Source organism: Ambystoma mexicanum, chromosome 8 (genome assembly GCF_040938575.1).
Source record: "Ambystoma mexicanum isolate Mex_15411 chromosome 8, UKY_AmexF1_1, whole genome shotgun sequence".
Taxonomy (NCBI): Eukaryota; Metazoa; Chordata; class Amphibia; order Caudata; family Ambystomatidae; genus Ambystoma; species Ambystoma mexicanum.
The window spans coordinates 1,461,615,587-1,461,759,765 of NC_090929.1; positions in this window are offsets into that span (position 1 = coordinate 1,461,615,587).

Genomic DNA, 144,179 nt, shown 5'->3' on the forward strand with positions numbered 1-144,179 from the left:
TCGTCAGTTTGCAACCTGTGAACTGCTCCCTGTTCTACTACAAGAAACTACTCTGATCCCTGCATCTAACTGTTTGTTCGTCAAGGTAAGGCCATGTACCATAATCATTTTGCGTCCAATTTCTTTTCATTCAAGACAGTACATGCAAGTAACTAGTCACATGTTCTGAGTTTAGTCAAATTATTTTTCTATTTTTTTAAAGTTATTCAAATACTTACCCGCATGTGAATAAAGTGTATAGTTCCAAGAACCAAAACGAACCTTGCATTGAACCTTTTATGTGTCATTTAATTTTTTAACACATTGGTATTCATAGAGAATTGTTGATCTTTACTTTTCAGAACTTTCCACAATGCCTGCCTGTTCCATTGGCGGTTGCCCTTCGAAGACCCATAATAAATCTGAAGGTACTATAATGCATGTTTTCCCTAAGACAATAGATCAGATAAGAGAATGGGTCCGATATTGCGGATATCCACCGTCTGAGCTTGAAAGTAGAGTCCTAGAAGTCTTTGCGGACAAGAGGGGTGATCGATACCGCATCTGCAGCAGGCACTTTAGCTCAGACATGTACTCCACATCATTGCTAATAAAGAAGAACACACCGCGAGCGAGGCGAAAATTGCTCTCAACCGCTATTCCCACTCTATTCGTCCACATCCCTCCACTGGTGAGTCAAGTTTACGTATTTATCTCTCGGCCTTGCGGTAGTGTGTAGCATTAGCTAACAATAATTTCCCCATTTATGTATCCACTCAATATGAAGGCGGAAGATTCTCCATCCGTGTCGTTATTGCAGTCATCAGCCACTTCAAGCGCCTATCGGGTAATCTTACTTGGCTATTCTGCCACTGACTTGTTTTAGGCAGGTAAATCAATAGTTTTAATTTATCGTGTAATTATTTTACCTAATGGTACACCCTTGTACTCGTCCTCTAGTCTTTGTTTTCAGTTATAATTATTGTTATCCAAAATAATGCAAGTACTGTCTTTCAGGGAGATGCTGAGGAGTCCAACGTATTGACGACAACCGTTGATGTCACTCAGATGCTCGAGGTACGTTTCCGGACAGTTCCATCGATGGAGATCATCAGATCTTGCATTCTTGTAGCGTGATTGTTACACACAATGTTTCTTTCGTTTTTAGCCATTGATATGTCCTTCTGTCGTCGCCCTCCTATGTGTCTTCTTTTTTCAATATTGTGTTCATTACTAATGAAAGTCCTATGTTTCAGGGAGTCGATGGAGCATTAGTCCAAGAAGAAGGGGGAGCATGCAGTTACGGGTCGGCGCAACAGCTTGCAGAAGTGTGCACCGCAGTTACATCGTCCCTTGATGTTCTTATTCATTTCGAGGTATGGATACTGACAGTTCGATCAAGCGAAATCATATGACGTGATTACATCCGCTATACTTCCTTCTTTATTAACGCAAGTACTATGTTTCAGGGAGATGACGGAGCTTCTTCTACAAGAACATCACCCCTAGTAGTTGATGCAGATCTCTGGGTGGTGACACTTCCAACGATCGAGCAAATCGAATCATGTTTACATATCCATTATTTATTTTAGACAACTGATCATTTGTGCAGGTCTATTTAGATGAGCCGTTGACGCCTGCACAAAGTTTATGTTCTTTTTAACAAAATAGAAAACCATACTAATGCAATTACTGTGTTTCAGGGAGTTACTGAAGCATCATCTTCAATAATATCATCAATGGAAGTCTATGAGGAGCCCGAGGTATGGATCTTGACAGTTCCATCTAACTAGATCAACAATGCGTGAATAATTGTCGTTTGAATGTTCTACACAAAGCGTTCATTCGTGTTTTGCTATTGAGATGTACGTGGGTATTGGTCCCCAAGTACATTTTGTGTTTTCGATATTATTATACATACTAATGAAAGTTCTATGTTTCAGGGAGTCGATGGAGCGTCAGTGCATGATGGATGTGCTTATCATGAAAATATAGTCGTTGCAGCGCAAGAGGAAGTGGAGACATGCACACACAAGTCGGAGCAACAGCGTCCTGATGTTGAAGTTCGAGGCAAGAAAGTTTCAAAGAAAAGAAAGCAAAAGAAGGTTAGTGTCCTGGTCACTATATTATGTTGTTTTTCACTGTTAATAGTTCAATACTGTAAGTTGTGTTTAAACTGAACATCCCTTTTCCAATCTGTCCTCTAGTTGCGAGTGGGTGTACAAACTAGATCTACACAGACAGTGAAGCGAACGAGAGATGTTGCTTGTCAAACCTTTTGGCAGGGACTTGAGACTGGAGATGCATCGTGCCAATGGGAAGAATATGAAGTGATTGACAACGGAGCTATACCACATCCAGCCATTGATAGTGAATGTCCTCCTGGTAGTTCGGATGCAGTCGGAGATCAATTCACAGAATCCACACCCGCAAAAACTAAGACCGCGAGAAAGTTGAAGAAATTGTTTTATTCACCCATCGCCGGAGAAGGAACAGATGTTGCAATGGAAGAGAATGAAGTGGACGACAATGAAACACCATCAATATCACTGAACATAGCGGAAGACGATATCAGAGATTCTACCTTTCATGTGAGTGACATGTCCTCAACGTTACAGGCCGAACCAGCTGGGATGCAGAGTGACAGTATAAGGAAAGAGGCCAAATTCATTCTATTCGATAGTTGTTTGATTGATATTATTATTCGGATGAAATGTGGGCATTCGGTTGGTGGGGAAGTATGTGGGGAGCCATTGATTAATGTGACTCGTGCAATTCGAGGCACTAACCTTAAAATACATGCCACCTGTACAAAATATCATCCTTTCTCATGGTCTGCACAACCCATGCTGGGGCAACTGCCAGCAGGCAATCTACTTTGTGCAGCGGCTGCACTTTTTAGTGGATCAAGTTTTAAAAAGTTAGAGTCTTTCTTTCAGTTTGTGGGAATCCATTTCATTGCGAAAACTCAGTTCTACAAATACCAAACCGATTATCTATTTCCAGCCATTAGCGAAGCTTGGAGAATGGAAAAAATGTCTATTGATAGTACATTCGCGGGCAAACGGTTCAGGCTAGCCGGTGATGGACAGTGCGACAGCCCAGGATTTTCAGCCAAGTACTGCACCTACCACTTTCAGGACATGGAAAGTAAGAAAATTGTGAGTTCGGTGGTCGTGCAGGTGTCACAAAGTACATCCTCAGTGGCCATGGAGAAAGTTGGCTTTGTAGCATCATTGCAAGAACTACAATCGCGGGGAATGGTGATCGACCTGATAGCCACGGACAGACACGTTTCAATTGCCAAGACAATGAGAGAAGAGTACAAAAATATAAATCACCAATTTGACGTTTGGCATCTTGCAAAAACAATCAATAAAAAAATGTCGGCTGCAGGTAACAAAAAAGATATGCAAGGTATTTCACAGTGGTCCAAGTCAATCAGCAACCATCTTTGGTGGAGCTCAAAAACATGTGGAGGGTCGTTGGAAATTCTACTGGAAAAATGGCGGTCAGTAATGCTACACTGTAGCAACGTTCACCGCTGGACCACAAACCAACATTTCCACAATTGTGAACATGGCCATTTGTCCACAGAGGAGGCACGGAAGAAGAAGTGGTTGATTCCTTCATCACCCACTCACAAAGCCATTGAAAAGATTGTATTTGATAAAACTATAACAAGAGATTTGAGGGGACTCACGGAATTCTGCCACACAGGAGGTTTGGAGGTGTTCCACAATATGTGCCTAAAGTACAGGCCAAAACGATTGCATTTTGGCATGGAGGGCATGATAAATCGGACTCTTCTAGCGGTCCTGGCACATAACCATAATGTTGGCCGTCAACAAAGTAGGACGACCGGAACTTCAGGGACGCTTCGCTACAATAAGGCCTTCACTAAAAGAAGTAAACAATGGGTTATCAAACCAGTGTTTGAGGATATGCAATATGACTTTATTGAGAGACTTATTGTTGATGTCCTAGATAGGCACATACATGGAGTTGTGAACAAACCTGTGCAGGGGACAACTGCATTACCACCCAACATTGCCTCTGTTCCATGTCCACCTAAAGAAGAGCTCATTGAGAAATACACATCACGGTTTAAATGATTGTAATTTGATTGTCTGTTCTCTCGAGTCTCCTCATGTCGCAGGCCCATTGAATATGTGTAGCTATGTATTGTGTAAATAAAAGTGATTGCTCTGTGAGTCCTGCGAGATGGCCTTACACTGAATGTAGCCAACTAGGAATGTGTGCTCGTTCAAAGTGAAGGTCAGCTGCTTTGATTTTTTCTCGGGTGCCGGAATGGCCCACGACTCAGTACAAGGTTCTATTGTTATTTGACCTTGACAGGCCGGGACCATCCCGAAAGACTTCTTTTTGGGGGTGTGGGGCAATAACGTAAGAAATGATAATGAATATAATTTCAGAAACGAAAGCCATTTAATGTTCGTTCATTAGAAGAAATAACGTCGGCATAGAAGGAGTGGTATTTCGGGGCTGCCCTACGCACAGACACAATGGAAAATGCAAATATAATGTAAGTAACTCTTTAGATGAGTTTATATCGCAATTTAATTACTATACAGTAGCTTTAAAGACGGGTTAAGTTGTACTTGTTCGTTCTATGTGGCATATTGTTTTGTACCGCGCACTATCTTGAGGAGAACCATCTCCTTTTACGGAAGCACCTCAAAACCTTCCTCTTTGCTTCTGCTTTCTCTCTCCCTCTCCCCTGCTACAACTAGTCCACTGTCTGCGACCTCGGTCCTGGGCCCTTCCACTCTCCACCTGCACTGCCTCCCTGTCAACCCCTGCACTGGGGGACTGTCTCAGTATCCTACAGCCCCCCCTTGACGTATAATACCCAGTTGCACTGTCCTAGCTATGAAATAATTTCCCGACCTAATATATAAAATGAATAATTTTAATAAAGATCTGATGGTGAGACTTATTTCATTTTTTATGTTTTTAAAACAGGTACATCCTTCATTATTGTATGTGTCACGAGTACCAGACACCGGCGGATGGCTTTTTCAACCGCCAGTTGCTTCTCCGCGTGAACAACGTTACCACCCTGACCATTTTATGGGACGATCGCCAAGTACAAGTATGCCCTTACGCGGTACTAACGGCTAGATGCAACATACAGACCGTTGTGGTGGCCTAGTGCCTCGTTGTTGGAACAGCCATGCGATTATCAGTGCGACCGAAGAGCTTATTTTATCGTAAACCAACACCCTGTGTACTGCACACGAACATCGCTTGCCTCAAGACGAACTATTTTGGATCGAGAGCAAAGAAAAATGCAAATCGCTGAATATTCTCTAAACATTTGATGTCCAATAAATGTACTTTTCCAAATGTACAATCTTGCCGTTTGCTTTTAAACCACAGTTTCATATTCCAAATTGTGGCGCTGTATTGTGAGATGATCTAAGACCCTGTGTACAGCAAAGGAACATCGCGTGCCTCAAAACGAACTTTTTGGAATGTGAGCAAATAAAAATGAAAATCGCTGAATATTCTCAAAACATTTGATGTCAAATAAATGTACTTTACCAAATTTACAATCTTGCGGTTTGATTTAAAAGTACAGTTTCATATTCCCAATTGTGGCGCGCTGTGTTGTGTGAGCTCATCTGTGTTGATTTCCGGGTTCTGTGTGCAGTCGCGTAGAAGACGCCTGGGCGCGTTTGCCTACGCAGCTCAGTCACGTCACGGATAGAGGCGGGGAATATGAATGTTTTGATAAAGTCTGTTTCAGGGACTGGGGATTCGATTTAGTGCCGCAAAAGCAGGTGAGCCAGGTCGATGGGGGGAAATGATAGGATTATCAGAAAATGGCAGCTGATTTCGAGTGCGTTAATGGACGAAAAGTCGGGTAAGGTCCATAGGAAAGTTTTCTACGATCTACCGAGTTATGCTTAAAAACACATGGCCGAACCGTAGGGACAATAAAAAAAAAGTCCCGGAACTATCCTTTAATTAAAAACTGACATTTTTCACTGGTCGGAATGCACGTCATGAGTCTGTGTCTGTATCGGGAAAAATAGAGGAGCTTAAGTAACCTCCACTGTATAAACAACAGGACGCCGCAAGAAATTTGGCATCAGTGGTTCACTAGGGCCGAGATAGCTTACCTAGGATCAGTCCATCGGGTGTTTGGAGAAGACGCTAACTGCTGAGTCAAGGTGGGCGGGCCGGTCCTACGTGTCTTACTGGCGAGCGCACGTCTTGTCAGCTTGTGTATACGTGTTGCCATGGTCACCCAACACGCATGCCCATGCAGGATCAGGAACACTGACTGTGCCTCAATTGCACGTGTCCGCCATCTTGGAATGGACTACTGCTCCATGGCCATCAATAGCCAAAAGCACACCTTTGCTCGGTACTCCGCTGAACTGTCCGAAAAATCTGATCAAACCAATAAATAAAGCATAACTGTTCTGAAAACGTTGGGCACGTGTAAATGTAAACACATAACCTCATGATGAATGTGTCGTCGTGAGACACCCGAAGAGCATTAGTGTTTGGAACCCCACAAATGGAACCTACAATACAGTCTAGTGGAACAGAACCCACAAAAGGGCTGCTACAAATGGGTTACTCTTAATATGTGACATGGAGCGCAGCCATATCTTACACCTCTGGGGGCGGTCAGTGATACTCCTATCAAGATAATTGGGCATGGATACATAATCACAGGAGGTCAAAACTCATCAATTGCATATAGAGTACATGTATATTAGGGCCGATCATTACTTTGTAATTAACAACCACAAATTCAGATATTCTAGTATATGTCAATTAGTGTTCATCAGAAAACAGTCCTTAGTTTTCTTTAGCAGTTGTTATATATTACAATATATTACAACTCTGGCCCTGTTCTTAACATGGAATGTATATAATTTGGAACATAGGCCCTGTTAAGCTGCGCGTCCCTGGAGCGCTGCGTACCTGAGATTTCAGTTGCTGGTCTCGCCGGTGACGCCAGACTGGAAGACCTTCAAAAGGAGTGCAGAGATTGTGACGCTAGGAAGCGACCCCGACCCAACCCTAATGGGACAGGGATGGATAGGAATCACCTCCCGACGCCACTGGCTCACCTCCCTGCGGATTAAAGTGACGTCGGGACAGTGCAAGCACTGACAGGGAGGTGATGAAGTGTAGGCTGGTATGGTCCGGTAGAGTGGTTCACGAGGTGGAGGGTGGAGAAGATCTTCAGAGAAGTCTGGGCACAATCCACCAAGGTAGTCGATAATCAGGAGGGCTGGTACCCAGAGCCAGGCAGGCACGGAAGATCCAGAAAAGCAAGAAGATCTGGGAGAGGGTAGAACCCAGAGAAACTGGAAGGCCCAAGGGAAGGGGAGAATGCCAAGAGGGGGGACCCACAACCTCCCAGGGGCCACAGGCCTAGGAAAGGCTGTTCCCTACAGGAATGAATCCAGGGGGAAGAAAGAAAAGCTGGAAGGCAGGAACCACAAGGAAGGGAACCAAGAGGAGCTGAGCAGCCCAGGAGGCCAGGGAACCTGACAAGGCAAGCGGGAACCAAGGAGGAGGGAAACAAGTACAAGGCACCAAGCAACGGTAAGTGGGAACAAACCGCGTTAAGACGCGATCTGTTAGAGGGCCGGGCGCTATTTACAGCGTCCGGCATGAAAACAAGGCTCGGAACGCTAGCGGGGCTGCGTATGCGTAGCGGCCGAGCGGGCACCAGGACGAGGCTTGGAACACAAGCTTGTCTTCCCGTTCCTGGTTACCCGCGAGGTCCGCGCATGCAAGCGAAGGTGGCGAGTGCCGGCCCGCTGCAGAGAGCCACGCTTCCCAAGCCGGTAACATGGGTATAACTGCCACGTCCGGGGACGGAAGCGACGGGGAGGCCAGGTAAGTGTCCTAACAGGCCCTAGTACATGCACGCTCTATAGGTGACAAGCATTGTTGGCATAGCATCATCACATAGATGGTAGTTGTGGGAGAAGAGGGGAAAAAAGGAACACCTCATACTCATGTTTTAATCGAACTGTATACCCTTCCCTTTAGTTTTAGTAGGTCCTGATTAATGTCGGATTTTGTGCCATTCGACAGAATAATTAAGGCCTCTTGTGTCACTATGTAGTCTATATATCATTTCTTGTTCTCTCCTAAGTAATCTGTTTTCTAGTATTTGCGAGTTCCCTCCTTTAAGTGTCAAGAGTATGCTCCATGTGAAGTCTTTGTATCCGTGGTTGGCCTGAGCGAAGTGTTTTACCATCAGAGCATTTCTTTGTGCCCATGGTTTAACAAGTCCTACATTGACCTCTTTGCTTTTACAAGTTAATTTGCATAACCCGTATGCACCGCAAGGGTAGGGGCCGCTAGCTGGAGGTAGGCCCCATAACGTGGTCAGATTAGTCATCCCGATGGCTATAGGTTTTAGTTTGCTACTGTTTATTCTGTTGCCTATTGTGGTGCTTCTTTTATAGGCAAACATAGGCATGGGTAAGGGAGTTTTGGAAGTAGCGAAGATCTTCCAATATTTCATAATAACATACTTGATTTTCAAGCTTTGGTCCGTGAAAGTATTCACACACACAATTCTCTCATCCTTAGGTTTCTTGGGCTTCTCTTCCAGCAGTGCCTCTTTGTTATTATTAAATGCACGCTTGGCAGCTCGTTTGACCAGTTTCTTGGGATAGCCTCTCTGTCTTAACTTCTTGCTCAGCAATGTTGCCTTTGTTTCATAAGTGGTGTTGTTATAACTGTTCTTTTTTAGTTGCAGGAATTGGCCAAAAGTTAAATTATCCCGTAGGGGTTTTATATAATGAATGGTGTATTCAAGCAAATAATTCTTATCAGTTGGTTTATGATAAGGTTTCAATTTCAGGATCCCATTCGTATGGAAAATGGTAAGGTCGAGAAAATTGGTGGTTTCTCTACTAGTAGTCATTGTAAATTGTAGGTGAGGGTTCAAGTTGTTAAACCAGTTAAAAAAGTAATTAGCACTTTTGCTCGAACCTTCCCATATCACCAGAATGTCATCGATATAGCGATTCCATTTTTTGATATTCTGTAGAAAGGGATTGTTAATGCTATATATATATATATATATATATATATATGAGTCTTCTCAAAAGTCTCAACATATAGATTGGCTACGCTGGGGGCCATTGTTGCACCCATTGCAGTGCCCTCGACTTGTTGGTAGTAGATACCATTAAACTCAAAGAAGTTACGTTTGAGGGCAAGGTCCACACACCACACTATAAAAGAGGTGGGGACGGGATCATGCCAATCTATTCAAACTTATGCATGAATGTGTTGGTATAAGCATCCATTACCGTATAACAACACATTCATGCATAAGTTTGAATCAGATTATGTACTAGTTCACCCAGTATGGAAACAATATCTGGGCATCTGGATACGATATATCGATGACATTTTTGGTATATGGACAGGTATTGAAGACAAATTGAAAGATTTCTTCAAATATATAAATACAATTGATCAGAGAATCCAATTTACTCGTGAGTACTCTAAGAAAAACATACATTTACATTTACATCCCTCAACTGTGACTTGAAAGCAGGAATCAATGGTTCTTAAGGTAAAATACCTTCATTATTTTCTTCATGTTAAGTTTCCACGGCACACAGTGAAGGAGTTTGGGGACCATGCACTAACAATAAATATGCATTTTTCTCTTTATTGTGAATATAAAGTGAAAAGGCTCAAACAACAAGGTACAAACCATTCCAATTTCGTTTGAGTAAAGCATACGCATGCATAATTATATATTCATGAGGTTCATGATTACATTTCTTTTTGTTTTTTTATGTTGGAACTGATAATGGCTGATCATGGTATGTACTTCTGACTTTATGCTTATTGCTTATTGGAATTTCGCTTATTGGAATGTTGTGTATGTCATTATAATATATGGCTTGATTGAAGCCCTGAGGATGGAGAGATTCTCCGAAATGCATCGGCTTTTGAGCCATATTCAGACCTAGGAACTGTTTTCCCATTCAACTCAGACCAATCTGAATACACATCTATGCTGAATTAAATTGTTTTTTTAACTAGAATTAAAGTAACTTGTTCCTTCTCCAGCATGGGGTCTGGCATGGATTCACATGCTCATGAATATAAGAATACATAGCAGTACACACATGCACAACCACGGGAGGTGGCAAGGCTCAACAATAAGCATTACATAAAACTCAACATCAAGCATCTCTTACCTCCTCACCAGGCTCAACTTAAGCAAATAGGTTGCGCAGCACTACCTGGCCGACTCTGGACTCCTCCCTGTAATCCCGGTTGACGCAGTAGAATCTCGTGAAGGTGTGCGTCGACCTCCACGTAGCAGCCCTGCAGATGTCCAGCAGGGGCACACCAGACAAGAATGTCGTGGTAGCAGCGATCGCTCCGGTCGAATGGGCTCTCGGACGGCCGTGCAACGGTCGGTTTGCCAACCGATGACAGTGCATGATGCCATGAGAGCCATCTGGAAATGGAAGCCTTCGAGAGAGCCTTCCCTTGGTTCACAGGTCCAAAGTTCACAAACAGCTGTGATGTCTTCCGAAAACTCTTTGTTCGGTCCACGTACAACTTCAGCGCTCTAGCTACATCCAGCAAGTGCAAAGTCCTCTCGGCCGGCGACGAAGGCGACGGGAAGAAAAATGGCAACACCAATGGCTCGTTGAGATGGAAGTTCGACGGCACCTTGGGCATGAAAGAGGGGTGCGCCCTCAGCACCACCCTCGTCTCGCAAAAAGTCAAGTATGGTGGCTTGCAGGATAGGGCCTGAATCTCTCCCACGTGTCGTGCGGAGGTGATGGCCACAAGGAACGCTGTCTTCCACAACAGGAACTTCAATGGAGCCGAATGCAAAGGCTCGAATGACGGGCCCATGAGCCTGGTCAGCACCACGTTGAGCTGCCACACCGGGGCTGGAGCCTTCACCGGTGGGAACGATCGGAACAGTCCTTTCATAAACTCCTTTAGCAGGTGATGAGACCACAGGGATGACCGTCCTGCAGTTCTGGTGTATCGGGAAATCGCTGCCAGATGTATCTTAATGGAAGCATGAGCTAGTTCAGCTTTGGCCAGCGACAGTAAGTACGGTAGCACTTGAGGGGCAGTAATCCGTAGAGGGTTAATCTTCTGTGCACAGCACCAGACAGAGAACCTCTTCCACTTGTGTCCATAGCACTTGAGAGTTGAGGACGCCCTGGCCTTTGCAAGAACCTCTCTGCATTCGGCCAGGATCTCGCATCCTCCAAACTGTAGTGCTGCAGGAGCCAGGCCTGCAAGTTCAGCAACACCGGGTCGTGATGAAGAATGGCGCCTCCTTCTCTGGAGAGAAGATCTGCGTCCGTCAACAGTTTGACTGGTGGGGACGCTGACAAGTCCAGAAGGTCCAGGAACCAGATCTGTCTCGGCCACCTCGGTGTGACGAGGATCATCCTGCACCAGGACCTCTTGAGTTGGTTGATGAGCCTGAGCAGCAACGGCAAAGGCGGGAACGCATACAGGAACAGGTCGTCCCAGGCTGGGGGAACCTGCTAGCGAACCTCTGGCACTTGTAGTTCGTTGCCGTCGCGTACAGGTCGATTTGGGGTTTGCCCCATCGCCAGAAGAGTTGATCCACTTGATCCTGGCATACTTCCCACTCGTGGCACGAGTGCAGCTCCCTGCTGAGTGAGTTGGCGATGGTGTTTTTTATCCCTGGTAGATGAAAAGGCACCAGAAACATCCCCTGGGCAATGGCCCAGTGCCACAGATATTGGGCTTCCGTAGACAGGGCTGGGGATCTGGTTCCTCCGTTTCCGGATGTAGAACATCATGGTGGTGTTGACGGTGAAGATCCTCACCACCTTGCCCTTGAGGGACGGGATGAATGACTTGAGGGCCCAGAACACTGCTCGGAGCCCCAGTATGTTGATGTGGAGCTGCCTCTCCTCTGGGAGCCACAGGCCTCTCACGTGAAGATCTCCGGTGTGCGCTCCCCACCCCTCCAGGGAAGCATCCGTCATCACCGTCACCTGGTATTCTGGGGTCTGAAAGTCTGTGCCCGCCGTGAGATGCACGCGAGTGCCCCACCATCGGATTTCCTGGCGGAATGCCTCACTGAGCGAGATCTTGTCCTCGAAGCTGCCCGCTTCTTGCATCCAATGGGCGTCGAGGAACTTCTGCAGAGGTCGCATCCGAAGCCTGCACAGGCGCACCAGATAGATGCAAGAGGACATCATCCGGAGCAGGGACTTGATGGACCTCACTCTGGCCACGTCCGTGGCCAGCTGACGCTGTACCTTGCCAGGATGGCCTGCGTTCTTTCCTCCGATGGCGAGGCCAATCGCGCCGCTGTATCGAATTTGGCTCCCAGAAACAGCGCGACCTGTGACAGAACCAGGTGGGATTTGGGGAAGTTGATGGAGAATCCCAGGTCCGTGAGCAGCCGGACGGTCTTTGCTGTGTGTTCTACGGCGATTTCCCTTGTCCCTGCTCGGATGAGCCAGTCGTCCAGGTAGGGGTAGACGTGGATCCCCTGCAGGCGCAGCCATGCCGCCACTGGTGCTAGGCACTTGGTGAACACCCTGGGCGCCGACTTCAATCCAAATGGGAGGGCTTTGAACTAGTAGTGCCGCCCTTGGACTACGAACCTGAGAAACCTTTGGTATCCTTTTATGATGGGGATGTGGAAGTACGCATCCTCCAAATCCAACGACTATAGGAAGTCGCCTTCCTCCAGCTGGCCCAGCACGTGCTGGAGGGTGACCATCCGGAACTTCTGTGCCTTGATATATTTGTTTAGCCGACGCAAGTCCAGGATGGGACGCCAACCTCCTGTCTTCTTTCTGACGAGGAATTACCTTGAGTATACTCCAGAGCCCCGGAGCCTCTTTGGGACGAGCTTGATGGCTACTTTCTTGAGCATCGCCCTTACCTCTAACAGTAGTTGAGGGATGTGGTTTTCCTTCCTAGCCACAGGAGGAATTCGGGGGCACTTCTTTAGAAATTCCAGAGTGTGCCCGTGGGCCAGGGCATCCAGCACCCAACGGTCGGTGGAGATGGACTTCCACACGCTGACGAACCTTGTCAGCCAGCCTCCCACCCGGGTGCTTCAGTCTTGCTTGGAAGCGGCCTTGCCGCCCTGGCCTTCTTGGAGATGATGGCGAGATCCACCAGACTTGCCTCGTCCCATGTAGGCTTCTTGCGATGAGGAGAGGGCCGCTTGATGGTAGGTCGAGGAGCTACCGCCGAATCCTTTGGAGGCACCTTGCTTGCCTCCGGAGTTCCGAAAGGGCGGCCGCCTTTGCTGCAGAACTCCCAAGGCCCGAGCCGTCTCCGTGTCGGTCTTGATGGACTCAGCGACTCATCCACAGTCTTTCCAAACAGATTGTTCCCGTCGAAGGGCATGTCCAAAACCTTGGCATGCACGTCCTGGTGGAAATCCGTTGCCTTGAGCCACCCCATCGTCGAAGGCAAACACTGTTGCCCAACTGGCAGAAGCCGGTGTCGGCAATGTCCGTGGCCACAGTTATGGCATGGTCCGGTAGCCACCTCACCCTCCTGTAGGATCGGCAGGGCCTCTGCCCTCTTGCCGTCCGGGAGGAAGTCCAACAGGGGGGCGATCTTGTACCACAATTCCCTGTCGTAGCGTGCCACGATCGCTAGGACGTTGGCTGCCTTAATCGTCGTCGCCGCTGACAAGATGACTCGTTGTCCCACGGCATCCAGCTTCTTTCCCTCGCTGTCCGGTGGGGAAGTCGAGGATGAAGCCGATGCCCCCCCCAGCTTTCTTCTTGGCCGCCGCTGAGACGACCGAATCCGGGGTCGGCTGCGCCTTAAGGCACAACGGGGTGGCGTCGGGGACCCGGTACTTATTCTCGTACCGGTCCCTCTTGGCAGGTGTCGTGGATGGGTTCTTGAGGAGGGCAAGTCCCTTGTTCCAGATGTCATCCAGCAACTGCACCACGAGGACCGTCTTCCTTTTGGCCTCGCACCGTTGGTAGAGGAAGCCTTCCTTCTTCTTCTCCTCAGGGCAGAGTTGAAAAAGCTTGGATGCCCTGGCAATCATGGCGTGGAAGGAGCCAATCTCGTCGGGCGGGGAAACCCGAGGAATCAGAGACGGGAGGCCAGTCCACCACCACCGTCGTCATCCGTCCCCGTCATGGCCGTGTCCGTTCCTGTGTCGTCCCTCGGGATCGGAGAAGGCGACAAAGGCTGAGAAGGCCGTGAGGGGTGAAGGGGCACTGGATGAATTCTCCTCCTCTTGTTTGGAGGACTTCCCGACGGACCTGGTACAGCTGGGTCGTCTGTCGGGGTAGGGGCAGTCTCGTCCTTATCTCCGTGCATAAGGCTTGGATTGCCGTCAAAATGGCCGCCGAGTTGTTCTGAGGCTCGGGTTGCGACGGGCCTGCCGGGAGCGATGGTTGTTCCTCCACGGGAACCTCGTCATCGTTGCCACCCTCGCTCTCGTCGTCCCCCTCCTCGGGATCCCTCCTGTGGGGCTGAGACTTTTCCAAAATCTCAGTCAGTTCCTCCTCGGAGGTTGTGTCCGTGTCCGTAACGGCCACCGGCCCCCCCGCTTTTTCTACTGGGGTCTTCACGGGGGTCTTCTCGATGGGCTTAAAAGAGGATTCCCTCCACGGAGGCAGGGAAACTCTGGGCCCAGAGGTCGCCTCCACTGGGATAGCCTCCACAGGCTTTGCCATGGCCGCAGCGACTCCCTCGATAGAGGCCTTAGCCGGGTGAATCAAGGCCTTCACCACCTTGGGCGCGCTTGAGGCCTTCACCTTGGGGGGAGGGTCACCGCCTCGCTCGCCTTCGGCCGGTTCCTCTGAGATCGACCGGGGCCTCTCCAGAAGCTTAGCCGGGTTCTCGGATTTCCTCTTCCCCGAGCCAGAGCGTTGGCTCACGGTTGATGGCGTCGGTGAAGGTGCGCCCTGCCTGGCAGGCGAGGAGCCTGAACGTTCGGCGCTCCCGGTGCCCATGGACTCACAGTGCTTTGCCTTCTGTTGGGCACCCGTCACCGGGGCGCCCTCACAGGATTTAGAAGACCGCTCGGACTTCTTCTTCTTCTTCTCACCTGCTGGGCTCTTGCCTTCCAGCCAGTTGGAGAGACGGGTCCGGCGATCCCTCATCGTCCGATCCGACATGTTAAAGCAAAACGCACAGTCCTTCTCCACGTGCGTTTTGTCCTCGTGGAGGCAGTAAAGGCATTTCGAATGCTCGTCCTCCTTGAACACATTTTTTAGGTTGCATCCAGGGCAGATCTTGAACAGTTTGCCGGGAGTCGAGCTTCCCTTCTCCTGGGCCATGTTCTTCTCGTCTACGAGGTAGGCCTCAGAAACTTCTGGAATCCTCCAAGAAGCGTAGCTCGACGAAAACTTCACCCTTGAGGGGCGTAGATAAATCTGAAACGGGTTGCCGTTTATCGGAAGTAGAAACGGTGGAGCTTGAGGCTCGATTAAACCGAAAAATGAGATAAATCTCTTTGGAAAAGCGCAAAACGCAGTAAAAGCTTGAGAGCTATAGCATGAGGACTCCCAACACTTGAGCGTGCAGTAAAAATCTGAGGATGGCTGCCAGGGGCGGAGCTTAGGGAGAGGGTAGTCATTGGCTGGGGGCAGTATGACCCAGAGACCAGTGATTGGTTACTACTAAGAAAGACAGATCAGAAACGAAACTGATACTGATTTTTTCTTTACCGAGGATTCCCAGCCTGACGGCGGGGAATATTCATGAGCATGTGAATCCATGCCAGACCCCATGCTGGAGAATAAATAGCTTGTTTTGAGAGCATTTTGGAGAGCATCAGACATAGCTGGTTGGGGACACATACATTTTTGTCCTTCTGGTGTGGGGAGAAACCCTTGGCTACTACCACCATGAAACTTGTGGCAGGAATGGTGCTATCATGTAGTGCCATTAAGTGCTACTGTCCCTTTACAGAAACAGGACTTGTTCTATGAACTTCCCGGAAGTGCCTGGGAAGTGCTGTGGCTGTTTGGCTGTGGAACGCTGCCTCTCTACCTGCATCGTTATTGTTGCACTCTTCTCTGCCTTAGGCCGTGCAACGAAGCCGTCGGCAAGAAGAAGCATGAGGAGTGTGGAAACATCCAAGTAAATATAGACTTCTCGTACTTAGTACGACTTGTTGGACTTGTGCTCGCTACTGCTCTGAACGTATTCTTTATTTGAATTAGGCGCCAAAATCTGTTTTTTCTTTTTTTTCTCCAGCTCCACCCTCTGATCCGCCCACTGCATCCCGGCCTTTCCCACATATACTCCGGTGCCCGCGCATCTCGCGCGCGCATCCGGAAGTGCCTGGGAAGTGCTGTGGCTGTTTGGCTGTTCGGCAGTGCGGGGGGCGCCCATATAGTGATTCTTATCTTTCACAGAGGTATTGGTGTTGTCCGTTTAGAACTGTTAACTGACTGTGATAGATGGGAATCGTGCTATTGTAGGATACATCATCAAAGGTCCCCATGTTAGCTTGACCATTTGTTGTAGGGAAGGTGTGTGCTTATTGCGAATTGGAACTGATAAAGTCACTACCTATATATACTCCCTAAATTAGTGATAACAACCAGCAGACTCCAAATTTTCTTTCACTATGGCTACTGGTCTGAGGAGTTTGAAGAAACTACAGGACCCACACTGCCCCACGGGGTCATTCCATACCAATGGGGCATGCATGTCCTCTACTATGATGATGATATGCTGCCACTATATTTACACAGTGAGATGGCGGACGAGGCTGATAAAAAAGACTTAGGCATACCAGTAGATCACAAAGATAGGATTCTAAATGAAATGGGAATAATCCCAAAAAATCTGATAGCTGCACAGGTACATACCTCCCCTATTAGCCTTGTGAAATACGACTCAATACCCAAATATGCCGTAAAGGACCTTAATGATATCCTGCACTCGGATGAGTCGTATGATGACCTTGTTGTGGAACTTAGGAGACAGACGAATAATGACATATCTGTTGTATCAATTAAAGGGTCGAAAGATGATGTAATGGATTGTTCTATGATGGGTCCCACCATCGAAGCCGAACTCGGGAAAAGGGTGTGGCTTTCGCTAGGCCCCTCGACCCCAGTGAATTCCAGAACCATGGGTCGTGAAGATGTATTCATGTTTAGCAATCCGTTAATATAAAAATCTAAGGCAATACTCCCCTATCTGAAATCAGAGGATGGCGTAAATACAATGGCACAATGGGAACCAAATGTGGCATCAGATTACCATATAGAAAAACCTAAAATGAGCTCCTTAAAAAAGAGCAGTCCCCAATCGGTCACTGATGCTCGAATGAAACTCGATATACAGGAGTTCTAGTCAACCTCAAATGATAAAGACAAGGAGTTTCCGTCCCCTGTGGTTCAATCAGATTTACTAGAAGGGCAATCACTAAACACTGATTTCTCTGTAATAGCGAGAATCCTAGACCTACTCGATAAAGGACATGAACGGTCTCACTGTGAGATTGGTCTTATGAGAAGATCAATTGAAGAACTTGTGAACAAAACAAATCGAATTGAGGGACTATTATTCACGTGTGAAGCAGTTGCCACCCTAACAGGGAAGTCTTGCACAGAGAAAACCTGGGCGGATAAAACAACTCAATCCCACAGTGAGCCTGACTTATCGGGTAGGGAGAAGAAAACCTTTGCGGAGGTTACCACCGTGAAAGTGATGCAAACTATACATTGTCAGACGGATCCTTTTCCCCAGATTGAGGCGGGGTCCATAAACATGGCTACTTCAATACAAAAACTTGAACATGATTTGAACGACCTAAAGGATCTTTTTGGGTCCTTGAAACATATGGGGTCTGAAGTTCCTCCAAGTCAGGTTTCATCTAATAATAAGAGTCCCGATAGCCCCTCTCCCTTGACGGACTTAATTGACCTTACTGACGATTGTGTTGTGAGAGAGGGCTCACAAGTGCAGGCTGTAAGAGAGGCCGATGATCAAGAGAAATCTATAGTTGTACTGACAAGAAGATAAAAAAGATTAGCCAGGAGAGCTCAGAAAATAAGGGCCAAAGCCAATGCCACAACAAAAAAAAAGAAAATGGTGAATGAGACTATAAAATCCAATCAGGACCGCCCCTCGCAGGAATTTCCTGGTACTCATAGCGAAGAGGGGGTCATTGATTTATCCCAATTAAATAAGGAATCGAGAGTTCATCTAGATCATAAACGTGATGGTACGGCTGTTGCAGTAAAGGGCCATAACAACTCCAGTTTAATTTCCAAAAAAGCGATGGTCCCTGATCTAAGTATGCCCAATAAAAATTCTAAAAAAAATTACTGCAGGCATCGGATGTGGTGATTGCTACCTCTCAATCTTCACTCTCACAATTCTATCCTATGGTCCACAAAACAACTTCTGTGAATAAAAATATAAAGCTCCCTAATGAGCATTTGCCAGTCAAGCAGAGCTTAAATTCACAGAATGAGTTGGGTGAACCCTGGATGATGGGGTTTCTGGGCAAAGATGAACAATGTGTTGTACCTAGTACACATATAACTCTGCCCAGTCTCAATAACAAAGTGGCCTCAAATATTGCAGATTCTAAAAATAATGTAACCCCGCCTATAGCGGCAGGGGAAGTGTTGCCTAAATCATCTCCCGATCTTGCGGCTAGTGAGGGGGCAGTACTTGAGACCCAAAATGTTGATGTGAACCAAATGGAAATCAGGGAAATCCTAATCACACCTGAGATGCCACTCATCCTGGGATGGGAAAACGACCCGAATATCAATGGTAAAATCAATCTAAACCGCTCCTCCTTATTAAAAGCATTCCATTCTATACCACCATTGAGAACGCTGTGTTCGGATGATATTGATTGGGTGAGACTAACCCCATGTCACAACAATAGAATTATTTGCGGATTTCACTCATTGCTGATTATGAAACTGGTATGGGAGCAAAGGGCAAACTTTAGGTATTTTGGCTTGTTACCCAGCCTGTTTCAAACCGATTTGGAAGCTAGAACATTTCTTGAAATGCCAATCAGGAAGGTTGTTGACGATCGAGGAAATGGAGCAATGGGTGTATCAATGCTCTCTAATGACAATATGATCAAACAATTAATGGCATTGACTGCAGCTTTGAATGGCTTGAATGGTTTGAATAGCACTCTCTCTAATGCTGTCTTGAAAATAACTATGCTACCCCCCTAACCAAATCTGTAATGAGTTTAATATCCTGTATCGCTCGTGGAACAGATGTGGCCTGGCTAATTTCTTCAGATGGTGGGACACAGCGAAAGATACATGTCATTTGGATGTCATTTTATTACAGGAGACAATGCATATGTCGCATTTTAATGTTGAAGGTTTTGTATGCCACTCTCAATCTGCTAAAAGGGGGAATTTGGGGAGGCCCTCAGGAGGTTTGGCCATTCTTATCAATAACTCCTGTAAGCTTAGTTCAAAAATGGTATTCAATGATGATGCTGTGATTGCTGTTGAGCTATCATCCGTCTCAGATCACTCGAGACCAATTCTTATGCTATGTATTTATTGGAATAGGGTTACTACTACTTACAATGAGTTGGAAGGTTTGATTGATTCTATTTTAGAGGAAGCGCTTGGCCGACATGCAAATAATGGTGTCTTAGCTGGAGGAGACTTTAACTCATCCTGTTTATATAAAGGTCAAAAAGCTGGACAAAAATTGTCACCATCGGCTCTAACGGTCAGGAATGGTAAAAAATGGGTAACATTTTTTCTAAACTGGGATATGCAGGTGATCGAAGTCGGTGATCAAACATCCCCGTATACATGGTCTCGAGGAGGGTTATTCTCCCACATTGATCATTTTTTTTTTGTCAACTTTATTGTATCACCTCTGCGATCCGATACCAATTGAAGATTTGGGTTTTGGAGATAATTGTGCTATTTCAATTAAACTTGAATTTGGTGAATGGGATTATACTACCTGTCCCGTTCTTACTCTTGTGGATGTCATGAGCTTATCTGGCGGATGAAAAATGATCCTATAATCAAGGATAATCTGTCCCGTGAAAACATGGACGCACCCTATATGGATGCACTTATAACCAAGCGAACTAACTTTCATGTATTGGCCTTGGTTAAGAAGACGGCTCCTGTCAGCACTGATAAAATACATAAGCATAAATTTAACATTGAGATATCTAATCTAAAGAAAGTAAAAAATGCTAATCTTAGAAATCTTGCAAAAAATGTTACTGATAGGGACTCTTATGAGGTCTCAAAATCCAGAATTTTACAGACATACAAAAATTCACTGAAGAGTCTTAAAGTTACTCAATACATGATAGACAACCAAAATATGATGTATCATCTGCTGAAATGTGATACACATAACATTTGGGCGATATTAAGATCTATAAATCATGAAAAGACTGGCCTAAAGGAAAATGCAATTGCGGGTTCTGTATGGGAGGATCACTTCAAGTCAAAATTCACATTGCTTACTGATATTGTGGAAAACAAATACTTCCTCCATCAATTGTGTGGTTAGCCAGCAATCCATGGTCCCTTAATGGTGTTGAAAGGGCAACCATGAAATTAAATGCATCTAGAGCGGTTGGCCCTGATGGAATTCCAGCATGCCTTTTAAAATCAGACATAAAGTTCTGGGCTAGTATTATAAAATATAAAATTGATATGGTATTTGTTATTCAATCCTTACCTCAGTCATGGTGTGCCGCTACGATCATTCCAATCTATAAAAAGGGCCCTATTAATGATCCAAATAACTTTAGGCCGATTGCCTCCTCAAAAGTATTTTGTCATCTTATCTTAGAGGAGCTCCTGGAGTACATGTATGTTAATGCTACCCTATCAAAATACCAAACTGGTTTTCGTCGCTCAATGGGGTGCTCCCTAAATGCTACAATTTTATCTCACATTCAATGGAACACCAAACATAATCACACGGGTGAGGTTTACATGGCTTCTCTCGACCTGAGTGCAGCTTTTGACTCAGTGGTGAGGGAATTATTGTGGAGAAAAATGCTACACATGGGATTCCCCTCGTACCTGGTGTCGCTAATTGCCCTTCTGCATACCTCGACTTATTATAAGGTCAGATTAAATCGAGCAGGCGCTACCACTGATGTTATACCAACTAACATTGGACTTAAACAAGGCTGCACTCTTGCAGCTGTATTATTTAATCTATACATCTGTGATATTGAGGATTGTTGGACAGAGGTTATCAATTTCCCTGTGAATCTGGGGGTGCTGAAACTCAATTACATGGGCTTTGCCGATGATTTATTATTATTTGATAAAACACCCTTTGGTCTTCAAAACAAGCTGAATTCCTTTTCCTTATATGCATCAGAGAATAATCTGAAAGTGAATCAATCTAAATCTAACATACTGGTTTTCACAGACGGGAAAAAAAAGGCATATCGGTTTAACTGGTCTATGGATGGTATTCCTATTGAGGTAGTAAAATCTACTAAATATCTTGGTTATACATTGTCCGATATGTACTCATCGCAATGGTGGAAAAACAAACTGTATGAAAAAGCTAGGCCTCTAATCTCTCAGATGAAAATATTGCGGCTATTCCATATTACCTGTTTTACAATTTTATCTACTCAAAGTGGAACCATGCATCCTATATTTTCTTGATATATGTCTTTATGAAATTGAAGATGTTCTTGATTCATTACAAGGTGGCATATGGAAGCAAGTATTGGGTTTGGCCGCCTCAATTCCAAATGATATCATAAGACATGAAATAGGACTCCTTCCTCTATCTGTAAAATGGCATTGGTGGATGCTTAATAATTATGTTAAGTACCTAAATCCACCAGCCAATAGTCTTTATGAAGATCTAAGCAATCAGGTGATGCTTAACCATCCTCCGTCCATATCAGCGTTTGTGGAAAAAATGAAGGATATTATGTCCGCTACACTCATCCCAGAGGAACATCTGATTTTGGGTTTACCTAGCTGCAAAAGGAAAATGCAGCTGTATTACTGGTGTTGTCAATCGGACAGAATAAGTAGGTATCTCACGTATCAGGATTATGCTCAGACTAGAAGGAAATGGGGTACTTGTCCGAGATATCTTATACAATTTCCATCAGCTACTGGTAGAAATCTATACCTCTGCTTCAGACTGAACCAATTCCCTACAAATGAAATATTAGCCCAATGGGGAAGATGTAAGGATTCAATAAATTCTGGTGGTTGTAGATTCTGTCAGAAGGTTACTGTGGTTGAATCTTTACAACATCTGATTGTTTTCTGTGACTATTTCGAGATAAAGAGACTTAGTATTCTTGGATCTTACTTTGATCCCTCTTCTTTGCTGGCGAGAATGACCCTCTGGTCCAGGTGTATGATAGGCAATAGTACCAAAATGACTATGAACTTGATTATGTTACTGTGTGAAATTGACAAGAAATTAAAGGATATGAATCTTTTATGTACATAGTATGAAATTACTAAACTACTAAGGTTAATAAGGATTTTATGATCTGAATAAGTTCACCTTTAGTTTTGTCATATCAATGATTAATTTTTTAAAATAAGGAAATGTGACCTGTCACATATGAAATATAGCAAAAATAATTGTGTTTATTTGCTAGGAATTAGAAACATGTTTTTTATATTGTTGTAAATATATGTTCAAAATCTTGTGTAAATTGTAAAGATTTGTAATCTTACCAAATACAATAAAAATAAATTAAAAAAAGGCTTGATACAGCCTTTGTTGCAGCACAAAATATCCCTAAATCCCAGCAAAACTAGTGAAACTACTATACCAACAATTAGTACCCGGCGAGGGGGAATCAGAATGAAAGAACCATTCTGATTGGCCCTCGTCGGGGCATTATCCGGCAGGGAATCCCTAGGATTCCACGCCTTTGTCCCCAGCGGGGGCGTGGCAGGCCCTCAGCCAATGAGGAGGCTCGAAGTGGGGCCATCTCCGCTCTGAGCGTCCACACGGCTGGAGGCCGCCTTCATCCCCCGCCCAGGATTCAGGTATGTTTTCTTTTTGTCCTCCCCCCTTCCCCACCCTCCCAACCCCACTTACCTTCAGCCTGCTTTGTCCCCAGTGGGGGACGATGGCAGCCTCCCGCCGTGTGGAGACGCAGAGCAGGTCCATCCCCGCTCTGAGCCTCCACACGGCTGGAGGCTTCCATCATCTCCCACCGGCAACCCAGTTATATTTTTATTTCTTCTTTTCTTTTTTTTCCCCTCCCTCCCAAGCCCACTTACCTTCTTCTCTTTATTTTTTCGGGAGTGGACGCGCTGGGAACAGAAGTGTTTCCAGCGTGTCCGCTCCCGATGGCTGCCATGGAAAGGGAAAACGGACTCCGTTTTCCCTTCCCCGGTGGCCATTTTCAAAGTCATTATTTTCTGTCCCGAAACGCTGCAGCGTTTCGGGACAGAAAAAAATGCTTTTAGTACCCCGGTCTCGCAGATCTTGCGGGTCAGGGTACTAATAGCAACATGCCCCTCACGGCAGGGGCATTACCGAGTCGCTCAGGCCTTAAATAGCTCACAGACACACAGGAAGAAACAAGAGCCACTCGCAGATGAAGGGGGAGAACCACAGGAACGTTTTGCGGTTTCAGCAGGACTCTGCATGAGCAGTCTGCTCAGTGCACATGAGTTAGTAATGTGGAAAACCAAGATCGTGGCCTGAGATTTTAATACCACATTTGTGGGTCAGTTTAAGGAAGTCCTGTCCCGCCATCCTCAGGTGGGAAACCTGTGATCTTAAACACAGTAAAACAATCAAGAACACTCCCTGTAAAACACAACGGGGGAAACCCATTCAGAGATCAGAGCCCTAATTACCATCCCATCCCATGAATAAAAGGGGTTGCTTCAGAGCTGTTAGTGGGGGTGTTTGGAGAAGGAGCCAGAATGGGTGGAATTTCAGCAACAGTTGGGGAGTGGTGTGTGAGCTTGAGAGTGAAAAGGGTAGTAGACGGAGGCATAGATGTCAATTCACCAAATGGCCTGGGGTAGCGGAAGTGACATCACCCATCCAATCACATCACAGGAAGTGTTGTCACATGACCTTAGACCTGGTGAAATCACAGGAAGTAATCTCACCTGACCTTTGATGTTACACTTGGAAGTGTTGTTGTAATGTAATACACTTACAGGCCGATTCACGGAATTAATGTGCGCGGAAAATGGCAGCGCAAGCATGAAAATCGCAGCGCAAGTGTGCCAAAGCCACGCACATCGATTCATGGAAGTCAGTGCGCGTGTTAATCCTGGGATGTGCGCTAAAATCGTGGGTGGCGCACGCGGACGCACACGTCATCAAACGGCGTGTGCTATGCGCACAGCAAAACAAAAGCGCACATAGCACAGCGCACACAACAAAAGTGGGCGGAACATGGGGCGTAACACGTGGAATGGGGAACGTGTGAAAATGTGGGTGTTACGGGGGAAGTACAGGAGGTAAATGCTCGCAACGCCCACACGCGTGCCTACAACACGTATTCATGGAATCGAACAGGGGAAACGCGTGTGCCAAAAAAGACGCGCTAATCCAGAAACACGTACGCCAGCAGGAAGCAGGCATATGCGCCCCCTCGCAGCATAAAAGTGTGCGCAAACAACAAACAAGCTCAGACGCTATGATGAATATACCGTTCCCATGCACCCCCGAAATACACGCACCCCGCTCGCACAGGGCCAATCGCATGTGAAAGTTCCCACGCACCCCCGAAATACACGTACCCCGCTCGCACAGGGCCAATCATGTGTGAAAGTTTCCACGCACCCCTGAAATACATGTACCCCGCTCGCACAGGCCCAATCGCGTGTGAAAGTTCCTGCGCACCCCCGAAATACATGTACCCCGCTTGCACTGGGCCAATTGTGTGTGAAAGTTCCCGTGCACCCCCGAAATACACGTACCCCGCTCGCACAAGGCCAATCGCGTGTGAAAGTTCCCGTGCTCCCCCGAAATACACGTACCCCGCTCGCACAAGGCCAATCGCGTTTGAAAGTTCCCTTGCAGTGGGGTATGTGCATTCAGAGGGGTGCGCAGGGATTTTTACAGACATTTTCTTGGTTGGGGGGGCTGAATGCTGGTCCACTGGCCTGTGCGCCATGTACGGGATTTGTGCGCTGTTCATGGCGCACGGGGAGGGGATGGGGGCATAAATGGCGCTGCTGCAGGGTCGCTGCGCTACTCTGTGCCACGGCTGGTTATGGATGTTGAAATCCATGAATATGCTGTGCGCGGAAATGGATTTTGGCGCACGTGGTTGTCGCAGACTGCCACACGCGCACACTGTGCACCAGCCACATGCGCCACTTGTGCGCTGATGAATTACCCCTGTAAGATTAAGATTAATAAAATTGTAATTATTAAAGTAGAAAAAACGATTTAAGTTGCCAGATACGTTTGAACTGGGGCGCTGCCTTCATATGCCATTCGTGAGTTATTGATATGACAGGAGTAGGCCTAGGCCAGGGGCGATGCCTTCCTATGACAATAGAGCCACACCTGGCCAGCAATTGCTTTCTTAGAGTATGTACAACCTCACATAGTCCAACGAAGCCTACCCTAAACATACCCTACCGTTTTATGCCAGTCAGAGCCACGCAAGCCAGGTACACCCTAGCAGGATAGACCGGATCCTGCCATCATATGCCAAATGCAGTCTCCAGTTTCTCGGAAATGCCATCTAATACCACTTAATGTCTCATATTCCTGGTATAGTTACCATACATAAAGTCCAGCCTCACATGAGCAGGTGCTGCCATTGCATGCCAAGTGCATCCTCAACAGCTTCACAAATGGTGTCTAATGCCAATTAATGCCTCCAATCCTTTTTTTAGTTTTCATATGCAAGGTACATTCTCATAAGCTTAGGTGCTGCAATTGTAAGCCAAGTGCAGCCTGAAATGTCTCAGCAATGCCATCTAGTGCAAGTAAATAATGAATATGCTTGCTAAACATACCATATGTACATCCTTATAGGAAAGACAAGTCCAAGTCCTGCCATCATATGCCAAGTTCCTCGGAAATGCCATCTAATACCCCTTAATGTCTCATATTCCTGGTATAGTCAAGATACATAAAGTACAAACTCAGATATGCAGGTGCTGTCATAATATGTCAGGCACAGTCTGAAATGCCAGAGACGATTTTGAATTCCGATGGAAGTCCTCCGGCGTCAAGTACCTGGCAGTAATGCTATCTAGAGATCGTGAAGAACTTTTTCGAGATAATTATGGGGTGACTATAGAAACATCACGTGATAAAATAACAAGATGGTGACACCTCCCATTCACGCTGTTGGGTCGAGTATCCATAGTGAAAATGGTTATATTGCCCAAACTTTTATACCTGTTCATTAACATCCCACTACTGTTATCGGGAGGTTTCTTCCGACGCCTATGCAACCTGATCCTAGACTAATATGGGCAGGCAAACCAGCTAGAGTGGCCCACATGACTCTCACTCAACCAACAGCGAAAGGTGGACTGGCGCTGCCAGACCTGGAACGTCATTACTGGGCCACACAGGCACAATTCCTAGGGCACTGGTACGCCACCCACTTTATCCGCCCGCATGTCCAAATTGAACAAGCCCCTGACGGCACCCAACCTCTTACGGGCAGTGATCATCGGTGAACTCCAGGTGCCGCCATCTACAGTAAACGTAGTCCTGATCACGTATGAGATATGGTGGAAGATAGCAAGGAAAAGTAATGTCGCCAGCCGATTCTCACCCCTCCTCCCAGCCAGATTTATTCCAGGGATACCAATAACGGCTCAGAGGGTATACCTGCAGTGGAAAGACAAACTAAAGATAACAACTGTAGGCGATTTGTTCATAGACAGAGTGTTTCTCACGACCCAACAGGCACTAGAAAGGGGATTGGACACAGCCCTCAACGTGTTCATATATTTCTGACTTTGACATACACTTAAATCCCTTTTTCCATCATTTCCAACACAACCACCAACATGGCAACTCCTACACAGGGTGATCCAGACACAAGGCGAGGGCAGGCTGATATCTAGAATCTACAAAGACCTGATAACGACCACGGCGGGTGGCTGGCACGCCCGAAGGAGAGGTGGGAGACATCACTCGGAAACCCTATTGCAGAAGAAGACTGGGCATATATTCTATGGCCAACTCAGAGGGTTTCCCTAAACTTCAGGTACAAATTGATTCATTTTAACTTTGTCCATCAAGTGTATCATACCCCAGCCAGGCCCCACAGACAACGCCCGTCCATATCAGAGGCATGTGAGAGGTGGGGCGGAGCACCAAGGGGCTTAATCCACTGCACCTGGGAGTGCTCGACAGTGAGCTGGTTCTGGACAGAAGTACTGGACACAGTTTCACTAATTGTTGGGGAACAACTGGAGCTGAGTCTGGCTGTGGCACTGTTGGGGTGCACTAACGACCTACAACCTGCTGTTAAGAGACTGGCTGGGCTACTGCTGGTGCTAGCACGTAGGAGAGTGGCTATAACTTGAGGGAAATGTCGCCCACCCACAGAACGGCTGTGGCTCCAAGATGTTGCGTAGTGCCATGACATGGAGACTGCTTTCATCAGAACTCTACCAATCCATGCGCGTCCTCCAGGCGTCTGGGGGCCCTACATTCACTATCTACTAACAATAACCACTACCCAGGATTGGCAGACACCATGTTGCACATTTTTGTAATGTTCCACTGTTGTTGAAATCCCAAAAATAAAGTTTGGACATTTTTTTTTATAGGGATATTGGAAGTCACCCAAGAGTTCCGTCAGCAAAAAGTAGAAACGAGGCTGAATCTTTTTTATGTACACCAGGGGATATTCTGTTCTTTATTATTCATGGCCATTTACTATCATCCCCTCTAATACCTGGCCTCTTGCTTATTGTAATGTAAGAGATCATCCAGTTGCCGATACATTTAATCAATTTAGAACCTGTTTGGAATAAAAAGAAAAGCCAAAACCCCACCCCCCAAAAAATGCCACCTGATGGGCTTAATGTCTGCTGTGGTCATAATAAGAAAGGCGCAGTGTCACATGCTGTTGTGATCATATGCCGCCTCAATTTCCCCCGTAATGCTAGTTGCCTCATAATGCGGGTTACTGCGTCGAAGCACTGTAATAATATGTCTTATTATGGCCCCATTTATTTGTACTGACTTTATCATCCTCCAAGGATGAAGGGCTCAGTCAGCCAAAAAGGGCAGACTGGACCCATCTAGCTCGTATTTAGGGTTTAAAATGTGCTAGCTTAGCTAGGAAGCAGCGTAGCACTGCACATGTAATTGAGGTTAACATACGAGGTAAGGGGGGTTGAGTACTTACCTTGATGATCTATCCGCCATTACAATGTGCATTGTACAGTTCACAGAAGTTGCAGCTTCACATATCCAGTTGCTTCCATCATAGGCGCAACACCTAATGCCCCATAATAATCTAGTAACAAAATAGCACATAAGAATATGCACAGATCCTCAGAGAATGCTTACTCCTGTTTACAGTGCATCCATATGTTTGCTACAACCTGTTGGTAACTGCTTTTATTGCAAAAAATGGAGTCTCAACAGTGCTATTTTGCTGACCTTTCAAAATAAAAACAAGAAAAAGGATCAACTTACAAATGCTCCTCTCGTATATAAAAGCAGCAGCAGTGAGACAGAAATAGGAATGTCTAGTCAGGGTCTGATGTGTGGGATGCCTGGTGCCTTGAACAGACATGAAGAGTGAAATGTATTACTTGCATTTTGAGACCGAGATGAAAGCTAGGCCAAAAGGCTCTCTCCTTACACAACCTCGTGCTTCATTGGTGATCACTCAATATACGAGCAGCCTGTGTGCTCGTATATTGAGTCCCTGGACACTAAGGTTTGAAGGGCAATGCCAGAGGTACCAAAGGGGAAATCAAGGGTAGCTGGTAGTACCCCTGGCTACTCCCTAGATGGAGGTGGAAGGAAGATGTTGGGAGGAAGGAGTTGAAGGAACACATTGGGGGAGGTTGCAGGAAGGAGTCATGAGGAAGAAGGAGCAGAATGAGAACATCAGGTGGAGGTGGGAGGCAGGTGTCAGGGAAAAGGAGAAGGGGAACATCAGGTGGAAATTGACAGAAGGTGTCAGGAGGAGAGGGGAGAATAATGTGTACATCACATCGGTGGGGGGCTGTGTGGGTTGAATGAGATAGTGAGCATCATAAAACAGTTGGAGAAAAACCTGGAGGTGGTAGAAGGTGGCACTTAGGAGGAAACTGGAGGAGAGAAGAAGAGAATGGTGTGAGGCGAGGAGTAGAAAGGAGAGGAGTGGAAAGGCGAGAAGAGGAAAGGAGGCGTACCTGCCATTGGAGGAGAGAGAGACTGTGGAATAAGTAGAGGCAGAAAGTAGAAACCACCAGAAGAAAGTTAGAGGGGAGAGAGGCAAAGCAAGGGAGGTGAAGGGGGGTCGGGAGGGACAGTGCAGTACATGGGATCGATAATAAAAAATACATAGAATAAATAACAGCAACAAATAAAAGTGCGACCAGCTGGTGGCAAGTGCAAGGGTAAGTGTAGACATTAGGTGTCAAGTGCTGGCAGAGGACTGCAGAGATACAGAAAACAGTCCCCAAGTCCGGGGGTTGCCAGGATGGCAGTGCAGGTGTGCAACTGGTGGGGGAGGGGATTTGGGCCCAAGATCAGAGGGTGGCCAAGAACCAGTGCAGTTTCAGTGTCAGCCAGGAGGTCAGCCGGGGAGAAGAGGAGAGAAGACAGAAGCAAAGAGGAACGTTTGAGGTGCTGCCGGAACCGGAGGTGGTTCTCCTCAAGGTCAGGGAGGCAGGGAGGCTATTCCAGAGGGAGGCCCCAGCCGGAGAAAGACATCTACCACCAACTTGTTGCTTGGAGAAGCGACTGACCCTGAGGGAGTTGGAGGTGGATAAGCGAAGAGCTCGAGAATGAAGATATTTAGGAAGAGACAGTTGAAGGTATTGAGGCCCCAGGGCCGAGAAGGCCTTGTGGACAAAGCAGAGGGTTTTGAACTTAATCCTTGCAGCCACTGGGAGCCAGTGCAGACATTTCAGTCCTGGAGAGATACGATCCCTGGGCTTGAGGCCAAGGACAAGTCTTGCAGTCCTGTTCTGGATGAGTTGCAGAGAGCGGGGAATAGAAGCAGGCAGATTTAGAAAGAGGCTGTTGCAGTAGTCCAGCCTAGTGAGAATAAGAGCTCTGGAGACAGTAAGCTTCTGGGGAAGGAGAGGAAAGTAAGAATACCTCTGAGGAGGTGCAGCTGGTAGTGTGACTTCTTAGAGACGTCAGAGATGTGAGGAGAGAAGGAGAGTGTGGAGTCGAAGATGACCCCGAGGTATTTTAGCCTCACAGGTGGGAGCAGGAAGAGGGCCCAGAGAGGCTGGCAAGAGAGTGACAGAAAAGCAGGGAGCGGGTGTGCCAATGAGGAGAATCACAGTTTTACTGGCATTAAGGCAGAGATCATTGGCGGCACACCACTCCTGGATAGCAGACAGTCAGAGATGAGTGAAGGAGGTGGCTGAAGGTAGCCTGCAAACGAGCTGCGTGTCATCCGCATAGCACTGAAAGTTGGGGCAGAGAGCGGCAATGTTGTGGGCAAGAAGTGCCAGGTATTGGTTGGACAGCCAGGGAGAGATGTTAGACCCCTGCGTAAACACCACAGGTAAAGATAGAGATAGAGGACAGGAAGGACCCAAGTTGGACCTGGGAGGGTCGATCGGAGAGGAAAGAAGTCAGCCAAGCTAGGGCCTGACCAGTCATACCCAGGTTATCACAGAGACGGTTGAGCAGGAAGGCATGGTTGACCTTATCAAAGGCAGAAGAGAGATCAAGTAAGATGAGGACACAGGGGGTGTTGGAATCAAGGTTGGAGAGCAGGTCTTCACGGATGTTAAGGAGAGCAGTTTCCAAGCTTCTGGCAGCTCTGAAGTCAGACTGATGTTCATTAAGCCAACTAACAGATTCAGTGTGAAGATTAAGCTGGGAGATGGGCAGCTTTTCTAGGAGTTTGCCCAGGAAAGGAGTGATGGAGATTGGGCGATAGTTAGCCGGACAGGACAGGTCGGCAGAAGGTTTCTTAAGAAGAGGGTGCACAAGGGAGTGCTTCAGGGGGGAAGGGAAGACTCCAGTGGCAAAGGAGTGCTTGCAGAAGTCGGCCAGAGCAGGAGCCAGGGAGTCAATGTGGTCCTTGATGGTTTTGGAGGAACAAGGATGAACCTGTTTTGACAAGACCTTCATAGATCGGACTTGTCTAGAAACACCGTCTGGGGAGAACAGGGGAAAGGCAGAGAAGGGGGAGGAGAGGTGGCCGAAGAAGGGCCAGAGGAAGAGCAGGGAGTACAGGGAGGGGGGAGAGGGAGAGGGCCCTCTGCTACTAACCCATCATCCCCACTGTGATATGGGGTGGGAAGTGGTACCCCTGGGTGAACTCTCTATCAGACAGTTGAAAAAGTGATCCTCCTCTTACACATCATTTCCCTCCTTAATAGTCAGTGCAGCAGCATGATGCCTATTGCATTCACAATTTTGGGAATGTGTACCTGTTTCTCCATGCTGGGCTTTTGTACTGTGTTGCAGGATGTGATTAGGGGACACTGCGTGCTTCTTTGATTAAACAATCTTTTCTGGCCACTTGCTCCACTCGTTAAAGGAGCAAATGTTGAAGGGAATTTTTGGAGCAAATCCAGTAGTCAGGTTTTGTGAATCACGATTAAGGTGCAGCTTTGCTCACTTTCTGTGGTCACTCCCCCTTTGCATGCTCAATTAGAACTGGCCCCCAAATCTGGTTTAGCTTGGAAATTCAGACTAGATGTACTCTCAGGAGTTATTGATCCGGATTTAAGGGGAGATGTGAAAGTACTTTTACACAATCATGGGGAAACACCATTTGATATTCATCATTGGGATATAATAGTACAAGGGTTTCTCGAAAGGGACTTACTTCCCCAGTTAAAAGAAGAGACAGAACAGGAGGTGACAGAGAGAGGACATTTAAGTTTTGGAGAGGCTGATGAAAGATCTAACATTAATACTAGCCATGATGATGAACCAACAGTGCTTCTAGATTTGGCTTTTGCTCAGAGAAATGATCCATTCTTAGCAGAGGCTTTCTTACAAATAATCTGAAGGCAATGATAAAGGAAGTCCCTTCTTCCTTTTAAAACACAGACTGTTATATTGAAGGGAAACCTCAGGGGAAGGAATATGTAAAAACCAGTTGGTAATACCCAAAATCCATTGAAAAATAGTTCTGAAAACTGCCCACTCACATTAAACAGGGGGACATTTAGGACAAGTTAAAACCCAAGCCCATATCAGTGGAAAGTTTTATTGGCCAGGAATATATGCTGACATAAAAAAAAACTTTGTGCAGATATGCAAGATATGTCAAAAGACCAGCACAAATATTACTCCACCTGCCCTTTGAATCCACTACATATAATAGAGGTTGCATTCTCCTGAATCGGTATGGGTATATTGGACCCCTCAAAACCTCTAGATTAGGCAATACATTTGTCTTAGTGATTGTTGACTATGCTACCAGGTATCCTGAGGCCTTCCCTATGAGAAATAGTAAGACCTAGCACATATTAAAACATCTGCGGCAGTATTTTCCTCATGTCGAATTCTCAAAAGAAATTCTAACAGATCAAGGAACACATTTTATGAGTAAACACATGGGAGAAGTTAAAGAATTACTTCATATCACTACATTAAGAACCTCAGTTTATCATCTTCAAACAGATCGATTGGTAGAACGATGTATAGCTCTGAAAATTATTCTAAGACAACTAATTGATGAAGGCAGGCAGGAAAGATTGGGATCGCATGATTCCATGAGCCTTATTTGCTTTGAGAAAAACCTGTCAAACATCGACCAGATTTTCACCCTTTCAGCTATTGTATGGCAGAGAGCCAAGGGATGTCTTGGGCATGCTCACGGAAACCTGGTAAGAGAGGGAGGAGGCCCCAATACCACTGTCTCTAACCGCAAGTTGGTTACGAGAACACATGAAGCTAGTCAGATCTTTAGTCCATACCCACATAAAGAAAGCTCAATACCAACAGAAACTTTCATATGATAAAAAGTAGACTTAAGAATATTTTCAGTGGGTCAAAAAGTTCTGGTTCGCTTATCAACTTCAGAGAATAAGTTAATCTTGAAGTGGCACGGGCCGTATGAGGTGTTGGCACAGATGGAAACATGCAACTACAAAGTAGCCAATCCAGACAGATGCCAAAAGACTCATATCTACCACATCAACCTTTTAAAGGAGTGGAAGGAAAATCCAGCGCCCTCCCACACTCTTATATTTTCTTGTTTGGCACCTCAAGAAATTGATAACATAGAACCTATAACGCAAGAACTTCCCAATGATAAGAAAGAAAGTTTGAACAAACTTGTTTCTACATTTCCTGATGTATTTTGTGAGACACCACAGAGGGTACACAGAACTTACCACTATATACGAACACCACCGGGGATAGTAGTTCACTTAAAACACTATAAACTCCCAGAGGTGAGGGAAAAGATCATCATTGATGAAGTAGAACGTATGCTCAGGCCTAACGTTATCGAGCCTTCTTCAAGTCCTTGGTCATCTTCTCTTGTATTGGTGAACAAACCAGACCAAACTTGGCGATTTTGCATAGATTTTAGGCAATTTAACGCCATTTGTGAAAGAACAGATGGTGTTTCACAACCTAGTCCTCAGGGATCCTGCACTCAGGTGGCCAGGGAAAGGCCATCGCTTTTGGATCTTGACCCTGGGGGTGGACAAGCTAGGGAGGATCACCTGGATAGGGGGTTCTCGAGGAGGGGGGAGCAGTACCTGATAGTGAGACATGGTATCCCTTTTTTTCTACAACCCATCTAACCCCTATCCTTGCCTATTTTATGGGAAATTACGGCTCCCATAATTCCTCCCCACTTCACATTGACAACACTACTGAGCTGAGGAAGATGAGTAATGAGGCCAGGAAGATTATCACTACAGACTTGCAATGCCTATGTCATTCTTACGCAGGCCTACTCCTCTTTTTTTTTAATGCCTCATCTGTAGGCTCTCTCTCTCCCCTAGACACTCCCTTACTGTGGATACTATCTATTGGCCACCTGTCCAGCTCTCCTCCTTCCTCTCTGAGTGGGTGGACCTCTACTCTTCCCTCCTGGTCCTGACCACTCAACACCTCCTTCTTGGAGACTTCAACATCCACCTTGATGCTTCCTGTCCTTCCTCTGGACTCTTTTGTGACCTTTGCGATTCTCTCTCACTCTCTATTCTCCCCTCCGGCCCGACTCACTCTGCAGGGAACACTCTGGATGTTCTGATCTCCTCAGCCTTCCCCTTTTAACCCCACTCACCACTCCTCTCTCCTGGAGTGATCACTTTCTCCTTTCCTCCCAGCTTCCCCTCTCCTCCCACAAGACTAAGTCAACTCCAGCATTGCCACCCACCTTCTCGGTTATCTGAACCATGAAGGCTGTGTCAGCTGAGGCTTTCGCTGCCACTTTCTCACCCCCCCCCTCCTACCCCTGTGGCTGATTCACACCCTGACACAGCCCTTTCCATGCTCCACTCTGCTATTTCTGATACTCTCGATGTTCTTGCCCCTGTCATGAGGATCCGCTTAAAGCCGAAAACAAGTGCAACTCTTGGTACGACTCAGACCTCGTCACCCTCAAATGCAAGTGCAGGGTGGCTGAGAGGAAATGACGGGCTTCTGGTACATCCTCCGACAAACTGGCCTGCCGCCTGCTCCAAAGGCAATATCGGCTCTCTGTCCGCACCAAGATGAGAGCTCAAATCCAAGCCCACATCTCTGCGGCATCTAACAATTCGGCCAAACTCTTTAAAATCTGCAAGGAACTGGCAAATCCTGCTGCAGTCCCTACCTCTCCTGTCCCCTCTCAGGCCCTCTGCACAGCTCTGGCTTCTCATTTCATCTCTAAAACTCAGGACATCCTGTCCTCTCTCTCTTCCTCTTCCCCTGCCCCCTTTACTCCCTGCTCATCCTCTGGCCCTTCTTCGGCCACCTCTCCTCCCTCCTTCTCTGCCTTTTCCCTGTTCTCCCCTGACGAGTTTTCTAGACAAGTCCATTGGCTGACTTCTGCAATCATTCCTTCGCCACCGGAGTTTTCCCATCCCCCCATAAGCACTCCCTTGTGCACCCTCTTTTTTAAGAAAGCCTTTGCCGTCCCGTCCTGCCCCGCTAACTATCGCCCAATCTCCATCACTCCCTTGCTGGGCAAACTCCTGGAAAAACTGGCCATCTCCCAGTTTAACCTCCACACTGAATCTGTTGGTTGTCTTCATGACCATCGGTCTGACTTCAGAGCTGCCAGAAGCATGGAAACTGCTCTCCTGAACATCCGTGAAGACCTGCTCTCCAACATTGATACCAACACCCCCTGTGTCCTCCTCCTACTTGATCTATCTTCTGCCTTTGACACAGTCAACCACACCATCCTGCTCATCCGTCTCTGTGATAACCTCGGTATCACCGTTCAGGCCTTGGCATGGTTGACTTCTTTCCTTTCTGACCGACCCTCCCAGGTCCAACTTGGGTACTTCCTTTTCTCTATCTCTATCTTTACCTGTGGTGTCCCCAAGGGGTCTAACATCTCTCCATGGCTGTTCAACCAATACCTGGCACTTTTTGCCCACTGCATTGCCGCTCTCTGCCCCAACTTTCAGTGCTATGTGGATGACACTCAGCTCATTTTTAGGCTACCTTCGGCCACCCCTTTTCTGTCTCTCCTCTCTGACTGTCTGTCTGATATCCAGGAGTGGTGTACCGCCAATGATCTCTGCCTTAATGCCAGTAAGACTGTTTTATCCTAATCGACACACCTGCTCCCTCCTTTCCTGTCACTCTCTGGCCGGCCTCTCTTGGCCCTCTTCCTGCTCCCACTTGCGAGGCTAAAAACCTTGGGGTCATCTTCAACTCCACACTCTCCTGCTCTCCTCACATCTTGGACATCTCTAAGAAGTCACACTACCAGCAGCACCTCCTCAGAGGTATTCTTCCCTTCCTCTCCTTCCCCCAGAAACTCACTGTCTCCAAAGCTCTGGTTCTCTCTAGGCTGGACTATTGCAACAGCCTCTTTCTATATCTGCCTGCCTCTACGCTCCACCCTCTGCAACTCATCCAGAACAGGACTGCGAGACTTGTCCTTGGCCTCAAGCCTAGGGATCGTATCTCTCCAGGACTGAAATCTCTGCACTTGCTCCCAGTGGTTGCGACAATTAAGGTCAAAACCCTCTGCATTGTCCACAAGGCCTTCTGGGGCCTGGGACCGCAATACCTTCAACTGTCTCTTCCTAAGTATCTTCCTTCTCAAGCTCTTGGCTCACCCGCCTCCAACTCCCTCAGGGTCAGTCGCTTCTCCAAGCAACAAGTTGGTGGTAGATCTCTTTCTTCGGCTATGGCCTCCCTCTGGCAAAGCCTCCCTGCCTCCCTGAAACCTGAGGAGAACCATCTCCAGTTCGGGAAGCACCCAAAAACCTTCCTCTTTGCCTCTGTTTAATCTCGTCCTCTCTCCTGTTGAATTCGTGGCTGAAACTGCACTGGCTACCAGGCCACCCTCTGGTCTCAGGCACAGGTCCCCTCTCCCACCAGTTACACACCTGCACTGCCTCCCTGGCAACCCCCGCACTTGGGGACTGTTTCTGTACCACTACAGTCCCCAACCAGCACTTGACACCTGATGTCTGCACTTACCCATGCACTTGCCACAAGGCGGCCCTAAGTCTCTTATTTTTTATTTATCCACTGTACTGCACTGTCCCCACCCCCCTGCCACTCTGCAAGTTTCCCCTTCGCCTGCACTTGCATGATCTGAATGACACTTGGATCTCTGTTCTTCCCTTTTCTCCACCTCCCTTTGCCGCGTCGCGCCTTGAAACACTTGTGTATAGGCGCGTTATAAATGCCATATCATATCATACCAATGGCTCTGTCCCTTTAATGAGACCAGGCAGAGTCAGGCACATAATCTTAACTATACACACCTGCCACTTGTTAACACTCCCTGTAAGGATAAAAGGTGGCACGCACACTCAGAGAGGCAGGGAAGGAGAAGGAACAGCTCTTTCGGGCTGATGTGAACCAGGCTATGGAAGTTGGAAGCCCAAGTGGCTGATCGTCAGTCGCGAAGAAAGAGAGAGAGCCAGGCGAGAATTCTGCACTTTTGGGAAGCTGTTAGCCTTCCAAGACTGAAACCGAGTGAGCAGAAAGGAGAAACCTTTAAGGTGCTTCACGCTACCATCCCGGGTGAACAAGAGAGTTGGGGAGGAGCAGAGGTGGCGTTGGTAATAGCCTTGACTGCTAAATGAAAGGCGTTGAAGAAAGAAGCCCAATTAACACGGCCAGTGAGTTATCGAAGGCAACAAAAGCGCAGTTTTTCAATATATGTGAACATATATTCAGTTTAGTGGCCTATAAGGTATGCATATAGTCCTAAGCACATTCGCATCACACTGCAATTCTATTGCTGCGATAATGATGGCCACGTTGCCATTTTGTTTTATCCTCCATCTTGGCTGCATTGTTCGGTTCCCTGCTCATTCTGTGTTTGTAGCTCCGAACGCGGTAGAAGACAGCGGCATGAACTTACGAGACAGGAATGCACATTCTACTGAGCATGTTGTTTGTCTTCCACTGTAGAACCTTGAAGTCCTTGCAAAAGCATAGCTAATCTACACGTTAGATTCCCTCCTGTCTCAAACATGTTTTCTCCACTGAACCATTAATTGTAATAATGTGCATCTGAAAAGTGCTCCTTGAGAGAAACCCTATTCCCAAGCTTAGGAGCAGACTGACCTTATGCTCTAGGAGCAACATAGATAAGCTGCACAGAGAATGTTAACTTGTACTGGAGAACAGGATACTCCCCCATGCACTGCTTTGCCCTGCTCCCAGACAGTAAATTGTCTGTAGAAAGACGGGGGAAAATGCAAGTATGTTGTCATGGTAATGCCATCTACGTGGAAAGGTCATGAACCCTGTTGTCCCTATCAGAAGTGGGGGCTGGACAAGTGTATCGTATGTTATTCCGAATTGTATATATGCAGCTACTTCTGGTGTTTCAGGGCTCTCTCCCGCCACAGTGTTTCTACTCATACATCGTGGGGTGCTGAAACCCACCCATATGACTGTAATAAATGTTGTTCTTTGGCCTTGTGACTGACTATTTCCATTTCTTTGTAGTAAGCCTAATTTTTTGGTCTTTCAGATGGTGCCCGAATAAGAACCCTCCCATTGATGTCCATTTGTTGTTGGGTGAAGACGAGGCTGTCGGATCGAGATCAGTGAGTACAGGGGGCCCCTGCACAAGAGATGTTTCCTAGCAGTTTGCTACGCCTGATCTCCAGCCGATTGCAGCACCTAGAGGCCATTGCAGCAAGGGTTCCGGAATCGAGGTTTGTTTTGTTTGAGGGATGCATCAGCCACAACAATGGTCCTGTGGACTTCATTGGAAATCAAGTGAGTCTGTTTCACACAGGAAATGTCCTGATGATTTGATTGGTACTAGTATTTATGCGTAAATATTTTGGGCAGGTAAGACTGTTATTTTAGTATGCCTGGTAAGTTGTCATCCTGTTTAGCAATGTTTTGTTGCCGAGGAAGACACTCTAGTAACTTGGAACAGAGTTAACCTGCACCACCCAAAGGGTCGGCGGCGTATGACATGTACGTGGGCTACAGCCTAGGCGCTATTGTATTCAATGATATTTAGCATCGACAAACCAGACATGCTCCAGACCTTCAGTGGCCAGTGTTGGATAGTTTTGAGGTAGCCAGAATAGAATATTTGAATCTGTATTATTGCGTAAGAAAGCTAGACCAGGTGCAGTTGACGCTATTAGAGATTGGAAGAAGGAAGCAAATAAGTGACTCAAAAGTAGAGAGAAGCTTGCATGAAGACATATGACAAATGCTGAGAAGGCCTTAGTACATGATCAGCAGAAACAAGTAGAGGCCATTAGAAGCATGGATAGGGCCTTTCAATTAGATGTACAGAAAATATACCCATCACAAGATTTGCAATATCGGATGAATTGTTGAATAAGTTACTAAATGAGCAGAGGTCTGATTCAGAAACCGATTCAACTGCACCACCTCCTTATGCATCTCCTCCTGCATCTGCACCCATTCCGGCTGTGGCGGCTGCTGCTATACCAGTCGTACCAACTGCACGGATATCGGTATTTCCTCCACCACCTAGTGCGCATGATCTGTTTTTGCTTTCATTGCCGGCTACTACCACTCGACTTCCAGTGCATGTTGTGATTGATACTGACTCGAGAATAGTGACACGTAGTATAATAACTGCAGAGAAGAAGAGGGAATGTCGTGAACAGGCTGAGACATATATGGAGTGGGGTGATGAGACAGCTGCTGTAAGTGCAATGTTAGACCATGGGGGCATTCCAGAGCAAAAGATATTGATAGAGCAAATGGGGGTATATCTTACTGAAATATGGAGTGATCTGACGGGTACAGCCATTCTGCAAGAAAAGCAAGGTTTGAATTTCTTGTCTCGTTTGACAGATACTACGACAAAAGTATGCAAGCATGTCGCAAAATTGTTTCTATATAAGTGGGAACTTGATCGTTTACATAAAATTGAATTGGATAGGAATAAACAACAAACATCATACGTGCAAAACAATTTTTGCCTCTGTTGAAACCCATTAGTGAGGAAATGCGTATTTGCACGGGGGCACGCTGAGATGGATTTCAGATGTTTTGATTTCTCCTATTGAAGTGCATGAAACATTTAGTCAGTATACACCGACTATGCAGCGGAAGGTGCTACAAGTGATGGTTGAATATTTACAAGATGAATGCATGAAGAGGAACTTGTGTTGTCCTGTGGATATGATGGTGATCTATAAAAGGGCATTTTCACCCGACACTGTGTTAACTTCTTTGTCACTCGATCTGGCTCTATTGCTTAATAAATATTCAGAACTCCCTACTGTACGATTGCCTATGAGAGAGGTACCTCCGACATTGGTCCCGAAAGTAGAGATTCCAGCTGTGGGGCAGACACCTGCCTCCACTATTCCAGCGCATTATATTTCACAATCTGTTCACGTTCCATTTTTGAGACAGGAAGTGAATACTATTAAACAGTCTATTCCAGACATTAGGAAGAATCCTACAGGGTTAAACAAGAAGATAGAATCAGTTTTAAATTTGTCAGTTTTTACCTTAGGGGATATCGACCTATTGTTCCCCATGATCCTACCTGCAGACTTATGGAAGGAGATTAGGACCATGGACGATCCAGCAGGGATGAACGATACCTGGGATGCCTTAGCACAAGCTGATGGGGCTAGGAAAGCAGGCGAGAAACCGCCTCAGGTATATTGATGTTGCCAAATCATATAGTAACCAAACAAAAATTCTGGTGCCCGAGAAAAGGATTATATGGGACAAACTGACAGCATGCATGCAAGGAAAGACTGAGGGTGCAATAGAGTTTTTCAACTGGTTTGAACAAGTGTTTTCAGATTTTAGTGGACAAGATATGAGCACAGAGCCAGGGAAAAGATTATTTGTTGATAAATTCGTACGAGGATTGTTGCCTGACATTCAGACTCAGATCATGACATCTGAAAGTGCATGGCAAGCAAAATTGCAATCCGAAGTACTACATATGGCCCAGTAGTATGAGAATAGGATAAATACTGAGAAAGAGAAGGTGGAGAAGAAGAAGGGCAATCTAAAGAGTAGAGCCCTTTTGCAGCAGATAGCGAGAGGATCGAGGGGTGGGAATACACAACTGAGAGGTAAGTTTGCGCCACAAATGGTTGCACAAATGGGTTCTGTGCACATGAACCAGTGTGTGTATTGTAGACAAGAGGGTCATTGGAGGGCACAGTGTTCATCTCTGTAACAGCGAGCGAATGGCACATATGGTACTATGGGGAGGTGATTGAGGGGTCGCCCAGGTATTGCAAGTCCTGGTAGATACAAATTTGTGCAGAATCAGCAGATTCAACCGCAAGATACAAATGTGAGTAGCCAGGGAGGACAGCAACAGAATGCAAGTAATGGGAATGTTTTTGATAATCCTACTCACACCTACTTCTCTGAAGATTTTACATCTGATGATGCTCTATTTCGCTAGGTCAGCCTGAAGCAGGTTCTGGAATTGATACTTATTCCCGTTGATCAAAAGGGGCCCTACATTGAAATGAAGGTGGGGAATAGGGAGCATATCTTTTTAGTAGATACTGGAGCACAAAAGTGTTCCATTGACCATTTGAAGGTTCCAGATATTCCACTGTCAGGGCAGAGTAACGTTTCTGTAGGGTTTTCCGGTACGCACATGGCTAGTCCAGTCTCTCGGCCGGTACCGATTGCATTAGGGCCATTCACTGATTCATGGCCATTTTTGTTGATGACAAATTGCAGCGAAAATTTGTTCGGATTAAATTTGTTGAAGAAACTGAATGCTGTGATTTATTGCTCTCCAGATGGGGTGTATTTAACGATCTCTCCCCAACAAAATTCTGCTGTGTAATTCTTGTCTATGCCATTGACGAGTGAGTTGAGAAGGGTACCTGCACACCTGTGGGTGGTGAATGATAATGATGTTGGGATTCTTAATGTTGAACTGGTTCAGATAACTTTAAAGTCAGGTATTCCACAGTACAAAATATCAGTAGAGGCAGAACATGCTTTGAAGAGTATTGTTTTGGGCCTTTATACACAGAGGTGTGATTGAAGCGATCTCAGGGAGTGTGTATAACAGCCTGATTTTACCAGTATATAAGAAAGGAGAAAATACTTTACTGTACCGTTTTGTGATCGATTTGTGTGCGATTAACAAGATTGTTGCACCACAGTTCCCAATTTTTCTTGAGGTTACAACTATTTTGACTATGATCCCAGCTACAGCCATATATTTTAGTGTTATTGATTTAAAGAATGCTTTCTTTAGCCTTCCTGTACACCCTGATAATAGATACATGTTCGCGTTTTCTTTGGGGGGACGCTCTTTCACATTAACACGTGTTCTACAGGGTTATACCGAGAGTCCAAGCATATACAGTAGAGCATTGAAAGAACAGCTTGATATGCTCGAGTTGCCATCCACTTGCACGTTGCTGCAGTACATTGATGATCTGCTTATTGCCGCAGAATCTGAGGACGCTTGCAAGGAGGGTACTGTGTTGCTGCTTATTCATTTGGCTACACACGGACACAAGGCTTTGCTGAAGAAGGTTCAGTAATGTCGACAAGAGGTTGTCATGATCTCTGCTTCCAAAAGGTCAGGGTTTTCCCAACTCCCTTGGAAGCAGATCCATAACCCAGGTTCCGAGTGCCAACCAGTCCCAATTGGGACCTTTTGGACCCAGTCCTGGCGCCAGTGGCACCAGGCTCATAAATATGCCCAGTCCCAGCGCTGGAAGCGCGGGGCTCATAATGCTTGGGTGGACTTACCTGCAGCAGACCATGCTGCTTACTTGCCTGCCAGTTGAGCCTCTGATCCTCTTCTGTTTTGAACTACTTTTCCTGTTGGGTGGGGCAGGAGCCACTCCCTAGATTCAGAACACTGGAACTCTTCTGGAAAGCAGGAACTCTTTTCTTACCTAGGCGTGGCTGTGGAAGGAGACACCTAAGCACTACAGGAGGCTATTTAAACCACACCCGATGGATGAATCTTGCTTTGCGTTATTCTGCATCCTCTGCAGCAGAACGCTCATCGTGTCTTCTGCATCTGATCCTGGGCCTAAGGAAAAAGGCTTACCATCCTGAATCCAGTCTTCAGCAACACCTATAAAGACAAGAAAGAACAGGTTAGCATTACGGTCTTCAGTGACAGCTCTTCACTTACCTGGTCCATCGGCTGTCACCAACGTCTCGCGCTGCATTCCGGCATCTGAAAGATAAAGGCTTACCTACTCTTCGTGCGCTCCGGAGGTCTTCACACTGCATTCCGGCATCTGAAAGACAAAAGCTTACCAACTCTTCGCACGCTCCGGAGGCCTTCGGCGCTGCATCCCGCATCTGAAAGACAAAACAAGGTGCGTTTAAAGACATTGGGGAACTTTAATACTCACGTGCCATTACTCCTTTCCACATCTAACCCAGTGGGTATTTCGGCACCCTGCAGCCACTCCGAACTTGTACCTGCAAAATAAAAAGACAGTTAGAGCGCATCGTGAAGCAGGCAACAAGCGCTTACTTACGTGCTTCCAGGCGCTTCTATTCATCACACGGGCTCCATCTTCAACTCACTTCAGCCCGCCATCCGCCATCGCCGGAACCCTGCAAAACAAGAAACATCATTACTAAAGACTTTAAAGACATTAGAATTACTCGAAACTTACTGTTCGTGCAGTAAACGACGGACAGCAGTCCGCTGAAGTCAAGAGGCCTGCTCCCCTTATCCAGTGAAGAAACTGGTTACAGCACCCTTCCCCGAGGCAGATGGAGAGCACGGCGTTCACTTACCTAAGGTGAGAGCGTTAACCTTTGGGGTTCTACAGGAGAAGAGAAAGGGAAGAAGAGAGAGACATTCAATAACCCAGTTCCTTAATCCCATATTTTCTATCTGCAGACATCTTACCCTTCGAGTCAGCCATACAGTGCACAGAGGTCCAGCCCAAAGAGCCAGCCGTGTGTTACACATCACCTTTGAAGATACGGTATACGCTCAGTCAAGACCGGCGCCTCTACGGGAATCAGGTGAGCGTTACAGAGGTTGCCTATTTAGGCTATTTCCTGTAAAAGGAGGGTAGGCGTCTGACACCTGAACATATACGAAGCATCTCTGACATGTCTGTTCCAAATACTCGGAAGGAAGTCAGAGCTTTAATTGGCATGGCTTCTTATTATAGACAGTGGATCTCACATTTTTCGCTTCTCATTAAACCTATGCTGGCACTGACAAAGAAGGATATTCCTTTGCCTTTGACACGGGACATAGATTGCCAGAACGCTTTTGATCTGCTCAAAGTTGCTTTATGCTCGGCGCCAGTATTGGGCACACCAAATTATGAAAATAATTTTGTTTTGTATGTGCATGAGAGAGAAGGTTGCTATTGATACAGGAACATGGGGGAAAGAGCAAACCATGCGGCTACTTTTCCTCCACGTTAGACCCTGTTGCATGCGCTTTGCCGAAATGTTTGAGAGCTGCGGCTGCTGCTGCTGCTGCATCGGTAAAACAAAGTGAGGGCATTGTTTTAGGTCACTCTTTAAGCGTGATTTTCTACTAAACAGAACACAGACTCAGCATCTCACATCTGCTCGACTAACGAGATATGAGTTGATTCTATTTGCACCATACATCCAAATGAAGAGATGCTGTACTTTGAATCCGGCTGGACATTTTTTCATCTCCACAGGAGGTAGACTGCACTAATACCATGTCCCATAATTGCCTAAATGTTACAGAACAAGAGGCAAAAGGCAGAATTGATTTGAATGATTTACCTTTGCAGTCTCCAGATGGGGAACTATTTTGTGATGGTTCCTGTTTTAAGCTGCCTGATGGTAGTTCCCCTGCCGCCTATGCAATTACGACATTAAACACTATTGTTGAGAGCAGAAAGATACCGCATAATTGCGCTCAGGCTGCGGAAATTGTTGCATTGACTAGAGCCTGCAAATTTTCTGAAGGGCTTTGCGTAAACATTTATACTGACAGCCAGTACCCGTTTGGTATGGTTCACAATTTTGATTATGGGGTGAGAGGGGATTCTTAACATCAAACGGCACTAAAATTCAACATGGTACTCTGATAGTACAATTGTTGTCAGCACTAGCGCTTCCTACGCAGTTAGCGATAATGTAATGCGCCGCGCAGCAGAAAGTGATGGATGACATAGCAAAAGGAAACGCTTTTGCCGATGGAATTGCCAAACAGACTGCTACCGATCCACACTCAAGAATGTATGTTTTAGATTTGGCTAGATGGGTTACTGAAACCAGTACGATGGAGGAAGGGGTCAATAGTGTGTAAGAAATTCAGGCTGAAGCAACAGCAGAGGAGATTAGAAAATAGAGTGAGGGTCCAGCTGTATTAGATGTTGGGTGGACAATGAGAAACAAAGATGGAAGCTGCCCAATGCTTATGTGACTGCTGTAGTTACTATTGCTCATGGTCCAGAACACATATGTGCAAAGAAAATATGCATAACATTGGGAAGGGAATGCCAACACCAAACAGTAGTTTTGAACCTCCCTCCATGCCATTTGAAGTAATTCATTTTGACTTTATCGAGATGGAACGCTGCCAAAATTACAAGTAGGTGTTAGTTGTGGTTTGTGCCTTTCGCAAATGGGTTGAGGCTTTCCCACTAAAAGATAACACTGCTATGTCGATGGCCAAAGCCATGTTAAAGGAATATTTTCCTAGGTTTGGCCTGCCAATCATTTGGTCTGACAACGTATCACACTTTATCGCTGATTTAATTCTGCAAATATGTGCGGGATTACAGATCGATAAATGTTTTCACTCAGCAAGATATCCTCAGAGTGCCGGTTTGGTGGAAGGCCACAACGGTATTTTGAAGAATAAATTAGCCAAGGTGTGTGCACACAGTAATTTGAAATGGCCTGACGCATTACCTATAGTCTTACTTTCAATGCGGACATCCGCACATTCAAAAACAGGACTTTCCCCATACAAAATTGTCATGGGAAGGCCTGCAAATGTATGGAATGCACCAAGACCTAAAAAGTTGGCCGAAATTGAGTATCCATTATTGTCAGACTATTGTGACCAGTTGACTAAAAACTTGCGTTTGATCCACCAACAGGTTCGAGCAGCCCTGCCAGAAAAATACGAGGGTCAAGGCCATCGAATTCGGCCTGGAGACTTTGTGTTATTGAAGAACTTTGAAAGGAAGACGTGCCTTGCACCGCGCTTGAAGGGGCCTTATCAAGTGTTATTGGCCACGCAGACTGCGGTACGTGTGACTGGAAAGTGACATTGGATCCACGCAACACACGTGAAATGAGTGCCACTGCCTTAGCCTCTCGACAAATGTGAAAATAAGGAAATTGATCATCATGTGCCTGTCTTGATCGACACCAAAGTGATACAAAACCACTTTCTGAGCCCGTGGGGTTTGGGGAAACAGTTATTTCTACTTCCTCTCCATCGACTGACATTGTTTCTGCGGGGATCATCGACAATCCTTCGTTCATTGATCATTCTGTACTTGGAACTTTGAGGTACAATCTTCATCCACGAACTAGGATTTAGTTCAGGGATTGACATTACATTTTGTAATAGAATAGGAAAGTGTGGTAGGAATACTGCACCCACGAGAAACAAACGCTGTGCCATTCCCTCGTCATTCCCTTTCGGACAAGATAAGGGGCAGGAAGTGGCAAAGAAAACTTCAAGTAATATTGGCCAAGTGGTCAGGTGCCACCAACGGATGAATTTATAGAGCCTATCATTGAGGCTTCTTAACGGATGCTGAAGGACTATGCCCGCGTTTGGGGCTGCTCGTATAAATGAGGACATGGTACATTTCCAGACTGATGGGCCTGTATACCAAGAGCCATGGTCCCCGAAGACACAATGGATAATAGCTCTGGTGACAACCTGTATTATGGTCACATTGATCCCTGTACTATGGCATTTGGAGAATGCACATCCACTCGATATTCTATTGCCATCTAGTAGTGTATCCACTATGTCTCCTCTACACATTTACGCACACACTCTTCGTCCACGTGACCTCAGTCATAGAGGGGGTTATCATAACAACACCCTCATAATGATCATGAATGCCACACATGTTATACTGAATTAAACTAATTGTTGGGTTTGTTCACATCTGCCACAGTACGGCGAGCAAGGGATAGGTTGGTATATTCATCCTCTCCCTCTGACCACTGCATGTTACACTTCATTTAGGCACTGTTCTTTGGAAGATGGAATGACAGTGCCACTGGTAACTTCAATGGTACAAACGTTAATGAATTCAATCAATTATTCTTTTGTTGACTCTAGGATGTTCGGTGTTTGCAAACAAAAGCGCACTCAATACTGCATCTGCTAAGCATTCTGACAAATATTCCAGACCGTATCAGTCAATGATCTCTTTCAAGATGACTTCAGTAGGGAATAAAGAGGTTGATCCTCCATCATACACCATTAATCAAGACCCTGATTCTGTCCCATTTTGCTTATGAAAGGAAGATTCCCGACCTATGGGCTCGTTGTCACGCTCACCTGGTCTCCACTGGGACATAGCTCATAGCCGTACGAACGATGTCTGCACTGGCGTAGCTCTGGTGGTATGATGATGTCCTCTCCCCTGCTTTCACCCCAGGAGGCGTTTGTCTTTGAGTTTTGTGAGGTTGGCTCTCCGTCCTGCTTGACTTTCAGGAGGGGCGCAGTAAGTTCAGTCTTTCCCCGGACACAGTTACTTCACTGGTCCAGAGTGGCTGTTGCTGTGTCTGGAATATCTGGATTAAGCAGGTAAGTCTCTATGCCAATGGATGCTTTCCCAAGGTTTAAACATGTTTTGTCTTTCTTGCAGGCACGGATTCGTACGGAGGTTTGGATGAAGATTTGACTCTCCTAGGATGCTGGGCAGGTTACCTCCATGTGAGTAGTCTTTCTGGCAGGCGCGGATTCGTACAGAGGTTTGGATGAAGATTTGACTGTCCTAGGAGGCTGGGCAGGTTACCTCCAGGTGAGTATTAGCGCGGGTGAGTGGCGCTGGATGGCTGAATAATTGCTCCTTTTTGTTGTGTGCGCGACTATCCTGCTGTTTTCTGTTCTTTCTATGCAGGCGAGGCCCCAGGATGATGGATGGAAGAACCGCTCCGACGTATTCTGGAGGAATGCAGATGCGCGGGTGAGTATTGGAGGCCTGTGCGGATGCCCTCTTCCCAACAAGAGCGGTGATCCGAAGATCAGCTGAAGGCGAGACCGATGGATGAGAATTGCAGGCTAGGCCTTTGTCGCTTTAATAACACCTGTTTCTCTCTCTTTCTTATTTCAGGCACCGATGGATGGAAATCTCAGAACGGGCGTAGCTGTAGAAACTCAAGGACAGAGCAGACGCTGTGAGCGTTACGCTGCAGGAGTGCAGAATAACGCAAAGTGTGTTCTGCCTGCAGGGTGTGGCTTAAATAGCCTTGCAAGTAGTTCCAGGCAAGTAGTCCCTTTACCACACCCTGCCTTTCAGGTAAAGTAGTCCCTCGGTCACGCCCTGGATATGCAGAAATGCTCAGCCTTACTAGGCTGAGTAAGTAGTCCATATGGTTCAAACCATCTTATGAGCCTGGTGCCGACGGCACTAGGACTGAGTCCAGGAGGTTCTGGGACGCTCCTTTGGGGCTTGATAAGCCATATTGGGTGTCAATGAATGGGGTGGACACATCAGTTCCAGGGGTTTTGGAGCACGCACCATGACACTCGTATGATAAATGCATGAACACAGCTGTCCTGGTAAAAGAGGATAGGCCCGTGTATATTGGGGGTTCAACCTATTTCATTTCTGGGAGTCAAGCCTATCCTTGGTAACCTAAAGACTGACAGGGTACATGTTATTTGGGAATACTTTTACCTGGGGTGTATATCACTTCTACCGCCGATATATTAAAAACTCGTCCTAGGAGGGAAACAGAAGGTGACACTCCCCTGCAGGTATTAGGGGATATTGCTAAATCCATGGTTCCGTTCTGGGGACAGGTAATCAACTCTCAAGACATTAGGAAATTGGCTAGGATTCTGGAGAAAACTATCAATGAGACTACTGATATTATGTTCAATATGACATTGGAACAAAAGGCTATTAGATTAGTGGCCCTTCAGAATAGGATGGTTTTAGACGTCATCCTGGCTGAACGTGGTGGTGTATGAAAAATGGTCGGGTCTGCGTGTTGCGTTTACATACCTGACTCTGCCCCCACCATTTTCCAAGCAATCAAGTGACTACACATTCTGGGTTCAGAAATATATATTGCTAAAGGGAACTCGGATCTCAGCACATGGTTCAGAAGTTTACTACGAACTTGGGGTTGGAAGATATTTTCTGTTGTGGCTATTGTTCTTAGTATAGTACTAATTTGCTGCTGCTGCATACAATGCTTACCTGACCTGGGTTTTATGTTAGGGGATTGTTGTGCACATACAATGGTCAGATTGAAACCTGGCCCACACTTGCCTGTACACTAATGCACTAATCATGCAGGACGTTGCTATAAGTTTATGGCCATCAGTGTCTGTGATAGTGATGATTCGGGGTGTTCTGATGACAACACTGCATAGAGGCCGTCTGAGGATGCCATGGTTGGATGATGCTTTTGGCTTAGGCCAAAAGGAGGGTTTGTGAAAATATATTCAGTTTAGTGGCCTATAAGGTATGCATAGTGGCCTAAGCACATTCGCATCACACTACAATTCTATTGCTGCAATAATGATGGCCACGTTGCCATTTTGTTTTATCCGCCATCTTGGTTGCATTGTTCGGTTCCCTGCTAATTCTGTGTTTTTCGCTTTGAACATGGTAGAAGACCATTTTGAACATGAACTTTGACACTTACGAGACAGGAATGCACATTCTGCTTAGCGTGCAGTTTGTTTTACACTGTAGAACCTTGAAGTCCTTGCAGAAGCATAGCTAATCTTCAAGTTAGGTGTCCTCCTTTCTCATTAATTGTAATAATGTGCATCTGAAACATGCTCCTTGAGAGAAACCCTATTCCCAAGCTTTGGAGCAGACTGACCTTAGGCTCTTGGAGCAACATAGATAAACTGCACAGAGAATGTTACCTTTTACTGGAGAACATGATACGCCCCCACACACCGTTTTGCCCTGCTCCCAGACAGTAAATTGTCTGTAGGAAGACAGGGAAAAATGCAAGCATGCTATCATGGTAATACCATCTACGTGAAAAGGTCATGAACCCTGTGGTCCCTAACACATGTGGGGGCTGGACAAGTATATCGTATGTTATTCCAAATTGTATATATGCAGCTACTTCTGGTGTCTCAGGGCTCTCTCCCACCACAGTGTTTGTACGCATGCATCGTGGGGTGCTGAGACTCAGCCATATGACTGTAATAAACTTTGTTTTTTGACCTCTTGACTGGCTATTTCCATTTCTTTGTAGTACGCCTTATTTAATGGTCTTTCATGTGTTAAAAGCAAAAGTAACTGTCACCAAATGTTGAAGGTTGTGCGTGTTCTGATAAAAATCGTAATGGAAAGGACAATTGTTGAATTGTGAAGAAAGTATACAAAGTAACAGAGTGGTCCTATGAGGCAACATCGCACATTCGAAAGTCTCTGTGAAATGTTCTGAGTTGAAGTGTATCGAAACAGGAATTGAAGGCAAGAAAGTAACCGTGATCCCGAACGCAAGATGAATAAGTGAAAAACAAAGTATATGAACTCTGAACATGCCAAGAGGACAAAGTATTTGAAGTTTGAAAGAGGCCAAGAAGGCAAAGTAAAGAGACTAAAAAACTACAAGTACCAAGAGGCACTGGTGTTACGACATGAGGGCGATTGTTGAATTGTTTAAAGGGAGGTCAAAGTGGACATGCAGAGGTCTCCATAAAATTCCTGCAGTTTCAAAAGACTTTGACAGTAAAAAGATATAAAGGCAAAACCTAGGGAAGGGAACTCTCACAAAGAGAAACAGAGGCTCAAGCCCAGGAGAGGGAAGCCTGTGTTGAATTGAGACAAAGTAAAAGTCAAGAACAGACCTGTGTATTTATGACAAGGCATACGAAGCCTAAGGAAGCGATTGAACTACTAGAAGCTGGAAGACCAAGAATGAACTGTTGAATTGTACCAGTAAGCCAAAGTGTTCAAGACTGATAGAACTGTGCCATACACCTATCCTTTTTAAGAAACTCTCAAGACCACATGCTGCTGAACGTGGGGAAGGGACTTGTTACGTAAGCCATTTTGACATTTCTTTTAAGACACTATTTTTCTTTTTATATTCCCCTAACACATTTGACATTTGAGAAGGAGAGCAAGGTTCGTTTTTTTTAGCATAGGCCATTTTATTTTGACTCGACTGACTTGGACTTGTTTGTTATTTATTTAATGGTCAAGACTACTCCCATTCTAGAGTTAGGGCCAGTTAAGAATTGGAACAACCCATCCAAAATACCAAAATAAAGGTTTTTGAAACTTGCATCTATTTTGCCTGTGTCTACTACTGATATCATGCCTGTACGTACTTCTGCAGTGGAAGTAAGGAACATGCAAAAAATAAAACCTGTCCCAGAAGGGAACTCGAAAGGCTCATTGCGACTGCCAAACTAGAAGGAAGGCAGACTTATATTTTCATCTACCACATAAAAATGCTGTGTGAATGACAAAGAACTAGAAACCAAAGGCCTACCCATCCTTACCTTATGAAGAGAAATGAAAAGCGGTATTTCATTCACATCTGCCACATAACAGACTGCTGTTTTCAAATAAAGAGAAATTCATGTACTGATTGGGCCTTGCATGTGACTGATGAAGCCAAGAATAATTAAAGGCATATTCTACATGGAAAGCATGGCATTTGCAAACACAGAATCACCTTCACAAATATAAGTGTCTGTTTCTAAAGGCATGACTGTAAGTTTCTATTTCCTGAGAAGGGCCTAGCTTATATTCACAATGCTCAAGCAATCAGGAAGAATTTTATTGGGGCCGGTTCTCTGAGATAAGCAACAGATAAGATCATTTCCTTTGGAAGAAGAAAGGCTGATGACTGTACACCAGGCTAAAATCAACAACCGATCAGCAGAAACTGGAGCAGATGTCCAAGGGGAAGTGAAACCTCAGAAAAGAAATGAAACCTAGTATGCTGTGTGATGAGCAGAATTAAACATATGCAATTATGTTCCCATAGGTTTATATTGGGAAGAATGTTTTACCATTAACCTTGGAACCTTGATACTTACAGAAATGGGACATAGGCATTTTAAAGCGTATCCCAATGTCGTTTTGTTGCCACAACTTGCATCATAGTCTGACTTTGGGAACAACAGTTACACCGTAAAATATGTTTTTAATGCTCCAGAAAATGTCACGAAGAAGAGATTCAGGGATGTGATAACTCAATAAAGCAGATATATGGGTAGAAAATGTACAAAATGTAATGTTCATAACTTTTATAAACTGCAGAAAAATTGCTTTTTGCACCTGCAATCTCCGGCCGAGATGGGAGTTAGTTCATTTCGAGCGGCATGATTAGAGGAACACAGCAATATAGATGTTGTTAGGTTTATGTGAAACTGAAGAAAGTTGTGACTTTTTAGATAAACATTTTTAAAGTGTCAAATGTAAATGCTGATGGGTGGATTGATCCCTATCATCATTTCAACTATATAACCGCGATGGCCAATCCATAGATAGGGTCTGGGCATTGGGGCTGGAGTGGACCGTAGTGGTCCAATGAAATCTGAGGGATAAAAGTTAACACCTCCTGATTTAAATTTTTCAGAGGTATGGCTTTGAGGTCAAAAAGTGTCTGCAAAAGCCAGAGAGGACAGCAGTATAAAAATCATCTATGTGATGCGAGGGGTCAGAAATGTGAGGTGGACAGCTCTGTGTAGATTTTTTAAAAGATGCCATTTTATTACTATCCCTACCCTAAAGAGGATTTCCCTGCCTTAAATAAACTAAAGGAAATACTCTAACAAAAGGTTTCTGTCCCTCACACTAGTACATACAACAACTCAATAAGGTACTATATGGCAGATCAAATATAACAGTTAGATTCACAATCTGATAACTGTCTCTCCTTTTAATCTGGATGAATTCCCCTTCCCCTGATTTAAGCCGGATTCTATTCAACAGTTCCAAAAGGATAAGGAAATCCTGTCTTGCAATAATGTTCCAGCTTGACAACAAAAGTTCCAGTACAGTTCTGTTTGTTTCCACTTGAATTCAAACAACAGTTCAAAAGTGTACAACAAGGTTTTCCTCTTTTCACTTGTGACAAAGCGCTCAAAGCAACTTCTGCTCCTAAATCAAGAATACTTCCATAGTACATTAGGATCAACAAAAAATTTGTCAGGATAATTCTGCAACAGTTCACCAAACACTTGTTTTGACAATTGTAGATAATTCTGCAGCAGTTCACACAACATTTGCTTCAGGGAAGATCTACGTTTGATTTAAAACTGTTTGTAATTTTTGATATATCAGGGGTAACGTTGCTTTAACCTACGTGCCTCCTGTAACATCTTTGCCACAATTGTTGCTCCCTTAGGCGGAGTGCCAAGCATTATTGTGAGTTTAAAAAGGTTTCTTTGTCTTCTGCAACGAGCAAGCACTTGTTTTGGGTCTGCCTGTCCACTCTTTGTCATCAGGAACTACAGTTCCCAAGAGCACTTGGGGCCTTTATCCAGATACGTCAGGTGCTTTGAGCGCCCGCGCTTTCAGAGGCAAGGCGGTCTGCACCGGTCCTCGCCGGCCACGGTGCATGGGGCAGGAAACGCTGCCGGAAACCCTTCAGCTCACTCACAACTTCCCCATAAGGTTCAATGGGGCTACTTCCTTTAGAAAGGTTAGTGTCCGACCTTCACAACATCCAATGTCTGTATAAGGTCAAACAAGCAGTTGCTACCGCACTGGCCCGATCCAATCAGGACATTAGTCAACCTAGAGAAAAGCTGGCAATCAAAAGGTTTCCTAAGAAAGAAAACCAAAGCATTCCATCACGGAATGGCACAGCGCGCCAACCCACTTCCAGGCAAGATCTTAAACTATGTCTACTGAATACCCGATCCCTCAACAGACACGCCCAATGCGTACATGACAGGATCATAGAGGAAGAAATAGATTTGTTTTGCATCATTGAAACCTGGCTCAAGGACCCGATAGGTCCTACCTGCGATATCGCGGTCCTCGACGGCTATTCCATCTTCTACTCCAATAGACAAGAAGGTCAAGGGAGTGGTGTTGCAGTTATCGCAAGGGACTCCATTCACTTGTTCCCCAGTGATATTGCATGTTCAGGTAGTGAAATCTTACATCTTAAACATCTTCCCACAGCCAATAGTAGCCTTAATTTGATTGTTCTTTACAGGCCCCCTTCCTCTACCCCAGAGTTTAATGAGCAGATAGCACACCAGCTCAACATGCTTAAAGGGAGAAATACAGCCACCTTAATCTTAGGAGACTTCAATCGTTGGTACGGTGACCTCAATGACAAAGAAGCTAGCAACTTACAAAGTTTGCTTAACAATATTGATTTCAAGATCAATAACCAAGAACCCACGATGGAAAATGGTCACATGTTGGACTAGGTTATCACAAACAATCTGGAAACTCGAGACTTTGTCACAGAACCGTGCATATGGTCAGATCACCACAGCATAACTTTTCACATCTCCTTGTCTTATCCCAAGTCCAAAAGTCCCAACCACCCCATTCCAGAGACATACCGAAACTATAAAAACATTGACAGGAATATACTTGCTCAATGCCTTACCAACGCGGAAAACAGCCAAGGTGAGAGGGACTCATGTTAATCTCTATTGTCTAATTTATTAGGCCACCTTCACAAATTAATAAATCATGCAGCACCTCTTCAAACAAAACCTTCTAGACCAGTAAAAAAACAAAAACTTTGGTTCACTAGAGAACTCACAGACCAAAAAAAGGTTAAGAGAAATAGAGAAAACAGTTGGCGAAAAAAACCCTCGCCTGCCAACAAAGCCTCCTGGATAGAAAGTGAAACCAAATACAAACTTATGATACTAGAAGCTTAGAAAAACTATTATAACGATCAAATTACAGCGGCTGCTAATTCCACTAGTAAACTTTTTAACATCTTAAAATCAGTGGAAAAACCCATTGCCATCACTCCCCCGCTCTCACCCACACAAGAAGAATGTGATGCTACCAAGACCGCCTTCTTCAATAAAATGTCCAAAGCCAGGGATACTATTCTAAATTCACTAACGATCAAAACAACATCAATGACCATGCCCGGAGATTCCTCCTCCTCTCTCAGAAACCTTCAAGTTTCTAGAAATCACGGTGGAAGACACAACTAAAACTCTTACCTCCATGAAACCCACCACCTGTGCAGAGAACATTCTCCCTCCTAAAATAATATTGGACAATGTGGACATCTTTGCACCGATGCTAACTAAAATCAACAATCCTTCCTTTAGAGATCAGGAAGTACCTAAGGCCATCAACAAAATTACAGTTACACCCTTGTTCAAAAAACCTAACCTCGACCAAAGAGACCCCAATAACCTGAGACCCATTACGAACTGCAACTTTATATTGAAAATCAGCAATAAGATCGCCAATAGTCAGCTGCAGGCACATGTTGAATCTACTAATTCTCTGCATCCTCAACAATCAGGTTTTCGCCCAATGGAGTTGGCCATGCTTGATTTACAGTCCAAGATGCTTGGCATCATTGACAAAGGAAAGGCAGGCCTCCTCATTCTTCTCGACCTAAGTGCTGCGTTCGACCTATTGGACCATAAGTTACTCCAGTCCACTCTGAAGAAAACAGCAAAATGTTCAGAGGAAGCCATCGGCTGGATCATGTTGTTCCTAAAAAATAGGATATCTAAGGTCCACTGGGGCGATAAGTTCTCCATGGAAAAGTAAATTCTATGCAGAGTTCCCCAAGGCGCTAGCATGTCACCGCTACTATTTAACATCTATCTGTGACACCTATGCCATGTCCTCGATCACATCAATGCATTCTTTACCAACTACGCCGATGACACGCAGCTGGTGTTCGAGCTAAGTGGAGACTACCAGAAAGATAGTGACCAGCTCACCTTGATTTACAACAATGTGGAACAGTGGATGGACTCTAATTGGATGTGCCTTAATGGTAAAAAAACAGAGCTTATGATCTTCGGCTCTTCATCAGTCAGAGCTAAACTATCTATTTCGTATAAATAATTCAAAATAAATGACATGCAGATTCAGGTCCTAAGTAATGTCAAAACCCTGGGTATGATGATTGAAGCATCCTTGGGGACCAACGCGCAGGCACAATATATTAAAATAAACTGTGCTTACCACCTCAGATTACTAAAATCCATTAGGTGTTTCCAAAAAATGTTTACACAGCTACCAAGTTGTCCAGAATAACGTGGTAAGGATTGTGAAGCACAAAACCAGATCACAACACATCAGTGACTCCAGAAGGGAGCTACACTGGCTGGAAATTGAGGATAGGGTACATTTCAAGGCCTTAACAATCATGCACAGATGTATCTATGGAAAAGCCCCGGCTTACTTGAAATCCAGGATTCAATCCTATGCTCCAGGCAGAACACTAAGATCAACTCATCTTGGCAAAATTACAGTTGCTCCGCATAAACTCAAATGCGGTCTTGGCAGATCCTTCCCAATACTGGCAGCTGGCTGGTGGAATAATCTTCCCACCCACACTAGTCTGGAAACCAACTACATGAGTTTCCGCAAGCAGGTGAAAACTCTTATCTTTAAATAATCTTTTGTGGAAACCCACAACTAGGCCCTCCGCTCATCTGTTTGTCAGTCCCGTTTTTGCAAAGCACCCGTCCATTTGCAATTGTGTCCTTGATTCTGCGCCCCGAGGTTTGCGGGTTACCAGCGCATCATAAATATAAAATTTAAAAAAAAGTAATATTAATTTGTCAGGATGATTCTGTAACAGTTAAAAAACATCTTATTGATTCTGTCACTTATTCTTCAAGACTTTTAACCACACCACAGTACTTCAATGACTTCACCTGGTTCACTCACCTGCCAAGCCTACTACTACAAAGTTCTCTGCCCTGGTGTACTCTCCTGCCAGGACAGAATAAAACCAGCTACAACTACTTCTGTGGTAAAGGTTAGCTTCCAACAAGTTAGCAATTCTCGTGCTTCACAACATCACGTTTAAGTTTTTCTTCTGGGAAAACAAGAAACACACTTGTTTATTATGCGCTGGCAATTGCCACATGCAATGAAGGTCATGTTCCACTTCTCCTGATTGCCTCATGCCACAAAGGCAGCCCTCCCGCCACTCTTGTTTTCCCACTTCTGCATTAATCAACTGCTGACAATGGGCCTCATTACGAATTAGGTGGAAAGGCAACAACGGCGCCGGTAGTACTACCAGTGCTGTTGTTACCTCTCCGCTACATTACGAGTTCTGCTTGCCGTTGCCGGACTACACGTGTGGTCTGACCAGGTGTGCAGACCGGCACCCGCAAGCAGAACTCATGATTGCACCGGCACCGTTATTAATGGTTCCGGTGCAACCATGCGCCCAACCCCCATTCTGCCCTATGCAGGCCGGCCATGCCGGCACCCGCAAATGGGCAATTACCAGCCCATTCATCTCGTAATGGGCAGGTAATGGCCCATTCACGGGTGCCGGGCCGGCAGCGAGTTTGGTGATAGCCGTGCCCTTAATAAGGGCACGGCTACCACCAAACCTATAATGAGGCCCAATGGTTCCCTTCCACTCTTACACTTCTTTGGCGTTGGCAATGTGGGTTTAAGTCAGTTCCTCTTATGATCTTTTTTTGTATCTGGGCAATATGTTTTACAAACACTGGGATTCTTAATGGCCCACTCTTGGCTTTGGCAATGTTTGTTCTTTTCAAGTTGTTTAGTACAATTCTCTTTTGGCTTTGGTAATAATTGTTTATGCAAAGTATTGCCCTCTTTTCTTGCAGGCCTTTAATATGACCCACATACATACAATCACACCCTTGTGGTCTGATGGTGAAGTTCTTATTCTGCCACTTGAACCGTTTTGAGTCAGCTTGGTTTACTAAAGAATGTTTAGTCTGCTTTATATCAGTGCAGTCTTCAAAAACACATTTTCTTTTACATTTCAGACTCCTTTAAGTATTGCTGTGCTTAAGGCACCCAGAACTGGCCAGCGGGCGGTTATGGAGTGCTCCGGTGTCACAATCTCTTAGTGAACTAACTGGGTCCGGCATGCGTGTCCGTTCACCTCACTGCCTCCAGGTCCTCTGCTTCTGCTTTCCTTCATGGCCCAGCAACCTCTGCTTCTTGGCTTTCCACTGCACGTGCCAGTTGAAAAAGGAGCACTCATTGCTCCTATGGCTCTTGGTGCTCGCCTACCACCGGAGCCCAGCTCACAATGGGGAAAGCTGAAAAAGGGCTGCAGAATGTAACCTTGCCAGACAGCTGCCTGCGGTCATCTGTGTGCAACTCTTGAAAACTTGAAAAATTGCCTGGGAGACCCCAATTGGGAAAGACTAAAGAGGCTGGGATTTTGGCAAGGAGAGCAGAATATAGGGATGAAAACTGGTGGCTATCTCCGACTAACGTGCCTGATCAGATCCCTGTGCTTCCCTCAAAAGAGGGTTGTGAAACGCTGATGTCTTTTATGGCCACCAAACACAGAAATCCAATGCAAGTAGCTTGTCCAACCAAACAAAACCAAATGTGGGGGTTCGTTTGATTATATACCTTCCCCTTAGTTAATGGGTGGGGTAGGGAAGTAGACCCTTAGCATATTTTGATAAAGAATCATTCAATTAATTCCCCTATAGCCAAATAACAGGGGGTGATTTTGTTAACATTCAAAATTAACACAATTAATTCCCAATGTGGATAAAAACTATAGTCTGTTAATGTAATTGGGTACACCTATTTTCCTTGTCAACCCCAGAATTCCCTAAAGGGAAGGTGTGTCCTTGTCTAAAAACGAAATTTGTAACTGTCACCATTCCCCAGACCTGGCCTTTAGGTAGAGGGGTGCTGAATGTAACTGAATGTGTGTGTTTCTGGTGCTGGGTAGAAAAGTGCTTTGCTAAATGAAACAAAGTGCATCCCTATGTGATAAAGGGACCTTGATAGAAGATAGATTTTGTAGTGCTTCAGGGTGAAGAAGGATGAAGGGTTCCATCAATCCAAAATATTATCAAAAGTCTGTTGGGATTTCAAAACTGCTAGTATTTTCAAGTGTGCAGGGAAATTAAAAATACAAAGCACTGCATGTGTGAAATTGCTGTTGAAAATTGAAAAAGGTTGCAGTTAGTTTAAATCAAAACCTTATAAAGGAATGCTAATGCTCATGATTTTGCTTATGTTCCAAAGGTGTGGTTTAATTTTGACATCCAGGGGTTTTTGTGGGATGCAAGGATTTAACTGTTTAATTGGCCTGTGTTCCATGTAAACGAGACCCAAAAGTGAAATCCCCAAGTGAGTTTTTAAACTGAAGCTTTATTTTGAGCCACAGAGAAGGTGGCATGTGCAATCATTCGGTGCAAATATTAATTGAACTTATATTTTAATAAATATACATTCTTTCTGTACCCTGGCCGGTTATTGGCTTATTGGTGGCACGGGGGGAGGGATCTCAGTGGCTCTATATGAGTTGGATATGAGTCGTAGACAGGGCTAGAACAGAATCAAACAAATGATATACTGAGTTTCACTTTAATCAGGGGAGGACGAACTCCACATGTTAGGGGTCGTCTCTAAATATATTGTTACATTGCCTAATGAACACCCCTCTGAGCAGCACCCAAGTAGTTGGAGGTCTTCGGGGGTTGGGGATATTGTCCACAAGACATGTGAAATCACATACAAATCATTACACGCTGTCACAATCCTCCAGATGGTGTCACTTCTCCCAGAGGGGATCCCCTTTCCATAAGGCTAGGGAGGTGCGGCCGCTAACCAATAATCCCCCTAGGGCTGTGTGTGACAGGCATGGTATCAAGAGATGACACAGACAACAGATTTGAGATTTAAACTAAAATACTTTATTAAATCAAATGTCAGGATGGTGTAAGGCCTAACTTGTTCTATAATTAAGGAAGGGATTTATCCTGCCAAAATAAAACTAAGGGAAGTCTGTGTCTGTAAATCCAAATAAAAAAGTCTGTGGGCCTCATTACGAGGTTCGTGGAACGGGTTAACGGGCTCCGCTAATGGAGGCGGACCCGTTAAACCCGTCCCGTGAAATTACGAGGTCCTCTTGCAGGACCCGGTAAGGACGCCTGGCAAAACCAGGAGTCGTTACCGGGTCCCGTGAGGGGAAGAGGGAGCAAACAACGGGCCTCTCGTAATCGGCCCGTTGTTAGCTCCCTCTCCCATTCCCATTCAGCCCTATGGGGGCTCAGATGGGAATGGGGAAGGCCCAGGCCCGGGTTCTCAGAGGGAGGAATTACCGGGCCCTCCGTACTTGGAATGGCCCGGTAAACCCCATTCTGGAGACCCGGTAAAGGAGCCCGGTTTGGCGGCAGCCCTGGAGCTAATAGCTCCTGGGCTGCCGCCAAACTCGTAATGAGGCCCTGTCTGTGTCAAAAACCTATGCTTATCCTCACATCTAGAGAAAACGTGGGGGTTTTAGCCAACAGAATAGTGTTCAAAATGAAAGTCTCAGCTGTTCGTGGATCTTTCTTGGGTTCCATATCCCAAGTTCAACATAGCTCTGATGAATGTTTGTCTCCACAATGTTCTATCATATCCCGAAGGTCCCTTCCCCATGTTCAATACAGTATAGTTCACACAAAAATTAGGTCTTGAGGTTCCCTTCCCCAAGACAGAGTTTCTCAGTTCTTTCAACTCTCAGGATTCCATTCCCCAAGATTCCAGTGCAGCACTTATACTGCCTCCATCCGCTCAATGTTCAAAACAACAGGTCTACCTGACCCACCATCTGACTTGCTTTACCAATTGTTTCACAGTTCTTCAGGAATCATTTCCAATGTTCTTTGATTGTCATCATTGAGAGCTCTCTGGTCGAGGTGCAGTTTTCAGACCATACCGTCCACCCACTACAGGTCACGCAACCAGAAACTCTAAGCTTCTCCTTTGTTTAATTCGTAATGTCTGTGATCTTCACAGTGGGGAACTCCCTTGTCTAGGATCAGTTGTTAGACCACACGGTCCACCCATCATAGGTCGCGCAACCATTAGTTCCCTTAACCTTGCTTGATCCCTTCTCAGGCTCTTCTGCCTCAGGATTCCGACTTCTCACACTTGTATGCACTTTGCTTATTGGAGCACTCTTCTGTTAATGTAACACTCTTCTGAATCAGTCTTTTGTTTTACCATAGACTTATGGGCCTTTCTCTCACTGTTCGTTAGAATACTTAAATGATTGTTCAATATTCCATATGCTTTTCGTTTTGCCCACTGTGCTGCTTCCATATAATCTGGCATTCAATAATTCTGTTTGACTTCAAATGTTTGGACTGTGTTTAATAAGCTGTGATCTTATTCAAATAGCACTTGTTATCAATTCGGTGTTTCATACACTCAATCAGTAGTTTCAACTCAGTTCGGTATTCAATATGGTCACATTCACTTGGACCATCACTTGCCTGCCAAACCCGGGAGCACTTCGATCTCTCTGTGTCCCCTGGCACTCACCTGCGCTTCACATTTCCCCAGTGGCTGCTCCTGTTGCTCTCGATCACCTTCTCCGTAGCGGGGAAGCAGACCGCCACGTTTGTCAGGCACGTCTCAACTCCATTTCTCAACCTCCGACTTCACAATAGTCACAGACCGCATCTCCCCTGCTCCTGGGTGGTTTTGCCGTTACAGCTACCTCCGTGTCTCAGTACGGGCAGTGTCTCTTTCTCTATCTGTTCAGTTTGGCAGCCCCAGCTGCCCGCCTTCCAATTTGAGGACTCCCAGCCCTGCACACACCAGCTGAAGGTCTTCCGGGATAGATGCCGGCGTCCAGACTTCTGAGTCTCTTCCTAACACAGCGTCTCAGCTCATCGTTCTCCTTGTTTGGGCCTTCCCCTTTTATACACCTGAGCCCTATTAAGGGGTCTCAGGTGTACGTTTTTGGCTTGTCTAACCTGACCATACTTAATCCAATCAATGGGACATGCCTGACCTTTAGTATTGGATGTCTTCATGCCTCTCTTCTTTGTCTCAGTACTAGAGTAGTGTTTGTAATAGGAAGTGTTTATTACTCCTGGTTGCTTCTACCTCTTCTCAGTATTTGGTTGGTATTTATAGGGTAATACAGGGCCTGAATCAAAATAGCCCATGAAGGTTGAGGGAAGGGAGGGTAAGTCAGTATTAGAAAAGGGGGATACCATGTCTCTCCCAAGGGCATCCCACTCCCAGTCCCCACAGACCCTCTACCCAGGTGATCCTCCATCGCTTGTCCACCCCCAGGTTCGGGATCCAAAAGAGATGGCCTTTCCCTGGCCACCTGCACAGAGGATCCATGAGGAGTATGAGGGAGAATACCCTCATATTTCTTACCAGTGGTAAAATACAGGACCACCTCATGGAAAGGAACTCCCCTCCTGGGGATAAGGACGTATGTCAAGGACACAGCCTCTTTAACTCCCGACCCTACAGGGTAATAACAACACCCAAGCCTTCTCTACCTATGATCCAGTCTGAAACCATCTATTATTGTAAATTGTCAGACACTCTCCATGCAATGAGTACATGAAGAAGATCCTGACTATGTTACAATCAAATAGGAAGAGTGCTTGACCAGCTGTTGTCAATTGAACTGACGTTATGCTGGGGCAGTCCCCACTATTTAAGCCAAACAGCAAAGAAGGACTTGGGTCTGTTCAGAATCGAATGAGAGGGTCCAGAGAAGAAGACCGACGTGAAGGGTGTTCTTGGGTAGAACACAGGAGCATGTTGGGGAGGTCGACAGAATGTTGGCAGTAGCAGTAGTAAGTGAAGAGAGCATCTTGCAAGTTGGCAGGACGTCTACTATCGTGGTAGTAGCAAAAGAAGAAGGTGGAAACCGGAGGGCAAGCGAGAGACCGAGGAAAGCCAAAACCGGTTCAGCAGCCTACCAGCCCGGGAGAGAGAGACCGGGCAATACAAAGGTGAATCAATTGAGAAAAGGTTGAGTGAAGTGGAAAAGACTGAGGACCTCATCACGAGTTGGGCCAAATCGTGGTGGTAATACCGCTGGGATACTGCCCAATGCTAATAGTGCTACCGCAACTCGGTCCATCGTAATTTCTGCCGGATCGCGAGTTTTGGAGGGGCAGTAAATCCCCACTCCCCTACCACCAGCAGTAATTGTCAGCGGCAATAGCACCAATAATGGACAGCCCGAAAATGGTAATTTTTACCTCCAGCAGAAAGCTTGAGGTAGAAATGCATTTTTCACCCAACTCCTGATTTGGCCAGCACTTAGCGGTTATACCGTTACTGCCGCATTTAAAGGCTCAGGCCAAACTCGTGATGAGGCCCTGAGCGTGGGACGCCCAGAGAATATCTTAATGCCGGCCGAGTGCCAGCATAATTGAAACCAAGAGAAAGTGTGGTGGTGGCGTGACCTGTGATGGGTGGACCGTGTGGTCCAGGAAAGATGCCGAAACCTCCAGCACTGGACTACCACAGAGCCACATAGGCGATTACAAGAGAAACAGCCAGAAGTGCGAGCAATACGCTACCTGAAAGGGCTGATCCGGGTCTGCACCAAACGCCGAAACTGCCTATAGCCGAGGGCTGCAAAGTCAAGCGTACCTCAACGAAAGAAGAAGGAAGAAACAAAACATCACAAAACCGTCCAGAGCAGGTAAAGGCAACGGGAGGGAGCAGCATGATATGTAAGTGAAAGTTTAAGCATGAATCTGATGATCTCCTCACTCCTTTTCTGGAGGTAGCCTATCGTCATGTGGCCAGGGGACTGCAGCCGCTAACTGATTCTAACCCTGGGGGTGGCTATGCAAGGGAGGATCGCATGGGGGGAGGTGACACTCAGAGGGGGAGTGAGACATTGTTACATGACACATGGTACCCCCTTTCCCTTTAAGGGATATCCCCTCCATTCCTTATGCTATTATGACATATTGTTATACAGAAAAGTAGACAGCAAACATGAATGACTATTCCTTGCATATTCACGACTTAAGCCACACTACTCGGATGAGGAAGAGGGATAGAGGGATGAGGATCTGCAAAGCTCGAAAACCAACAACACACTCTAGTTGTTGGAAGGAGTCGAAGAGAGAGAGAGTAGCTGACAGGAGCAGGCGTCTCCCGTTCGAAGAAGGAACGGCTCAGCTAGATCCCAGCTGCATGCAAGGTCTGTGGAAGAAGGAGGAGCAGACTGAGCACTGTCCGATGCTGAAGGATTGCCGACACCGCCGAGAAGGAGAAGCGGGAGTCAGAGCTCTCCCATTGCACTCCAGACCGCTGAAGCCAGGAGAAGAGCAGAAAAAGGATGGGACACTTTCCCGACCTACCGGCAAGTTGCAGCAACTACAGAAAATCGTGAGGGAACCTGAAGCAGCCGCACATCACCGCTGAGCCAACCTGGGGAAGGTGGGATGCCGGGGCGCTTCACAGCAAGTTTTGCGCACCGTGGGAGAGGGCAGAAAGCCCTGTATAGGTGACAAAAAATAATAAGCTGTTAATAGAAAGATCACTGACCTATTGTATGCATGAAAAAGGCTGAGGCCTAAGAAATTGTGCGAGTCTGGAACCCACACCCAAGCAGAGACCCTGTAAGAAGTCCTGACAGGATGGTGAACCCAGCACAAGTGGAACTTGTAACATAAAGTCCTAGGAGCAGACTATACCAGGTGAAGAGCAGATCTGGGATTGGCACCCATACAGAGTTGTGTTGTGCAAAAGAACTTGGCAGGGGAGTATACCAGGTGTTGTGTGAGTCTGGGACCTGCACCAAAGTAGTGGAACTTTGAAAAGAGAATCTAAATGAAGATTCATGCCCTTAAGATTTTGAATTGCATCTGTGACATTTTTGAAGAGAGAATCCAAAGGAAAGGTCATGCCCTTAGGATCTTGAATAACATTTGTGACACTTTGATGAGAGAATCCCAAGGAAGATTCATGCCCTTAGATTTTGAACGGCATTGCATGTGGAAAGGACCTGGGGAAGGGAGTCATTTCCATGGGGGTGAATTGCAATACCAAGAAGAGAGAGTTATAATTTTGGGCTACAAAGAACTTGATTATACTTTTGAAACTTTTGTTTTTGTGGAGAGAAACCTGGGGAAGGAGGCCCTTCCCTATAAAATGTGAACACCACCATTTGAAACCTCTTTTGGATTTATATATTTCTGTTCAACTTGAACATTTGTGCACTTTTCAAGCCGAAGACATTACCCTTACCACCTTATAGTTACTTTTAGAATGAGAGGGCTAGGATAGGATTTTGGACACACAACATTTTTGCTTTGGACATCTTGACACAGGACAGGTCCTTAGTTTTTAGTTAAGATAGGGAAATTCCCCCTAGAATATGGACGGTAAGGCATTTCCCAACCACTTTTATTATTTGAATAAATGTTTGTAACCACAAGCATGAGTCCTTGTCCCATTCCTAGTTCCTCACAATATACTGAGACTTAATTTGAACCCTGGGCTGATGCTAAAACATTTGCCTCCAAACACCAAAGATGCAGAAGTCATCCTCAAGAAGATTAACTCCCAGACCCACGGGTCTTCAAAAGCTTAATTGGTGAGAACAGTATTCTCCTGGTGTACAGCCCAAGAAACTGCTAGCATTCAGGGCACGTGCCTGTGAGCCAGAGGATACCTTTTGTGACACACAGCAGTGCACAAGAGGGTGTCTTCCTTTCATTTTCATTAACACCGGATCCTGCCAAGAGTCGTTTCCCCTTTGAAAGCCAAAGGGACACGGAGAAGGAAGAGAAGACTGAAAGTGAAAAAAGAGAAGTCTTTGTTCCAACTCGGTAAGGGAAATACTGGCCTCAAGAGACCAAAGAGCTATCGACAAGCCTCTTCTTCTCTTCTTCTTCCCAGTTGGGCAAGGAAGAGAAAGTAGAGAGGCGAGGAAACCCTTGGAGGGAATTACAAGGTTTGTAAAAGATAAGATAGCCTGGAAGAGGTTTACAAAGAACTGGGGAGCACGCAAGGAGAAGAGAGTCATTCTCTTAGCCCCACCTGGAAATAAAGGAACTTTGTTTCTTTTCGTTTTGAACTTGGGAACCTCTCCTTTGTTTGTGAACCTTGGACCATTTCCTGAGCTTGAGAATGCTGCCCCTTAAGAGACTCATGCCCATGAGAAGGGAGTGATTCTCTTGGGTTTTAAAAATAACTAATTTTCTGAGATTAGGATTTGTGTTTAAGTGGTAGGGATGTAATAGGAGTTTGGACTAGGACGCTGAATTTTTGATTTGGTCTACACAGACTTCCGGACTGCCCGAGTTTTGGCTTGTTTGAGGTAGGGAAACCACCTTTAGTTAGGGATAGGTAAGTTTGATTATCCTATAAATAAAAGTCTTTAACAATCACTTTACCACCGTTTGGTCAGACTCCTCATTCCCTGCCGCCACAGCGCACTGTGAGGAACCTGGAATGAGATACAGACAGAGAGGACTCATACTGGTTGCTATTACTTTTTTATTTAAATAATAAAAGGGTTGGAAAAAGCCTCACTGCCCCTACTCTAGAAGGTATTTCCCTACCTCAGCTAAAACTAAGGGTCTGTCTTGTGTCAAGATGTTCAAAGCAAAAAGATCCTGTGTCCAAAATCCTATCCTAGCCCTCACATTCTAGAAACAAACTCTAACGGGTGAAATATGTTTCTTTGACCTGGAAGGTGCACAAAATCCTCAAGTTCAACAAAATGGTATAACTCCAACCAGAGTAGACAATGGTCACAGTTCCAGGGAATTAATCCCTTCCCCAGGTTTCATCACTGCAAAACAAAAGTTCAAAGAAACAACTTCTTGTAGCCCAAAAGGATACCTTCCTCCTGTTGGCGTCACAATTCACTCCAGGAGAAATGACTCCCTTCCCCAGGCTTCTTTTGTCATTCAGTATTACTTAAATCCTAAAGGCATGGATCTTCCTTGGGATTCTCCTTTCAAAAACAACCCAACTTGAGTGCGGGTCCAAGACTCACAAGACACCTGGTATACTCTCCTACCATGTTCTTTTCCACATTCAATGCAGTTCAAAAATCCTAAGGGCATCGGTCTTCCTTGGGATTTTTCCTTCAAAACAATACAACTTGAGTGCAGGGCCGAGACTCATAAACACACCTGGTATAGGGCCTCATCACGAGCTAGGCGGTATCCCGGTTGGGATCCACCCAATGTTATTTGCATTAGCACCCACCCGTCCGGCGGTATTACAGCTGGATCATGGGTTGGGCGCTAACTGTTACTCCCCATTCCCCACTGGGTCCATTGGACCCAATGGGTAATTTTCAGCGCAATTACCACATGGTAATATTGCGGGCTGTAATTGCGCCAAAAATGGGAATTTTTCTGGCGTGGGGGTAAACATGGCAGACTTGAGATTGGGCTGTCACTTAAAAGCGGCGGTTACACAATGACTGCCGCATTTAAGGGCTACTGCCCAACTCGTGATGAAGCCCATACTCTTTAGTCAGGTTTCTTTCTACCAGGCCTTCTCTCCACCTGACTGGAGCCGTTTGCTCCTATCGGCTTCTCTCTCCCTTCCTTCAGCTGTCAGGGTTTTAAATGTCCCAGCAATGCATGCTTCGTTCCAACAACTAAAGCGCAGCATTGGCTTCCATGCTCTAGAGATCCTTATTATTACATTCCTCTTCTTCGTCCCAGTATTTTCAAAGGATTCATATTCAAACACGGGTTTGAAAATCAGTTCTTATCATTCTATTGATTACAGGATGTTGAAGGATCCTCTTTCTCATCTCAGCCTTTGTAATTTTATTGATTAGAGGATTATGAAAAATGTTATCAGTAAATTTTGGGGGTTGTTGTAGGGGGTAATCACAATGGGCCATCAAGGCATGAGGAATGTAGGGGACATCCCTAAATAGGCAAAGGGGATACCATGTCTCATCTGATGATATCTGGTCCCCTCCCAGAGGGATACCTTTCGCCATGTGATCCTCCCTCATATGGCCACAGCCAGGGTCAGGATCAGGTAGCAGCTGCCGTCCCCTGGCCACATTAGGATAGACCACCCCCGGGAAAGTAGTGATGACATCATCAGATTCATCACAGTACACACACCTACATTTGGCAGAATGGGAGGTTGGAACAAGAGGTGAGAGCCTGAGGAGTGAGGGGACACTGTGGTGCCAAGGCAGAGTCAAGCAGCAGCCATGACACGGTCAACTGTTTATATTATGGCTGTCTCCTTTTTAAGCCTTCAGCCCTCAGAGTTGCAGTCTCATTGATAAGCTTACCTGAATCAGCTGTTTCATACAAGTGGGCAGTGGTAGGTCGGACAAACACCCAATACAGAACCCCAAAGCTGACTCTGTATCCCAATTACCCACTGAGTAATGTTCCGAGCAATTGTGTGGGAGATCGGATATGGAGCACAAGCTCTACAGAGATTTGGAGTGAAAGTGGTAGTGAGGAGAGGAGATAGCAGAGGCAAGAAGGGGAGAGTAGAAGGGCATAGAGATAGAGTGCAGTGATGAAGTGGCAATAGCCAAGAAACAGCAGCAACGAAGAGATGATGCATAACACGAAGAGAGTGTAGGCAAGGTGGAAAAGAAGAAGGAGGAGAAAAGAAAGAGGAAGGAAGTGAACTGAATAACCTCAGCCCTTTAAGATGAGTAGCAATTACCCTGGAGATGGATGGGGATGCAGAAGTTACTCAACATCAGTAATCAAAATGACTCAGTTAGTTGGTAAAAAGGATAACTGTTTTATTTTCAATTGTCTAACACAGGGAGCATAACGAACATCAACTAATCCGCTCGATTCTCTTACTCAACGAGTTTCATAAAAAACAGAACTTTTATATCCAAAAATTGTCATCATTGACGATGACCTGCATCACAACCAACGTCATCCTACGTGGCAAACTACAGAACCTATTACTAACTATGATAGGCTCTGAGTGAACATCTACATATGCGATCCATACTAGTCTGGGATAGTAAGTGGAAGTGGTAGGTTTCTTAACATTAGGTGAGGCAACTAAACTCTTCCCTCAAAATGGCCTCTATGAACGTCACTAAATACATTACGTCCCATTGGATGGAAAAACTATAGGACCCTTAATTACGCAGTGCCCTACAATTGGTTGGCACTCTAATCTACATCAGTACTTTTTCGCCTACGTCTAGCAGCACGCAGATTGGACTTCCAGGTGCTGGGGAGCTCGTCTTACCCCAGCTTCCTACCAATTAGCATATCAATCTATCATCACCTCAATGGTCAGCGTAGTCAATTAGGCTTTGAAGCTCAGCCTTGAGTTTGTTCTGTACTGTGGAGAATCAGGGGAGTGAAGCCACGCTCTGCCCTCATGCGTAGGTGTGAGCATCTTGCTAGTCCAACTTCATCCTTTCACATGACTGTACACCACGATTTTGAGCTTTCACTGTCTTTAAAATACTATTTTTTAATAGACCTCTGACGTCTTTCGTGTTTTGTTCATACCTTCTGAACAGGAGCTATTCTTTCACACCATTTTGTATCCAATGCTAGTTAACTTCATCCTGATAATACCTTGTCTTCTTGGCTTGTTTTTCAAGATTCACTTTTAATTCAAGTGTTTTCATACTGTGCCACACTGAAGATGAGGCCATCCATTTTTAGTCCAATTCTGCTATAACATGTAGTGGAAACCTCCATCTTTTATCCTTAATGCATATATTTATATTTTGGCGCATGCCACAATCTGTTCACTATAAAACTAGCCTTAAGAATACTTTGGGCCTCATTACGAGGTTGGAGGTAGACATGTCGCTATTAGTGCCATGGCTACCCCCTTACCGCATACCGGGTCTGGGTTCCCTGAATGGGGATTACCGGCCATTTCAACCTTGGAGGACCCGGTAATTCCTCATTCAAGGAACCCGGACCCGGTACATCCCCATTCCCATTCGAGCCCCCATAGGGCTCAATGGGAATGGGGACCATGCTAACAACAGGCCCGTTGTTAGCATGCTGGTACTTTAGCGGCTCCCACTAAGGGCGCCTGGTAAAACCAGCCGCCCTTAGCGGGACCCGCTAAAGGACCTCGTAATGCGGCGGTAAGGCGTTAACTGCACCGGCACCCTTACCGGAGTCGTTAACCCCTTACCGCCAGGGTCGTAATGAGGCCCTTTGTCTGCTTGAATCACTTTTGCATCTGTACACGTTTAAACTAATTTGATTTCTTCATCCATTTTATGGCATAAGCTTCTTCACCTTGATCCCAAGATGTCACTTATCCTTGATACTTTCTTGATGCCTTATAGAATATCTGTATTCCCTAGTCGGTAGATCAGCTCAAGTCTGTATGACGTCACCAGTCGCCTTGACCATTCATTCACTTGCTCTGCCTCTTCCAGGATTTCATTCAAACGGCCATCATATTTTCTTGTATGCAGGTATGGTTTTCTCAATGGGAACCCTTCCTCCAGGATTCTCTTAGGTATCGGTATCTTCACTGGTACCGCACGATTTTCACATCCGGGCTCCAAACATATAGTCAATATGGGTGAGGTGGTTGAGGTGGGGGTACTTGGCTCCTCCTCTACACTCCCCCCTCTGGGCGATTTATCAATCACTCTCTCATCCTTCACATCCAGACATCTTGGTCTGAGAAGAGCTTCTTTGGGATCCATATCTTTATGACTACCTTCAGGCATCCTGCTGTTTTCACATGCTCATGCTTGTGCTACGTCATGAGCATGCACTGTGCATTAGGACAGCAATAGATCCATCTTCCCACATACTTCTTATGATTCTTTGGATATAGGAACTTCGTCCCCTCAGGTGCATGGATACTGGCTTTCACGAAGTCTCTGATTTCTTCATCTGTCAAGTCCTTGGCTTTCTATCCTGGTTCAGCATCGATCATGATTTTCATCCCTATGGCTTTCTTGGATGTTTTCTTGCATTGAGAGATTATTATCTTCATCACACAGAATCCAAGCAATATCATTAGTATCAGGGCTCAAAGGAATTTGTATTCTACTTCATTGATCATCTGGTCATGGAGTTTCGTCAGCATACCTAAGGCTTCTGTCAAGATTCCATTCTCGTCATCATGAGTGGATATGAATGTGCAAAATGATTCTCCGATTTATGCACAAACACCTCCATCCATAGCTGTGATCATGTCCAAAACATATCTATTCTGAAGCGTCATCAGTCGTATGGCTCTCAGTTCTTCTAGGATAGCATTGCATCCTTTTATGGTAGTGTTGATTGTAACAATTACCATCTGGTATTTGCTCCAACCTGGACACTCTGCACGAAGATCAATGAAAACACTGAAGCTGTCTGGCTAAATGGTCTGTGCTCATAGGGAATAGCATCGAAAGCTTCGATTGAGTTTGCTGAGAAGTAGTTTTCCCTCTTCATTCTTCTTATCAACTCCACAGATCTCTTCTTCCTCAGGTGAGCATCTGCTTTTAGGAAACTGTCAAGGTTTAAGTCACTTTTCGGTATCACCAGTGCTGGAACATGAACATTCACTAGTGAGCATCGTCCTCACCAATCCTTGGGTAACCTCATGTATAACCTTGATCCGCAAGCCCAATAGTGATCCATGATTACTGCTGTTCCATGTATCATTCCTGGTAGATCAAAGATTCGACCACAGTTCTGTTTCTCTCCATTTCTGAAGCACAGCTTGGCACTCTCCAAAGGTACTATCTGCAAGGGTCCTCCCCTGTCTTTGACCCAAGTCAGTAGCTTAGCAAGTCCTGGCCATAATGGCTTACAACCATTCTGCACTATGTCATTGGCAGGTTTATAACAACCAATGACCACCCAGGTTCTGCAGATCACCACTCCTTCTTCCCATCCATCTGGTGATAGCACTGATCCCCAGATCTGCATTTGGCCTCTGTTCTCCCATCTACGGATTTTTTCTGCAGATTATCCTGGACTCTCCAGTTTTTTGTTTACTTCCCATCTGATTCCAGCTCCAAGCTTCTCATATCTGATCACATGATTATTAGTGTGAGCTCTGTTTCTTGTCTTTGTAACCTGGACATAGTGATCTTCATCTGAATCTATCCATTCAGTTGCCCATTCAGTTGCCCATTTGAGATAAGCATCTCGAACCATGAACTGGCCTCTGGTTCTGCAAAGTGCTATGTGTGAAAGACAATGTGCTGTCGAAAGTCTATTTCAATAGCTAACAAGATCTTGGACTTCCCCATACTACAAGGAAGCAGTGCACATACAAAGCATTTGTCCTTTGAGGTTCCTCTTTCCCACTGTTTCCCAAATGTGCTGTACTGTCCAGGTAATCATTTAGCTCAAAGTCACCTTTTGCATATCTCTTTTAGGTCTTATTCATCTCTCATGATCTGCCATGATTATCTCATACAACAGCGTAACTCATTCTAACTGAACCAATCGTAGGAACACTTGTCAGTGGACTAGGTGTAGTTGCATTCTTTAAGTGAATAGGTTCATCTTTCAACATCCATTTATTTTGTCTCCCTTGTAAAGCCGGTTTCTGGTTTCCAAAAATAATCTCTAAAACACTTTTTTCGCATGTGTCTGACCATCAGTAACATTCAACTCAGGCTTAACAAATTCCTTATCATTCTTTGGAACCGGAATGACTACATAGGGTCTGGTTTGCCTAGTAGTTGCCACGTGTATACCTTCCTTCTGCTTAGGAAGATTCTCATGAGTTTTTGCTCCATTCAGATCTAAGTAATAGGAGGTTCGCACAGTGTGTGAAAGCAGTATTATTATGAACAAAATGCAAGCATAAATAACACAGAGGTATGTCAGTGTACAGCATCGATTTTTTACACAACATGGACGTCTTTCTGAATATGGCATGATAATGTTGCTACTAAAACTGCCCATTTACTTGCCTAAGGAAGGAAAAATAAACTTTAATGTGACACCATGATGTGCTGCTCCGGGAAACAGCTGATCTCACTCGAACAACCTTCCTTGGTCAGCCGACTGCTTACTGGACAATGAACACAAAGTCTCAGTGAACTCCTCGAATCGGCCTTTCACTGAATGACATGATGATCTTCTTTTAGCATGAAACAAAGCCAGCAATTCCTCGATATATCCCTCAAAAGAAAAGCCTCATTCAGATCTCAGAGTTCTTTCTGAGTGAGCATTTACTCTCTCAAAATCTCATTCAAGGCTGCATTATTTCTTGGATCCCTTAAGAACGAGTGGAGATCAGTGCGTCTTCCGACAAGCTGTGGACACTCTTCAACCAAGTAATAGAAGACCAAACTAACCAGTCTATGTGCATTATCAGCTGATAGGGGCATTTGTTCTTTCCCAACTCTATTCAGGAAGCTGAGGAATTTGTTCAGTGATAACTATAAGCAATCTTCTCACAACTGGGGTATTTTTAGGATCTTGCAAGAAAACAGGAATGCTAGTAGTTCTCCCCACAAGCAAAGGGTATGCACGTAATACAAACTCAAAATAAGCAAGAATGATCTGTGTAATGTTGTCATTGGGCACCACCATGAGTAAATCCAAACAGGAACTCAGTGAGAAATTAATCAGGGTACTGTACCCTCTTCCACTTGTCGAAGACAAAATCAAGATTTGGCATATTTTCTTCTTATCAAGGCTTAAGCATGCCTCAGTCCAATGTCACAAACTCCTGTGACCCATGAACAAATATTTTCCCTTAACGCTTCCCCAAATGACTGAAAAGTGTGTTCGAAATAAGCCACAGTCCAATGAATGCTCATAGATCTTGTCTGCACATGCAGAGGTTCTTCCCCAGGGCTTGCTTCCAAAGGGTGTGGGTGTGATGAGATCTCTCCAGGATAAATCTTTACGTCACCTAGAAAAGTCCAAGAGCGCCTGCCCTGTACCTTGACTGCAGATGGTGTGATGTCTTCCAGGATAAAAGCACCGTTAAAGCGGGGCTTGTCCCACTTCTTCCTTGTATGGTTGCGAATTAAGATCACATTTCCGGAGAACACCGTAGGAACACTTAGTTCTTTAAGTCCACTTGTTGAAGCATCTACTTCTGTGTTCTGTGCTGCCCCACACCCTTTTCGCAGTAGCAGACCTGAAATGACAGAGATACTTGAGGTCATACACGTAAAATACTCACGTAACTCAATTCCTAACAGTTCTAACATTGGCTGGGCATCACTTCTAAATCTGGATGGAGGTGTGAGGGGTGTCCTTGTTCACCTCCCTGTCACTGTTTCAGTGGGGGTGAGATGGTGGTCTAAACCTGGTTGGTTCCTCAATGCATATAATGCCAGTGGTAGGAAATGCAACCACCCTTTCTTCAAGGTAAGCTTCAACGTGGCTATTCTTTCTTTAAGGAAGCCATTGAGCCTCTCACAGATCCCATTTCCTTGTGGATGATAAGCTGAAGAAAATGTGTGCTTTATACCAAGCAACAAGCAAATCTGTTCAAAAACTGTGTTAACAAAATGAGGACCATTATATAATCTTAATACTTCACATATTCCCCATCTAGGAAATACTTCTCTCACTAAGAATTTTGCTGCACAGGTAGAGTCTGGATGTGTACATGGACCAGCTTCAATCCATCGTGAAAAGGGACAAACTACCACAATCATGTATCTATACCCATTACATACTTGCAGCATGTCAACATAATCGATATGCAAATGCTAAAAAAGGGCCAGTAGGTCTCGGAATAACTACTCTAACTGTGCACAGTATGTGCCCAGCAGTGAACTTTTGACAAATGATGCCATTCACTACATAGAATGCAACGTGTTCTAACAAATTTGGTACAAACCAATCCTCTGCAATAGTTGCAGCAAGGTTTTCTCTAGTTGTGTGAACAGGGTAGAGTAGCTGTTCCAGCGCCACCCTTAATAAGGCTACAGGCATCACTGGTTTACCAGTGCTGTCTTGTCGCCACAATGCTTCAGACGGGTTTAAAGACCACCCTATTCACGTCCACAGATCCTTCTCATCTTGAGATGCTTCTCCCTGAATCTCTATTAATTGTGTCTTCGAAAGATTATTATTTGGGTCAGACACACTCATCATCACCACACTTTTTTCATTCACATTAGGCATATCAAAGGACATTTTATCTTTTAAACATGCAGCACTCTTGGCTTCATCATCTTCTGCCTGATTTCCAAGTGAAATAAACCCTGTCTTTTTAGTATGAGATGTGCATTTAACGACTGCGATGGTTACTGCGAGTTGTAGCGCCCTAATAAGCCTATCCAATAAGTCAGCGTGTTGCACTGGAGTACCATCTGCTCAGAGGTAGCCCCCTCCTTTTCCAACGTGCTAATTCTGCGTGAACTGTTGGCGTCATATAGACAGAGTCACTGTACACCATTACTTCCTGGTCTGCATGATTCTCAAGCGCAACTATCAGCGCCACTAACTCTGCAGCCTGTGCTGAATAGTGAGACGGGAGTTGGGCACTTACAATGTTTGAAACTCCCCATTGGCTGTGTGTTTAACCACAGCCACACCTGTATATCTCTGCCCATCATTTTGATCCATCCTTGAAGAACCATCAATAAAAACAATTTCTCTCCTGTAAAGGGATTTTCTTTTATCCTAGGGATCTCATCATAGAACTCTTCATAGTTCGAACAGTCATGTGCATGCTCATCCTCAGCCAACGGTTCAGCTACAAACATGGCAGGGTTCACTATTTTGCATCCAACTATTTTGATCGCTGGATTTGATATGGCTACCTCGTAGGCCGAAGCCCTTCGTGAAGTCAACGTCCCTTTTGGTTTTTCCGAGATGGCAAATAATGCATGCTCAACAAACAACATCATAGAGCATCCCATCACTATAGTTGCAGCCTTCTCAATGGCGAACGCTGCAGCTGCCAAAGATTGTTCGCACATAAACTGACCCCTCATTACTGGATCTAAAATCCCACTGCAATATGCAAGGGGCTTGTACCCCAATGTGGTTCACGGTGTAAGGACTGCCGTCATAACGGTACCATCCGTATGTGAAAATAAAAAGAATTCCTCAGCATAATTAGTAATCCCTAAAACTGGAGCTGTACAACTTGCCTTCTTCAATTCCTCAAACCTTTCTTCCATTTCCTCAGTCCAGATGATTTTGTCTTGCATAGCCTGTGCTTTCTTCAGAGCTTGTAATAAACCCCTTGTGTATGAACTGTAATCAAAGACTCATGCTTTGATATAGTTACACAGTCCCAGAAATCTTCGCATGGGTTTTATCGTGTGTGGGTTTGTGGTTTTCAAAATGGCCTCAGCTCTCTCAGGAGTAACCTTTTTTCCTTCATGCGAAATCAACTGACCTATGTACAACACTTCTTCTTGACAATACTGGAACTTTTCCTTGCCAACCTTATATCCCTTTTCAGCAAGTGTAATCATCAACTGAATACAATCACGTCTGCATCCTTCCTCTGAAGTGCTGCAAACTAAAATGTTGTCTACGTATTGTAAGACAACACTTTCCAAATCAATATTGCTTAAATCCATCTGGAGAACTCTATTAAAAATCGATGGAGACTCACAATATCCTTGAGGTAATCTTGTGCTTTTTTATTTGGTCTGTCTGAACGTAAATGACGTCTGATACTGTAAGTCTTTGTGTAAGGGGATTGAGAAAAATGCATTTTTCAAATCAATCACAGTACAATATACAGTTATGTTACATAAGATTGTAGCCAGATTAGTAACTAGAGGGAACTCGGCCTCTACAATGTGGTTTAAATCTGGAATTAGTCTCCACCACCCCGCTTTAGATTTTTTGATAGGGTACACTGACGTGTTACACAGTGTCGCTGATGTCACCAAGAAGCCCTGATCCATCAGGGCGTAAATCGTCTTAAAAATACCTTCATTTGCCTCTTAAAACAGGATATTGTCGTGCTCGAGGTAGAATTGCTCCTGGCTTCAATTTAATCTTCACTTCTCTGACCCTCTTTAGTAGGCCTACATCATAAGGGCCTGTAGTCCACAATGAAGGTGGCACTTTTGCCATGTCTTCCTCAAAATACTCAGGACGCTTTTGGACTAACATCATTCTCTGGGGAACCTCACGTTTAATGTCTCGTACCCAATAATTAAAACTCATCTCAAATATTACTTCATCATCTGATGGATGATCTCCAAATATATCCTCATCAGTGACGTCAGTCAATTTGTAACCTTCCCCAATTGCAATTACTGTGCACCATCATCTGCCATCATGATCATTCCCATCAAGCAAAGCCATTTCTCTTCACACGATGGCTGCTTGTAGTTCAAGAGGAAAAATTCGCCATTCCTCTTCATCCATAGGTATCCTTGTCCTGAATAAAAACTCATTAGGTATTTTCATAGTTTTGTCTACCAAGCCTGGCAGCCATATGCATACCCCATAATGAAAAACTTCAGGGCCTAGCGGGATAGCTCTCATGGTCTTTTGTCCTGCAAGTGCCATAATAAATGCACTCCTGTTTAAATAATGCATTCCTGGCGTTGAACACACTATTCCTTTATCAGCAAACAAGATTGTCATGTTCAACTTACTCATCAAATCTCGACCTAATAAATTGAATGGTGTCTGCCTTCAATACAGCAGTGGCACCGACATGTCACATTCTCCTATAGAAACTGGTAAATCTTCAGTAAAAGGAACTCTGCTTGTAGCTCCAGTGAAACCTTGAGTATTCATGGCATTGCCAGACATTGAAACTGTTCCCTCTTTTATACTCAAGCATGTTGCACCCGTGTCTACTAAAAACGAAAAACGTTCGCCTCCTATACTGATGTCTACCCTTGGTTCCTCGTGAGGTTTGGCATCACGGATAGTGTTGAACACATCAAGTCTCCCAGTGAGCTGTCCTATTGTGGATGCAGCCTCATTCTTGTGCTTGTAAAAGGGTTTCCTCCTTCTTCAGTGACACCTCCTGTCATAGGAGTCATTAACTGTCCCGTGCTTCTGCATAGGTGAATGCTGCGACTGCCCATGCAGGCGGATTCACTGCTGCTTGCTGTGTTTGCAAACCTTGCTGCATTCTCGGCACTTGTGCCTGTTGCACTGTTTGATTCTGAGCAAACCCATCCCCACTTGGCTGTGAATACGCAGGAGTGTTTGAAATCCCCTCCTCTCGAAAACTGACCATTCTGCACAAACCCTTGGCTTCTACAAATGCAAGCGAAATTCCCGGTCATTCCACATACCCAACATACAGGAGGCGGTCTCCCATCTGTCCTCCCTGCATGCCTTGATTATCATTCTGCATGTTCTGAAACCCACCTTGATTATTCTGAAAGTTTCCCTGATTGTTCTGCCAATTCCCTTGATAATATGGAAAACCTCTACCTCCAAATCCTCCTCTTTCTCATGGAGCAAATCCAGTATTGCCCTGATCAAACTGCCGTTGATTATTTCCCTGCGGTATGTTTGTTTCCTGCTCTGAATTTGATACATCTCCACTAGTTATCATCGCCCCTTCAATAGCATACTTAGATAACTTCTTTTGTACTAACTTTGCCTTTCCTGATATCATCTTTTTTGCAATTCTTTTCCTGCAAGAGTCTGCAATAATGTGCAATGGTAAACTGGATTTCCGACCACGGTTTTGCCTCCATACCGACTAACTTCTTGAGCTGCTTCTGTACCGGGTCTGGCAGCCCTTGGCATAATATATGATAGAACACAGGTATAGATTTTCCCCAAGCTTCACATGTCTCCAAGCTCCACTGCTCTTGAAAATTTGGAATGTATGGAAGCAAATCTTCCCTTTCCTTCATCTTTTTTGCCATTAAAGCTCCCAGTTCAGACGTGTCTGGATACAGGACTCTAAGCACTTTCCAGACTGCCGCTCTGCAGTTATTGCACGGTGCTGGTCATCAGCAATGTTAACCGTAGTAACACCAGCGTATCCTGCTCTGGACCAAACGTCATCAGCTCTTTCTCCAAGGATAGCAATCTGAAGACCCTTATGTCCCCTACAGCCAATGTATTTCCTCCTGTCATCTTTGCTAATTCATGTAGCCATTTCCAAGCGCCAGAAGTGAAACTCAGAAGTTTACACCTCAAATGATCCTTATCCATCTCGGGCCAAGGTATATAATGTGGTCTAGCTCCCCCTTTCTCTAGCAAGGGAAACTGCGAAACCCCAAACTCACTCTCATCTCCCGTTGTTTGACTATTCAAGGCAGAGGCAATGTTTCTGCACCGCCTTCTTCCTGGTAGCGACCTTAATCTGCTCACATATGGTGGTGATTCCCCCCTCTCACCATGAGGTTGTCCTTTAGGTTGATCTGACAGTGTCAATGGTTTTGACGTCCAAGGTACGTCACTTCACTCACTTCCTTATCCATTGAGAAACAACCCTCAGGACCACATACATCATCCCTCCTTCTCCGTGAAAGGTGTCTCTGTCTTCACCTGACATTTCCTGTACCCAACTCGTATAACTTCTCTCTTCCACATCTCTATGTAGAGACAGTCTAACTAAAGACAACTCTTTGGGGGGCCTTGTGCTACATGAGGCTCCCTCTGTATCATACAACTGTGTACTCTCAAGTTGATCATTTATTTTCCTTCCGTTTTAATTCCTTTTGGGTTTTCATGTCATAATGAACTTTATCAATTGCTTCCCCAATGCAAAGTCAAACTCATCCTCTAGATTTACTCTAGACAGGCCAGGTAATGACTCACATTCCAGGAAGAAATCCTCTATGTCCTCCCATGCTACTTCTGGATGAGGATTCCTTACCTCCTTCTCCATGCGATCGAGATTGCGTGCTCTCTGCCTTATTTTTCGTTCTATGTCATCGTCAAGCTCTCTGCGCCTTCTTGCTTCCTCCCTTATGCTGTCTTCCTCTTTTTTCTTCATATCCCTTCTCTCGTTTGCCCTTCGTATCTCTTCGCTTTTTCGTCTTTACATTTTCTCATCCCTTAACTTCTGTCCTTCCTCTTCTATTCTTTTCATTTCTAACCTCTCGCTCTCATTAATTGCCCTTTGTTTGTTGTCTTGTTTTCTCTGCTCTTTTTTGCCTCTTCTTCTTTTGATCATTCCTCTCTTTCGTTATCTTTTTTATCTTGCACACCTTGATCTTCCCTTTGTCTGACTATATGTGGATTTGAACCAGAGTGTACAGGATGACAACAAAATCTCTTATTTTATTCTAAAAATAATTTTTATTTAGCAGAGTACAAAACTCTCTATATGTTTAAAACAATTCTCATAATTCATTAACCAATTCCTAATGACATTAATCATCCGCTCACATTCAAAGTACAACTCACAAACATACTACTCTCAGTCAATCATTCATTCCCAACATTGCCCATATTGGCAAGAACTCTTTTCAGTTTTCCAGTGATATAACAACTATTTATCACTGTTACAATATTCACTATGACTTCATCAACCCTATCATAAATACAAGTGTTGTTCACTGTTCATTCTCATTTTGAGCAGTTTATAATTGTCGGCATATGTTTCGGTCTTCTATCGGGCACTACAAGTACAGCCCTCAGATTCTCGATCTTCTTCAGGACGTTGAACAAAGATCTTGTTATGTCTTTGCCTTGTATAGACTGATATGAGCCACTCCACCTACACAGAAAACATATAAACACTACTATAAAACCGATAACTTGATCTTGTCATCCATATTTCTTTCAACAAATACTACCATTGAGTGGAGCAGCTCCATAATTAATTGCCCCCACCTCGACTCACCTACTCGTATACTGTAGGAGAAGCAAGAAAAGGTGAACTGGAATAAATCCTTCACTAGGTCCAAACAGTGATATCTTCACCTCGGGCCTAGCAAAAAAGTAAACACATGGAATAACCACTTTGTTCACTCTTATCTCAACACTTTTAAACAACATATTTATGTTGTCATGAAACGTTATCCACACATACCTGGAACTCGATCTATGTCACGTTCTGTAATTGCTTGTAGTTTGTATAAGTACAGTGTGTCACGACACACAACAGCTATATCTCCTTCTTGCCTGTTCCTCCTGCAACAGCATAGGAACAAGTATCTATGAGTCATCAGCCATGTGTCCAGCTATCATTCTCATTTTTATTTTTACTAGAGAACACTCACCGGGTCTTACTCAGCACAAGGCGAACAATCCCCTGGGATACTGTTAATTCTGTGATTTCTCCCATGTGGTTAATACTTTTTCAATGATCATTCCATCATCACAGGGATACATTACCCTGTAACCAAAAGGCAACATATTGTCAGCGAATTACTCCTACATCTGTTCTTTGCATAATGTTTTCCACACTTATTTTACGCTCTCGGACATAACTCTATTGTATTGGCTAACCTTGTGTCATCAAGATAGACTCACTCTATCTATTGGCCGGATTGCATAATATGCACGTGGCTCATCATATTCCTGTACTTGGGTATCAAGGACATCTTTTTGTCATTACACAGTGCATGGTAGTGGCCGTGTAGTTATGGTTAAGTCGCGAAAACCATAGGAAGAACACTTTTTGGGTGGCTTATAACTTCGCTCCCCCTGGACGAATCCTCACCAACCTTTGCAAAAAAAGTATATGGCCCAATCTGAATATTTTTGCAAGGTTTGGTCAAGGGGGGGCAAAGTTATAGGGGGACCCAACATTTCGTTTTTTCCCATATACATAATGGGAAAAAAAATCTGTTGCACCTGCAGCCCAAACCGCTGGACGGAATTTGAGGCAGGAGCGGCAGCTTAGTCCCGAAAGCGTGCTTTTGTTAATTTGGTATAAATCCGTCCAGTAGTTTTTAGTTAAACAACCAAAACGTAAGGCAACAAAATTAGTAATATCTATGTCCGCTGCGTGGACACACTTCCCTGTTCGCAACGTGTTCTCTGATTTGCGGGATGAGGCGTGAGGTGCGTCAAATTGTTTTGATGCGCCCGCCATATTGGATGCGTGGACATGCACTGGAAGTGAGCAGAAATCTAATTTTGGGGAGTGTGTTGGTGTGTATGAGTGCTTGGAGAGGGTGGGGGAGTAAGAGATGGGTCAAATGCTGTATTTGTTTAGGTGGGAGAAGGCTGTGATGTGCTCGCAGTGTTCGCGGTTACCCCGGTTGTCCGCGGACATACTAAACACTGGACGCACTACTGGCTATTTTAGTTTAATATGATGTTGGTTTTGGGTCATTAGAAGAGCATTGGGTGAAGGGGGTATGTATTGAAAAGTTTGTACGTTGGTTGTAATTATATTTTAGTATGTTAATTGCAGTGCACAGTTTTGAGGTGGATGTATTATGTTTTTGGGTTGTGGTTATTTGATAGGTGTTTCTATGGGTGTGTCATGCTGCGGTGGTTGTGGCCAGGGCCTAGAGTCTTTGGTGCATGGCCGAAGGTAGTACTGATTGGTAGTAGTGTAATAGTGTTTATAGGATAGTGAGATGATGTGTGTTTGTTTGTTGGATTGTGTTCAGATTGTTGGTATTGAAGACTAGGCATTTTGGGTTGTATCTATTGGTGAGGTGTCCGTTTGCACGGCTGTGTTATGTTGCAGTGTTTGTGAGTTTAATTATTATATACTTACTGTTTCCTTTGTTGAGGCTGTATGAAGAGTTTTGGCCAGGCCATGCAGTCAAGATTGTAGTGTTTGGCAACAAGCGGTGCAGCCTAAGATACCCATGGAAGCAAACATTTTGGATTGTGGTTTATGGTCAGGTGTTTGCTTGAATGGGTGTGTTATTATGTGGTGTTTGTGAGTCCAATAGTTATATAATTACTGTTTGACTTTTTGTGGTTGTATGCAGTTTTTTCATGACATGGGTAGGTGGAGCACACATTTTAAATCTTTAAATCACTGTGATAAAAGAAAAAATCACATGTTAGTGTAGGTAGTTTATAATGAGTATTGCATTGCACAGTAGACATTTCTGTTTTTTGTCGACCCTCATAGTTAGTACTTTAGAAGTACTATAGTTCAAACCAGTGTACTGTGCAATTTGCTCAGTTCCTGTGTTTGTTGATTAAATCATTGGGTCAGTGGGAAAAAAATCCATGCTGGATTAAAAAAATCTTTCTACGTTGTGGTACAATATATTTCTTTCATTGATTTCATATTTCTTTTAATTTATTTTTCCATTTTAGAGGTATTCATCTATCTGTTGGCTTATTGCAGATTTTTGGACAGTTAGATACCTATTGGTGTATTCTGTTTATTTCTCATTTAATTGTAGTGGTATTCATTTATCGTTTTCTTTGTTGCAGATTGTTGGGGCAGTTAGATACCTGTTGGCGTATTCTAACTGGTCACACTTTTGAAGTTCAAGTTTTGTTTATGTTCATACACAGATTAGTTACTAAATTTTGGTTTTAAGAATATTAAGTACGTGTTTACAAGATTTGCTGGTAATCTCTGCTTTAGAGTAATGGTAGTATCATTACATTTGAATCATCCACAATTCTTTTTTATATATGCAGTGTAGTGACCTGCATTGGTTGTGGCTCCTGCGTGGTAAATTATACCTATTGTTGTGAAGGTTTTCTTACCAAGTGATACTTGACCATGTGTGAATCCAGTCAGCTTGCAGTTGTTTTGGTACCATCTGCATTATAACGTAAAAACATTACTATTATGTATTTGCTATGTGTCTGTATTTGTAAGGTAGAATGATTATCAGAATTGCAGGTAGTACATAATCTGCCATGGTTTGCATTTTGTTCAAGTTGCTGAAATGGAATGGATTCACAGTTAGGTATGGATACATACACGAAGCATTCATTAGGAACTTCTTCTTGTACTACATGTCTGCAAAGAGTGCATGTATGTTTCCACATGTTTGAAATATGGAAGATTTCATTTATAGGTATGTTTTTGTTTGCTAGTACTTGTAGCAAGTACATCAGAAATTCTTGTGGATCTTCTTGTGAGTTTATAGTGAATTTGACCATTCCAGCACAGTAGTCCAATTCCTGCCTTATTCCAGAAACACTGTAACTGTTGTCAAGATTGTTGGTTGCATTTCTATGAAGGACTAACATTTGCAAACACCATTGGTCTGTACCGTGTAAGTAAATGTTGTCAATAATTGGTGGCAATTGGAATAGAATATTTATTGCTACATTTGCGTAGCAATTTACACCAGTTGTATTTGAAAATTTGAATGGACCTGATAGTTCTGTGTCCCAGTCATTTGTTGGGAGTGGGCGTTGTTTCTTGAAGAGGTAGTTGAGTTACTTTGAGCAGTAGATTCTTCGTTGGTTGTGGTCCTTGATGAAGTATTAGCTTCATTTACTTTCTTTGGAGGAATTGCTGTGAGATCCTGCATAGATTGAGTCTGAAGTAGTTTTCTTTTACAACGTTTTGCTTTTTGCGAAACAGAATAGGTTTTTAGATGGGGGTGTAGAGTGAACACAGTCTATTGTATTCTAGAATGCAATAAATATCAGCATTCACTTTACTTGCATCAAAGTTGATTAGAAATAATCCGTCAAGTGTACATAAGCGTGATAGTAATACATAGCTCATGCCTTCTTTAAAGACTGTGCTACCAATATCTATTGATGCTTTATCTAGGGTAAGACCTTGTGATTTGTGAATGGTGACTGCGTACATACATGTCTTTGAAAAGAAGGAAGCGGGCTGTTGAGTGTCCTATCCTTTTAACTTAGGATAGTTTGTCAAAGAGAATATTGACAAACTGAATGTTGTTGTCACGTGGGCATATTTGAAAGCCAACAACTGTACCAAGTGCTCCATTAACTAGTCCTTGTTCCATGTCAAGGTTACGTTTGAGCATTACTCTACAGTTTAAAGATAATTTTAATATTTTCTCCAAACCAGCTCTGTTAGAGATAGAGTTTTCCAAGGTGTTTAGCCTTGTTGTGGCTTGTTGACACATGGGTAGTGTCATACCATGTTCGTCCAGATTGTCTGTGGAGGCAATTAGAACTATTGGTTGCATTTCTTTTTCTAACATGGTTTCATTAAATTTTGAACAGCTTGCAAGAGTTGGCATCAAGGACATACAATTGACATTTGTGTGTGCTAATTGTTCCATGGCATCAGTAGCACATGAGTTATGGCCATAGAGTGCATGGATGTGCCTGGATTTAATATAGTTTGTGCTTCTTGAGATAGTACACCAACTCTAATACTTTTTAAAATGTTGGCGTATGTCAGGTCTGCAGACTGACGCATATTTTCAGTTAATTCTCTGTATTGGAAATGTTGCCAAAGGTTGCCATTTGCTATGCTGCCAAGAGTTTTACGGCACAGTTTGTGCCCTGAGGTTTTAAAAATAGGTTCATTGAAGAAGATTTCCAAAAACAATAATGTGTTTTCCTCCAAAGAGCTCTTCGTAGTCTGTTTTGAGGACCTCTTGTAGTCTGAGGTGAATTAAAGCCAACATTATATTGGAGACCATGCACCTCATCTATTAGCACCATTTTCATTTGTTTGAAAACTCTGCGTAGTTCCATTGCAGCTTCTGTAGAAAATGTGTAATAGTCGAATTTGTTTTTGTGTTCTACTGGAAGGAGTAGTAATCGGTGTAAAGTGACACTGCCTATGTTGTAGGCAGCTAAACCTGTGGTGGCAGTTACAACAGCCATTTACAAACAGAATAATGAACATACCAGTACGTGCCAATAGTATGCAAATTAGGTGTCATCAACGTTGCAGGGTAGGAGAAAAAAGAGAAATTATAATCAATCTCAATATCTGGAAAATACCATTCTAGTTTTTACACACAAAAATGTGGATGTATCTACGAGGATCCTACCTCGGTCTACTGTTTGTTTGCTATCTTTTGCCACGTGTTCATATCTTCGAATGCTGACACGTGTCTTGCATTTAAAATAGAAGCGGCACCTATATTCAATAAATTTGTCAGTAAATCTGTAAACGGTCTACTGCTATTCATTGTATCTGAGTTTGCTGCAATATCTTACCTTGCAGGTTTCGAGCCGTTCATCTGTAAGTGAAGCCGCGCGGACACGCGGATTTGCTTTGTTTTTAAGCATTGCCATGGTGACACTACGAGGCGTGATGCTCCCGCAAAGCTGCAGGAGCACGTACGCCTCACGGGCAACCCTTCCATGGTGACGGGAGGGTGGGACTTGTCCCCCTGGCAACGCCTGCGTTTGGAATTGTATGTAGAAGTGTCTACGGGTAACAAACATTATGTGAACAGCCATTCTACTTGTGCTGATGTCTGCTGTAAGGGTCAAAAGAATCATAAGGACATTTGTGGTAAATGATTCGTATCGGCTCGAACAATATGCCAAATATTGTCAGTGTCATATGTGCAGGCATTTTGAACTCAAATTATTTTCCTTAATAAGTATGTTGAAGCTTAAACATAAATCTGAAAATAAAAACAAAAATAAAACAAAACATGTGTTATGATTATAAATGCAGTAAACTGTACAGCCCTGAAGATGGTGCAAATATGCACCGAAATGCATTGGCTTATGTACATTGAATAGACCTTTGTATTAGACTTCTGTCTCATCACTTGCCATTTGAAGAAATATCAGCACAGGAATGTGCATTAAGGTGTTCCTGCACTTTTCACAAGCTTCATTGGATTATGTTGTAATTAAGAATAAAATATATTTTTTATAAAGAAAGAAAAAAACATGCTAAGGAATTCTAATAACAAATGATTAATTAATCACTACAGAGTGCCAGATCTAATGAGGTGGTTTCACATCATTTTTTTCGCTATAAGTTTTGTGGTCCTTGTGTCATAGGACCATTCTGTTTCTGACAGCTCCAGGCTAAACCAGCACACATGAATACAATTATTTGAAGCAACCACAAGATTAAGAAAATTTGAAGTGTACATATGGTGCCCACCCCTTCCTTGCCTTATTGGCAGTTACAACAGCTGACAGTTTGTTGTTTGTCAATTGTTGGAGGAACTTGCTGATGGTTTTGATTAAGAATGTTTTGCCTGAACCAGCTTGACCACTCACGTATAGCAGTATAGGTTTGTAATCTTGGCAGGTACAGTTTTTATTTTCATGTTGCACACCATGTTCAATTTGTTTTGTTACTTCTTTGAAAATGCTACGCTGTTGTTTAGTTGTGATTTCAGTGCAGCAAAGTCTTCTGTAGATTGCTCATACTGACACATGGTGTCTTCTACTTCTGTTATGGCTAATTCTGCCTCATTTGCTATTAGTGGCTGTCCATGTGGTTCTTGGCTTCCTGTTACAGAAGGTTGACTACTGTCAGGAGTGTCCTTATTTAGTTGGGCCTGGAATTCTTCTTCGTGTTGCTGTTCATTGTGCAACATTGTTTGGTACTGTGTAAAGTTTATGTATGTTATAGTGCTTTCATTTGCTTTGAAAGCATCTTCATAGGAGTCATATGTATCCAGTAACTCTTCTTCTTGGTTTAACAAATTGTAGCAGGAACATGTAATAGAGTTCTTTATGTTGAGGAGTTTTTAATGACAATTTGATATGATTTAATAAGATGGGTTTTGGTAGGTTTCACTAAGCTGCCTTCACAATTTGCTACTCTGTATCCACCTTTCTTTTCATCTGGTTTAATATTATTTGTGTATGTAAAGTTTTGGGCTACGTGGTAGAAACACATGGTTTCCAAAGTGGCACTCCTGTTTGGGTAGTATGTGTCTAGTAAATTGTTTTTCAAAATGTCTTGGCTGTTGGGATCATTTTTGGCTATTGTTTCTATGTCTTCATATGATTTGAGAACTCTTTTTCTAGATTTAGCAGGACTAAGACTTAGCCAAACTATATTGTCAGATTTTCCATACAAGGCAGTACCGGTTAAACAGTCTGCAGCTTCATAGCAGCCACATTCTCCATGAGAGAGCATTTTTATGCCTAAGCTGTACAATTTCTGAGATAGTGTTTTGTCAGATGATATTTCATCCCAGAGGTCCTGAAGCTCTGTTTTCTCTGCTTTGGTTAAGTAGGCTGTGACATATCGTGCAACTGCAGTGGAACTGTCTGCAATGTACTGCACATCTATGTTTGCATTCCATAGGAGGACAATAATTGCATTGTGATCAATTATGCATTTTGATTGTTCTGTTCTTTTTATGTTATATGTGTTCTTAGGTGATTTACCTTTGACACTATGTCTAACTGAAGACATGAAGTTGTTTACTTGACCTGTTGTTGAAACTGGTCTAGGGAAACCAAAGTGGCATTTGGTGAAGTATTTCCCTTTGTTTTTATATTTGCGACGACAATATTTTCCACATTTGTGTCTTTGAAATTGTAACATTTGTGCATGAAGGTCACTATGTGTTGTTTGTGAAGGGATTTCACAAGTGACATATTTTTGGATGAACTGCAAAACAGTGGCATCACTGTCCTGACCAAATTTACGAGCATCTTTAATCCACAAAAGCATGTGGATGTGCGGTGCTCCTCTGGTTTGGTATTCTTTTCTCCAAAAGAAGTGGTGCACTTCTCCGATGGGAGGAACAGTTTTACTACAAATGAAGTGTAGCATAGCAATGATGGAAATATCTTGATGGAAAGCCGGTCAAGTGGCACAGCGAGTAGAGCGCTCGCTTTGACATCTGTGCAGAGCCTGCTGACGCAGGTTCGAATCCCGGCGGGGCCAAACTCAGCCTTTCATCCTTCCGAGGTCGATAAATGAGCACCACACACCGTGGGTAATAATAAGCAGCGCTCAGATACCTGAGGGTTCGTAGCGCTATATAAATGCTAAATTATTATTATTATTATTATTATTATCTTGATACATTCACAGGATCTAGAGAGCAGAGTTCTCCTGGTGTTTTTATATCTATGTTTGTACATCTCTGTGACGTCAAAACCAGTATTCTTTTGTACCACGCATGTTTGCTAAAAGATTTGTTGTTTTTTAGATAATGCAGGGCTTGCCTAACGTTATGTAAGTCCACAAGTGGTTGGCAAATTTTTTTTTTTGTCTTTTGTAGGTACGCCATTTATTAAAATAATAGAAGATTGATCTATTGGACGTTGCACTCCCAGAGTGTGCACATTTTCTTTGAGATCTAATGGCAAATAAACTACTTTGCCACAAATGCCTTTCACTAATTTAGAGGGAGGCAGTTTTGGTGTTTTTGGTTGAAGGCGTATTATTGCTTGAAATGTGTGCACTGTTTGAATTATGATGCTCTCATATAAGTTGAGTTGTTGCAGGGGTTTTGGTAATGGGAATAATTCCAAGTTATGTGTGATAGCACATGAAGGTGTTTGGTTGTTGTCAAGTTTTGCAGTGCAGTAAGTGCAAAGTATTAAGGGGCCAGTAATTTCGTATTTGTTTTTTGCTATAAGATAGAGAGCTAATTGAAATTATTTGGAATCTTCATTGTCTTCTATTTTGTACGTTATGTCTACAGTTTTTGTGCTAATTTTATAAAAAGTCCTGCAGCAACATACACACCAATGGTTGGGTACTTCAGCAGATGTACTTTTAAACTATAGTATTTCTTTTTTGTATGTGTGTAATAGAAGGTTGCAATCTGTACAGTTGTTGGTAGTCTGTTGTACATCTGTTGCATTTTGTAAGCGGCTTTCAAATCCAAAATATGTTCTCTGGATATGCTCTATTTTTTCGAGTAGTTGTTTGGCTGTACCATGTAGAAGATTGTTATTTAAGTTGGCTAGAGCTAAAGCAGGACTTTTGGCATAGTACAGTTTATGGACCCGATTTCTTATAACTGTATGGTGTGTTGATATCATTTTGATATGGTTGAAGGTGCTTTTGCAAATAGGTCCAGAAATGCAGGCTAATGAATGTCCTTGTAGTCCTGTGTATTTGCGCACTGGACAGAGGTCCATATTTGGTAGTAGTTTCATTTTGAATTTGTCTTTGCCTTTCACATACTGACTGAGGAACTGGCGTAAAAATGTGAAAGATTTTTTGGCAATGTAACACAATGATGTGCATTTGTAGACTGGACCTATTGGTTCTGTGGAATGGACAGGTGATACTGAGTTTTCTGGGGATATTTGTGTAAGAAGTGTTTCTTGTTCCATAATGGTATTATTACGTTTTTCATACCCTCGTCCACTGCTATGTATGGCAATTGGGTTTATTTGCTTTTGTTTGTATGCTTCTTCATTGAAATATGGTTCTGTAAACGTGGTGTGACTCCATTCTCCTCCACAGATGTTTGTGAAGTTATCTTTGTTGATATTCCGTTTATAGAGAAGTCTTTTTCGTAGTTTATTACTTAGTTTTGTTAGTGGTTACATTCTGTTTAAAACTAAAATAAATTATTTCCTTTTGAGAAGGATGAGAGCTTCTAGGATACATTTTCTACGGTAGGTTTAAAGGGTTGTGCGTGATTTCTCTCCTGTTTATATAAGGTTCTGAAGGACTCTGTGACCGAACATTTTTTGTAAAATAATTTTTTTGGTATGTTTACTTGCCGGTAGATCAAGATTTATAGGTGCAGCGTTAGCACTAGTGGTAGCTGCAGTCTTGTTAATAACTTTCTGTTTCGTTTTACATTTTGAAAAGAGGCAGCAAAGTTTCTATACTGCAAGCTTGTTTTGTTCCGCTTAATGACTGTATTAACTGTTTTGTTTGAACTTTTTGTACAAATTCTGGTAGAGGTGGATGCTTATTTTGGAGAGTTTTAGTTTGATTTCGTTTACTTTTGTGTTGCTTTCTACAGAGTTGCTTTTTGGTAGGCATTAATTTGGGGTCTGTTGGAGAAAAAAAGAAAGTGTGGGTTGGGATCTTGTGCAGGGTATGTGTGCTTTGTGTATGAGTGTCGGAGTATGATGGTAAGGATGCATGAAGAGGTGTGTGATTATGCAATGGGCTGCTACATCACATCAGGTTTTGTATTGTATTTGTATTCTTGTATTTTTTTTTTCCTATACTGGTGTTCAGATTGCAATAGAAAGTATTGAGCTGGTGAGGGGAAGCACTAATACCGAATCTAATGTTACAGGGTTAATACAATTGTTTGTTCTAGGATACTAGAATTCTACAGTGTTTGAGTGATAGTTAGAACATTATGGCAGTATTGCACTTACTTTTTTGGATGGAAATAGCAGGTTTCACCTGAGTACTCATTTGTACTTCAGAGGCTGCTGCTTTTCACGAGAGTGGTTTTCACTGCAATTGTGAAAGAAAGAAGTTAGTAAATATGTGTGTTAAAAGCACTGTTGTTAATGTAGACATAGATTTCTTTATTTTTGCTGTAGTAGTGCTTTCTGATAACTGTGCATAGCATGTACATGCACTTTCTTTGCCTATGTGCATTCTGTATATTTGATTTAGACTATGTTATTTGAATGTGCTTTAGAAATTAGTACAATAGTAAGCGCATAGAACACATTTGGCTTTGGAAGGCGGTGTTAATGGATATTAGAAATAATCGTATGCTTTGTTTTCTATTTTTAAAGGGGAAATGGCAGGAACTATATGGAAAAGTATGAAATGTATGTATTTGGGAAGGTGTGGGAAATACATCAGAAGGATTTCATGGGGTCAGCAGCTTATTACTCAGTAGGTGATTACTTAGTACTGGGTGATTCTGTCATGCTTGGAGATGGGAGAGTCTGAAATAAAGTAAGGTTTGTAAGGAAGGATCTGGTGCTTGTGTGGCAGAATGAAGGGAAGGGGGAGATGTTGTATGTCTTGCTTTACAACACTGTACATAGTTGTAGATGCTGTGTTAGAAATGACTGCACCTGTGCATAGTTGAATGCTGTTGTGAAATCTAGAGCGGAATGGGCAACCAGCTGGAATGAGAGAGCAGTGTAGATTGGAAGAACGGTTGTAGAGGCAGTGGTGTTGTTTCAGTTGGGAGCCTTTCAAATGACATCTGTGTGCATAAATAAAGATGCATGTACTCATCCTGGCTGTGTGTAATTTTATAACACACTAGAAAGCCTTTTTCCATAATTATACTGTTATTTCTCCCATCTTTTAACATGAAATGACACTTTGTTAGATAGCTGTGTGTTGTGTGTGATTACTAATATAGTCATTTATAAAGGAAGTTGAAATGATAGAATGTATGTGAAATGTGCAGAATGTATAGAAAGGAAATCATATGTACATTTTATGCACTATAATGCATTAAATGCAATCATGGTTGAAATGTGGGTAAATATGTGGCAGTGGTTATAGAAATGATAGACTGAATGAAGAAAACAACAGTTTGCACATTGCAGTTAATAATATGGGTAAATCAAAATTTGGAGAGCAGACAACTTTATAAGTGACACCTGATCATAGCAGATGGGAGAAATGACAGTAAGCTTGTTTTACAGGTTACACACGGTAAGTGGGAGTTACTCTGTTTATATGCATTTATACAAGAGATGTACATGTACCATACATGCCAATCCTCCCAATTTCGGTGTGAGACTCCCGATTTTTCAGTGAAAAATATTGTTATTTTTCACATTCTTCCACCGAAAATACACCTTTGGCCAATGCATTCTTATCAAACAAATGTTGTTTGCCGATTTTTTGGAGGAAATGTCCCTCCAAGGTGGGTCGGAATGTTGGCATGTATGATGTACTGTGCAAAAAATGTTCATACCTGTAGTTTATGTTCGTGCATGAATCTGCAAGTAGAAATGTTGACTAGTAGTTGCTGTATGTGGTTTGCAGTCACAGCGCAATTGTACTCAGAGTAATCTAAAGTACATCTAAAGTGCTGAATTGTGATGATGGAGTTAGATGTAGCGGCCTAGCATGTGATTGGTGCATGGTTGTGTGACTGCTTAACAGTATCCAATGAGTGAATGGAGCAGATAGTGAAGTGGAAAGGGTAGAAGGGCTGCCCCAGTGTTACGCGCTCTGCGGACAGCGCGGCTGTTCGCAGACAGGGCATGCCACATCCGGGGCTTCCAAGTATGAAATGAGAGTGTATTGTGAGGCTTAGCCAATCAGGTGTTGAGGTTCTGCTTCGTATTGAGAGAGGCTGTGTGTAGTGAAGATGGCGGAGGTGGAGAAAGTCAGGGTAGTGGTGCTTGGAAATATGTTTGTGAATGGTTTGGAGCAGCATGCTAAATCTGGGAATATGGCTATCCATTTTGACACAAAAGGAGTGGAGGTGGTGTGGTGCACTGTGCCTGGTTTTAATTTGAAGGCAATGCTAGAAGTTTGTCTGGATTTGCCTAGCTATATTAGTCCACATGTGGTTGTTCTGCACTATCGTGCTTTGCATTTGGGCTATGTTAGTGCCGCTACTTTGTTGCAAGATCTGCAATGCTTGGTTCAGGCAGTAATTAACTACTTCCTAATGCCAAGATCATTTTTTCTGGTTTGATACATAGGCGAATATGGGACAATAGTTCTGTTTTTTGCCCTCCGCAAAATGTTGGTAGGTGCTTAATCAACCTAGGCATGTTTGCTTTTATGACTACAGCTGGCATGTTCTTTTGCAACAATGACTACATTGACTCTGGTAATGTTGATTACTTTAAGAAAGATGGTTATCTTTTTTGGGAAATGGCATGCTGTTTTGGAATCTAAGGGTTGCTTTGGAGAAGCAAATGTGAAGATTTTTGGAGGAAAATAAGGAGAATAAAATACAAAATAAAAGGTAGTTATGAAGCATCTGCAAAAAAATACCCAAAAAAGGCTCTTTTCAGAGCCAACCTCAAAGGGTAAATGGGGCCCACAATTTAAATTTGAATTCCCTGCGCTCTAATTTTTCGATGTGTCCGCGGACACCCGCGCTGTTCCAGGACACTTCGAACACCAAGAAGGGGCTCAAAAAATTCTATAAAGCATGCAGATCGCCAGGGACATAGTGTGTGACATGTGCAAGGATGAATTTTCCCAGGAAAATACCTTGGATTGCTGAAATCCACTTTTAGGTGTCCGGGGGCCTGGTTCGTTACACATAGCGCGGGTGCGCGGTCATATGACGACATCGAGGACACGTTGGCGAATGGGACGACTGTCTGTAGGACACCAAATTCGCGGGGTCGGGTCTACGCATGCGAGCAGGTGTTCTACAAACAGTGTTCCAGTCCCCAAACTAACTAAAAATGTGAGACACGTGCGGCGGACAGTTCCGGACAGACACAATGTACGTAGGGGCATGGGTGTGCTACACATGCACGCGGGTGTTCTACGGACAGTGTTCAGGTCCCCAAAGAAAACAAATGTGCGTCACAACTTTGCAGACAGGCGGACGGGCTATGTGTTCTACGGACATATTCATTCTGGTTACAGACAATGCAAACAGGGGGAATGTTCTTAGGACAGTTTATTTTGCATAGCTACGAACATGTGGACATCTTTAGTGTTCTGCGGACACCTCCATTTTGACTACGGCCAATTCGAACAGGTATAGTGTCCTTAGGACACCCCCATTTTGGTTAATTAGGGACAGGCGGACATCTTGTGTGTCCTAAGGACATTTCCATCTTGATTGAGGATAGTGCGAACAGGTATAGTGTCCTTAGGACACCCTCATTTTGGTTAGCTGAGGACAGGCGGACATCTTGTGTGTCCTAAGGACACCTCCATTTTCATTGCCAACATTTTACGAACAGCTATAGTGTACTTAGGACACCCTCATTCTGGTTAATTGAGGACATCCCAGACAGTCGCACTGTCCGTGGACACCCTAACTGCATTTTAAAAGAAAATAAGACACAGAGCAATATACTAACAACACACATAATATTTTATTATTGTATAAACGTTTTAAAAAAATTATGTAAGAGGGGGAAGCAGAAACGGATACAAAAACAGGGGAATTAGGGGTTTGGACATGATGGATGGTAGGGGAGGAAGGGAGTGAAGTCTCATCGTAACGTTTTTCTTGCTAGGGAGTTTTTGTGGATGAATGGTTGGGACATGGAGAGGGGGTACACGTACATGTGGGACAGTGATATTTATTTTTTTCTCTTATACAATCCTCCACAAAGTTTTTTACTAAAATAACATTTTTCATTAACAGATCAATTACTAGCTCCATTCGTTTCAGAGGATCTTCTAATATCTCTCTTGGTATATTATGTCTAATGTCTGTTTGGTCTGTTGTTGTTAAGTACACATAAAGTAATGGTTATTAATTGGCTTATATAAAGAAGTGTAGTGTCTACCATTAGTATCACTGTCTTCACTCATTTCCTCCCGAGGAAAATGTTCTTCCAGCCATTCCAACGTACAAGACATTTCTGTGTAAAAACAAAAATGTGTTTAATCTGTCCACTTAAAATCTAGGGAAAGCTGACTTGGACCTACTCTGAAAAGGCCTCTTGTATGTCCGTACAAATAAGGCAATTCCTTTTGATACAGAATTAGAATTGCAAAAATTCTTTAGGAACATTTGTTTAAAGTATTTCTTTGAAGTTTATCTCCCACAGCACCAGAGAGAAAATAATAGTGTTGCAGGAATAAATGAGGAAATGCTCAATGTTAGTGGACTAAACGTGAGATCCACATTCACACCTCCACCCCACACCTCTGCTCCAGAAATTGTGGTATTTGAAAATAGAGTTATCAAACAGGTTTTGGAACCTATTGTCACAATCCATGCCCCTGACCCCCTCAGGTATAACAGCCCCCTGGCAGCAGTGGGGCTAAAGCCCTTCGCACTGGCCCCAAGGGCCTTAAAACTCCATCAGAAACATACATGGAGTCAGTCCTGGCGGCTTTGGCGCCAGGCTCATTATCAGGAATAAAGCAATACCAGTTTTGGACCTTAATCCAACATGGAGGCCTATTACACAGCTCAGTTCTTTAGAACCAAGCCAGGCGGGTCTAGTGTTTTGGGTGTGGCTGGGCCTGGAACTACTTGGCCTGGAACTACTTTACTTAGGCTATTTAAACCACACCCAAAAAGCAGAACATGCTTCCCGTTATTCTGCACTCCTGCAGCGTAACGCTCACTGTGTCCAGCTCCTGCTCATCCGCTTCTCCGGCGGCCAGATCCTGAAGCCCTAGATCCGGATTCCATTAATACCTGGAAGAACAAGAACAGCATTAGCGAGCAAGAACGCTTACCTGTGAAGTAACCAGTCTTGAATCCATCCTGCGCTTCGCCTACCTCGCCCATCTCCGGAATTCGCAGCAACCTGCAAAGGTAAAGAAACAAGGACAGCATTAATAACAATTCTTACCTGGGCAAGCAGCGAGTCCTGGCAGCACCCTGTGCTTCTCTTACATCGCCCATCTCTGGGTTTCACGCAACCTGCAAGGGAGAAGGAACAAGGTCAGCATTAACAAAGCACTTACCTGGGCAAGCAGCGTTTCGATCGCTCATTACTCTGGAACATCACCGCAACCTGTACAAAGAAGGGAAGAGAACATAGGTTAGCAATTAACACCAATAAACAGCGCAGCGTTCCGGGCATCAATAACTCACTGTGGTCTTCGCCATCGGCGCAGCAACTCCGAGATCGCAACCATCCCTGTGAAAACAAAAAGAGACATTGTTAGGGAACAGCGTAATGGAGCAAGATGCCGAGAAGACAGAGAAAACGGAGGGAAAGAAAGAGACAGAATAAAGACAGAAAAGACATTATAACTCACCTGGAAGACAGCAAGCAGAGTCGGAGACACAGCCGGTCTGGACCCGCCATAAGAGCACACAGACCAGTGAAGCAAATAGGTCCACGGAACGCCCGCACCAACCATGCACCCCTGCAAAGACACAGGACGGAGAGTTCAACGCACAAAAACCTAAGGTGAGCAATAACCCCAAGGGAGGGGATTTGGACCAGAGGGAGGTGGCCCTCCCTTCTCCTGTTATAGGTGCTACCCAATGTCTGGCACTTAACCAAGCAGAGAGGGGTCCGGGATAGCGCTTAGACCTCCATCCAGTATCGTGTGGCGCCCCTGTGGATACCAGGTGATCATAACAGAACGCGAAGACTCAATTAAAACATCCACCTGGGCGTCATGGAAACATCAGAGACTGACCAACTAGCCCAGTTACTGGGAGAATTACAGGCCGAGGTGCACTCCACCCGGAAAGAAACCAACGCCCGTAGGAGGGTGTTGATTGTCACCAAGGGCTGAACCAATGAATTAGCCAGACAATTGCTCCAAACACAGGCTGGGCAGGCTCCGTTGCCAGGAAGTATTCCGTCAGTTCCAGCCACATCTGTCAATCCAGTGCAGGTGGTCCTCCCTGGGACAGTTCCTTTAGCCCCAACAGAACGTTTTTGGGGGACCCAAGAAAATATGCAGTATTCATGAACCAGTGTTGCCTCCATTTTCTTTGTAGACCCGGAGCCTTTCCTAACGATTAGTCGCGGGTTGCCTTCATTCTGTCATATCTGAGTGGCAGTGCCACGGATTGGTCTATACCGTTAGTAAACCAGGATGACCCACTCCTGCGGGATTTCAGGGGGTTTCAACAGGAGATGGAAAACCTGTTCGCCCAACATACCCAGGGCCAAGCTCTGGATAACGAACTTCTGTCCCCCCGCCAAGGCAGACAAGATTTGTTAACATATATCACCACTTTTAACAGACTTGTCATTGAAACTAGGTGGCCTGAGGAGAAAGGAACAACTTTATTCTATCAAGGATTACGGGGGGATTTGAAAGACGTCCTAGCTCAGGTGGTAAACCCGTCAAAAGACGGTGCAGAGTTCATCAACCTAGTGGTGCAGCTAGACCACAGGCTGCAAGATCGAAGGACAGATCGAGCCAGAATGAAGAATCGGACTATGTATGTACACTCAAAGGAGAACATTCCGTGTTCATCAGAAAACACTTCGGAACTCATGCAAATTGGAGGGTACAAGCCCATTAACCAAGGCCGAAAGAGACAACAGCAATTATGCCTGTACTGTCGGAAATCAGGTCACTTCCTCAGAGAAAGTGCTGTAAAACCCACTGGGAGAACAGTTGGAGCTACAGAGAACGAAGGAGGAGAACAAGAGTCAGAAAACTTCCAGGCCCGGCAAGCGTAGATGTCCGTTTGTCGAGCGAAGGAAAAGAGCCACAGACCTCACACCTTCACCTGCCTGTGATTTTGATCAGTCACCAACAACCGTCTTGGATGCATGCTGTGGAGGCATACATAGACAGCAGAGCCATTGGTAACTACATAGACCAAGGCCTGGCAACAAGTATGGGGCTTCCCCTCTGTCAGAAAACGACAACTGAGAAGGTCACCACTGTCGACGGCATGGAGATAGCTTCAGGTCCTGTAACTCAACGCACAGCAGAATTGACCATTCTGTGCCAAGACAGACATCGGGAAACCATTGCCTTCGACCTTATCAAGGCCCCTCAGTTCCGGGTGATTCTAGGGATGCCATGGTTGGTTGCTCACAATCCTAACATCGACTGGCGAGCCAAAAAAGTAGCCTTTTCCAATGAGTGTGCTCATGCGTGCTACTAAGTGGAAATGCCATTGTCTGACGCAGAGACACCTGTCCAAGATAAAGAGGCACTGGTACTAGGTGTAACAAGTACACTACCAAACGAATACCACAATTTCCAAGATTTTTTACAAAAAGAACAGGCTAATACCTTACCCCCTCACAGACTGTCAGATCGACCTCTTACCTGGTGCACAAATCCTGTGTAGTCAAATTTAGGCACTCACCGAACCTGAAAATCTCGACTTGAAATCATATCTGGATCAATACCTGGCAAACGGTTTAATCCGCCCGTCCAAATCCCCGGCAGCCTCACCCCTATTCTTCATACCCAGAAAGGAGGGGGACTTGAGAACGTGCATCGACTACCGGGCCCTAAACCAGGTAACAGTTAAAAACCGTTATCCTCTACCTCTTATCCCAGAACTGCTGGACCAAGTCAAGGATGCCCAAATTTACACCAAATTGGACCTCAGGGCGGCATACCATCAGGTGCGTGTAAAGAAAGGAGACAAATGGAAGACCGCCTTTCGTACTAAGTATGGGCTGTACGAATATCAGGTGATGCCCTTTGGGCTTTGCAACGCTCCCGCCACGTTCCAGTACTTCATGAATGAGGTACTATGGGAATTGATCGATGTATGTGCCCTAGTTTACATCGGCGACATCTTGGTGTACTCCTCTTCTAAACAGGACCATGTCAGGGACATTCCCTCCGTCCTTGCAAAACTCTGACAGCACCAGCTACAAGCCAAACTTGAAAAATGCTCCTTCCATGTCACCGAAGTCGAGTTCCTTGTTTTTGTCCTCACTCCCAGAGACGTCGAGATGGATATGCACAAAGTAGACGTCATCCTTAGCTGGCCATCACCGTCTTCAGTCAAAGGTGTCCAAAGTATGCTCGGCTTTGCAAACTTCTATCGCCTATTCATCCTGGGTTTCTCCCATATTGTGCACCGGATCAGTTCTTTTTTACGAAAAAACAACAAACTGTTCCAATGGACAGAAGAGGCGGAGAAGGCCTTCCAAGAACTCAAGAAAAGATTTACTTCAGCCCTGGTTCTATGACACCCCCACCCAGATCTCCCATATGTAGTGGAAACAGATGCATCCAGCATGGCAATGGGGGATGTTCTTTCCAAAAGGGATCCTGAAACAGGGCAGTTACATCCCGTGGCCTTTTGGTCACGAAAATGTACTACACCTGAACTTAACTATGCAATAACAGACAAGGAACTTCTAGCGATAAAGGCAGCCTTTATGGCTTGACGGCATTACCTCCTAGGTGCCAGACATACCATCACAGTAATCACTGACCATCGCAACGTACAATACCTCAAGACGGCAGAGGCTCAATCATCCCGTCAACTCCGATGGACTTTCTTCTTCACAGAATATGATTATATAATCACGTACCGACCTGGAGTCCAGAACGGAAAAGCCGACGACTTATCCCACATGGGTATTGATGAGAACGCAAATTGAACCCCAGACCCGGTGGCCATTATTCCAGGTGACAAACTACTAGGGCTTACAACAACGTTGTCTCTGGACGAACTCCAAAAGGAAATTTGGCTCCTAATGAACACCGAGGCTCTACAAGACTGGACCACTCAAGGTGAACATTACACAACAAAGAACCAACTCCGTATTTCAGAGGGCGTTTATATCTACCGAATAAGGCACTACAAGAACAAATCATTTCTGGTTATGACCCTCTGACAGAAAGACATCCAGGAATTGCCAAGACCCTAGACACGGTGAAAAAAATTATTGGTGGCCGACCTGGTGAAAGGACATTACGCAGTTTATTCTGTCATGTGGCATTTGTGCACAGAATAAATCCCAGAAACAAAGACCTGCGGGCCTTCTTCAACCCCCTGAAATTCCACCTGCACCTTGGCACACACTCTCCCACGATATCATCACAGATCTGCCTCCCTGTCAAGGGTGCAACATATCCTAGTGATTGTTGACCTATTCTCTAAAATGGCTTATTTCATTCTGCTTAAGGGTCTACCAAACACATCCAGTCTGCAAAAGGTGTTTTTAGAGCAAATCGTACGATTACATGGTTTCCCCTCCATCCTCATTTCTGACCGAGGGAGTCAGTTTGTGTCTAACTTCTGGAGGAAGAGTTGTGCAATTGCCCAAATCGATATTTATCTGTCCCCTAGTCACCATCCCCAAACTGATGGCCAAACGGAGCGGACGATTCAGACGCTAGAGCAATACCTACAGTGCATGTTACAACAAGTGGAAGAAATCTGGAAGGATGTGCTGTGGATAGCCGAATATACCTACAACAACTCGCTACACACCAATACCGGACAGAGTCCATTCTATACCGTATATGGAAGTCACCCACGAATTAGATACCCCCATGGCCTTGGAAATGCCCGCGGTGAAGGCTTTACATATGACCATCAGTCAAGCCTTCAAAAGGCAGCAGAACACTTGATCCAAGCCAAAGAAAGACAGAAAAGATTCTCTGATCAACACCGAAGAAAAGCCCCAGACTAGCAAGTCGGAGATGAAGTCTGGTTGGCATCTCGCACGTGTCCATTAGAGGAACTCGAACATTTCGTCCCAGATATCTAGAGCCCTATACCTTCAAGGCTATTATAAATCCTGTGGCAGTAAAACTAGCTTTACCACCTAATATGCAGATCCATCCCGTATTCCACGTGTCACTCTTAAAACCTGTTCAGCCTGGAATTCGGGTCAAAACACCACCAAACCCAGTACTGGTTAACGGAGAACCCAAATTTGAAGTCAAGGACATCCTAGATTCTAAACTCAGCAGGTCCAAGTTATATTACTTAGTGGACTGGAAGGGTTACGGCCCTCAGGACAGGACATGGGAGCCTAGCGAGCACGTCCATGTGCCATGCCATGCGCCACGCCTGGTAACACGATTTCATTAGAACCATCTGACCAAACCAGGGCCAGATGGAGGAAATACCTTGAGAGGGGCCTTAGGGGGGCGTGCTGTCACAATCCATGCCCCTGACCCCCTCAGGTATAACAGCCCCCTGGCAGCAGTGTGGCTAAAGCCCTTCACACTGGCCCCAAGGGCATTAAAGCTCCCATCAGAAACATACATGGAGTCAGTCCTGGCGCCTTTGGTGCCAGGCTCATTATCAGGAATAAAACAATACCAGTTTTGGACCTTAATCCAGCAAGGAGGCCTATTACACAGCTCAGTTCTTTAGAACCAAGCCATGCGGTCCAGTGTTTTGTGTGTGGCTGGGCCTAGAACTACTTGGCCTGGAACTACTTTACCTAGGCTATTTAAAGAACACAGGTTAGCAATTAACACCAATAAACAGCGCAGCGCTCCGGGCATTAATAACTCACTGTGGTCTTCGTCATCGGCACGGCCACTCCGAGATCGCACCCATCCCTGTGAAAACAAAAAGAGACATTGTTAGGGAACAGCATAGTGGAGCAAGACGCCGAGAAGACAGATAAAACGGAGGAAAAGAAAGAGACAGACTAAAGACGGAAAAGACATTATAACTCACCTGAAAGACAGCAAGCAGAGTCAGAGTCACAGCCGGTCTGGACCCGACATAAGGGCACATGGACCAGTGAAGCAACTAGGTCCACAGAACGCCTGCACCAACCACGCGCCCCTCCACAGAGACGCAGGACAGAGAGTTCAACGCACAAACACCTAAGGTGAGCAATAACCCCAAGGGAGGGGATTTGGACCAGAGGGAGGTGGGAGTCCACCCATCACAGAACCAGTATATTAACCCTCCATTCTCCTGTTATAGGTGCTACCCAACGTCTGGCACATAACCAAGCAGAGAGGGGTCCGGGATAGTGCTTAGCCCTCTATCCAGTATCATGTGGTGCCCCCGTGGATAGCAGGTGAGCATAGCAGCTATACAGATGAGTAATTATAAACCAGACAACCTTAATAAGGCTAAAAGAGGGAGTCTCAAAAAGTTATGCGGGATACAAGAGATAACCATCAAACCAGCGGATAAGCGAGGTGGGATCATGATTTTAGAAACCAGCACTTATGAAAGTGAACGTATGCGATTACTAGGTGATAGGAACGCATACAAAAAACTAAATCACAACCCAACCGCTAGACTGCAGGAGGAGATAAAAAGCCTGACAAGCCATGCCATCGCACAAGAATGGATTAGCCAAGAAGAAGCACTTTTTTAAAATAAAACATGGCCCAAAAAGGCTGCTTTTTATATCCTTCCTAAAATACACAAAAACAACAAAGTACCACCTGGGAGACCTATCGTGTCCGCCATTGACTCTCTTTTAGAACCGCTAACTGTACACTCAGAAGTGTTTCTGAAACCGTTTGTATTGACAACTCCCTGTAACGCTCACCTGATTCCCACGGAGGCGCTGATCCCGGCTGGGCTGCTATTGTTTCTTCAATTGAGAAGCGTAGAGCTCGGACGACTCTCAGGACTGGGCTTCCTCTTATCGAATGTCTGACTTGCAGGGTAAGTTTTCTGCAGTTGGAAGAAAAAGGGTTAATCACCGTTTGATGGGATTCCTTCTCCCACCAATCGCCAGTTTCTCCCACAGCCTAGCTTTCTACTTGTCTCGGCGAGCTCTCACCTTAGGCGTATAAATGCTGAGCTCTCCATCCTGCGTCTGGTGCAGGGGTGCGTGGATTCCAGTTATGTCACTGGATGAGTTCAGTGTTGAGGCTCAAGTCTTTTGCGGCCTTAGTTGTGGCACTGGTGCTAGGATGCCGAAGAGCGATGCCGCCGTTACTGCACGAGCGGATGCCTGTAAGTATACTGTAGTCTTTAGGCTTTAAAAGATAAGTATAAGTATAAGTATGCCTGTAAGTATACTGTAGTCTTAGGCTTTGTTTCAGGCCTCGGGATGCTGTGGGCGTAGTTTTCCGTTGCCGCTGCACGTGCCGATGCACGTAAGTATAATGTTCGTTGGCCGCTTTTAATGGCACCTCTAATAATGTCCTTTTTCTAGTTTTCAGGTGCTGGGATGCTGCGGGCTTTATATCCGTTGCCACGGCACGTGGCGATGCACGTAAGTATAATGATCGTTGGCCGCTTTTAATGGCACCTCTAATAATGTCCTTTTCCTAGTTTTCAGGTGCCGGGATGCTGCGGGCTTTATATCCGTTGCCACTGCACGTGCCGATGCACGTAAGTATAATGATCATTGGCCGCTTTTAATGGCACCTCAAATAATGTCTTTTTCCTGTTTTTCAGGTGCCGGGATGCTGAGGTTGATGCGGCTGCTACTGCGCGTGCAAAAACTGGTAAGTTAAGATGAATGCGACTGCCTTCACCCGAACCCCTTTTTAATTATGTCCTTTGCCTTTCAGGTGCAGAGAAGCTGCCGAAGAGAAGGCCGCGGTTAGCTCCGTTGCAATCACGGATGGATCAGGTAAGCGGGCTCGGCTGCGAGCGAGTTGCACTTTTCTAATCTTATGTTTATTCTTTGCAGGTTTTGCCGGTGACTGGATTCCGGGATCTGGTAAGTATTGTTCTGTGTCTTTCTTCATCCACAGGTTGCTGCGCGGAAGGTGAAGATGACTCTGGACCTGGAATGCAGGAGCCGACTCGGTGAGCGTCCTGCTGCTGCTGCAGAATAACGCGAAGCACGTGTTTTCCATCGGGCGTGGTTTAAATAGCAGAGAAGTGCTTCCAGTGTGTGTTCTTCCACCGGTTCCACCCAGGTAAGAAAAGAGTTCCTGAATGGAGGGAATAGTTCCTCCCAGCCCTGATGGCTGGGGACTTCAACCAGACTGGTTTGTTCTGGGTAAATATGCAGCAAAGTCTGCCTCAGGTAAGTCCACCCAAGCATTATTACACTGTTTATCAATATGAGCCTGGCGCCTATGGCGCCGGGACTGAAACCCTTCATGAGCCTGGCGCCAAAGGCGCCAGGACACGGTCCAAAGGGCTCCTGTAGGGGTCTGCTGGGTCCGGAGTAGTGGAAGACGGGTCTGCTTCCGAGGGCGCTGGGCCAGTCCTGGCCCCTCGGGAGTACCGCCCATGACACTCCCTCATATGTACGGGACTCAACAGACATGAGCCGTATTTTACAAGACTTGCAGATCATCCCATGAGATATACTGGTGACGATGGATGTGGAGTCCCTATACACCTCCATAACGCAGATGAATTGTCTCAGTGTTTTGGGGGATGTTTTGGATAGATGCACCTTATCACATCTACCGCCGATGGGCTTTGTGCTTGAATGTATTCACCTTGCGATGACAGAAAACTTCTTTCTGTATATAAACCAACTATATAAACAAGAGAAGGGAGTCAGCATGGGGGCAACTTTTGCCCCCGATGTTGCAAGTCTGTACAGGCGGATTTTGAGGAGAAGTACATATCTGGCAGGAATAACTCTCCAACACATCACCATATACTCCGCCATCACCTTGTGGTATGGCAGAGGTATATAGATGTTGTGTTTTTGGTGTGGAGAAGAGGATTGGCTTTGCTCAATATGTTCCATGAATGGTTGAACACGTGTGACAGTAATATCAGGTTCACCATGGAACACAGTACACAACAAGTGAGTTTCCTCAATCTGCTAATAGTCAAATCTGAAGGCAGACTTATCACAACTCTCTATAGGAAACCTACGGATAAAAACTCATTATTGCATTTCCAGAGTTTCCAACCGTCAGGGTTAGGTCAGAACTTGCCCTATGGGCAGTTCTTACGCATTAGACATAATTATACAGAGAGAGGAGAATTTCGAAACATGCTGACCAACTTAGAGGCAGATTACACGACAGAGGTTATCCCAAGAAACTAGTAAAAGACCAGATGAAAAGGGCCCTTAACGCCGATAGGGAAATCTGTCTGACAGCACACAAAAAAAGATCACATGACAGATTGGTATCTGTCACAACCTTTAATCCTGTGAGCTGTGACATCAAAAAGATCATAAATAAAAACTGTAATCTAGTGAAACAGCCGGGTACATTGTCTAAAAAAATGATGTTTGCCTTTAAGAGAAGTCAGAACCTGATACAAAGATTGGTCCATACATACAGAGAAGTGATAAAGGAGCAGACAGTTTTGAACCAATGGGGCTTACCACTTATCATCGGACACAACAAATGTGGTAACTGTGTGGCCTGTCTATTAACAGAATGAATTCACAAATTCAAGCGGGGTAGCAATGTCTGGAAATTGAAACACCATACTAATTGTTTATCCAAAAACGTGATATACATAATCAAGTGCCCATGTGCACTGATGTATGTAGGCAAAGCAACCCGGGAAGTGCGCAAAACGTATATCCAAACACAGGTCATGTATAAGAAACAAAGTGACCGATAATCCATTGGGTGAATATTTCGTGAAATATAATCATAATGACATGGATTTAAGGTGGTTTGTGCTGCAGAAAGTATTAACTAACACAAGAGGTGGCGACATGGGCAACATACTGCATCACATTGAGCAACGTTGGATTTATAATTTGAATACTGTGCGACAAGGACTTAATGTGTCAGTAGAGTGAAATGCCCTGTTCACTAGGTGATTATTCTTTTGGTCAATCGTGTGGTGTGGATTGGTACTATTTGGGATAAATATCCTGTAGGAATACGACTAATAGGGATACCAACACATTACATACTGGTTAACGTGATGAGAATTAAAAATTAGATGCATATGAATTTTCTTTCCAATTTTAATTTGTTGGAAATAGAAGGCGAGTTGGTACATATATGACTGCATATTGGATATACCATCTGTAATGATAAGGGCATGAGCCCTTGTGAGGCTCTGGGTGATCGACTTGATAGTAACATAGTAACGAGATTATGCGTGCAGAAATGAAAAGACGGTTCATTGTGTAAAATATGCATAATCTAAGAGTAAGTAGAGAGTTCAAATTTGCGTTATTTGTAATATCTAAAAAATCATTAAGAAACAAGAATGAAGTTTGTGATTTGTAAGGAAATAGGGGACATTGTGTAGTCCCCTCTCTATACCCTAGGAGCTAATATGAGAGTCTTTTTCCCACTGCTGATATTGCAAAGAGATAGGGGACATGTGTAGGCCTCTTTCTATATCCAATATATTAACACAAGTCTTTCCTCGCTGTTGATATCTGTAATCAAGTTAGAAAAGAAGGCAAGCCACCATAGGAACAGACACGGAATTGCGATCATTAATCGGGACAGAGTCACGATCCAGGTAAGCGGAATGCCTCCTTTGTATAAGTCAACAACAAAATTTCGGTTTGCCCATGGTGACTAGTAGAGACTCGGGTATTCAAAAACCATAAACCAAAAGAAGAAGTGCTGCTACCTGGGGGTTCTGCCAAAACAGGTTTGAATTCTGAGAAGAAACATTTTTTGTATTCTGGGGAACCCTTATTAAAATTACTAGTGGAACTTATCCAATCATATATATATAATTTGTATAAGTGACAGGATTGAAGTAGAGGGGTGGTATGAACATGTTTAGGATACTGGGGCATGTCATGTGTACACAAAGAGCTGGATATACGCAAAGTGCGCCCACCATAAGGTAAAGGTGAGACCAGTTAAATGCTACTTTACTAGCAAACGAAATAGAGTCACGCCCTAGAGTTAAAGAGCTGGCCCTAAGAACAGGTTTGGTAATTATATATGTATATGATGAACAAAAAGTCATTGATACCTAAGTGCAGGAATATGATGAGCCACGTGCATATTATGCTATCCAGCCAATAGATAGAGTCATGTCAGAGAGCGTAAAGTAAGCGCGGAAAACATTATGCAAAGAGCAGATGTAGGAGGAATTCGCTGACAATATGTTGCCTTTTGGTTACAGGGTAATGTATCCCTGTGATGATGGAATGATCATTGAAAAAGTATTAACCACATGGGAGAAATCAGAGAACGAACACTATCCCAGGGGATTGTTCGCCTTGTGCTGAGTAAGAGCCGGTGAGTGTTCTCTAGTAAAAATAAAAAAATGAGAATGATAGCTGGACACATGGCTGGTGACTCATAGATACTTGTTCCTATGCTGTTGCAGGGGGAACAGGCAAGAAGGAGTTATACCTGTTGGGTGTCGGGACACACCGAGCTTATACAAATTACAAGCAATTACAGAATGTGACAGATTGAGTTCCAGGTATGTGTGGATAACGTTTCATGACAACATGAATATGTTGTTTAAAAGTGTTGAGATAAGAGTGAACATAGTGGTTATTCCATGTGTTTACTTTTTTGATAGGCCGGAGGTGAAGATATCACTGTTTGGACCTAGTGAAGGATTTATTCCAGTTCACCTTTTCTTGCTTCTCCTACAATATACGTGGAGGTGAGGAAATTAAATATGGAGTTGCTCCACACAATGGTAGTGTTTGTTAAAAGAAATATGGATGACAAGATCAAGTTATAGTTTTTATAGTAGTGTTTATGTTTTCTGTGTAGGTGGAGTGGCCCATATCAGCCTATACAAGGCAAAGACATAACAAGATCTTTGTTCAACGTCCTGAAGAAGGTCGAGAATCTGGGGCTGTACTTGTAGTACCCGCCAGAAGACCGAAACATATGTCAACGATTACAAACTGCTCAAAATGAAAATGAACAGTGAACAACACTTGTATCTATGATAGGGTTGATGAATTCATAGTGAATATTGTAACAGTGATAAATAGTTGTGATATTACTGGAAAACTGAAAAGAGTTCTTGCCAATGCGGATAATGTTGGGAATGAATGATTGACTGAGAGTAGTATGTGTGTGAGTTGTACTTTGAATGTGAGCAAGAAATGATTTTTAGAATAAAATAAGAGATTTTCTTGTCATCCTGTACACTATGGTTCAAACCCACATATAGTCTACTTAACGAACCAGAGAGTGAATAACAGGTAACCCCTTTATATTTGTGTACTCTTCCCTTTGTCTTACATCCGATGCCTTTACCATTGAGTTTCAGCAAAATCTGTCCACTCATCCATTCGTTCTGTAGAAGTGCTAACTCATCAGCTTTATCTCTTTCTCCTTTTCCATCTCTTTATTTCTCTTCCTATATCTAAAGATGTGCTTGCTCGATCACTTCTCTCCTTATCACGTCTTTCCTTGTCCCTCAGGACTTTAGGAATCACATCTTTCTCAGTATTTTTCTCCAAGCCCTAGTCACTGCTTTGCGCAGGTGACTCAGATGCCGGGTTACTAAACCCTGTTGCTGCCTAAAGCTCCCTTAATGGGTATAACCCATTGTCTTTCTTGTTTTCGCCGTCTTTTTCCAGCGGGGCGGGGGGGAGCAGAAGGCTCCTCAAACCCCCTCTTTGCTTATATTGAGGATCCAATCTATAGGAGCGGCTCTTCTCTTTCCTCCTGGTACATTTTCCAAAGTTCTAAGCTCGCTTGTCTAGCTTTTTTCCTGTGTATGCTGCAAGCAAATATGTCGTCATATGCTGCAGGGCTACGCCACGGCATAAACATTTTATCTGCTGTTCCCTTAACCCGGTCTGCACTATACTGTCTAAGCTTAGGTGCATGTTTCTGCAACTGCTTGCAGAGATGCACAAGTGAAGTAACATCCACCTCACTGATGAGGCCCAACAAGGCTGAAACATGTGTATGGGGTTGCTGTTGGTACTCTTGTTCAGAGAGGAATTGCCATAGCATTTTGGTTCTGGACTGCCCATGTGGGCGGGACAAAGACTGATATGCAAATGGATATTTCCCATCTGTGAAAGGTACAGTGAGCAAAGAACTTGTGCTGCAAACTCTCATCTCAGAACAGGTTATCATGCCATGTTTTTTCTGGAGAGGAGCGCCTGCTTCCTTTTTTGAAATATGGGTGAGGTAGTTGAGGTGGGGGTACTTGGCTCCTCCTCTACAGAAGGGAACCAGGGAAAGGTTAACACCTGCAGGAAGGTAAGCGATCGGGAGAGGGAGAGGACTGAGTGGCCATAGAGAAAGGGCAGAAGTAAGGAAGGGGAATGACAGAAGCTGGAGGAGAAGCAGAGACAAGTCAACACCTAGAAGAAGGAGCACGGTTAAGAGAGTGGAAGGAAAAAATGGACATAAGCAAAGAACAGATTACAGGAGGATATGAGCAAGAGAAAGAGGAAGACGTATAGTTTAGAGAACCGCAGACAGAAGAAAATAGACAAGAGAAGGGAAAGAAAGGGGAGCAAAAATTGAGAGACCAGAGAAAATACCACCTTTAATAATAGCGGTTATCATAGTAGTTCCTAGCTGGAGGACTCTGGCATTCAGCTCTACATAAGAACACTTATTATTAAAGGTTCGCCGTCCTGTGGGGGTGCAGACATTTCCACCTGTATCTATATGGACAAAGGTTCAAGACATTCACAGACAAGCCGCTAATCCCAATCTTCACAGGCTCAACACCACACACCCCAGTGAGAGTCAGGAAGTGGCTGCTACAACTGCAGCAGTATGAGTTCAACCTCATCTATAGACCAGGAAAAGAAAACACAGCGATTTCCTGTCCAGGCACATACAGCGAACACAGAAGCAGAGATCTCAGAGTCAGTGGAAACGGAAGAACACATATGCCTAGTTGTGGAGGCAACAAAACCTAAAGCGATGAGCAAAGCTGAACTGGTCGAAGCCACAAACAGTGACACCTGCTGCACCCTGACAAGAAACGCCATCCTGGCCAGCGAGTGGAACTCCTTCCTTCAAAACACTCATAACCGCACTCTGGCTGCTAAAGATTTCCTGTCAGGGGTCTTCACGGTCCAACATGAACTATCCATCACGGGTGAGGGCCTCATCATAAGAGTGACAGACATCCTAATACCACCTGAGCTGCAAGACAGGATAGTTTCTCTGGCCAACAAAGTTCCACCAAGGGATATCGAGAACCAAAGCACGGACACGTGATTGAGTGTGGCTCCCACAAATTGATGCAAATGTTGAGGCACTCGTCTCTTCATGTCTCCATGCCTGACTATGCGGGCACCGCCACCACCAGAGCCAATCAAATCCACCCCAAGCAGCACATCACAGGGACATGGCTTGCCATTGCATGGTGTGCTTGTAACTTTGCAGAGCTCCCGCTTCACTGGCTTCAATCCTGCAGAAATCTGGTATCTATGCCCGAGAAATGAACTTGGAAAGTGGTGACCCTTAGAGGTGAATTGGGGGCCGTGAATGTGTGCTGGCGTGAGGTGCACGAGGTCTTCTTGCCCCTAGACACGAAGCAGGGAAGAAGCTGTGAGGAACTCCAAAGTGCATCCAAAACGGCCAGCAGGGCGCTGTGATGGAGCGGAATGAGGATTGCAGAGGCCTGATCGGAGTGAGACTGCATCCGACCACAGGGGGTGGGGGAAGATGCTGAAGTGCCCTCGGCGGCAGCAAAAGAGCAGTAAGTGACCCCCAAACATCACAGTAGTTTCCTGTGCTCAAGATGTATCCCCACCCGCGGCACGAGATCCGCAGATTGATCCCCTACTGGGTACAGGAGGACACCACAATGTGAGGGAGCTGCGGCAACCCCCCGCAGCAAAGAGGTGCAGAAAAATGAGGTGCGACAGTACGAGAGTCGGCGTCCTGCAAAACGGATCGGACGTGGCGGTGGCCCACGTTCCCAGTGCCAGGGGCCTGGAGAGCAGGAGCCAGATAAGAGCAGGGTGGATCACATATGGCACAGGAGTCGGGGAGATGCTCCGCAATAGCCCACAGAGGAGTGGAGAATCACGCCAGCGAGACAAGTGGACACCGGAGACAGGTGAGGGAAGTAATGACGTCCACTTCCCCTATGGCCCTGTGACTCCCCCCCCACCATTGAACTGGAATAACAGTGCAGGCGGCTTGACCAAGCAGAGACTTACTTGGGGGAGAGGGGATCACGCTAGGAAAGATAACAACAGTGATTTGAAACGTACTGGCCGTGGGGGGCCACCCAGAGTTATAGCGAGGCACAGATGATACTTTTGCAATCAAGGGACTACGACAGTATTAATAAAGTGGGGAAGAGGGGAAGCAGAGAGCAGTGCAAAAGCTCCCAGGGCCCACACTCCCAAAAACAGGGCACAATCCACCCCAGTCAATGGGGACTACCAGCATAGGAGTGGGATTAAGTGAACCACTGCTGCTGCACAGAGCCTGAAAGGGGCTGTCCTGTAACCATCCCTGGGACATCAGGCAGCATTACCAGGAGGTACACTGGGGGGAGGCACCGAATACAGATAGGAGATATACAGAGCTTAGTACGGAACCAGAGGCTTGTGTAATGCCAGGAGACATAGCCAGTGCATAGCCTTATTGAAAGCTCACAGCCAAGATGATGAAAGGGCAACAGAAGATGGACAGATACGCGGAAACAAAGGACAAATTGCAAAAACAGGCAAGACCGGACCAGAACCCAGAGGAAGGAGCGACAGGTGAGGGGCAGGGTCGGACTGGGACAAGAAATAGGCCCGTTCACTCAAAAAAAGTGGCCCACCTCTCGCCTCACGACCCTTGACCTCTGATGACATCACCGGAAGTGATGTTATTTGACCCCATCCCAAAGTGACATCCTGGGAAGCGATGAAACACAACCTATGACCTCTTGACAAAACAGCAAGTGGCATCAAATAGCATTGTTCCTAAGTACACTAAATTACTGTGAATCCAAGCAGACGTCCAAGGCCAAATGATAGGGGACGCTGTTCAATTTTAGAAGGACCTACCTCTCTCCCTTATGGGCAGAGTGGCACTATGCAAAATGGTGATCCTGCCGTGGCTGCTCTATTTCTTCACCAATATACCATAAGTGGTGAAGAAAATCTTTTTTAAAATGCTGGACAGCAAAGTGGGGGAAATATTGTAGAATACAGGGTGGAGAAGGGGGTCGTTAGCGATATTACAAAAATCTAGGGTGGAGGGCGGATTGGGCCTACCAGATTAAGAGAAATACTTTAGAGCAGCACAGTTACAGTCGGTGCTGGAATGGGATAAATTGGGAGGAGAGAGCCTGAGGGGGCTGATAGGGAACTTGCCACCACATCGGGGGAGGGGGAGGTGCAGAGTTGCTATGGAACCCATTGGAGAACAAGTGAACGTCCATTATGTTTGAGGCGGTTAGGGGCACGTGGAAGAAGTATGTTCGAACGAGAGGGGCCGGAGGGGCTGTATGATGGGAATCTACCCTGGGGTGTGGACCAGAAACTACGGCAAGCAATAGGGAGAGCAGGAGTGCAGAGGCTCAGAGAACAAGGGTGCGGCGTGGTGGGGGATCTATTTGAAGGAAGGAAGTTACTGACCTTTGAGGAATGGTGTTTGAAGTTTGGGCAACCGAGGGGCCTGTTTCTGGCATTCGGAGCAGTGGTCCGTAGAGTGGCGGAAACATGTGATGGCATCCTGGAGGAACCGGAAACGAGCCCACCGATGCGGGTATTGTTAGAACAAATGGGGGATAAGGCAAAGATTTCATGCATCTATAAAGCCCCACGGAAAGAGGAACGCAGGGGGAATTGAAGGTAAAGGAGAAATGGGAGGTGGATATGGGATATCAAATACCGGAAAAGGAGTGGGTACGGATATGGGAACTAGTTCGGAAGGTGTCACGAAATGCCTGGTGTGAGCTGGTCCAATTAAATATCATACATAGAACATATGTGACCCCAGTCAAGTTATGAGTAATGAATAACAGACTGATGGATGAGTGCCCTAGATGTGGAAGGGGGCTGGTGGGATTCTGGCACATGATATGGGACTATAGAGTGATAGTAGCGTATTGGGACAAGGTGTTTAAAGGGGTGAAAGAATTGTTGCGGACTAAACTGGAATGCAACCCGGGAACATGCATATGGGGAACTCTCCAGGGGGGAAGAGACACAAAATGCGGAATAAATTGATTCGATTTCTATTGATATTAGCCCAGCGCCGGGTACCTATCGCATGGAAACACCCACAAGGCCCGGCAATTACGATGTGGTGGGCGGATGCCCGGAGGTGGGGGAATCGCGGAACTGGTGATACTGCAGGGAACACGACCTGAGGTAGAAGGGGGAGGGAGTAACAGTACACTGGAGTCAATTGCTGAACGACCTCTCGAAATCCAATGACCTGAGACTGCCAAGAGAGATTATATACTAGATGGTAGCTGTGGGAGTGACGAGGGGTGAGGTAGGGAGAAGACAGCGTATTATGTGGTTGGGTCTTATCCCAGTGGTATCGCAAATCATGAACTGCTGTTAATTATTAGATTATGGTGAAGCGAGAGGAGGTCCTGTTGGAATAACCTATGTATGAGAACAGGGGAGGGAGGGAGGGAGAGGGTAATGTTGAATTTATCTTTTTTGTTTGTTGTTATGGAAAATGCAAATAATAAGTGTTTTAAGATAAAGAAGCACATCATGCTGGGAGTCAGTAAGCGTTGACTTCTGCACAGTACAGTAGGGGAGCTACTGCCTAATCGCCATTGGCGAGCACTCTCGATATCCAGAAGTAGAGGTGGTACATTCAACTGCATCCGAGGCTGTGGTGCCTGCTTTAGAGAAGATGTTCACAGACTACCCAAATATCTGAAAAGTGACAATGACCCCCGTTCCAAGAAGCCGACTTCTCAAGATACATGGATGACCTCCGGATCACACACCACCTCGTCACACCACATTGGCCCCAGGCAAATGGGGACGCCCAATGTTTCCTGAGAACAATTAATAAGAACCTCAGAATCGCAAGAGCCCAGGGAGCCCCATGGGAGTTCAAACTGTATTGTTTCCTACGAAACTACCGATTGACACACCACGCGTCCACCAACACCCCGCCAGCTGACATCCTGTTCAGGACAGTACTGCGGTCTTCCATACCTCACCACTGTCACAGCAAAGCGGGATCCAACAATAAGCAGAGGACACATGACAAAAGGGACAGAGCAAACAAACACATGAGTAAGAAACAACGAGCCAGGAAGTCACATACAAAAGTGTTGGTCCTTGGAACCCTTCATGGACCAAGCGAGCCGGGAAGGGAGGCAAATCACCACAGACACATTGTGGTTCAAGAAAGTCCCCCAGACAGTATGGAGGGATGAGATAGATGAAACGGACAGCCAAGAGACAATGAAGGAAGAGGTAGCAGAACCGAGCCAAGGCGAAGGATGGCACCAAACCAACAGCTCGTCCGAAGCAGGAAGACCAGAACGAGTAGGGGGGTGGCCCCAGGCCCCCACACCAGACTATGCCGACACCCCAGCTCGGCAAGTAGAACAGGCGCAGCCCATCCGCCCTCTATCCAACCAAGTAGGCCGGCGGCATGGCTGGTACCACCTGAGGGTGGCACCAAGACCTCCCAGCAAGCTAAGTAACTATGTTCCTTAACAAGGACCGTTTTCAACATACCACAAATGTTTGTACGTATGTTCTGTTTTGTTAAAAATGGGAAAGAAGGGGGATGTTATGTTGACGTCACCAAGCTAGCATGGTTACGTATAATAAACACTGAGGCGCGCTCCCGCAAGGAGAGTGGCAGTCACAGGCAACCAGCAAAGCAGAGTTGATCTATTTTACTTGCGGCGCAGCGTGCACCAATACACGGTGGCTACAGGCCCTCCCTCACATATCCCCTAATAGATGCCTCACACTCGCCAGGGCCCTCATACAGTCCAAACGGGACTATTGAAATAGCCTGTATCTAGGTGCCAACCAAGCTATAATCAACAAACTTCAGGTGCTCCAAAACAATGCACTTCGTGCAGCACTTAACATCCCTAGGCGAGAGCACATCTCTGCAATCAGGAAGTCCTGTAAATGGCTCTCCATAAAACAAAAAATTGACTTGAAAACTATCTGCCATACCTACAAAGCCTTAAACCACCTATCCCCACCTTACCTCACCAATACATTTACCATGAAATCCGCCTCTAGAACCACTAGATCCTCCAATACTTTATGCCTCACAGTACCTAGATTCACCTTAAAGAGAGCTGGCGGCGCCAGCTTCACAGTGCTTGCCTCCCAACTATGGAACACCTTACCACTCAACATTAAAACTATTGAGTCTTTTCAGATTTTTAGGAAACATGTTATTGGTTAGCCACTGAACAAAATGTAGCACTCACTTCCTTCGTAAATTTTCTAAGAACCTGGTCGACTGTTTAATCATTTTTGTAAATTGTATAACCTGATTGTACTATGTAATGTATATACCCTACTTTGTAACCGCCTTCTTAAGCGCCCTTCTACCCCCGGGTCTGGAGCGCTATATAAATAAAATAAACAAACAATAAAGACAGACCCAAGTGACCACAATTCAAGGGTGTTTATTTAAACAATATGCAGTTTGGAAAAAATGCCTAACCTAAACCTACATCTAAAATGGGAGCAAGCTTCGACCATCTTATGAATAATAAGGCAGTCTTCGTGGCGTCTTGTCAAAGTAAAAAGGCCTATACTAAAAAAAAAAAAAACTATTGCCAAATCCTTAAAACTAATTATAGAAAGAGTGTGGGATAGGGATTTCAATAGAGGAAAAAGTGTTCACAAATAATAAATCTGGATGTGATTGCCAGGGGGTCTCCCATCCCCACGTTTTTAGTACAGAACGAGGTGGGTTTCCTGAGCACAGCACACACTCAAGCTTTCCCAGCACGAGTCAACAGTTCTGTTCCAGCTATCAGGCTCTTCGATGGTTAAGTCTCTTTTCAATAAAAAGTCTCTTGCCTTTGAGAGCCTGATATTTTCAACAAACAAACACAAAGGTTCTGTTCCACGTATAGCTTTGGGTGACTGTCTCCCTGGATCCTCCTCTTCCAGGCGCAGACCTCTCACAGTCGTACTTATGATATGATATGATATGATATGGCATTTGTAACGCGCCTATACACAAGTGTTTCATAACTCAATTCATCAGTTTCTTTCTCAACAAACTTTGGGTGGTGATGTTCTACCCCTGTATCTCCCTCTTTCGGGTTCAGACTCCTTTTCAATTTCCAGCCTCCCTTCTTCGGGTTCACAATGGCTTTCTTTTCTTTTGGGTTCTCCCTCTGCCGGGCTCAGATCACATGCCAAGGGGGACAATCCACTTCCTCTGGCCTTACAATACTTTTTTTCAAGAAAACAAAATGTCTCTTTAAACAGTTCTTTTATGCCCTGCCCCTTTTTGTTGCCTTCCCTCTGCCGGGTTCACGCTTGTCAACTTTTGCCAAACAGTTCAATGTTGACGTCCCTGCGCCGTGTTCATTCCTGTCAACACAATGTTCATGGGACTTTAGACTCTTATACTCATGAGGCTTAATGTCTTTTCACCATGCAGGATTCATTTCCCTTTGCTTCACAATCATCCGTCGGTCAAAGACTTTCGACTGTACAGAGGATTTTACAAGACCCCCGTATGACCATTTTGACTCCTCTTCTCGCCTTTCTTTGAAGGCCTTCTGGTAACTGTAGTTCAATATCAGGCTAATCGCCTAGCGTTTCTCGAGTGAACACCCATGTGGTGTTTGATTCCGCTATGCTGGCTTTCCGCAATTCTTTTATCAACAGTTCTTTGTTTATTCAAAGTTCAATTAGCCGCTTGCTACTTTCGTTCAACACAGTTCGGTTTCTTTATCAGCTCTCTCCTCGATTCACCGGCTGTGATGAACTGCTTTGCTTTCTTGTCTGTAGAGTCAAGGCTGGTTCCATTGGGCCATGCGTCTCTCCCCGGCTTGGCTATCGGAGGAGGAGGCGCTCGAGCTCCGTTGACATCTGCTGCATCACACGTTGGCTATTGTTCGCTGTCTTACAATTCCTTCTCTTGAGGCTTCACAGGTCTCTGTCGATAAGGGCAATGTCACTTCCCCTTGGTATCCTCTCGACTTGCGCCGTCTTTTTCCTCCTCTTGAACTGCCGTGCTGAGTTATCTCTCACGTTGTGCGGTCTGCCTTGCTCGTAGTGTGCTATCGTGCTCCACTTTTTATGCCTGTGGGGAAGGGAAATGGCTGTCAGCTGTGTGTGATTCTGGTCAATTGCCTGACTTTGCCTGACCCTTGTATTGGGACATGTCAAGTAAACAGCTCTGGTGTTAGCCTGTTGTCTTTCATGTTGTGTGAAAGTGTTCGTGTCGGAAAAGGGGGGGTGCAGTATTTTAGAATATTTGTATTTGTATTTGGTTTATTTATAAAGCGCAACCAGGCCCAAGGGCATACGGGCGCGTACGTTTTTTGATCATGTTACATAAGAGTACAGTTACATTAGCAAGCAGTAGGCAACAGTTACAATAGTTGCAGTTACAAATAAATACATACATTGGTATTACAGGTACAAGCATACATGTTGCAATTAAGGCGGTGGGCCATAGGTGAGACAGATAGTAATGTTATTTACAATATGTACAGTGGGTAGGCAGTAAATCTAAGCTCTAGGATGTTAAGCTGTAAATGTGTCCAGGTCATGAAGCCAACGTTTGGTGTTGCTTTAAATAGGTTGAAGGAGGTTACAGACCTGATTGGAACAGGTAGTGTGTTGCATAGCTTTGAGGCTTGTACAGGGAAACTAACTCCTCCTGAGTTATGGAGTTTGAATCTTGGTATAGACATAGTGTTAACTTGAGCTGTTCTAAGTGGTCTTTTAGATGTGTGTGGGGTAAGTTGGTTAGAGATTTAGGATGGTGCGAGGTTAGCCCTGGCTTTGTGGGTAAGGGCAAGAGCTTTGAGGAATATTCTGTGCTTAATAGGGAGCCAATGCAGATCACGTCTAGTCTCAGAGATATGCGACTTCTTAGGGATGTTGAGTTCTGCCCTAATGGCGTTATTTTGAGTTACTTGTAGTTTGTTAATATTTTTGCAGCTAGTGCCTAAGTAGAGGGCATTGCAATAATCTACTTTGGACAAGACTAACGTTCTAGCAAGAGTAATGCAGTTGGGAGTGGAGATAAATGGCCTACATGCGGTAATAAGTTCACATGTGTAGGCGGCTGAAGAAGCTACTGCATTGGTTTGTTTGGTGAAGGATAATGTGGCATCGAGGTAGATACCAAGGGTTTTAGTATTATTAGAGACAGGGATGGAGTTACCATTAATAGTGAACGATTTGAAAGCAGTATTTAGTTTTTTGATTTTAGCGTGAGTACCAAGTATAATCATCTCTGTTTTTTCGTCATTGAGACAAAGTCCATGGTGTGCCATCCACGCTTTTATTACTGCGTATATTTCATCGAGGGTTTTGCTATCAGTTTCATAGTTGCCATAGATAGGAATGAGTATCTGGGTGTCATCCGCATAATTAGTATACGTGACACCCAGATAGTCAAGGATATCGAAAAGGGGCTTCGTAAATACATTATAAAGCGTTGGGGACACGCAAGAGCCTTGCGGGACACCACACGGGACTGGTGAGGGTTCAGCCGAGTCAGTAGGAGAAAAGACCCTCATGTTTCTGTTAACCAAGAAGGAATTGATCCAGGCAGTGGCTGCGTCGGAAAAGTGAGCTGCAGATTTCAGGTGGTGGCAAAGCGTTTGGTGGTTGACCAATTCAAAAGCTGCTGACAGATCAAGCAATAAGAGCAGTGCTAGTTTGCCATTGTCTTTTAAAATTTGAATCTGAGTAGTGAGATCTATTAGGGCAGTTTCCATGTCATGTCTAGGTCGGAAGCCGGATTGCCTTAGTCCCAGAAGATTGTTTGTTTCTAGATAAGCCTGTATTTGCAGGTAGGCTGCTCTATCTAGTATCTTTAGTAAGAAGGGTACAGTTGTTACCGGAAAAGGGGGGGTGCAGTGTTTTAGAATATCCTGCGTGGTAGGATGAGGAAAAGGTGCTTTAAGAAGGGGGATACTGCGTCTCACCCGTCAGTGCCCCATTCCCCAAGGGCCCCCATCCAGTTGATCTTCCCACACTGGTCCACCCCCAGGAACTGGATCCAAAAGTGATGACACACAAGGTGCTGTAGCACAATGTCGAACAGGGTGGGATCATCGGTCCTCAGCCAAGTGTGGTTCTTCCTACCGTCTTGTGCGCCTGTCTAGGGTCTCGGCACCCTGTCAGCCAGCAAGGGCGGTGTTGTGTGCTAAGGCCGTTCAGGCATAGGCCGTGTGTGGCCATCCATGCCTGAATGACGGAGAAGATATCGTTAATCCGGGTGACGTCCGTGTTGTAGTTGCCTGAGATGGTAAGGAGTATCTGGGTGTCGTCTGCGTAATTAGTGTAGGTGACACCCAGACGGTCCAGTTTGTCGAATAGTGGCTTTGTAAATATGTTGTACAAAGTGGGGGAGACACAGGAGCCCTGTGGGACTCCGCATGTGATGGGGATAGGGTCAGCTGTTGCTATTGTAGAGAAGACCCTCATGGTTCTGTTCTCTAGAAAGGATTGTATCCATGTGGTGGCGGAAGAGGAGAAGTGTGCTGCGGTAGAACGGTGTCTGCAGAGGATTTCGTGATCAACTAAATCGAAAGCCGCTGAGAGGTCTAAAAGGAGTAGGATGGCAGCATTACCTTTGTCTTTGATTTCATCAATCTGACTTTTGAGGACAACAAGGGCAGTTTCTGTTCCATGTTGAGGTCTAAAGCCAGATTGACGTATACCAAGCAGTTGGTTGGATTCCAGATATTCTTGAATTTGGAGGTACGCGACTCTGTCCAGGATTTTTAACAGGAATGGGACAGTGGTGACCGTCTATAGTTGGTGGGTATGGCTGGGTCTAGCGATTGATTTTTTAAGAGTGGGAGAACCCAGGATTGTTTTAGGTTATTGGGGACTGAATTGTTGGCGAAGGATAGGTTAATTAATTTGGTGATGAAAGGGGATAGATCTCTAGCTGCGTCTTTTATGGTTTGGGTGGGACAGCTGTCCCCTTTGCAGTTAGAGGGTTTTAAGGAGGAGATGATTTTTTGAACTTCTAATGTAGAGACCTTCTTAAATGGAAAGCCTGCATTGGCTGCAAATTGGTTAGCTTGGACTGGTAGGTTTGCTGCTCGAGAGATGTTGTTGTTTGTTCTCAATTTTGGTTTGGAGTCCTGTGATTTTCTTATTAAGGGCGTTTTGGATGCTGGTGCACCAAGGTTTGTCCTTTGTGCAGGTATCTGAAGGTGGAATGGGATTTTCAAGTTCCTTTAGTATTTTAAAGAGTTCTTTGGTACATGAGCCTGCCTGATCCTGGCATTATAGGCATCTTTTTTTGTTCGAATTATCTCCCTTTTGTGCAGTGAGGATATATTCGTAAGATTGGATTTATTTTCAACTGATGGATTTGTTTTCCATAGGAGTTCTAGCTTGGCTTTATTTTTCCTGAGTAATGTGAGTTCAGGGGTGTACCAAGAGTTCAGATGAGCTCTTGGTTTACTTTTGCGTAGTTTCAGTGGGGCGATAGTATCAATGGCATTGGCCATGGATTTGTTGAAGGTGTCAATCAGAAGGTTTAGATTGGCATTGGCAGGTAGTGCGTTTAGGGTAGTGTCTTTACTGTTGCCACTGTGAGTTCCTTACAGCCTCCACTGATGCGATCCACCTTCCCACTGCGGGGCCACGGGAGTGGCCGAGCTGACACCCGGACCTCTGTGGGGCGCAGACTCAGTACTTCCTTGAGCAGTGGAGGCCACGAGAAATTCTACAGGGGCGGTTGCCACTGCAGGGGCACCATTTGTCAACAGTCTGGTCCTGCTTACCTGCTGACATGCTTGGGAGACCTGGCCTCACTGTGGGGCTTCCTAGCGGTGAGCACACTCGAGGAGAAAGGGCCTTGAACTCCACAGCAGCAGCAGATGATGCCATGGAACTTGGTGACCCAGAAATGACACAGCAGTTATCATTGTCTGGGAGGAAAATAAGCCTTGATCCTAGTGCCCATGAATCTGGCAGCCTGGGGGTCTTTCGCTGAGAAGCACTCACATAATGAGGGCCGCCAGCATGGCTGACTGCATGCAAACACACCAGAAGGATTGAAGGGCTCTAAAAAGGGAAAGCTGGTGGTCCCCTCAACCACTACCATTGGAAACTTAGCACATACATGCCAACCCTCCCGATTTAGGCAGAAGACTCCTGATTTTTCCCTGAAAAATATTGCTATTTTTCAAATTCTCACACCCAAAATAATTCTTTCCCCAATTCTTTCTCACCAACCAACCCTCACAGGTCCAACTGGGGTCTTTGCTCTCTACTTGTGGTGTCCCTCAGGAGTCTAACCTCTCTCTCTCTGGCACTTCAACCACTACCTGGCACCTCTTGCCCACCGCATCGCTACTTTCTGCCCCAATTTTCAAAGTTATGCGGATGACACTCAGCTCTCTTTCAGGCTCCCCTCAACCACCTCTGCTTCTTCTCTCATACCAGACTGTCTGGCTACAATTCAGGATTGGTGTGCTGCCAATGATCTCTGCTTTGATGCCAGTAAGATCCTCCTCATTGGGACACCTGCTCCCTCCTTTCCTCTCTCTCTTTCTGGCTGCCCACTCTGGGGCCTCTTTCTGCTCCTTCCTGTCATCTTTGACTCTGCCCTCTCCTTCTCTCCTTACATCTCTGACGTCCCTAAGAAGTCAAACTATCAGCTGCACCTCCTCAAAGGTATTCTTCCTTTTTTCACTTTGCCCCAGAAGCTCACTGTCTCCAGAGCTCTGTCCTCTCTAGGCTGGACAATTGCAACAGCCTCTTTCTAAATCTTCCTGCCTCTACTCTTCGACCTTTACAACTTATCCAGAACAGGACTGCAAGAATCGTCCTTGGCCTCAAGCCCAGGGGTCATACCTCTCCAGCTTTGAAATCTCTTCACTGGCACCCCGTGGCTGCAAGGATCAAGCCCAAGACCCTCTGCATCATCTACAAGGCTTTGTGGGGCCTGGGACCGCTCTACCTCCAACTTGCTCTTCCAAAACATCTTCCTTCTTTAGCTCTCTGCTCATCCATCTCCAACTCTCTGAGGGTCAGACGCTTCTGCAAGCAGTGAGTTGGGGGCAGATCTATCTCCTCAACTAGGGCCTCCCTCTGGCGCAGCCTCCCTGCCTCTCTCAAACTTGAGCAGAACCACCCCTGGTTCCGGAAGCAACTCAAGACCTTCCTTTTCGCTTCCGCTTGCTCTCTTCCTCTCTCCTGTTGATGCACCTGACTGCTCCACGCACTGGTCACCATATGATCTCGGGCCCAGGCTCCTGCATGTCCAGGTGCCCTTGCACTGTCTCCGGGCTCCCCAGCACTTAAGGGTCTGTATCTGCAACCCTACAGTCCCTTCTCTCTGCACTTCTGAGCCACCCGCTGATTGCATTTGTGAGTTAACTGCACTTCCCTCTTCCGTTCCCCCATGGCACTTCCCGCTTCCCCGCACTTGCGCAATCTGAATGGCGCAAGGCCTAGTAAGATCGTTATTTTGTCCTGCCTTTGTTTCCCCATCCTTGTCTTGATGCGCCTAGAAGCACTTGTGTACAGGCGAGTTATAAATGCCACATCATTCCGATGTGAAAATTGACTCCCGATTTCTCTGACGAAATCTCCCTCCTAGGTGTGTCAGAATGTTGGCATGTATGTAACCATTATATATCGCAGTCTCCCTTCACATGTCTCCTCGTTAACAACTAGAACGTTTTGAAGGTACACTCCCACTCGCTGGGCTAACACGTCAGCACCTTCTCCATCACCACAGTGAGGGCCATGGCAGATCGCAGGTGGGCTATGGCTACAACCAAATCTTAGCAACAGAAATTGTCTGACATTAAAGACCTACTGACCACAGCAAATTCACATAAAGATAATAAGATCAGCCAATATGCCCATACTGCCAGAAGAGGGAGAATCGTCTCCTGCCAAAAAGGCAGACATAGCTGGACCAGGGCATCACCACCTGCAAGACAGAATTTCAACGTCAGATCAGAGACATCAACAAAAATATTGAAGCAACTGAGAAGCGTCTTGAAGAGGTAGAATCTTTGCTAATGGAAGTCTTTAACAACCAAGCAAGAATCGAGCAGTGGTTTCTTACAGTAGCAGAGCATGAAGGAGCAATTTTTCTGAAAATCGCAGATAGCGATAACAGATCAACAACATTCGGATCAAGGAATTCCCTCCACAGGCACTTACAGGAATCTTAAGGACAATGTACAAGACCTGCTAAAAGAAATCTTAGATCTCCCGGCTGAGGTGGACATGATACTTGATTGCAGGCACTGTGTGTTTTTGGCAAGTTAGAAACATAAGGGACTTCTTCCTGATGTCCTAACCAGAGTCCACTACTTCAACATAAAAGAAAACATCATGAAGAAAAGAAAAAATTCAGAGTTTGACACTTTTCAGGGTACCAAAACAGGTCCTTTTCAAGGACTTCACCAATTCAATGCTTCAAACCTCATGGCCTCAACAACATTTGCTCTCATACACGTGGGGCTTCCCTTTGAAGCTTAGCTTAAGAATAATAAAGAACAGTGTCAAGCCTCATCTGTAGACGAAGCCTTTTCAATACTCCAAACTGTCTTTGGGACCATGGATTGGTCATCAACATCATTTTCCTGGCCCCAAGAATGGAGTAGCCACGCAACATGTCCTGAGAAGAAACTCCAGTGTCAACAGAAGCTTTTGAACGACTATCAAGAAAGTGATATGGACTGATGGAACAGTCTTACTCTAGTTGACTTTTGGAAGCCATGTAGATGTCTTTGCCTGAGGTTGATTACACCAGAGTAATATTCGATCTAAATGACTCAGCGTAAGTCCTCTTCCATATTCATAGAATATCCCTCCTAACCACATCAAATCAGTGAGTCCAGACAACCCCGATGGGAATAGGGAGGATATCAAGCTTTAGACAAGCTGTTAGATTTCCCCAGCCGACATGAGATCTCCCACGCAAACAAAGGCATTTCAATATTGTTTTAATTTACCCAACAATTGCACCATTCTCTCAAATGAATGTTATCAACATTAAAAAGCTCGGGAGGATAGCTCAGGGGCAAAGTGCTCGCCTTGGAAGCAAGACGACATAGAGCAACCCAGGTTCGATCCCCGCGTCCGTGCTTAGAAACCTCTCGGTATTAAGCATGTTATGAATAACATATCATAACAATACTTGTTCTTGTTTTTATTTAATAATGTATTAGATTTCATGGCTTGGCCAATTCAAAGGCTTTTTCTTTGGGAATTGAAGGAATGCAGATCATTCTATATAATGTTGAGAATGTCTTCTTTTCTTGGGGATCACTCACCCTTAAGGGATTTTCATGAGGCTGAACATGGTCCTAAGCTTCTTTATACAGTTAGGGTTGATTCATTGACCTTGCTGGAAGGGGGATCTGGGGAAGGGATCAGGAGTAACTGAGTCTATTCTTTTTATCCTAATCAGGGCTTCTCAACACAATGCTTGAATAAAAGCCAACTACGAAGAGCTACACATGTCAAAATAGTTTCCCTCAATGTGCAGGTTTACAAACTCACCTGTTAAAAGGAAGGCCTTATTGCGATTGGCATACGCGAATGAAGATGTAGGCCCTGATTAGGAGTTTCACAGGATCCCACCGGTAATTCCAATGGGATACCGGCAAACTCCATTTACCATCACCGCCGCCCGATATTCCAGTATTATCGGGATATTACAGGTGGCGGAGAACCGGTAAGCTCCCATTCCCCTGGAGTCCCAAAGGAATCCACAGGATGGGATTTACCGAAGCACCGGCATTACCAGTGCCGGTGATTCAGTCATTTAACTGCCGGTTGAGACAAGATCTTCCAGCAGGTCTGGCTTGCCGGGAGATCTGTGGCCTCCACCGGCAGACTTGTGCTTTGCCGGTCCTGAAAAAATGCTGGTGCCAGAATTACATGCATTTTTTCCACCATTTTTTCCAGCCCTGCAAAGTTGTAATGAGTCCCTAAGTCCTGCTTCAGGAAACCCACTTAAAGAAAGCAGAATAGTGGTGACTTCACTCACACATATTCCCCTCCAGGTTTTGTGATCTGACAGTTGCAATCACAGAGGCGTTGCGATACGTATTAATGTCAACATTAAACTTAAACTGGACCACGTCCTTAGAGACACAGAAGGACATTATGTGGGCCTATGGGCAGACTTGGCAAGAAAGTCCATCACCCTCTTCTCTATGTATGCCCCAAATTGCCCATCATAACATAAGGGAAGGATTCCATGATTAACGGCCACTAAGTCATTCTTGGCATAAGAACACAATCTTGAAACAAAATAAGGACTAGGGGCTATAGTCATTTAAGTCAATTACTAATAGATGCAGGTTACTATATTGACTACAGGGAAAAAGGACACAATTATCCAAGTATTCTATCTCAATACAATTAGATTCATTTAATAACAATCTTAAAATGATGTTTAGATAAAATCACAAGTAGATAAATACAATAACATTACCATCAGACAACCAATTTACATGGTCTGAGGTAAGCATATATGTGAATTAGTCCTTATTTAGTTTCAAGATTGTGTTCTTATACCAGGAATGACTTTGTGGCTGTTAGTCCTGGAATCCTTCCCTTATGTTATTATGAGTATATAGTACGGCTATCGGTCATGGGATTTTTCTAGATTAATAAGTATAGAAGTAACTTTTACCCATCCTTATAAGATACAGAGACCTTAATTCTTCAATCACAGTATGCTTATAAAGAGACATAGCCATATCAATAATGGCTGCGAATAAGACAAAGTTATATTGAGCAGTACATGACTGAATTATTAGCAAGAACTTCTCTATTCGCAGTAAATGGAGATAGTTCCTCACTTTCTAATATCACAAACTTGGATTAATTACTCCAATTTAAGAAACGTTTGATAAGAACTGAACTACATGGCACTATTATGATGGAATATTTAAGGAAGAGTCCTACCACAAGGTTTGGTTGTCAGAAATGTACCCCGTTTATTCTTAGACAAGATGGAATTCATTATCCAGTGGAGCTATTTAGCAAATAAGTGTGGTAGAGACTGGATAATACTAATAATAGCCACAGCGAAAGAAATGTCAGATAAACTATCAATTAAATTAACTACTCTCGAAGAAGAAATAAAAAAACAGATACCTTTAGAGCCCTACAAAAAGAGAGTGTAAGAAATAATCTCTGAAAGGACAGAATAAGACTTCTAAAGAATGGCATTACTAATTTTGCTCACGAAAAGGTTTTTTGTTACACACAAGATAATTATATACCAAACCCCAATATGGAAACCACATCCACAAGAGGTAAAATGGTAAGTTTGGCAATACGTCTTTCAGCTCAAATGACGATGCCGGAACAAATAACAGTGGACAAAGGACATCAGGCAGAGGACAAAAGAGTAGAGGAAGAGTAAACAACAGAAATAGACCCTTTCAACAATGAGACCAAAGAAGTAGAGTTCCAAACCAACAACATTTTTTGGGGGGCGTCCAGTCCACCTGGGATTACGAACCACGATAAATATGAAGCAGGACTCCTTATTCATTAACCTGTCAAAGTATTATCTGACTCCAGACAAATTTGCTGTACTAGAAAAGGGTTTAGGATTTTTACCAACACCTAAATACAACCAGTTTCAAACATGAAGGGAAGTGCAACAATTGTTTAGAAAAATACATCTAAAATAATATTTAGCAGAAAATAGTCATGAAGGAGAACTAAATTCAAGTGGTCTGAAAAAGTCCTCTAGTTTTTGTCCACCGACTAGCAGCCATATACGCCAGAATCTATTGTTTTTGAAAAAGAGTTTTAATAGACAAAGCTAAATTGGAAAATAATTTCAAAAGGAATCAAAAAAGTGGGTTCAATCTGGCTCTTGTGCGCTATTGACCACTCTCCAGTTACAATGCGCAATTAGCACAAAAGAAAGAGGTGGCAGCGAGCACACTATTCCCACAAACCACCCACAAGGTTTGTAAAATTAGAACAATGAATTTAGGGTTTTGGGAAGGCAACTCGCGCTCAAACCACTACCAGTATAGAACAAAGCTATGTATACATATCATTGTGATAAATCAGACGTTGTGAAAACAGAATTTATTTGTCAAAGGTGAACAGCCGACACATGTTTCGACCACCTGGTCGTTCACACGACTGTTAAAAACATGTACACAGCAATACATTAATGAAACACATTTTGAGAGCATAAATGATAAAATGACAACATAAGAATAATGTCATTTAACCCAAAATAATCAACATCAAAAATATAAAGTAAAAAGTAATAATTAAAAACATACCAAAACATGTCACATATCAGGTCAGGGACAGAAGGTTAAGTCAGATGTATACATATGTAGGAGAAAACCATAAATTAAAATACAAGGCCATAATATTCATGAATGAATTAGGAATTGGTAAACTGCAAAGTATATATTGTCATATTGTTGCAATCACTGAGTTAAATCCCAGAGTTCTCAGAGAAAAATATGTGAAGCCATACTGGTTGTCCACTGCCAATACACCCGATTAGATCCAAGATATAGGAAAGAGAAGCTGGGTGTTAGCCATGAAGAAGAATGTATTTGCCGGAAAATTGCCCCCACGATATAGGTGCCAACCATTAATTCATTAATTATGTGATTATGTGTGCTGTTATTATTAAGACTGAAAGCTCCTGCTTACCGCACTGTGATCAGCCACTGTGTCCTTCTCTGTTGAAAGGGCAAGTTATCAACAAGCAGAACATTTGAAAAAGCTGCACTTTGTAAGTGCATGCAAATAGTCATGATTGAATAGCTGATATTTTTAAAAATGAATCATACCTTATAGTAATGGATAATTTTAAATGTGACGACTTAATATGAAGCCTTGGTGCCAGTGTAATTTGGTTCCTGGTATAATCCAGATAGGATTTGTCAATACAGAGTATCAGTGAAAAACAATCTTCAATAGCTTAATAGCATGCATTCCTAGAGTATAAGCCTACAAAATCAAGAAAAACTGGATTAACTATGATAATAAAGATTGAGTAGTGGTTTGAGTTGCCTTCCCAAAACCCTAAATTCATAATTTCGAAAGGAGTTCTATTTTCCAAAATACATCAAAAAAAGAAAAAGCTGCAATTGATTATTTGAAAAATAACAAAAATATTGTATTGAGAAGAGCAGACAAATGAGGGGTTATTGTCTTACAAGATTTTGAGGTGTATATTGCCGAATGTAGCCGCCAACTGGGTGACAATACCTTTTATAGAATTCTAACAACAGACCCCAATGCAAAACTGCAGAAATGCAGAAAGAGATAGCCTCGAAAGTGGAAAAAGCACATCGCAAGAAATGATTATCTAAACAAGAGGCTGAATATTTCATTGCCACTGCCCCTACTATTCCGCAATTCCACACACTCCCAAAAGTACATAAAACCTTGCTCGATCCACCGGGACGACCGATAGTGTCAGGCACTGGAGCAGTTTTTGAACCTGTGGCTAAATTTGCAGATACATTTCTGAAACCATTTGTGAAAGAAATGCCCGCTTTTATCCAAGACACTGCAGCCGTAATTGAAGGACTCCCTTTTAAGTTAGGAGCCGAACTATTGGTCAGCTTTGATATTGTATCTCTATATACCAAGATACCTCACAAGCAACGTTAGAGATGGTAGAGGAACTACAACGGAGTAAAAGACATTCTGGATACACTCCTAATTCATTCATTTTATGGTGTACAAAGATGGCGCTTACTGAGAACTATTTCGTTTTTAACAATACATTTTACCATCAAGTACATGGAACAGCTATGGGGTCAGATGTTGCTCCCTCATTAGCGAATTTGTATGTCGAGATTTTGGAAAGACAAGCGATATTGTCCCACATTAATCCATTTAATCAACACGTTAGGTTGTGGAAAAGATACATCAACGACATCCTTGTTTAATGGCCATGGAATGTTTCCGAACTGGAAGACATTTTCTTATGGCTTAACCAACAGAATCCATATTTAAAATTCATGAAATATGTTAGTGACACCAATATTAACTTCTTGGATGTTACTATTTTTTTTAATCCAACAAGTGGTCGATTAGAAGTAAAACCCTTTCATAAAATCACTGACACAAACTCATTACTGAGTTTTGAGAGTTTTCATCCTCATTGTACGAGAGAAAGTCTACCAATAGGACAATTGCTTCGTTATAAAATGAAACCGCACCACAAAGGTACATTTTGAAGAAGAAGCAACCCACCTAAATGAAAAATTAATAAAACAAGGATATCCCAAGAAGATTGTTAAGAAAGCTCGGAAAAGGTCCAGCAATAATAATCGAAAGGTCTTATCAGAGTATAATAAAGAATCTAAAGAATCAAGCAACAAAATCACGTTTGTAAGTACTTACAAAGTGTTACATAACCAGATACAACAATTGTCCATAATAATTGGCAAATTCTCACAAAAGGAGATAAAACCTTCACACAACCTAGATGTGCATTCAAAAGAACAACAAATCTGAAAGAAATACTTACTCGTAATGATGTGTATCTAAAACCAGCATATGCAAAGACCTTAACAGAAACATGGGGAATGATGAAACCTATTGGACATAGTCCCTATAGAACTTGTAAATGCTGTGCACAGACGATTCGAACTACATAAGTAGAGATTGGACTGAAAAATCCATGGAAAAAATGGAAATTGACAATTGCAACACTGGCTGGGTGATATACATGATCTGGTGTCCTTGTAATCGAATTTACATTGGTAAAACTGAAATAAAAATAAAGATCACAGAACATAAAATTGTATTAGGAATAATACACTAACTGCACGATTAGTTGGCCACTTTAACTCATGTGGACATACTTGTGATGATTTAAACTAGTCAATTTTAGTTAAAAAAAACCCTGACCACAATAAATAATCATTAGCAACTAATGGAAACACAGCTAATTATTTTGACAAAAAGTAATGAGACTGGCTCGAATGACGTGATTGAGTGACAATCTATTTAGATAATAGCTGATAGAACTATTTTCTGTCCGTGGCGGCACAATATTAATGAAACTTTAGCTGTAGCAGCTACTGCCGAATACTAATCTGAGAGTGCAATACTTGGATATGTCCAATTCGATTAACGTGCTAATAGCACTGTTGAACCTGAGTTATGCCAATAACCTATTATGGTATTCACAATGGTGTTGTGACGAAAACATCTGATTCCGTATTTATTTTAATTCTGAATCTAACCTTAAACTTGTAATAATTATTCTTTCATGCAATGAAAATCGAGACACACGAGAGTTAAAATATCGGCTTGATATATACCCTTAGTTCCTTGTGTAATACTGAGGAGTTGTGTCCCATATCTCCGATATTAACATTTTGCAAGTATCATTCTTTACGAGCGTTCACTATGTTTACTAGCTTAAGATGGGCAATTCTTTAAATGCATCTAACAACAAGTTCTAATGGATAGAATGTCGCTTAACCATAGAGTATTAGTATAAGGGAAACAATGTTAGTGTATGCACCCACCGATACGGGAGACACATGGAATGCCAGATTAAAACTGTGATATTCCGGTAAGTACACACGTGAGTATATCTAAGACGCCACACAGGACAGCTAGTTAATTCAACATGTAAATGATACTGATCGCGAAGGGATATACGTACTAACCCTTTGACTTACTACGGTAAACATAGGATATGGCACATGCGAGAGTACCATCGCGCATTGTGACCCTCAAGTTAGTATCACATGTTAACTCTGGAACTTTTTCTGCTCTAATTTCAGCTGTATGCAACTTGCTGAATGATACAGGAAGTAAAGTGCAATTTGAATTACACAAATGACCATGATTACAACATCTTTACTGAAAAGTTACTACGCACTATGCAGAGCATTTCAGCCTCATAAAAAGAATAAAGAAACAGAAAAGGGCGTTAACACTGAAAACAATATTGTGAGTAACTCTTCTTTATAGTCGCCTTGACTGACTGTAATGACATAATAGATTTTATATGTATTACAAGTATACGTGTGGACTTGGGAGTTTATGGTCCCATTGTGTCTGCAGGATGTGTTTTGAGAAAGTGTACTTCTAAAATTAGCATCAGACGACCAATTTACATGATCTGAGGTAAGCATATATGTGAATTAGATTAATTAGATCACATATATTTGACATTGAAGAATCATCATGTCTGATTAATGACATTAACTAAATCTGTTTTTGTCATGTTTTGTCTTTTCTATGACGCAGAGCATTATTTGTTACTGATAGTCGTTAAGAAGATTGGATTAACGCAAACTCATTTAGATGAGTCAATGACCATGTCTTATCCAGGAAGTAGACCTTGATGATTTATCATTTGTTCATTTACAAAATCACCAGAGTATCTCTTATGAATTTCCTCTAAATGAATTAAATAATTTACAGGAAAGAAACATGTTGGGTTAAATATGAATGAATAATGAATTAATAGTAATGAAGTGATGTAAGCATTGAGTATTACTAAGTTCTACGAATGAATTGTGAAACAAGTATTTAACGTAGGTTGTATATACTTTATCATTTTTTATGTTTAGTCATTATGTGTTGTAGGTGATATGTTGTATTTCACATGGATATATGAAATCTAGAATATTTCATTCTTGATTAGTGCACAGTGATACTTTGACTGGATCTAGTTTGTTCAGATTCCAGTATTGCACAATTTATTTTGTTAATCATTATTGTATTTATCTACTTGTGATATTTTCTAAACCTCATTTTAACATTGTTATTAAATATATTTAATTGTATTGTGATTGAATACTTGGATAATTGTATCTTTTATCCCTGTAGTGAATATAGTGACCTGCATCTATTAGTAATTGACTTAAATGACCTTGGCCCCTAGTCCTTAATATTGTTTCAAGATTGTCCCAAACTGCCACCAGTACACCTTTTTTGACCACCTCTTTCCAATAATAGCACAATTTACCAGGGGTGAGCTCTTTCTGGAAGGGGATTTTAACTGGGAGGGGATTTTAACTGTCGACTGATCCCCGACCTCATTCATCACTTCCGCCCACTCCTCCACCAGATTGGCTGAAGTCATTCGAGACTTGGGATTGGTGGACGCCTGTTGCTACCTTCGTCTTAGAAGGTGATATTATTCATTTTATTCTTATATCCTGTGAGGTTGGCATCGTTGAGGAGACAGAGACAATAGATTCAAAGTTGGACAATGTTTTATTAAATAAAACTCAGGCTGGATTAAGGCCTAACTTGCCCTATTCTAAAGTGGGATTTCCCTACCTAAAGAAACTAAGGAACGTCAGTGTCAGTAAATTCAACATACAAATCTGTGTGTGTCTAAATCCTATACTTGCCCTCACAACTAACACAAACCCATGTGTAGGGACATCAACCATAACTCAAATAGTGTTGCAAACAAAGTTCTGAGCTACTTCCAGCTCTGGCTTACTCGTCAACCTTCTCTCCCAAATGCCATTAAGTTCACCACAAAGTTCAATTTCTCCTCCTTTGAATATTAGAGGAAATATAGTTTTATAGAAGTTAGTGCGCCCATCCCCAAGTTCAACACCTTTTTAAGGTAACACAGTTTAAGGGTACCAAAACTCAGGGTTCCCTTCCCCAAGCTTAATGTTGATATCAAAAGGAAATATCTTGAAACTTTTAGTCTTTTAACTTGGCTTACATAACTCGGGGTTCCCTTCCCCAAGTCTGATGGTTATCAAGAGATGTTTTCCTGCTTGAACCACAGCAAGCTTCCTAGTTGGGCGCAAGATGACACGGAGCACCACGGGTTCGATCCCTGGGTCCCCGCTTAGAAACCTCTGGGTATTAAGCGCGTTATAAATAAACTATCATGCCTGTCATGTTTCAGACCACCCAGTCCACCCATTACAGGTCACGTAACCAAGAACTTTCAGCTTCCCTTCAAATTTAGTTTCTTAAAGTGCAGCTTCACAATTTTGAAACATTTGTATCTTTCCTTCAGTTTAGCTTCCATTTGATTTTTACTTCAATGTTCATCAAGGCTGATTCATTGTATACCATTGCATTCATATAATTAGTTCAGTTTGTTTCTTTCAAGTAATTAAATATCTCTTGGATAGTATAGCTCAGGGGCAACGCCTTTGTCTTGGAAGCAAGACAATGCAGCGCAACACAAGTTTGAATGCCGATCCCATGCTTAGAAAGAACTCATTGGTATTAAGCACATTATAAATGAACAATTAAAATTAAAATAAATGTAAAAATTGGTTTCTGTCTTTCAGTTCTGTGTTCAAAATAAAGGTCATTTTACTTGCTGTATTCCAAATAGTGGTTAGTAAATGTGTATTTTGTTCAGTTCAATCAAAATGGTATTCAAAATGTGTTCTTTTCACTTGTTTTATTCAATTCAATATGAGCACAGTGGTCCTTTTCATTCATTGCAATATGTTGCTTTTACTAATTTCAATTGATTCAGTATATTTCATTCAGGTCGGTGTTCATTAGAAGTAACGTAATCTGTTTCATTCAATGTGGGATGTTACTTTCCTTCATTTCATTCAGTTCAGTATTCAATAGTAGTAACGTGTTCAGTTTGAGCACCCCGGGTATTATAAGTGCCCCTGACACTTACCCGGTCTTGGCAGCTACTCCGGCAGCTCCTTCGATTTTGCTTCTTCCTCTTGAGGGACTGCCTAATACCCAGGAGTTTCTCTTTGCACTCACCGGCTTATGTACGGAGCTTCACCTCCGCCTTCATGCAGCGCCTGCTGCTCGCCTCCTCATAGACGGGATCTCTGGCCCGCATTCACATTCCAGCAGGATCCCATCGGTTTCCTCAGGTGTCCTGGCGTCTCGGCTTCTCCTCACCTTCGGCTTCCAATCTGGTTCTCCTGCTCTGAAACCGACCTGTACCCTTGCTCTGGCTCATGCTCCCACTCTTACTCCCTGTTCTGGCGGTAGCCATGGCTTTAATACACCTGTGTTGATCTAACAGGATCCAGGTGGTTGTTAAGGGTTTGCCTTGCCTCACAATAATTAAGTGAATTGGTGGGACATGCCTGACCCTCAGGCCTCTTCTTCATTCAAGTACTTGAATAGGTAATGAAGGCAATCTTCATTGCTCCTAGTGGTTTCTTCTTTGCCTCAGTAAAGTCATGCATTTTAAAGGAGGAGAAAAGTGAAACACATTTATAATTACCCATAAAGGTTGGGGAAAGATCAGGGTGACTATAGTGAGGATATAAGGATACTGAGATTTATACATATGTATCTCATCTCTACCCTTCCTCTTCCTTTGTTTAACCCATCTGTTCTAATGCTGTTTCCTACCCTTCTCAAAGATCGTGGGACTAGATGAACAGTATCCCATAACATTTTCTGGTATAGGGGTTCTTTTTGGAAAGGAAGATATGGAATACCATGCCTCAGCCATACGTACCTCACTTCCAATCCCTGAGGATCCTCCATCCAGGTGATCCTCCCTCACTTGTCCACCCCCAGGGGTAGGATCCAAAAGCATTGGCCTTTCCCTGACCACCTGCATAGAGGATCCAAATTGAGTAGAAGTGAGAATACCCTCCGGTTTCTCACATACCCTTCCCCAATGCGGGTCAGCCATCCTATTTAATGAGGAAACTGGTATAAAAAAATCTTTACTACTTTGACTTATCTGAGTTTCCACAGTGGAAGAGACCATATCACGGTCTGAGGTAAACCGCGTACCTCTTAAGCTAGGTGTCTCTGCCTGAGGCATAAGGGTTTCTTTACCCACAGCCCCTTCTTTAGTTCTAGGGAATTGTATCTTTTCCACATAAGTTTCTTTGTCTTCCATAGCATTAGATTTTATTTGTGCTATTTGGGCAACCCATTGATCAAACTGTGCCAAGTATGTCCTTAGTATTAATGATGCTAGTAAGTTATACGCTATTGCCACCTTAAGATATATCTCTATACCCAGAATGGAAATGGGTAGTTAAACATGCCCCTGCATACAGCCTATTTTCTCTTCATTCTTTCTTTCCCATTTCAGTGGAAGTAAATCAGCCCTTAAGGCACGCTTCTTACTACCGCTATGTAGTTGAGCCCATAGGATTTTACCTTCCAAGATGGCTGGCACTTGATAGGAGGTTTTATTCCCTGTATATAAGAATATCTTTGGGTTTTCATTACTTTCCTCCTTGATATTCTTATTCATTTTCTGTTCAGGTTCTATTGTATTCAGCTGTATAGTTGGTTCCTTATCTGATGATAAAGTTTTCTTATCTCTAGATGGTCTAACTGAGGGTAAACAAGATGTCAGTTTTATAAAATGGACAATATCTTGCTACATGCCCATACCCCTTGCAGCAAAAGCATTGTCCATAAGAATCAAGAATGGGGTTCATAATTGGTGGATAATTCTTTTCTTTTCCATCTTCCTTCAAGGATTCACTTTTTTGTTTTATTGTGGTTGTAATCCAGGGAAGACGGATAGGTAGTGATTTCTTTGTAGTGGAAACAGGGCTAGGTGACAACCCACTAAGGTTCCCCGGGATGTTATTGGATATCTTGTCCTGAAGATGTTACCTTATTATTTCATGAAAAATCTATTCTCCTAGGGTGTCATACCTTAAACTACCCACCAATTGGCCTCGCTTCATTTCCATGGGGTTATCTGAAAAATTCAAAAAGATAAGCTTCAATTCATCTCCTCCGGAAAGAACAAGAGATATCTTTAATTCTTTATCTCTCGGAGGTATGACATGCAAACCTACACCAGGTACGTGTAGCCCTCTAGAGATCATTACTTTATCTCTCCCTGGTATAGGCAATCATGTGGTCAAAAGAGATTAAAATCATTCCCCTCTACAATTCTCCTGATAGGAAGGATAGCTTGTGGATTCAATGAGTTAAATTTAACTCCTAGTGTATAGTGCTTATAGTGGAGGAGGTGAAAGCCATCTTCCCAGATTTCATTATGTTGGTTTGACCACTTAGAAAGAAATGTGTTCTCTCCCTCGACCTTCTTATCTCCTAGTCCCGTACCCTCTATTTGTGTTTTTAGATTTGCAGAGTTATCAGGGGTCCTAAATGTTTCCCAAAGTTTCTGAGTTTCCTCATCAACTTCCTCTTCTTAGAATTTCTGGAGCATAGCTCTCTCTAATTGTTACGCTCACCTGGCTTCGACAGGGGTATCGGTCGGACCCGGACAGCTGCAGTCTCCACCCACGTGATGCATAGTGCAGCGATGACTGACTGGATCTGCCCTCCTAATCTTGTCTGCTTAACCCCTAGAAATATTCTCCTGCAAGTGGAGAGATGGATTTAGCCACTTGTGGATTCAAGTGATGGCACCCCCACAGTCCTCCCCAACTAATCACCTCCAAAATGCCCTCACAGCAATCTCACCTTATATTCTTGAAAGATGAGCTCTCCATCCTGCGTGGATTTGCAGGGGCGCGTCGATTCCAGTTACTTCACTGGTTTGAAGGCTCGGGAGAGTTCCGGAGAGTATCGACTCTGAGGTTCCTGGTGAGGACCAGTAAGTATTAAGTTCATAGAGTTCAATATATCCGATGTTCACTCTTGTTTCCCCCTTCCTCTCTTGTCTTGCAGCTGGCTCGTGAAAAGATGCTCTTGTGGCAGCTGGTGGCGCTCAGGTAAGAGTCTGTATTACCCGGCGCTGTCCGGTAAATGTTGCACGAGGAAAACGTGTTGTTTTGTCTCTCTTTACAGATGCGGCACATGAAAATATGGAGAGTCACAAAAGGATGCCTCCGGTGGTAAATCAGGTAAGTCTATGGTGGTAAGAATTACATTTGTTGGTTCCCTCGGCTCACCTTGTGGTTTTCTTTTGTCTCCTAGGTGCTGAAGTTCGGCCAAGAAATGATGGAGGCAGCGCCGACCCGAAGGATGCTGTGAAGACTGGTGAGTATGGCGCAGCGCTGCAGCTGGAGGTGCGGCGCGTGCAGAAATGATGTTCTTTACAGGTCCGGAGTCAAGATGGATCCAGAATCAGGTGTGGAATAGAAATGAGTTTGTTTTCTAACCTTGTCCCTTTCTTTCCTCTTTGTTTTAGGAGCTCCGGATTCGAGGCGGGCGTGGCAGAAGACTGGATGCAGGCTGCAGGCACGGTGAGTGTTACGCTGCTGGATGCAGAATAACGCGAAGCGTGTGTTGCTGGTCAGGTGTGGTTTAAATAGCCTCAAAAGTAGTCCCAGGTAAGAAGTCCCTAGAACCACACCCGATTACAAAATAGTCCCTGTAGAAAAATAGTCCCTTTCAGGCTTCATGTTGGATTGGAGTCATTTGCAGCATGGTTTACCTGAGGTAAGTAATGACTATGAGCCTGGCGCCTTAGGCGCCAGGAATGATACCTACTATGAGCCTGGCGCCTAAGGCGCCAGGACTGAACCCATATAGCTCCTAGCCGGGGCTGCTGAGGTTTTACTAAATGTCTAGATGCCTGCTCCCGGGGCTGATGGACTTGGTCCGGATACCTGGGGGTAGGCATCATGACACCAATACCCCCTGAGCTATCCTATGGCATTGATAAAGATGAAATGGTTTCTTCCTGTGATTTATTAGTAGTATCTTCACCTCCCCTCAGATGTTCGGGTCTAAAACTTCTGCTAAAACATTGATCCCAAAAATTCATGCTAATCCCAATTTGGGGGTTATCCTGATATATGTTTCTGGAGGAGGGATCATTATAAAATCGGTGAAGATTAACTTCCTTTCACCTGGAGGAATCATTTCGACCCTACTGCTACTGCTATAAATCCTATAGAACCCTTTGTGGCCACCAAGGGATCTGACGCTCTGTCAATCTGTTTTTTTCATATCTTAGGATTCCCCATACTCTGGGCTGCTTAGTGGTCGAGAAGCTCAGACATCATACTCAGTGCGTGTAAAACCCCTGGCCTTGGGAACTCCCATTACTGGGCCTTCCCAGACAGACCTAAGGGGCTTTGTTAATGGCCAGTTTACAGGTAACAACATAGAAACTGGTACCCAGTGCATTTCTGAATTAGGTGTTGACAAACTGGAGGCTATTGAATTCTCACCCAATGGCACGCAGAACTGCTCTAGCCCTCTCCCGGTACCAACTGCGAGTGAGACTAACACTCTATGTAGCTCTCGCCATCAGAGTACCTCCCAGAGCTTTTCTCTTCTTAACACACGCTCTCTTACGCGGCATGGGGTGGAAATCCACAATCTTCTCACCAAGACCACCCTTGACCTCCTTGCCATAACAGAGTTGTGGTTGAATAAAGCAACACCCTCTAACGCCTCTTTGGCCATACCTTCCAAATTCTTAATTTTTCATGCTGATCACACTGATCAAAGAGGTGGAGGAGTAGCCATTTTGTTTAATAAACATCTCAATCTGCATGTTATGCCCACAACTCCCCTGATGGCTGCAAAAACATTCTGGCCAAAATAAAAATCAATGAGAACACTTTGCTTACCATTCTTGTGATCTATCAACCTCGAGGGATACCCCCTCCTTTGAAGAACTAATTAATTATTTTGCTCAATAATATTTCCAAAGCAAATTCAACTGTGTTAGTTCTAGGAGACGTTAATCTCTGGGCTGAAGATCCACAGGATAAGCAAGCCGCATTTCTTCTCTCCACCTTGAGCCCCAATGGATTCTCACAAGGTGTTAGTGTTCCTACCGATAGGGGCACACACACACTTGACTGTATTTTAACACATAACATCTCAGTCACCAAAACCCCTGTAATGCAATGTCCCTCGTCCAATCACTTTATAGTGAACACCACCACTCTTCGTCCAGCACCGCCACTGAGACTTGACGCCGAACCAAGACAGTTTAAAATGGCTAGAAACATCAAAAATATTACCCCACACAAGCTTTCAGCTGAACTGGTAGCTAGGTTATCCCCTCTGGAATCCTCTAAAAACTCTGACGATCTTGCTCTTAATCTGACCAAAATTATTAATTGTGCCATTGAGGCTCTTGCCCTAAGAAAATCCAAGTTAGTGAAAGCAGAATCAAAGAGAAACCATTGGTTCATTTAAGTCATTCTGTCATTCCGACGCTTGAAAGGAAATGCAGAAAGAGACTGGTGGAAGCATCCTTCCTCTCATAACCTTTCGCTCTACAAACAAAGGGTAAATAAATGGAAATGAGCAATTGTTGAAGAAAAAGCGACCAGTTTAAACAGCAGGATTGCTTCAGCCATATCTAGCTCCAGGGAGCTTTTCTGAATTCTGAAAGAATTCGAGGGTAAATCTGTGAGGAAAGCTGCACCTAATAAAGATTCTGCATGGTGCCAAATGGTCCATGATGAAGTCTCCCTCAAAATGACTGCCCATCAGCAAGCAATTCAGGCCCAACAAAGCTTGCTGACAAATACCAGAAAGGGCTCTCCTTCCCCGTCTGACCACTTAGCCACCCAAAATAAACAATCACCTGCTAAATTTGAATTCAAACACTGTACTGAAGTACAAATCAGCAAGATCATGACTGAAATTAAATCTAGTTATTGTCCTGGTGACAGATGCCCCTCTAGTATACTTAAGGTCTGCATGGATGTTTTGGCCGCCTCGTTAACCAATCTGATTAACCTTTACTTTGCGGAAGGTAATGTGCCCCGTTTATTTATTTTTTTAAAACTCTTTTTATTGACTTGACAGCGCAAACAAGGTCCAGAGGCAGACCACAAGGCACCAGCATAATTTACAGACAGTATAAGAAAAGAACATATACAATTACATGAATGTAATATGGCAATAATCGGCAACACTCAGAGGACAATATACATGCCCCGGGGTAGTATGGTATTTAGGGGGAAACATCTGGGGATGTAGAAGAAGATGTGGGGGGTGAAGTCATGGCAGCAATATAGTCACGGAATTTCGGCCAGATGTCTCTTGGTCTAGAGTGGGGGTGTTGTATAGCACTCCAGGAATGCTCAGTGTCATGACCCCATGTGACCGATCTGAGCCACTGGGTGTAGGTGGGCCCTCTGGGGCGAAGCCAGCAGAGTAATATACAGCGAACTGCCAATAGCATGCTGAGGCCTGCCAATTTCTTAGCATCACGGGAGAGCTGTGGGAAGTTGTGGAATAAACAATGCAGTGGAGTGGGGGTGATTGGGTGATCTAGAATATCTGATAATGTAGAGCAGATGTCTAGCCAGAATTGGGACAGATGGGGGCATAGCCACAGCATGTGTATATAGGAGGCCTGATCTGCGCCGCATCTAGTACAGGTAGGGGGGTTAGTGTGAAACATGCGGTGAAGTCTCACGGGTGTGTGATGATACCTGTGTAAGACTTTGAACTGGATGAGCTTAAATTTAGTGCTGTAGGAGACCTCATGAGTCCGGGCGCACATCCGAGCCCACCTCTCATCAGTGATTTCGACACCAAGGTCCTCCCCCCATCTGCGTCTCAGCTCGGTAAAGTGGGGGGCCGCTCTGGCCTGAAGCAAGGAGTAGAGCCGCGACACTTTACCCCTGAAGGAGAGATATGAACAGAGCTCCTCCACTATAGGTTCATCGGCGGGCAAGGCGGGGAAGTCCGGATAGGTGGACTTGAGATGTGCTCGAAGTGAAGAGTACTGCAGCCATACAGAGGGTCGACGCCTGAGTGGAGGAGGGAGGTCTGATCATTCTATGAAGTTTCCCTGTTCAAATACATCACGTAGAGTCAGGAAGCCAGCGGTGGCCCAGCGGGTGACTACCGTAAGTGGGATGTGTGGAACATCGGGAAGGAAGTTCCACAGGGGCAGGTCCCCGTGAAAAGGACGGGGTGAGCCAACCATGGACCAGAGTTTAGTCAACGCCAGGGATGTACAAGCCACCGGGTTCATAGAGTCTAAGGGGGGGAGATTGGGCGGAGGACCAGGGACCCAATCACTCGGTCACAGACAGCCAGCTTCTCGAGGCGGACATGAGGGGGGGCATCGGTAGTGTTGAACCAGAATGCAGCAAACTGTGATTGGGCAACCACCCAGTATCTGATGAAGTCGGGTGCACTAAAGCCACCCAACTCTTTGGGGGCAGTCAGTGTACCCAATTTGAGCCGAACGGCCCCCGAATGCCAAAGGAATGTGTTGCATATGGTGCGGAGAGTTTGAAAAAAGGTATTCCCAGGCCACAGGGGAAGGTTGGTAAAGCGATACAATAATTGAGGTAATACAATCATTTTGAGTATGCCTATTCTGCCCGCCAGTGAAAGGGGAAGCCTAGTCCAGCTTGAGGTTTTAGTTTCAAGCTTGGTCAAATAAGTGTGATAATTGTCGTTTCGTAGCTGTGACGTGTGCCTGGAGACCACCACTCCTAGACAGGTGAAGCTAGAAGACGCCCAGGTGAACCCATGCAAATCCTGAGGGGGTAGGGTCGAGTCCGTGAGCGGGAATAATGCAGACTTGGAGCAATTGACTATTAAGCCTGACATGTCCCCAAATCGAGCCACATCTATCAGTATCGGTAAGAGATTGATTTCAGGGGATCGAACAAACAATAGGGTATCGTCAGCATAAAGGGAGACTATGTCGGTCTGGCCAGATGTGCGCAGCCCTCTGTGTGAGTGTGACTGCCGGAGCATGTCAGCGAAAGGTTCCATGGCGATTGCGAAAATGAGCGGAGAGAAGGGGCATCCCTGACGTGTTCCTCTAAATATCTGAAAGGGGGAAGAGCATCTGTCTTCTGTACGAACCTTAGCTGACGGAGCAGTGTAAAGGAGCTTTACCCAGGCACGAAAGTTGGGGCCGAATTTACATTTCTCGAGGACGCACCACAGGTATTTCCAGGAGACTGAATCAAATGCCTTATGCATGTCTAAAGTGGCCGCCACTGCATGTGTGGTCGGGTCGATTCTGTTGAGGATATTAAAGAGTCTCCTTAAGTTTAGGGAGGTGGACCTACCCGGGACGAAGCCCGCTTGGTCTGGATGAACAATGTGGGACATATATGGGCCTAAGCGGTTGGCAAGGATTTTGGCAAATATTTTAATATCGCTATTAATCAGGGAGAGGGGTCTATAGGAGCCGCACTGCGTGGGGGCTTTACCAGGCTTGAGGAGCACCGTGATGAGTGCCTCACGGAGAGATGGAGGGAGTATGCCCAATTCACACGACTCGATCCACAAGGCCAGCAGATGCGGCGCTAGTTGGGCTTTGTATAATTTGTAAAAGTCCATCGGGAGCCCGTCGGGGCCAGGGGCCTTCCCCGCCGCCAGTGACTCGATGGCCTCAACAATTTCTTCTAGGGTAAAGGGCCGCTCGAGGGAGGCACTAGTTTCGGCCGATAGGACAGATAACGGGAGGTTCTCTAAGTAGGAGTTGATTTCGGTTGTTTGGGAGGTGTCGACCTCCGAGTATAAAGACGAATAGAATGCGAAAAACTCAGAGTTGATGTCTTGAGGGGAGGTGGCGAGTGTACCATCCGATCTAGCTATGGCTGGAATGCTGGGGGCACCAAGTTCGAGGCGTAGAAGTCTAGCCAACATTCTGCCGGGGCGTTCACCCTCGCCGTATTTCCTAGCCAAACGAGGGGAGTCCAGGAACTTAACCTCGCGTTCAGCAAGGCCACGGAACCTGTCAAGCTCAGTGCCCAGATCTGCCAAGGTGGCCGGGGAGTGATCTACTGCGTACTGCGCTTCAGGGCGTAGTCGTAGTCAACGCCAGGGATGTACAAGCCACCGGGTTCATAGAGTCTAAGGGGGGGGAGATTGGGCGGAGGACCAGGGACCCAATCACTCGGTCACAGACAGCCAGCTTCTCGAGGCGGACATGAGGGGGGGCATCAGTAGTGTTGAACCAGAATGCAGCAAACTGTGATTGGGCAACCACCCAGTATCTGATGAAGGCGGGTGCACTAAAGCCACCCAACTCTTTGGGGGCAGTCAGTGTACCCAATTTGAGCCGAACGGCCCCGAATGCCAAAGGAATGTGTTGCATATGGTGCGGAGAGTTTGAAAAAAGGTATTCCCAGGCCACAGGGGAAGGTTGGTAAAGCGATACAATAATTGAGGTAATACAATCATTTTGAGTATGCCTATTCTGCCCGCCAGTGAAAGGGGAAGCCTAGTCCAGCTTGAGGTTTTAGTTTCAAGCTTGGTCAAATAAGTGTGATAATTGTCGTTTCGTAGCTGTGACGTGTGCCTGGAGACCACCACTCCTAGATAGGTGAAGCTAGAAGACGCCCAGGTGAACCCATGCAAATCCTGAGGGGGTAGGGTCGAGTCCGTGAGCGGGAATAATGCAGACTTGGAGCAATTGACTATTAAGCCTGACATGTCCCCAAATCGAACCACATCTATCAGTATCGGTAAGAGATTGATTTCAGGGGATCGAACAAACAATAGGGTATCGTCAGCATAAAGGGAGACTATGTCGGTCTGGCCAGATGTGCGCAGCCCTCTGTGTGAGTGTGACTGCCGGAGCATGTCAGCGAAAGGTTCCATGGCGATTGCGAAAATGAGCGGAGAGAAGGGGCATCCCTGACGTGTTCCTCTAAATATCTGAAAGGGGGAAGAGCATCTGTCTTCTGTACGAACCTTAGCTGACGGAGCAGTGTAAAGGAGCTTTACCCAGGCACGAAAGTTGGGGCCGAATTTACATTTCTCGAGGACGCACCACAGGTATTTCCAGGAGACTGAATCAAATGCCTTATGCATGTCTAAAGTGGACGCCACTGCATGTGTGGTCGGGTCGATTGTGTTGAGGATATTAAAGAGTCTCCTTAAGTTTAGGGAGGTGGACCTACCCGGGACGAAGCCCGCTTGGTCTGGATGAACAATGTGGGACATATATGGGCCTAAGCGGTTGGCAAGGATTTTGGCAAATATTTTAATATCGCTATTAATCAGGGAGAGGGGTCTATAGGAGCCGCACTGCGTGGGGGCTTTACCAGGCTTGAGGAGCACCGTGATGAGTGCCTCACGGAGAGATGGAGGGAGTATGCCCAATTCACACGACTCGATCCACAAGGCCAGCAGATGCGGCGCTAGTTGGGCTTTGTATAATTTGTAAAAGTCCATCGGGAGCCCGTCGGGGCCAGCGGCCTTCCCCGCCGCCAGTGACTCGATGGCCTCAACAATTTCTTCTAGGGTAAAGGGCCGCTCGAGGGAGGCACTAGTTTCGGCCGATAGGACAGATAACGGGAGGTTCTCTAAGTAGGAGTTGATTTCGGTTGTTTGGGAGGTGTTGACCTCCGAGTATAAAGACGAATAGAATGCGAAAAACTCAGAGTTGATGTCTTGAGGGGAGGTGGCGAGTGTACCATCCGATCTAGCTATGGCTGGAATGCTGGGGGCACCAAGTTCGCGGCGTAGAAGTCTAGCCAACATTCTGCCGGGGCGTTCACCCTCGCCGTATTTCCTAGCCAAACGAGGGGAGTCCAGGAACTTAACCTCACGTTCAGCAAGGCCACGGAACCTGTCAAGCTCAGTGCCCAGATCTGCCAAGGTGGCCGGG